This window comes from Saccoglossus kowalevskii, chromosome 1, assembly GCF_978046115.1.
Source record: "Saccoglossus kowalevskii chromosome 1, keSacKowa6.1, whole genome shotgun sequence".
Lineage (NCBI taxonomy): Eukaryota > Metazoa > Hemichordata > Enteropneusta > Harrimaniidae > Saccoglossus > Saccoglossus kowalevskii.
Window position 1 is genome coordinate 12,356,325 of NC_140641.1, and position 120,166 is coordinate 12,476,490.

The window sequence follows — 120,166 nt, forward strand, 5'->3', positions numbered from 1 at the left end:
AAAAAATGAACATGGGAATGAAATATAACTGTAAAAGATGCACCATGGATAACTATCAAAATCTTTTTAGTATCTATGTTTAATTTATCTTGACATGTTTGGTCATTCACAAAAAAAAAAAACAGTCATTCACTAAAATACCAATCTAGATTTGAATACTGTATATAATTTATAAAATTTAGAATAAATGCATTTTTGTATACTTCATAATTTACTCAAATATAAACTCGTTATCCAAATTGCATCTTTAACTGAGGTGTGAAGACGAGGCGTTTAACTGACACAGAAAAAGCTGATTCCAAATTAATAGTAGTGTGTAGTGTGCATTCTAATGGTACATGTATGATTTCCACAATAGAAACGATCAGATTCAAATAATTACAGAATCATGATTGTACACAATTTAAATAATGAGCAAACACCACCTAAACATCGTATCCATTCCTTTCTACTCACACTATAAATAATATTTTACTTTCACTCTATCAAAGTAAGTTAAAAATCTATGTGCAACTTTCCAAGTATACTAAAACACATACAGAAAATAGACTAAATCCTCAAATAAACATGTGAACAAAATATTTCAGTTAGAGCAAAGATAATAATCAAAATAATTAACACTAAAATTTCTGAAAAAGATGAAATTCATCTTTTCTAACTTCTGGATTCATTTATTGATGCTACAGTATATATAGAATACTATTGCTGATGTTTATGTTATACATATTACAACACAGTTATTTCTAATCAACAAAATATAAAATAAGCTATTTAATTTTAACTTGCATGAATTCACCTATATTTTAGAAAATTTGTCATTTTTTTAAAAATCTGTCAAGAAGAAGTTTGACTGGACTTCACCACGGTTAACATTGTTAAAGTTTAAAGGGCGGTGATCATTGTGCTGTGTCCTGTTCGATATGGAACTCATAACGACGTGCACAACAAAATACATTGTTTGTTTACATGAAATTTAAACATGCACTGTACTACGACCACTGCCCTTTAATATAGCTGGACTAATATTGTTAGAAATCTGAAAGAAAAAGATGACTGGATTGGAGAATGGGTATTTTCACTGGTAACATGTAGAAGAAAAAAAAAAGATGAGAGAGAAAGCAACTTATCCAACATCCACAGGAATTTCAAAATTTAGGCAGTCTTGGAAGAACAATTGGGATTTTTATTTGTTTGACAGTTTCTTCAGTCCACTTCTTCAGTCGTTTCTTCAGATCAGGTGGATACTTCTCATAACAACGTTTACATACTGGCTTCATATCAACCTCAACAAATTTACTCCTACAATTAATAAATTACAAAAGCATAAATAATCATCCACAAATTTTTCCTTCTTATGGACAATTGAAATACGTAAAAGAGAAAGATTATAATATCTCCGGAAATGATATGTATGATGAAAAATTAATACCACTTACTTTAGAGTAAGATGAGTATCACATCCAATACAAGCAAAATGATCAGGACACCACGCTTTATTCATGACAATCACAGCTAGAAGAAAAAAAAACACATTATCATTCATAGTTTAAAATAGCAGAATTTCACAGTGAGTATTTATTTAGTTAACTTTTCCAACATTGCTAGTTCCAGTGGTGTTGAATCAACTTTTAAATTGATTTTGCAACTTTCAACTGCTGTGAAGATGATGTTTACTACTTGATTTAAAAAAACAAAAATAACTGTACATTAAATTAATGATAAATCGGTACTTAACTCAGTGGATCCATGTTTAAAGTGTTTACATTGTCGTTTTTAGGAAGTCTAATTACAGTGTAACCTGAAGCACATACATGGTAGAAGTGAAAGCAACCTGACTCATGGTTTTGAAGAAGCAAAATGATTTGTAATGGTAAATTGACAATCTGACATGCAATAGTCACATGATAATTCAGTTTCAAATAAGCTTACCTTCACCGCCAGTAACCACTTTATTGCAGACAAAGCAGATATTACCAAACAACTGAAAGTAAACATTTATAAAGTGTTAATATCGGTAATCAATAAATCAATTCACCAAAGTGATAATTTGATATTTTACATCATTAATCCATACTTTACAACCAATTCGAATTGAGGTCATGATCAAATTATGCCTACAAGTTTCAATTAATATCTTTCTATCAACTGGATGTACGGTGAGTATGGCTTAACTTTATAAAATGGTGATTTTGTAACTATGGTGTTAAATTGTTTCATCGCATAGCCTATTCACTGGATCTATGAGCTATTACATTTGACATATCACAATATGAACAAATAATTTCATCACAAAAACTAGAGTCCATTTAAATTAAAATATATCTTCCCCCATCACCCGTTAGTTGAAAATAACATCAATGATAGTATATAACAGACTTTACATCATAGAATCTTACCTGGTTGTAGTGAGTTTCACAGTATGCCATTCCTTTTCGTTCATAGTGTTTATGTCCAAGAAATGGTTTCTCACATCGAGCACAGACAAAATGCTGCAAAATAAAGTTATTATTATTATAAAGATCAAAACAAACTCTTCTTAAACAAGTACGAGTTGCACATTGACTGAACATTTGTGCAATGTGGGTGAGAAATCTAAGTTTTGAATTAACTGAGAATGTGAGAATGTTACTGAGAAAATTTAAAAGAACATTAATTTTGCAAAATGAGAACATAACATGCTAATATCATTCACATAATCATTTTCATATACATGTAGCTTTAATACGGTTACTGACAATTAGTGGATAACATCAGAAAATATTTGTTGACTATTAAAGTTTAGGCAAATTTAGAAACTTTGGAAAATTTACTTTTTGTATTGTGGATTACTTTACTTGCATTCAAATTGACATTTGGTTATGTCCACTGACAATCAACGAGTATTATATTAAGCGATACTACGAGGTTGTTACGAAGATGCCTCAAAGTATGCATGAAGACAGTACAGTGGGAGTATCAACCAATGCACAGCGAAGGTCGATGCGACTGTGTACTATCTGAGTGCATGCTTTGAGGTATCCTTGTAATAACCTTATTATTATACATCTTTTCCTTCCAAGGATACATCATGGGATGCTGAAATCCAAAAAGCAGCCTGTCGGCTGAGATAGCTCCGCTGTTAACAATGCACATGGCAATTAAAGAATAGAAGATATTATTAGAAAATGAACAAATCTGAGAGAGGTCCACATGTAGTACCTATATGTATAATATATCAAAGCAATTGGACTTGCGGTTTTCAACAAGAAGTCGAAAATATCACTTTTTACCAAAAATGACAAAAAATATTCACCAAATATAGGGAATTAAAGATATCATTACAAAATGAACAAATCTGAGAGAGGTCCACATGTAGTACCTATATATGTAATATCAAAGCAATTGGACTTGTGGTTTTCAACAAGAAGTCGAAAATATCACTTTTTACCAAAAATTACAAAAATATTCACCAAAATTAGAGAATTACGGATATCATTACAAAATGAACAAATCTGAGAGAGGTCCACATGTAGTACCTATATATGTACCGTTAAAGTCCTATTATAAACCGCGGTTTATATTACAATGTATCAATTTAAAAATTGGGATCAAAAGCTCAAGTTCGGGGTGCGGTTTCTATTACGTACATATTGCAATCACTAAATGGGCGTGGTCATTTTTTGTCCACAACACATGCACAAAACAAACAATACACCGTACAATCTCTTGAATAGGCGTCGGGGAAGAGTGAAAGGCCTTATTTTGGTTCTAAAATAGGCGTTACGAAATGTTGAAAAATTACAGTCAATCAAAAAAAAATTCTATATGATACAAAAAATACTCAGTATTTTTAACGTAATATGCATTTATTTTTTTTAATTTTCTTGGTAACGAAAAGTATATTCTAACAGAAGTTTCAAATAAAAACACGAATGCACTGCTTAGTAGCAAATGATCACATAACGGTAGCTCGATCCGGCCATGCTGCTGGTCACAAGTGAATAACTTACTTGTTTTCGAAGTGTTGATATTGGTGATTATTATTTAGTAGTGATTACAATAACGCACGAAAAATAAGTTCGTTGAATTGTTATAAAATGCAAGTAAAATTCAACTTAGTTTCCCGTAAGCGAATGATTTCAGTCACATGTAAACAGCCGATACGATATCCGCCATGCTTTTGAATGCTCACGTGACGTATTATTGACCGGATGGGTCAAGTCGCTAATTAACCAATCAAAATGCTGGATGGTGCCCACGTGTCTAAATTACATAGCTCATTTAAATATGTTAATGACAGTTCAGCGACCTCATGGTGAACGCAACACGGAAGAGATTTACCGATAATGTAGTGCGATCTTTTGCCTTTGATTTCCATGGGAAAACGGCATGATTTTTTTTTTAAATCAAGAAATTATTTGTTTTCAAAAGATAAATTGTTCTTCAATGCTCAGTTTAACACTTTTACGGTGATAAAAGCTCATTGTCTAAAACTTACGAAACACAGACGTATTCAGAAAGAGCACAGGGAGCCCAGGAACTATAATCAACTGTAGTACACAGTCTCTAAGAGCGCGGGGGGGGGGGGGGGGGTATCGGCTGGTATCGAGTGTAAGAAATAGACAAGGGATGAAGGCTCCAGCCAGCTCACATTTTTTAAACTCGAAAAAACAGACGAAAAGAATGAAAAATAAAATCTAAAAAAAATACCAGGTTGAAGAATATTAGTTGCTTCAAATTTCGCCAAAGCCTTGCCTACATTTTACCGATATCTGCAGAATAAATCAAGAAAACTACACAAATTGACTCCATTTAGGAATTCCTAACGGTTTGTCCGAACGCATGGCAAAGTTTGGAGGCGTGGCCTGTAAGCATTTGGCAACAACCAATCACAAAACTGGTTACGAACCACATCGAAGTCACGACTCGGTTAGCCTTGCTCAACTGGTTCGTAACCAGTCTTGTGATTGGTTCTTGACAAATGCTGAACAGGCCACGCCTCCAACGATGTCGTGCGTTCGGACTAACCGTTAGGAATTCCTAAATGGAGTCAATTTGTGTAGTTTTCTTGATTTATTCTGCAGATATCAGTAAAATGTAGGTAAGGCTTTGGCGAAATTCGAAGGAGCAACTAATATTCTTCAACCTGGTATTTTTTTTAGATTTTATTTTTTATTTTTTTCGTCTGTTTTTTCGAGTTTAAAAAATGTGAGCTGGCTGGAGCCTTCATCCCTTGTCTATTTCTTACACTAGATACCAGCCGATACCCCCACCCCCCGCTCATAGAGACTGCGTACTACAGTTGATAGTTGATTATAGTTCCTGGGCTCCCTGTGGAAAGAGTATTGACAGAGGTCGCCGCCAGAACAAAAGCAGTTTCACTGCGTGTCTGACATCCTATCACCGCTGAACAATAAATAGGTGTGAATATTTTTAAGCATGTTGTCGAAACAAAGAATAGGATTAGGAACAATGCCGTTTTGGAACAGCTGGTTGAAACAATGAAGTTAGTCACGGTCTTGTTGAATTGGGGGTGCGGTTAGTAATAGGTACTTTTCAAGTTTTCAATTTTTGTTAAGAACTCTTTAACCCCGAAGCCGGAATTGGGGGTGCGGTTACTATTACGTATGCGGTTTATATTAGGACTTTAACGGTAATATCAAAGCAACTGGACTTGCGGTTTTTAACAATAAGTTGAAAATATCACTTTTTAACAAAAATATTCACCAAAATTAGAGAATTGAAGATATCATCATGAAATGAACAAATCTGAAAGAGGTCTACCCAAGGTACATATACACCAAGTATCAAAGCATTCAGGCTTGTAGTTTTCAAGTAGAAGTCGAAAAAGTAAAACATTGACACGGACGACGACGGACCGTGACAGACAATCACTCATATGATAAGCTCCGCTCGACAAAGTCGACAGCGGAGCAAAAAAGTTAAGAACAGAATCAGCGAGCTTCTTTGTCAAACCCTTGTGGCAGCCATGTTTGTTTTTATTATCATTCAAAATTTTGATGAAAATTAGAATGATAATACCCCGTAAAATTACGGTACGCTGTAACTTATGGTGTTACGGTGACAGACTTGTGAAATTTGCCCTTTTAAGCAATGGATTAGATTATTTGTTCCTATGACCTATAAGCACACCTACATGGAATATGACCTTCATTTGAACCCTTGTATTGTGGAGCATTTACCACTTGATTGCAGTTATTATATGAATAGCACTCAGACAAAAGCAGATGGCACAATGTAATGGACAATAGCAGTGCGTCTTCATTCAGCAAACAGACCGTGACCATACACAGACAAAGCGAATTATCTTACCTCAACATGCCAGGTCTTGCCGAGTGCATGTACGACTCGTTCTTCAATCGGGCGACGGCATGCACCACATATAGGAATTCCCATTTTGTCATGGCAGCGTAGACAGTAGAGTTCACCTCTTACTTCCCTGGCATCTGAAGTCAGTTCATCGCTGCCAAAGAAATTAATAGATTTGCCGTTCATAGAGCAAATTCATATACAACCAAGTTTGACAGTTTATGAATCTTTTCGCTATCAGACTTTATCACTCAAATTTGTCTGCACTTTTTTTTATATTCTTCAATATTTCTGCAAATAAACTTCAATTTTATAGCCAATAGATAAAATTTTAGTACATTTTCACTATAAACAGGACTATTTTGTGAATTTGTGATGAAAAGAAGGAACTGGTGGTGAAAAAGTTTAAGACTTTTAATCCAATCATTGTTCCCACCATCCCATCAAAGTTTGCGCATTTAATTTATTTGTTAAGTTTAAACCAACTTTTCATTGCCAACAGATCTTGATTTAAAATTGTTGACAAATAAAATATAAAAAAAGTTGTTTTTTAATTTTTATATTGTGTTTGGAGTTAAAAGACTTAAAAATCAAAGAAAGTCTAGAAAGAACTCCCATGTGCTGAGAGTATTGAAGACACATTAAAAATTAATTCAAAATTACTTGTCCATGAGATATTGATGGAAAAGCTGAAAACTAATTATGTAAATCAGGTAACTGATATGAACAGATTTGAGTGTAAAACTAATAAGGCTTGCGTAATGTAATATCTATGTACCAAGTTTCATTGAAATGTGATTAGAACAAAAAAACTACCCCCCCCCCCCCCCCCCCGGTACGAATTATTATTAGAGAATTAATATAAACAAATTTCAACCCAAGATTAATCGGGCCTGTCAATTGTCCTAGAGCATTTATGTAACAAATTTTATTCAAATGTGATAATCAGTAATTGAGATAGTGTTAACTAATTATGTTAATTAGGTGATTAATAAGCATAAATATTTACCAAAAACTAATTAGGTCTCTGCATAGTCCTAGGTTCATTGTGATGATGTGATGATGAATACTCTTTAAAAGTTTCATTAAAATCCAATTAGTGGTTCCTTATAATCAGTGGAACATTCATGGAAAAAATTAACTAATTATGCAAATTAGGTTATTAATATCCACAATTATTTACCCTAAAACTAATCAGGTCTCTGCATAGTCCTAGATGTAGCAAGTCTCATTGAAATATAATGATCAGTACTTGAGTTATCAGGCAAAAAGCTGAAAATTAACTAATTATGCACAAATATTTACCCCAAAACTAATCAGGTCTCTGCACAGTCCTTAAGTAACTATGTACCAAGTTTCATTGAAATGTGATGATTACTACTTGAAATATCAAAAGCTGAAAATTAATTATGTAAATTAGGTAAAAACTATCAGGTCTGTGCAATGTCCTATGACATCTATGTACCAAAATTCATTGAAATAAGATGATTACTACTTGAAATATCAAAAGCTAAAAATTAATTAATTATGCAAATTAGGTAATTAATATGTACTGATATTACCCTAAAAACTATCAGGTCTATGCAGTGTCCCATGACATCTATATACCAAGTTTTATTGAAATGTGATTAGTACTTGAGATATCAGTGGAAAAGCCAAAAATTGATTAATCATTATGCAAATTAATATAGTACAGATTTTTATCCAAAACCTAATCAAATCTGCGCATTAGTTCAGAGCATCTATGCACCAAGTTTCATCAATAATCAACGTATGGTTCTTGAGATATCAGTGGAACAGACGAACACACACACACACACATACAGACACACTAACTGCAAAGACTCCCATTGTGTTTGCCCCCCCATGCTATAAATGCAATCCCCCCCCCCCCCCAAGATCGTTACAATACCCAACAGAGGGAGCACACTTACCCACAATTCTTACAGCTAAAATGGTAAGGATGATAAGTCTCCATTTGAAACTTCAAGTGACCTTCTACGATGATTGTACTGAAAAAAAAAAAGAGAAATATTTTGAATATAGTGGAACTTTTCAATCGATTCCAATCGATGGGTGAAGATTCCCTACTGTGATCTGTTACTGCACTCTATATGTTCTGTTCACGGGATGCATGGAATAAAAATAACTTCAGGAAGTCACAGCTTTCCTTTCAAATGACAGGAAAATTGAGCAGCCATTGTATACATCTTCTGGATAAAAACTTAACATTGCACTTGAACACCACAAACCATTCACCTTGAACTCAACAAAGTCAAATGTTAAAATTTGCTAAACCTTTAGAATGATAATTTTACCTGCCACAACTATGGTGCAACATTTTTATGTACATGTTTATGCAGTGCATGTTTTTATGTATTTTTCTGTAATTTCTTAATTTATTTTGAATCAAATGAATATAATTTCACATTGGCAACAGGTCAGGATCATTTTTTTTTTAAATTACAAACATAAGTGTATTTTTCAAAAAGGTGACAAGTTTGCCAACATATGGTCCGAACAGTACATTCTACTATCAGGAAACTTTTACTGCACACATTTAATTTGGGTCTTGTGTACGAGTTAGTAAATTAAAAATACTTATTATAGCATAATGACAACACACACAATATAGATTAAACTTACTGGCAACGGTAGCATACATATTTACCACTAGCTGCAATAAAGAAAAAAAAATAACCTAATTACTACATTACAACCCGAATGAACTGCTAATATAAGTTGTCAGAACTATCGTACATCAATCAATTTATTCTGGTGATTTCGGTCATTGGCATTAATCTCCAGTATAATGTCAGCCATTCTTTTATTTTTCTTCAATTCCATGTGCAAGACTCATTTTGAAGTAAACAGACAAAATTTAACATTCACTACAACTGTGCATTTGTTAAAATCAATAGCAGTCTCAAATGAATACCAATTGCACTAATCAGATGTCCATATGGAGGAATTCCCATATTAAATGTTCTTTACATACAAAAATATTACTCTTACAAATGGATCTTAATGGTATTCAATTTAACACCGTTTTTGCAGATGATTTTCAATTCTACTTACTTTCAGCTCTTTCTCTCATGTGGCAAGGACGACATAACGCTCTGTAAGATGACATGCATACAAAGTAATGTTATACAATTATAACGCATAATACACTCTCAGACTCAAAACTTACTTATGTCATACTACGTATTGAGTTTTTTAAATTCAATTAACTTTGGATTATCCTTTCTCTATACTGTATATTTTGCACCTGCTCACATCACTACTTCTATTACTGGTCTATTAAATGGTATACAATAGATTCCGCAACTGCTAATGTAGTTTTTATCATTGTAATTTTGCTAGATTATTTATCAAAATGGTCACTTGTAAAAAATGTATATCACTTTAGCCACAGTAATAGACATCATTTATTGGAAATTAACAAGAAAATATTATTCAGAACATTTTCACAGGCTGCAACAGATTGTTAGGACTAACTAAAAAAAAAAAAATTTGAATGTGCCAGTCAAGAGAAAAAATTTGTAAATTATTTTCCAATCTTGTAAAATTCTCTTAAAATTGAACATTCACTAACGACTAATAAAAAGAAGCCCTCTTTTTTACAGGCAGGCAAACTTTGTATATCCAATTTAAACATTATGAAGCAAATCAGTCAATACATTGATTGGATTTGTACATCTTCCCACAGAATCTGTAGTTTATTACAAAAGAAGTAGTTCTGGGCAGACAACCCAAGGATTACACCACACTGTTATTTGGCTGATACATTTTACTGACCTATTTCTGCTCTTAACAAATCCAGTATCAGAAAGAATAGTTCCACACAGCTGACACATGAAACAATCGGGATGCCAACTCATATTCATAGCACGAATTACACGACCAATCACAAACTCGCCTGAAATGTCAACAAAAAAATAATAAATAAATATCAGCATTTAATTTCACATTTTTTAATCAAATTCACTTGGTTTTAAATTTATAAATTTTATTTTTTTTACATTCATATAGATATAATTTAGTGGATTTACTTATCAGCGAAATTAATGCATTTACAGTGTACTGCAATATAAACAATAAATTCTTTTAACAATAGTACCCGGAAATTCAATTTCTAGCAATCTTACATGAGAAAGAAATACAATTAAATAATTTTAACAATTCAATACACTTACCGCATCTTCCGCAGCATGGTGCAAACAATACATGGAAGTCATGCTCACAGTATTTCCGGCCTTCAAACTACAAACAGAAGGAAAAAGACTAGCTTAGGTTTCACCACACAATTAGTAGATACAGGATGTAGAGATATTTGATTTCATATCTTCATATCACACAAGCACAGAGATGTATAATAAAAGATTATTCCTTTTGACATTGTCAGCTTTTATAACCTTCAACAAAATATGCTTGTTCCCACAAAATGGGTTCAAGGTTCAAAATTCATAAAACATATTTGTATTTTTGGTTCAAAATGAATATGAAGAATTACAGAAAAAACTGTCAAATATCTATGAAAGGGTTAAGGTGGTCTGGATTGCACTGAGGTGAATATATCTTGATTCACTGATTTTACTGTTTCAAATTATTTTTAAAATCACATCGTGGTGAAAAAAAAAAATGCAAGTCAATCATCTGTTATTCGTCCACTAAAATATTCACATTTTCATATATAACGTATTTGCTTAGTAGCACATGTACATTTATCTAAATGAGAGAAGTGAGTCTATGGCCAAAATAAGTCAGACTAAAAGATCACTTATGAAATCAATTGATTTTCTGGCCTATGCGCACTTGTAGTAGAAATGCACCCCTAATAGAGCAATTACAGTATTTATTTATTCATCAGTTTAATTTTGACATCAATGAGAGAAGACTGGTAGAAAATCTTATACTTGTATAGAAGTAATCTTAAGCTAGAGAAGCATGATACAACTAACTGATTTAAATATTTATGAAAATAACAATTTTCAGAGAAGTTAGGAGGTCAGACAGACAGACAGGCACCGTCAACCCACTGATCACGAAATATTGTGTTGCATATTTTTAGCATGTGAATCCAGTAAATGTGTTGTTCAAGCATTACACTTCATTAACCATGTTGGCCTTGTAATTTTGAACTGTGAAAGTCAAGGTAGAGTGACTTCCACCTACGTTGACTGAGTAGATTTATCTAGTGCACTGAAATTCTTATCTCATTAACAGCTATTCCATTTTTAGGTTACTAAGAAATAATGGAAGGCCAATCTACAACAACTACCGTTGGAAATAATGGAATCTATTTGATAATCTTCTACCCCAGGTCATTTTATGAGTATTCATGCAGAAAATTAGACAATTTTTCAACATTTTCGAGAGTAATTACTTATTTGTATTAAAATAATTTTTCAAACTAAGTAAGCATTTATGAATAATAACACATGAAGTATTATTACAATCAGATTCTTGGTACTTGGTCAAAAATTATTTGAAAAGCTTCAATCATTTGAATATTAAAAAAAAAAGCAATTTCAAAATCAGTATGAGATCACATTATTTTCTACTTTTAATTCAGTTTAGTCATTTAAATGAATCAATTGTGCAAAATCTTGATGTCATTTTTGCCTGATTCTTATCTGTATTAAAACTCACCTCAAAAAACATGCCATCAGGAAAAGGACGAAAACACTGAGCACAACTACAGGAATCAAGAAATAGGAAAAATGAAATTATGACAGGAGATGCATTTCACGCCACCCATGATGTACAGTCAAAAGTGTCATGGGAAAATTGAGGCCACTGTGGTTTCATTCATTATACTGCATTACAATCATTCTTTGATTGTACTTATGTGTGTACATACGAGTAATACTGTAAAATCATCATCATAGTCTCTAGCTTTCATTTTCAGCGACACAACTCAAAGCCTGGTAAATGAATATACAATTTGAATTTTATACTTTTATAGATGGTTCACTTTTGCACATAAAAAAAAAAAGTCGAGAGAAACAACAGTGACATTCAACGTCAAATTCGATGGCAGAGAAGTGAATACAGTATTGCAGCTCCCTGTTATGTAACGGTGATGGTAAATAAACAAGCATGGTTATCTGTTTATAAGCGCATTTCCGACACTTCAGCAAATGGTCAGTTGTGAAAGCCTTCAAAAATGTTAGAAATGAAGCATTCAGAACAGTGCAGACTCATGAAAAGCACAGCATATAGAAGAAAGTTGAACAAAAAAAAAAATAGAATATTAATATTCTTACACAAAACATCTTTCATGCCACAATTCACCGTTACAATTTATCATCTTCTCTTCAACTATGAAGCCTTCATTACACCGTGAACACACGGCATGTGGCACAGACATCTTCCCGGGCTCTGTATCCTCACTGCAACATAAAATTCATGATGAATACAGTCAAGATGAACAAATGCATTAGATTCAAATGCCCAATAAAGAGGTTATAGATCAGTGGACTAATTAAGTACTCTCAAAGATCTTTTTGTCCTGAACGATTTATAACACAATTGCTAGTCAGGTTATTATTGATTATATGGTACCTTTGATAACACCCAGGAGGCATTAGCAAAGATTCACTGTCCTCTCACTCAGTCATGACCAGTTTAAGTGTAAACTGTTTACTTTGTGCTGCTGAGAATTTTTACTATTTGAGAATGTTACAGCATTCATGAAGACAAAATTGCACAAAAGTTACCAACACTAATAAGACACTACCACCCACGGAGAAATTTTCAATTAAACAAAATTTCATGATTTTTACAGAATATTTAAGTGAATGGTTACAGTAGATCCATCCAATGTATTAGAAATGTTATAGGTTCAATTACTGCAAAAATACATACTGAATAGTACGGGTACTAACATCACTACAGCTTTTGAAAAATTATCGTGATTGGTCAAAGGTCACACTGATCTTCGGGATTTATAAAGTCAGGTTCAATTGTCATTTACAAAAATTTGGAGAAAAACATCTAATTATTTTATATAAAAAAAAAATCATCACACATTTTTACAATTTCAGAATTTAGAATATAAGCAAGACTTCATATGAAATAAGAGGAAATGTGAAACTTACTCTTAAACCCCAGGAAAATACAACAAATATTAAGAGTAAAATAACTAAAGGGCGGTGGTAGTCGCATCGCGTCCTGTTCAATATAGGACCCATAGCAATGTATACATGTACACAGAATTCAAACATATGCTATATGACAACCAACACCCTTTAAAGGGAATGAGTATAATAATAATAATTTCATTTATTACACCATAATGAAAGTTAACAAATCATTTCAGGCTGTTATGTAATAAATTTAAAAGTTAAAGAAAATTAAGATAAATGGCTAATTAGCCTGAGATAGTGTGGTGATATACAGTTACGTATGATAAGTACATGTCTATGTGTCATGTTTCTTGAAACAAAGTTTTAAGTATTTTGTCACATGCTTGATTAATTTATGTTCTTTTGTATTAATAATAGTTTTGAATTTGTCTATATTGTTTTCTGATTGAAAAGTGGGGAGTACATTTGTGAATTCTGTATAAAGTATTTCTCTTTCAGTATTATAAAAATCACACCTTGTTACAAAATGTATTTCATCTTCAATTTCTGATGAAGTGAATTTTTTACAGATTCTTTTTTCTGCTGGTATATTTGGCCTTTTATGTCTGCCAACTTCAATTTGAAGTTTATGGCAGCTCAATCTCAAGTGTGACATTACTTTGATGTCTTCTCTATTATGTAATAAATGCAGATAGGGTGTCGTACTGATATCATTTTTAAGGAGGCTGTATGTTCTAAGCTTAGAATCTGTTCTATTAATATCACTAATCCATGAATCTGTGTAGTGGTTCTTAGTTTTCTCAAAAAATGACTTTTTTGATATGGTAATAGGGTTTATATTGTAAATGTCCCCAATTTTGTGTATGACTCCACTCCATGAGTCTTTATAACAATGTTGTGTATGCCTTCAATCCATGAGTCTTTATAACAATGTTGTTCAAGTTCCCTAACTGCATGGTATGTGTAACTGATAGGACCATTGTTCCTAATACTTTGGTAATATTCAACAGATTGTAGCTGTATTTTTGAGATTAATGGTAATCTCCCGAGTTCAAGTCTACAACCAATTGTGCTTGTTCTATTGTTAACATTTAGAATGTGTCTACAGTATTTTATGTGGTATTTTTCAGTTTCAGTTTTGTCCCACTTGTCTGGTTTAATTGTTATTCCCCAAATTTCAGATGCATAGAGAAGTATTGGCAGTTGGACTGTTTCAAATATATGAATATTTTACGACCTTGAAAAACGAAAAACATTACTCAGCTTTGGTGACTTTCACTCAAGAATTGAAAGTGTATTCTTTGTTAAAATTTGAATCAATACACATGAAAAACCATATTGCTAAGCGGTCAATAAAGTGCACTAAAAACGCTGGTCATCTTTTCAAAATAACATTTGTTTTAGTCAAATTCTAACATCAATAATAAAAGTTTTCACAGTAACTTTACAATGTTTCCAAAACCCACAGGAAATGTAATGTATCTAATGTATACAATCGCCCATGTTCGTTTCATGACTGACTTTGAGTACTTGATCACAAAGAGTTTTACTACCAGTACCACATTCCAGACATACATAAACTCAGTTTCTTGTGAACTGCACACAGTCTGGCTGATGTGTGAAAAACGTTCATATCCCAGTTCGTGATACGCAATGACCTTAGATTTTTAAACCACCTTCGTGGTGCGCGTAATATTCGAAATCCGTCCAGTGACAATGATACACCCCCTTATTTGGAAGCGATTTACTTCGGTAATTAGTAATTCCTTTCGATGAATCATCACTTATAAATCGAGAAAAAGAAGAAGAAGACAGTGATTTATTTAAAGTATAATCATGCCGTAACACTTACTACAATATATTGAATATCACTACACTAATGAGCTGTTATTTATCGATCAATATAATACGGTGGATTCATAGTAATAGTCGCTTATGTTTCGGCGAGTTCACGCTGTGGGGTTGGAAGTTGACAGATGAAACACAATCCTTCAAAAGTTGGGCGGTAAGCCACACAAGAATTCACACGGATTTCGTTCAATTGTAGAAGTTATTGCCCAGTGTTTGCACCACAATTTCCACTACAAGGCGAACCGGGCTGAGTTAAGTGAACTTTCTTGCGTATTCAGGGTGAAAATCATTGATTAAAAACTACTAACCTTCCCAGCGTCATCGGTCCTAACTTACTCCCAATGACTGTATAGAGAAACCACGTAACTTACTAGAAATGCAGTCAATGTAAAAACAACTGTAAACATATTCACCGTTTGCGTCAACCACGCCACGATTGCATAAATAAAACGTATAATTTCAGCATGTGTTTCTATATATTAATTAGTTTTACTACTATTGGATGTATTATTTCAATATGTTTTAGAAAAATTATAGGAATACGGCGTTGATAATATCTGTATTATGAATTCTCAAGGACTTAGGGTGTTTAATTAGAGGCCGCATTGGAGGACGTTTTCAACATGGCGTCGCACACCATCATTTTGGCCGTGTTGTGGCTCGTAATCGCTCCGATGGGATGGGCGAGAAAACTCGCTGTGAAAGACCCGGAAGCAGAACTAGAACGAGAAGCACTGCAAAAACACCGACTTGACAGCATAAACTTATTGATATTTATTTTCTTACTGGTTTGTACCGTCTTGACAGTGTGGCTGTTCAAACATCGTCGGTTCCGTTTTCTACACGAGACAGGTCTTGCTATGATATATGGTAAGCTATTCACTTTTTCTTTTCTCACCAACACACTGGTAGTGCGTTTGCGCTGGGATGTGGGTAATTTTACTGACTTTTTATTCATAATTATGCTCCGATATAAGAGTATGCACCAAGTTAGTGCGGTAAGTTACAATGCAATTAATTCACTTGATATTACATCATTTTACATAATGTACGAAAGACACACGCCCCCATACCCTAACCGTTATATTATACACTATCGCGGTTTTAAACCATTAGAAAGTCGAGGGTGGGTTACTAATAAAGTTAACCGCAAGTTGTCATCATCTCAAGTTGTCCGCTTCTTGGCTTCATGCACCCAGGTTCTAGGCTTCATACACCCAAGCATGGAGGTGAAAAAGAGGAGTCACAGCCAATATAATCCTTCTAAACTTCTTTTGTGTTAGACAAGTTTAATTCTATAATTCCCTTTGTCTTATCGTCCTTTCACCCCAGGATCGTCGCCAACGCGTCATTTACCCTCGAGCATTGCTGCGTACAGTACACACTCCAAGGTCTTGTTTTATGGTGTCACAGTAAATCTTAAAGGACATAAAGCATGCGCAGATATTTTTTACGTAGAGGAATCGTGTTTGTGAGAACGGGAACGTTGGAATTTTGAAAATTACAGAATTTCTTGTTAAGTTTATGTAATTTTTCGTTTTTCAGAAAATTTTCTGTTGTATTATTGAATCGGCAATATGGTAATGTTTCGAAACCTTGCTAGGACTGTTTTTTAGTCCAAAATAAAGCTTGTTTAATGATCTTTACAATGGTGCATGACATGGACCGCACCGCGTTGTACCAGTGACTGAATTTTGAGGTTCGAAATGACACTTTTTGAAGTTTGTATCCCGTGTATGTCCTACTTCCTATGGCAGTGCATGGAGGTAAAAATTCGCTGCATTTTTTGTTTTCGAGCAATCTTTTTGTTTACAGCATATGCAAAACAATTCTTCGTCTGTAATATGCTCTTCGATTTCGTTTACGTCTTCTGAATTGAAACATATAGCAGTTTCAGCATCGTAGTCAAACTCGTGTGCGTTATCGATCGTCGCCATATTTGTTTATAAGAATTTGACTAGAATTGTCACGAAAATCACCGAATGCTGTCGAAGGCGTCGGTAGTATGCTAATGCATCGTAATCCTCACTGCGCTAAGCCGAAACTGTCCTCCTTGGTCTGTTCGGCAAATAAACTCCCTGATCTATGTACAAACAGCGGCGACCATCCTGGTACCTTTGATCTAAGCTTGGCTGTGACTCCTTCTCTTTTTACCTCCATGACCCAAGTTACCAAAGTCCTGGGCTTCATACACCCAAGTTACTCAGTCCTTGGCGAGTGGGATAATATTGCCAACGCTGCCCTATTGTGCATGAGCGAGTCCTACACTAGAGGAATGTTTACATAGCAACCAATATTATTTGAGATGGTGTTAGAGTGCATATTAAAAGCCTAAGCAAATTTTAATTGGACAAAACCAAAGTATTTCTTATCATTAGTTGAGGACTTTTTGTAAAAATAACATAGATTGTGAACTACAGGAGTAATGTCAGGCATGCATCAATTTATTCCATTGTGGTAGTCAGATTCAACAGAAAGTACAAAACAAATGATAAGAATTTCCCCAGATCATATCAAAAATGGTAAGAACTCTAGAAATCTAATAGCATGTCCAATATTCAGCAGTACTAGTGTAAAACCTTGGCTATGTTTATTACTTTCCACCAGATGTCTGCCTGAAAGACCAACCACATAACAGAACAATAATAAAACAGTAGAAAAACGGCTTCTTTTCTAAATTTGGTTGGTTTAAAATTGATAAATATAAGTAATTTTTACTAGTATTAAATAAGTTCAATGGTCGGTCTTTTAAGCCCAGCTGATGACTCACAGTATGTTTTTGTTGTTATTACAGTCATTACCTTTTATACCATGCTGTTCTTAGAGTCAATAATTTTTGGATTCATACGTTGAACATTGGAATACTACACATAATAATTGTTCAGAAAATCAATTTTTATGATAGTCAGATGGTCAATTCAGGAAACGTTAATCGATCCACAGCCATCGTAGCATTATCATATATTTTACTATTTATATTCCAGTCACAATCTTTTGTACGACCATATACATGTATGCATATTAACAAACTTGTTGTATTTGTATTTCTCAATATATTTTGAAAATGTCATCCATATACTTGACATACATTTTCGTATTTGTTTGGAACTCTTATCTTATTAAAAAAAAGAATTTCAGTTTGATGCAGTAGATAAACTTTATTGGGGCATTATATTTCTCACCCATTATTTACTACATGTGATTTGTGTCAGCCATATGTATGCATGAGGTTCAAGACGAATTGAAGATTATATGTCAGTGTTCGTCCAATTTTTAATATTGTGGGTTCATGCTGTCTTGATATTGAAATTGAAAAATATATGGCCATTTTTTTACAAGATACAAGATTCCAAAATATCATGGAAAATGATCAAATTTTGCATTGGTTTCTATGGTGAGATACTTATCACGGCTAGAATTCAGAATTTGATGGCATTCGTGAAGGCGAATTTTTTGTGAAAGTAGCGGTAATTATCACTAAGAATTGTCTCATAGAACCACAACAAATTGTCATGCAAAATTCATGAAATTTTACCTCTTGTAATATTTAAGCAGTTCACAATATTTCTTCACATTTTAAAATTTTGCTTGGTGACATTTTTAAAAAAGTTGTATGTTATTGATTTCTCTATTTTCTCCCATAATGCTTTGCATATATGTGCAGTAACACACTCAGTAGTGCAGAACTTGATTATGCGTTTCTGATCTAAAACCATCTAGACTGTTTTAATATTTGTGTTTTTGAGAATAATAAAAAAATTAATAAGCAATTTCTTAAAATGTATAAAACAATAACATTTCAATTCATGGTGGCATTATCATATGATTTATGACAATGAATTAGTAAATTACAACATCCAAATTGTCATCAACTCTTCCGCCTCAGTCACCTTGTACTGATGTGAATATTAATTATTTAATATGAAGTCTTGCATTTCTGAGTATTAGATGTTCTATTATATTTGCAGTCAGTACATGTATGACATATAGGTATATATTATATATCGACTGCTAGCATACTACTTAGTAATAAAAGTGGATTTTATAATTTTGAGATCACATTACTGTCATCGCCATATTGTTTCGAATACTGAAATATTGCGTGATTTGAACAAGTTGGATCAACAGGGAGATGTCAATCTAATACTCGGGTACACACTGAATATCAACAAAAGATGCTATTCTCTTTCAATTTATATCACCCAGTCGTATGACAAAGTATGACAAATGGAAAACTTTTTCAAATAATTGTTCTATTGTATGTACTGCATGAATTTAACTAAATGGCACAATCTATATAGATGATATTCATCTGGTAAAATCACCTGATTCTGTACTATTCAGTAATTTAGTACTAGTATGTTAATTGCTCTTCAACTAATTTTTGTTATTTTAATTTTTTTTTTGCCTACTTTTCTATTTTAAATTTTATTATCCTTTTCTATTTTACTTGACCAGAATAATGTCTATAAAGTTATCTTATCTTATCTTATCTAACCAGTTTTAATCATGTACATACATGTAAAACCCAGTACATTAAAATGGGGGAAAATCTCAACCCCCATTTTCAACTTGATTTACTAATATATAGAAATCGCATTTGTGTAGTACCCTGTGTTAATTAATAAGGGTAAAAACACCCTTATTCATTGTTGCGTTGCTTTGGATAGAATGAATAAAAAAGTCTGATGAAAATATGTATAAGTGAATGACTTTCACTTAACCTATATGTCAATAGTGGAGTGTAATCTGGTGCTCGCTTTCTATATGTTTAGACTGTTGAGTCAGTTGTATATGTGTTAAAAACAGATCATTTTGTCATGCCTCAACATAGTGTGAGTATTGTGAACATGGAAATTCACATAACGTTGTAAATCTCAACAAATTATATTATTAGTGTCTCTGCATACAGTTATCAAGAGTAGTTGACAGGTTCCTAAAGATTTATAAGGTATATTTTAATTGTTTACAGTAATATGTGATGAAGATCTGATCCAACAATCTCCAAGTTAATAATTAATTTTTTTTTTTTTACAATTTACATTAAAAACTGATCAAGCATGCATGATATATTAAAATTATAATTGTAACAAAGAACAAGTAAAGGAAGAACGAACAAATAAGTTTTAAAATAAATTAATTAATAGTGACCCAATTTTTGACATGGTTTGGCAAAGCATTTTACCGTACTATTTGGTCCACATGCTTTGAAAGGTTTAATTGCATAAACAGAACAGAGCGAGATCATCACTGTATTCAAAACCGCATAGTGAATGTAATTCCCAGGCTTATACAGGCCACAGTCTCTCTATTGTACCTCTGATAGAGGGACTGTGTACAGACAAAGATGGTTAAGGTGAATACTAAGCAGTTCATTGACGAACTCGTTTTGTGATTTTCTGATAATTCTGCATTTCTCACTCCTTCAAAATGATTACGTAAAAATTGTGGCTCTACCGGTCACTGGTAGCATAGTGGTTGTCGCATCAGACTCATGATCGGTAGACCCAAGTTCAAATCCTACCTTAGGCTGAACATCAAAGAGTCGACCCCTGGGTGAGTGTACCATAGACTCAATGGGAAGGCCAATTCCACTGGCTGAATTTCATTCACTAACGAATGCGAATTTGGGGGAACCTTGGTTAAGGTCCGCAGGTACTTGTGTTCGACAGGGCCTGGTTGACGCCAGGATAGCGCATTACAAATTGCCATTTGACAGAGAGATGGCCACACAGCCCTGTCCTGTAGAATATGACTTCTGTGGCAAAATGCACTAGGTGTCGTCACTAGCACTTGCAATTTGCACATACAAAAAAAAGTCAGGAGAGACAGTGACACTGAATGTCCGGAACTGTCGCCTGGCACAACAAATATTTAAATAAAAAAAAAAAAAAAAAAAAAAAGTGCAGATTCTCCATATTAAACCTGGGCTTACTTGGTTGGTGATTTCCTTTTAATGAATCAAATAATTTATTTCATGTCGGACACCGGAATTAAAACCATGTTCAGAAATGTTCATGTAATGTACGTTGTACAGTTTCGCAAACTTTGATTAAACATAAATAGTAATACACAGACCTATCACCAGGCACAAAAATATTAGTACATTGTATACTGTAAGGCAAGTAAAACAAGTAATGAGCAAGGAAGTTACATGGACACGCCATAAAAAAAGTTCAAATATGCCACTATTAAAGCAAATCGGTGATTCTGATTGAAATTTCAATATTAAATAAAAAATACACTTCTAATTGAGCAAGTAGGGTACTGGTATAGAAAATTTTGATATAATGGCAAGTGATTCAACTCATCATCAATCACCATGGTTACAGCATTTAATGGTCTGCTGGTTCTACCTAATCACTTAATGAATCAATATGTATCTTTGTTTCACCAATACAGATGTGTCTGGGATTCCCACAATTTGTCAATGTCAGATTTTTATTAAGATAAGGGTATACAACTGTGATGTCTATGTATGGTTATATGCAATGGGGATTCCAGTGTGCACATATCAATTGATTGTTATTCTAACCACTGGTATTGTAGAATGATTTGACTGCGTAAACAGAAATCAATTAGTAAATAACACATGCTTTGTGAATATGCAAGAACACTGGAAAAATTCATTGGTTATTTCTGTAGTTCAACCCATTATTACCAGTGTGTCCTCCAAGCTGATTTGATGTATCACTGATGCACACTGATCAGTGATGCACAACTAGCTGTGCTTACTCCCGCATGAACCAATGACAAATGATAATCATACCTTGAAAAAGTTTGGTAAAATGAAAATCACATTTCATAAATAAAATAAGTGTGGAATCAAACGAAATCTGGGGCCATGACATTTTAGTTTGTGGGTTCAGAAGTATTAGCCACATACAAATTATTTATAAGCCCTCTCTCTATCTTCAGCAGTCAACAATCTGATTAACGTATTGGGATTATATTTTGACTTCAGGTCCCTACAAAATCAGTTATAAACAGGGCACACTAATTACGGCTGACTTAATTGTTCCAGAAATCTGTTGTCTTCATAATGTAGCTGTTGTTTACTACAACATCTAAATGTATGTATATGTCGACTAACAGGTAATTTTACTTACTATATAAAACTTCATACTTACTGTCATCCCTGTAATTTTGTTTAAATTTGAGAATTGATTTCAAATTTTGTTTCATGCATCATGGCAAAACACAACAAATATGAAAAATTAATAATAAATACAACGAACAACAAACTGTTCGATTTGTTGTAATTTTTCTTTTTTTGAAAAATCAGCAATGTTTTTCTTTTTACATATTTTGGCCTTATATTATTGCGCCTTGGTATGCAGACTGTATGCTTAATGACTGACATACATACATGATGATTATACTTTCATATGTTTCTCGTTAATATCTGATTTCATACTTGTCATGTAGTAATGTCTAGTGGGGTTCATACATGCTTGAAATCTTATCCACAAAATGTAACTACCCTTTCCTCCAAACAATTATAACCAAATGAAATGAAATGGAATATTATCAGTAATTAAAAAATAAATATTGTATTTGGAGGGTGGGGCTGTCCATAAAACTGAATGACTGGTGGTTAGCTGTGCATATCATTATGTGAAACTAACACAGCAGTGACAGTTAGCTTTTCTCACTTAGATTGTAGGAGGAATATGATCCATCCTGTTTGTCTCAAAGAGTTCTTTCAACAACTAATAAATGTACAATGTAATTCATTGATAATGTCAGGGGTTTCACAAATGCATTTAATAGCAGGCCATCATCCTGTAGCAACTGACCAAAAATAAATAAAAAGGGCTCTCAGCAGTGCGAAGTGCTACAGCAAGACCAGCGTAGGCGATCGAGGGCAGAGAGTAGACGGCCAATTTGGGCTTGTAGCAGGTCATATGGCCAGCTCTCAAGGAAACTCCTGTAATGTACATGTATGTTAATTTTGTCAAAGGTTTTGTCCAGTTGTTGTGTGTTGAGTAAATGGTGAATTTATACCACACACAAGCCTTATCGCAGTCTTAAGTGTCAAAACTATCCAACTGCCGACAGAATGACTGGTAAAAATAGAAATATGCACAAAATAGTGTTTCAGAGACTTTTACTAAAATGCGGCAAATAGATACATTGTATGTCTTTAAAAAAAAAAAAACCTAATAACCAAATGCTACATGTTTAATGATCTCCAAGAAACATTATTATGCTTTCAAAGCAGTAAAGTAACCAGGGGCAATTAATGATCAATCAATTTGAAAGGAAATGCGATTCCTCCTTGGCCACCATGGAAATAATACAAAATGGCAGTAATGTAATAATATCGCATACACTTGTCATGGAAACTGCAATGTAGACTGTTTTATTGATATTTTTTTCTTTTCACATTAGGCATGATTGTTGGTGCTATCATTAAATATTCTGGAAGGCGAGTTAACAAGTATGCATATAGCATTGAGGAAGAAATGAACCAGACATTTGCACCTGAAATCCTATGGTTAAAATACACAACTACAAATGATAGTACACCAGCTAGGATATTTTCCTACGAACTACAAGGTATTATTCACGATCCATCATCAGAAATTCAAATAGAGCTAGAAGAAAAGGTATTGTTGCCATGAATTATTAATAGCTATATTTTAAAATTATTGCTCTATTTTTTAGGTGACTAATTAATAGAAAAATAATACACATATTAATAGTGTGCATTTAAGCATGAACAAACTCTTACACTTCCTGTATCCAATCAGGTGTTACCAGGTAACCATCTCCCTGTCTGTGTCTGTCTGTCTGTCATTCATTCATTCAATGTAAATGATCTGTAGTCTCGCACTACTGTTCACAACATTATCCAACATTCAGTGGTCATTCATTTTATTACTACCTTATACTAAAATATGTTTAGATATTTAGAGTATGTAGTAACAAATTATCACTTCCAGTTTGGTTGGACTTTATTAAAATATACCACGTATATTTAGTATTGCAATATAATTTTTGGTATGCATTAGTTCTTGAATATTTCGATCAGCTTTGCATCGGTACTTTATTTAGTAATTCCCAGATTGCATAAAAACTGATAGTTTCACGATTTTGACATGGAAAACGCCTGGGCTAAATCATTTGCTGAGAGACGGTTGCTTTAGGTATGTGCACTCTTGCTTGCAGTGCATGAACCTAAAAGTTTTAGGCATGCAGTCGAACAGAAAACGACTTTTACGACAAGCTGGCGCTTTGTGACAATGAGTCGGCAAGTTCCAGACAGAAAGCCAATCTGTGGAAACTTGCCGTCAGAGATTATTGAGAACAGGTGAAAACTGATGCGTGCGCGGATGTCATCCATACCATTAAGTCGGTGTGGCCTTACACAATGTATATAATAAATTCTCTAATTAATATTTCATGGGTATTTTTGTGGATGTACATGTAATATTAAAATATGTACAGCATTAAAATGGTAAAAACCTCAAATACAACCATAGTACACATGCAAAGTAAACAAAATTATCAAGAGTGATTTTGAATTTGTTACAAATTTTCCAACATGTTGTGACATTATGTATAATTGGTGATGGGAATTTCCAAGCCAGTTTATAAAATCGTGAACAAATTTTTGTGAATAACACTGACCCTGAAATACACCTATCATTGTCGCTGATGGAATATTCTATATTGCAATTTCTTTCATTTTTAATTTGTGTAGCAACACATTAGATAGATTTATTTATATAGATTTATTTATTTCAATGCTGAGAAGTTATGTTTCAAACTATAATTTCTTATCTATATTGGAAAATGTTTCTGCAGTTTATTATTTTCAATCAACAATATTTAACTATCCTGCAACATAATTCCTTGAGCTGTATGTCACTAAGCAGTATGATAAGAATTCGTGATGCAAAGCCGAAGTAAGAAACTAGCGGGCAATATCAGAGCATGAGTCTTATTTAGGAACTCCTACCAAAGCAACTGCACAAATTAACAGTCCTAACAATGGTATTCCCAGATTAAGACCAGTTGTTAATGACATAAAAAACATTAATTCCCAACTCCGATGAAATGACCAGTTACTGCGAAAGCTACTCACTACAAAAACGACTCATCGCGAAAGTCTCTCATCATGAAGCTACTAGTTGGCTAATAATATACTATTGTGTGTCATTGTTGGACATGAGAAAAATGTTGGTGTATAATATTATTCTATGCTAACTGCAACATTCTATTATTTATAATATAATATTTCATAAATAAGCTATAGGTAGCTGAAAAATTTCCTGAGATTTTCACTGTATTGAACCATCTCAGATGAATTTTAAAAAAAGTAGACAGTTTAGATAATTTTTAGCTTATAGTGTATCATGTAATTATGTACCCATATTAGGATTTACCCAGTCTGTGTTCTCTGTTCCATCTATTATCCACTCCTCTCATCCATATTAGGATTTACCCAGTCTGTGTTCTCTGTTTCATCTATTATCCACTCCTCTCACCCATATTAGGATTTACCCAGTCTGTGTTCTCTGTTCCATCTATTATCCACTCCTCTCACCCATATTAGGATTTACCCAGTCTGTGTTCTCTGTTCCATCTGTAATCCACTCCTCTCATCCATATTAGGATTTACCCAGTCTGTGTTCTCTGTTTCATCTATTATCCACTCCTCTCACCCATATTAGGATTTACCCAGTCTTTGTTCTCTGTTCCATCTATTATCCACTCCTCTCACCCATATTAGGATTTACCCAGTCTGTGTTCTCTGTTCCATCTGTAATCCACTCCTCTCACCCATATTAGGATTTACCCAGTCTGTGTTCTCTGTTCCATCTATTATCCACTCCTCTCACCCATATTAGGATTTACCCAGTCTGTGTTCTCTGTTCCATCTATCATCCACTCCTCTCACCCATATTAGGATTTACCCAGTCTGTGTTCTCTGTTCCATCTATCATCCACTCCTCTCACCCATATTAGGATTTACCCAGTCTATGTTCTCTGTTCCATCTATTATCCACTCCTCTCACCCATATTAGGATTTACCCAGTCTATGTTCTCTGTTCCATCTATTATCCACTCCTCTCACCCATATTAGGATTTACCCAGTCTGTGTTCTCTGTTCCATCTATTATCCACTCCTCTCACCCATATTAGGATTTACCCAGTCTATGTTCTCTGTTCCATCTATTATCCACTCCTCTCACCCATATTAGGATGTACCCAGTCTATGTTCTCTGTTCCATCTATTATCCACTCCTCTCACCCATATTAGGATTTACCCAGTCTGTGTTCTCTGTTCCATCTATTATCCACTCCTCTCATCCATATTAGGATTTACCCAGTCTGTGTTCTCTGTTCCATCTATTATCCACTCCTCTCATCCATATTAGGATTTACCCAGTCTGTGTTCTCTGTTTCATTTATTATCCACTCCTCTCACCCATATTAGGATTTACCCAGTCTATGTTCTCTGTTCCATCTATTATCCACTCCTCTCACCCATATTAGGATTTACCCAGTCTGTGTTCTCTGTTCCATCTATTATCCACTCCTCTCACCCATATTAGGATTTACCCAGTCTGTGTTCTCTGTTCCATCTATTATCAACTCCTCTCACCCATATTAGGATTTACCCAGTCTATGTTCTCTGTTCCATCTATTATCCACTCCTCTCATCCATATTAGGATTTACCCAGTCTGTGTTCTCTGTTCCATCTATTATCCACTCCTCTCACCCATATTAGGATTTACCCAGTCTATGTTCTCTGTTCCATCTATTATCCACTCCTCTCATCCATATTAGGATTTACCCAGTCTGTGTTCTCTGTTCCATCTATTATCCACTCCTCTCACCCATATTAGGATTTACCCAGTCTGTGTTCTCTGTTCCATCTATTATCCTCTCCTCTCATCCATATTAGGATTTACCCAGTCTGTGTTCTCTGTTCCATCTATTATCCACTCCTCTCACCCATATTAGGATTTACCCAGTCTATGTTCTCTGTTCCATCTATTATCCACTCCTCTCACCCATATTAGGATTTACCCAGTCTATGTTCTCTGTTCCATCTATTATCCACTCCTCTCATCCATATTAGGATTTACCCAGTCTGTGTTCTCTGTTCCATCTATTATCCACTCCTCTCACCCATATTAGGATTTACCCAGTCTATGTTCTCTGTTCCATCTATTATCCACTCCTCTCACCCATATTAGGATTTACCCAGTCTATGTTCTCTGTTCCATCTATTATCCACTCCTCTCACCCATATTAGGATTTACCCAGTCTATGTTCTCTGTTCCATCTATTATCCACTCCTCTCACCCATATTAGGATTTACCCAGTCTATGTTCTCTGTTCCATCTATTATCCACTCCTCTCATCCATATTAGGATTTACCCAGTCTGTGTTCTCTGTTCCATCTATTATCCACTCCTCTCACCCATATTAGGATTTACCCAGTCTGTGTTCTCTGATCCATCTATCATCCACTCCTCTCACCCATATTAGGATTTACCCAGTCTATGTTCTCTGTTCCATCTATTATCCACTCCTCTCACCCATATTAGGATTTACCCAGTCTATGTTCTCTGTTCCATCTATTATCCACTCCTCTCACCCATATTAGGATTTACCCAGTCTATGTTCTCTGTTCCATCTATTATCCACTCCTCTCACCCATATTAGGATTTACCCAGTCTATGTTCTCTGTTCCATCTATTATCCACTCCTCTCACCCATATTAGGATTTACCCAGTCTATGTTCTCTGTTCCATCTATTATCCACTCCTCTCACCCATATTAGGATTTACCCAGTCTATGTTCTCTGTTCCATCTATTATCCACTCCTCTCACCCATATTAGGATTTACCCAGTCTATGTTCTCTGTTCCATCTATTATCCACTCCTCTCATCCATATTAGGATTTACCCAGTCTGTGTTCTCTGTTCCATCTATTATCCACTCCTCTCACCCATATTAGGATTTACCCAGTCTGTGTTCTCTGATCCATCTATCATCCACTCCTCTCACCCATATTAGGATTTACCCAGTCTATGTTCTCTGTTCCATCTATTATCCACTCCTCTCACCCATATTAGGATTTACCCAGTCTATGTTCTCTGTTCCATCTATTATCCACTCCTCTCATCCATATTAGGATTTACCCAGTCTATGTTCTCTGTTCCATCTATTATCCACTCCTCTCACCCATATTAGGATTTACCCAGTCTATGTTCTCTGTTCCATCTATTATCCACTCCTCTCACCCATATTAGGATTTACCCAGTCTGTGTTCTCTGTTCCATCTATCATCCACTCCTCTCACCCATATTAGGATTTACCCAGTCTGTGTTCTCTGTTCCATCTATTATCCACTCCTCTCATCCATATTAGGATTTACCCAGTCTGTGTTCTCTGTTCCATCTATTATCCACTCCTCTCATCCATATTAGGATTTACCCAGTCTGTGTTCTCTGTTTCATTTATTATCCACTCCTCTCACCCATATTAGGATTTACCCAGTCTATGTTCTCTGTTCCATCTATTATCCACTCCTCTCACCCATATTAGGATTTACCCAGTCTGTGTTCTCTGTTCCATCTATTATCCACTCCTCTCACCCATATTAGGATTTACCCAGTCTGTGTTCTCTGTTCCATCTATTATCAACTCCTCTCACCCATATTAGGATTTACCCAGTCTATGTTCTCTGTTCCATCTATTATCCACTCCTCTCATCCATATTAGGATTTACCCAGTCTGTGTTCTCTGTTCCATCTATTATCCACTCCTCTCACCCATATTAGGATTTACCCAGTCTATGTTCTCTGTTCCATCTATTATCCACTCCTCTCATCCATATTAGGATTTACCCAGTCTGTGTTCTCTGTTCCATCTATTATCCACTCCTCTCACCCATATTAGGATTTACCCAGTCTGTGTTCTCTGTTCCATCTATTATCCTCTCCTCTCATCCATATTAGGATTTACCCAGTCTGTGTTCTCTGTTCCATCTATTATCCACTCCTCTCACCCATATTAGGATTTACCCAGTCTATGTTCTCTGTTCCATCTATTATCCACTCCTCTCACCCATATTAGGATTTACCCAGTCTATGTTCTCTGTTCCATCTATTATCCACTCCTCTCATCCATATTAGGATTTACCCAGTCTGTGTTCTCTGTTCCATCTATTATCCACTCCTCTCACCCATATTAGGATTTACCCAGTCTATGTTCTCTGTTCCATCTATTATCCACTCCTCTCACCCATATTAGGATTTACCCAGTCTATGTTCTCTGTTCCATCTATTATCCACTCCTCTCACCCATATTAGGATTTACCCAGTCTATGTTCTCTGTTCCATCTATTATCCACTCCTCTCACCCATATTAGGATTTACCCAGTCTATGTTCTCTGTTCCATCTATTATCCACTCCTCTCATCCATATTAGGATTTACCCAGTCTATGTTCTCTGTTCCATCTATTATCCACTCCTCTCACCCATATTAGGATTTACCCAGTCTATGTTCTCTGTTCCATCTATTATCCACTCCTCTCACCCATATTAGGATTTACCCAGTCTATGTTCTCTGTTCCATCTATTATCCACTCCTCTCACCCATATTAGGATTTACCCAGTCTATGTTCTCTGTTCCATCTATTATCCACTCCTCTCATCCATATTAGGATTTACCCAGTCTGTGTTCTCTGTTCCATCTATTATCCACTCCTCTCACCCATATTAGGATTTACCCAGTCTGTGTTCTCTGATCCATCTATCATCCACTCCTCTCACCCATATTAGGATTTACCCAGTCTATGTTCTCTGTTCCATCTATTATCCACTCCTCTCACCCATATTAGGATTTACCCAGTCTATGTTCTCTGTTCCATCTATTATCCACTCCTCTCATCCATATTAGGATTTACCCAGTCTATGTTCTCTGTTCCATCTATTATCCACTCCTCTCACCCATATTAGGATTTACCCAGTCTATGTTCTCTGTTCCATCTATTATCCACTCCTCTCACCCATATTAGGATTTACCCAGTCTATGTTCTCTGTTCCATCTATCATCCACTTCTCTCACCCATATTAGGATTTACCCAGTCTGTGTTCTCTGTTCCATCTATCATCAACTCCTCTCACCCATATTAGGATTTACCCAGTCTATGTTCTCTGTTCCATCTATTATCCACTCCTCTCACCCATATTAGGATTTACCCAGTCTATGTTCTCTGTTCCATCTATTATCCACTCCTCTCATCCATATTAGGATTTACCCTGTCTGTGTTCTCTGTTTCATCTATTATCCACTCCTCTCACCCATATTAGGATTTACCCAGTTAATGTTTCTTTATTTCATTCTGCTATCCCCTTTGATACTGTGTCAGAGTGATAGAATTATTATGGAGTTAGAAGACAAGGTAGAGAATGTTGCATAAATCTTCAGCAGGCACTGAACCAAACTGATCAGGAAAACTCCTCTCTCCATTTCAATCTTAGGAATGTTGTCATGACTGCCTTAAACTGTCAGAATTGTACCAGTATTAAATAAAGTTCTATTCCTGCAATCAAAATATAAATTCACTGTATTCAAATGTAAAACACCAATCACCATTTTTATATTCCACACATTTATTTCACCCAAAATCTGACTTTGAATCCCTAAATCCCAATGAAAAATAGTTATGATAGGACTGTTGGTTTGTTGGGAATGAAAGTACCAAATTCAAAATAAACATCGCTGACAATGTTCCTAGGACTATTGCAATGTTGCAAGGCATATTGATAGGTAGATAGTGGTTTGTCAATTTGTCTGTGCCTGCTGTAAAATTCATCTGAAATTCTGATTGTTGATTTTCACTGTAATGGTTAATCAGTCCTGGAGCTACTGTCATCTCAATTTTAATTATATAGTGATTTTCCAACACCAATCTTAACCTGAAAACAAAAGATGGAAATAGTACAAACTACATGGATGTAAATACAAAGATAAAACAGGATAGTACATACACTGCCCATCATTTTGTTTTCAAACCTAACAAGGATACCCGACTAGTGGCCTTTTCAATTTGTATCTCAGGTGCACACAGTACATAGGACCCCAGAATTAGGGTTAAAATATAGGAAATTACAGTTGTGTATTCTATTTCACATTATAAGCTCTTACATGTATGATGAAAAATTAATGATGTACAATTGTTATAGTTTCTCAACAATAGCATAAATTTTTAATATATATCAAAGGTAAATTACTATTTCGATATAATAATAATAAGTGACTAAATTCTATACATTGTTCCTACATTATGTAGTTTAATATATTGATTTTTGTTTTTGTGAGTTGTCGGGGAAAGAAAGCTCAATATCATTTTGATTTTTGAAAACCATGCATGTATTACCTGGTAGTTTCGTTGTAACATAATTTCCTGATCTGACATGGGAAAGCTGACAATTCTGAATCAATGTACATGTAGACATGGTCTGCTGTTTAATAAATTACATACATAGGTAGAAAGATTAAAGTTATGGATTGAATTATCCAGTACAGTGATTATCTTCATATCAGGTTATCCAACATGTTCAGCTGCTTACTATTTTACTCCAATGAATTTATTATTATTGTAAATCTAACCTAAAATGCTTGCAACTTTTCTCAGTATCAATGATATAATTTACTTGTTTTTCCGGCTGATTTATTGCTGACTTTTCACTTTACACATTCTTTTTACACATTTCCTACTTCAAACAACAGTTCCTATTTTATACTTGGTTACATTATTTTATTTTGCACTTTGAATATACTTCAATGCATGATTCTAAAAAGGTCTTACATCCTGGTACTTTTGGAGGTACAAATTTCTCAAAAGAGAGAGAGAGAGAGAGGTCTGTGACATGCTCGTAACTCTCAAATTGATTTTCAATTTTCCTTCTTTTTCCAAACCTGAAACTTTCTTGCACATTGAGTGCACTCCTATGCTCATTATTATTCAAAAAGTGAAAATGAAACGAAATTTCGTGGCTTGACAGTACAATTTGGGGCATTTCGGAAGAATTGGACAGTCAAACCCATTCCCCAAAAAGGTTACGGTTGGGGTTTAGTCAGAGCATGGGCTCAAAGTTGGTTAAGTATAGTATGACAGTCATAGCAAGGTTCATATAATCTTTTTCATTGAAACGTTTAAAATAAAATCTGTAACTTTCTATGTATTTAATGATTTATCTTTTGCAGGCCACCTTTGACCCTGAAGTGTTTTTTAATATTTTGTTGCCGCCCATTATCTTTCATGCGGGATACTGCATAAAAAGGGTGAGTGATAACAAATTGCATTCACTGTTGCCCATGGTTTCATTTATATGACTTGGATAAAGTGAAATTATCCTTTATGTCGACAGTTATCAGATCTGTATTAAAGTCGCACATTCGTCAGAACTGCACTTGTGTATTGAGAAAGAATGTTCACCTATTGGTAGTGGCTAGTATTTTAGAAATCTACTAATAAAAGCAAGTAAGCGATTGTCAAAATTATGCGGTAATGCTTGGTCATAGTGTATACATTTTTAGCTCCGCTGTCGACTTTGTCGAGCGGAGCTTATCATATGAGTGATTGTCCGTCGTCGTCGTCGTCGTCCGTCGTCGTTCGTGTCAATGTTTTACTTTTTCGACTTCTTCTTGAAAACTACAAGCCTAAATGCTTTGATACTTGGTGTATATGTACCTTGGGTAGACCTCTCTTAGGTTTGTTCATTTCATGTTGATATCTTTAATTCTCTAATTTTGGTGAATATTTTTGTCATTTTTGGTAAAAACTGATATTTTCGACTTCTTGTTAAAAACCGCAAGTGCAATTGCTTTGATATTACATCTATAGGGTACTGCATGTGAACCTCTCTCAGATTTGTTAATTTTGTAATGATATGTTTAATTCTTTAATTTTGGTGAATATTTTTGTCATTTTTGGTAAAAACTGATATTTTCGACTTCTTGTTAAAAACCGCAAGTCCAATTGCTTTGATACTACATATATAGATACTACATGTGGACCTCTCTCAGATTTGTTCATTTCGTGATGATATCTTCAATTCTCTAATTTTGGTAAATATTTTTGTCATTTTTGGTAAAAACTGATATTTTCGACTTCTTGTTAAAAACCGCAAGTGCAATTGCTTTGATATTACATATATAGGTACTACATGTGGACCTCTCTCAGATTTGTTCATTTTGTAATGATATCTTTAATTTTCTAATTTTGGTGAATATTTTTGTCATTTTTTGGTGAAAAGTGCTATTTTCGACTTCTTGTTAAAAACCGCAAGTCCAATTGCTTTGATACTACATATATAGGTACTACATGTGGACCTCTCTCAGATTTGTTTATTTCGTGATGATATCTTCAATTCTCTAATTTTGGTGAATATTTTTGTCATTTTTGGTAAAAAGTGATATTTTTGACTTCTTGTTAAAAACCGCAAGTCCGATTGCTTTGATATTACATATATAGGTACTACATGTGGACCTCTCTCAGATTTGTTCATTTTGTGATGATATCTTCAATTCTCTAATTTTGGTAAATATTTTTGTCATTTTTGGTAAAAAGTGATATTTTCGACTTCTTGTTGAAAACTGTAAGTCCGATTGCTTTGATATTACATATATAGGTACTACATGTGGACCTCTCTCAGATTTGTTCATTTTGTGATGATATCTTCAATTCTCTAATTAATTTATTTTGGTGAATATTTTTGTAATTTTTGGTAAAAAGTGATATTTTCGACTTCTTGTTAAAAACTGTAAGTCCGATTGCTTTGATACTATTCATATTGTTCATTTTCTAATGATGTCTTCAGTTCTTTAATTGAAATGTGCATTGCTAACAGCGGAGCTATCTCAGCCGATAGGCTGCTTGTTGTAATAATGCACTATAGTTACGACTTCAAGCAATGTTTGTTTGGCGCTGCATATATCGTCTAGTGTGTGAACTTAAAGGTAAGACCAAGCAGAGAACAGTATGTGCATCTCTGACGACAATGTCCCTTTAAGACTGCTCAATATAGTTTCCCGTAACATGGTAGTTTTGAAGTGGACATGCAGGCATTTTCTCTTGAGAACACATTCTATTGCCCACGTGTTAGCATAGGGCAAACTACTTAAACTGTCATACTTTTTTATTTTTTCGAAATGTAATTTGAGAAACATTTTTTCATTACCTTGAGTTTTATTTATTTTTCAATTGAACATGTCATGTTTTATTTTTTCTTATAATGTCGTGTATTGACTTTGATATTCACTTGCAATAATATTACGATTATCCAAAAAGTTTTTAAATCAATCCTACTACAAATGTAAAATTTAAGTCTAGGTCCTTCACTGAAAGAAAAAAAATAAGAAAATAACACTGCCAAAGACTACTCTTGCCTATTTTGTAAGGAGGAAGATGAAACCCTGGGGCACTTTCATTTGATGGCAATATTTTGCATGCAGTATAGTGAGTTACTGAGATGAAAGGTATCAGCAATCACCACATCAGTTAAATAATTCATAGTGAGTGCCAATGAATCCAGACAAAATCTCTTAAACAAATAATAACCTGAAACACTGTTTTGGTTTCCTTTTTTAGCTCCACTGATGACTTTGTTGATGATATTGTTATTTCTCTAATTTTGGTGAAAATTTTTGGCATTTTAGGTAAAATGTGATATTTTCGACTGCTTGTTGAAAACAGCAAGTCCAAATATTACACATATAGGTACTACATGTGGATCTCTCTCAGATTTGTTCATTTCATGATCATATCTTCAATTCTCAAATTTAGATGAATATTTTTGTAATTTATTTTTAAAAAGTGATATTTTCGACTTCTTGTTGAAAAGCACAAGTCTGATTGCTTTGATATTATATATATATATATATATATATAGGTACTACAGTTAGACCTCCCTCAGATTTGTTCATTTTGTGATGATATCTTCAATTCTCTAATTTAAAAGTACATCACTAACAGTGGAGCTATCTCAGACGAACCTAATTTTGTCGATGTCATGCTACATTCGATCTGAATTTTTTTCACCTCCTATTTATTTAAATATTTTAAAGGGTTGGAACAAATAAATATAACAAATTAATTGATACCAAAATGAAACTTCGTATTTGCTCTATTAGTAGCACACATGCCTTACCAAAATACCATTCACTGCAAGATACTGAGTTACGAATGAAATCAAAAGTAATAAAAACAGGCTAAACAATGGTCATAGCATTGTAGTGACATCAAAACATTGCGTGTACCGGTAGTTTGACAAATGTAATACTATTATTTGGGTGTTTCCAAATTTACTAATGTGCTATATACTGTAAAAGGGTTAATTATTCACTGGGTTTTAATTTTGCTTATTTCGCAGATTGGAAAATGCGCTAAATTGAAACCCAGTGAATATGTGAAATTTAGCATAGAACCCATTATCTAAATGATACAACCGTGAATTTAAAACCAACTGAATATGCCTGAAATGGTAAATCAGCGAAATTTAAACCCAGTGAAAATTAGTCATTTTTTGATGAAGTAAAGATGCGTCAACGCCATATTCCTTCCTGAAACAATGTGAATTTCAACATTGACTGTAAAAAAAGAGAATTTCAAGTTCAAAATCAAATCATCTGACTTTTGCAGCAGATGTTCAAATCATGTCTTTCACTCATCATGCATGATCTGGCAGTGGTCATGAAGTCGTATTTTTACATAAAATGAAATTTTTGGGTTTATAATAGAGAAAACTGCATTCTCAGTAATCTTCAATATTACATTTTAATACAATTATAAAAACTGAAATTAAATAATATTCATAAATCCTTGATTTTTTTTTTTTCATCAGAAACATTTTTTTCGAAACCTCGGAGCAATTCTCATGTTTGCTTTTATCGGTACCACAATATCTTGCATAGTTGTTGGGTAAGTATGGATGTATAATTGTGTTTCTATGAAGTCTGCATCTTATCCAAGTCTATAATACTCTAATGCAGTATGTTTATTTTGTTATTTTGCTGTTGTTAATAAATGTGTAAATTTTTTTTTTCAAAATTCACTACAAATCTCAAGGTGAATTTAGAAATTTAAAAGCTGCGTAAATGATGTATATGGGAAATGTTTTCCACTTAGTGTTTTCAGTTCTCAATTATCACTCTTAATACTGACACTCAAAAACTCTAGAAATGTATTCCCTAATTCAGTCGTATTATAATTTCAATATTATAGATTCATTGTATATGGCTTTGTACAATTAATGCCATGGAGTACTTTTAGTCTTAAAGATTGTTTATACTTTGGAGCTCTTATCTCAGCTACTGATCCAGGTAGGTTGCTTACTATTATCTGGGTGGTGAGGTTCTTGTCTAGCCTTTTCACCGCCACACTTTTTCACTCAAATTTGTCTGCAGTTTTTTCTGAAGCCTAATTTTGAAGCCAACAGACAAAATTTGAGTCAAATTTCAGTTTTTACTCTAAAAAAATCCTGCTATTTTTGTCGCAATCTTCTGAAGGAAAGTGCAGAATATAAACAGGACTATTTTGTGAATTTGTGATGAAAAGATAGCTTTATTCTATCAGCTTGGTTGACGGGTGGAGCCAAAAAAAAAATTTTTTTTTAACAACAATTAGATGATACACAAAGTTTTTACATCTTTAATAAACACCAAGACTTTGGTTAGTTTAAGAAAGAAAAACATTTAATATTTTAGCCACAAGTTCAGCAAATATGACAATATAAATAATACAAAACTGATGCCCTGAATGCAACATAAAAAAAAAGATAAAATGATAACCCTGTAAACTGATTTCTATTTGCAAGAAATACAAATATTTGAAGGGGGGATTATGTATGAATTAGGTCATTACATTTAGTTTGGTGACAAACGAGTTCAAATAATCTATAAAAATGCAACCTCTTAGAAATGTTGATGCACTATTATTTGTGATGAAAAGAGGGAACTGGTGGTGAAAAGGTTATTTAAGAATGTGGGATAATTTTTCTGTCTGACACAACTCGCCTGTCTTGAAATTGTTCTATCTTGTCAATTTTTTAGAAGTGGACACTAGCATTGTCTTAGTTATTATTAGTTACTGTTCGAACGAGTTCGAAAACAGGGACTATAAATTTGGGTTTGTTTTGTCTGTACGTACGTCCAGAGCTATATCTCGGACAACAATTGACAGATTTCATTCAAACTTTACATGAAGACAGTACATAATGTCTTACATATGCGCGTTACTTTATGATCGGAGCAAAAATGGCAGAATGGCTGCCATTTTGGATGTAAAATTTGCTATTTCTGATGCCTAAACGTGTCCGCAGCAGTTTCTCGGAGATAAGTGGGCCGATTTGAATCAAACTTGGTATGATGATCATACATATTTTACCCCAGACCATTCGTCCCGGTGTTATCGCTATCGCCACACGAGACTCCAGCTTGTCTCCTATACAATTTTCCTTCCGCCCACTTAATTTTAATATTCATATGACCTTTGCACTGACATCGATAGCCAATCGCATTCGACCGCGGACGTCACTCTAAATAAACAACTGAATAAATTAATATACCATATTTGGAAGATAGCGGGTAAATTCAACGTTGTTGGTGTGTTCCTTCGGGTTCCGAAGTCGCACGAAACGAGTTCATGTTCCGTTATCTTTCGCAAGTAAAACAGGTCGATATGTATTAAACATGGCATTTGTTTTCTTGTTTTAACCCCCTTATTACGCAAGCTTCCGTCGAAGTGGTGTTTTTTTCGACGATTTGTGGCATGTTGCAAAACGAACGAAACATTGCGGCATTCTTAGCGGTGGATAAGGGATCGACTATGTCGTCACATTTATGTCTCGTTTGAAAGAGAATAAACAACCGCTCAGAAAAATATGTTGCTAATATTTAAGTGCGGTGCCTTGAAATCGCCTGCCCGACGTCCAAATTTCAAAAGAATGTTCGATTTGCAATGACGACCGTTCATATGTACTAGGCGACGTTACTAATTACTACTAAGGTCGGTGTTTGCATTAAGAATTATAGAACAAAAGATCAGCAAAGCGGTGCTTTTGTCGGCGATTTTGTCAAAGGGAATATTGATAAAATGTTGCAAAACAGAATCGCGAGTTGGGTGAAAAATTGCGCCGGCGGCATTCTCAGCGATGGCGACACCCGAGAAACACCGTGTCACGGTGCATTCGTGCATCAGTACACCGAAGAAATACATACATATTGTTGCGGACGACTATTGTAGACTGTGTTCGTGTAGTCTTCGAGTTTGTGGACAGTTAAAGTCGTGTGTGAATTTATTCAAGCCAGGAAAAGCAGGAGGGATAACTTATGGAAATCGTCTTTCCAATTTGATCCAGTGCGACGTTGTGAAAGGAGCGACTCTGTCGTCTCATCTATGTCTAGTTTGTAAGAGAAAGATTGATAGCGCAGAAAAATCCGCCAATAATGTAAAACAGTGGCGTGAAATTGTCAGTCATTCTAATATCTCCCAACCTGTGAACGAAAGGGTTAAGCGTGCTGCCTTGAAATCGCCTGCCCGACCACGTTCAAGTTCAAAACGACGTTCCATAACATCGATGTGTTTTAAGACACTGTCCACTGCTGACGCGACAATTTCCTTAGAAATCATTTTGATTTGATTTATGGATGGCGAGCACCGACACTCCGATCCGATGAACTAATCAAAACTAAAATGGCGCGTGTCACGTGACTTTGTTTACTAAAGATAGCGTGGGCGTTTGATTGACACTCAACTCATTAGTATTCCACCAATCACAGCTACATCTACTTTCTGGATGTGCGCAGTCAAATTGTATAGGAGACAAGCTGGAGTCTCGTGTGGCGATAGCGATAACACCGGGACGAATGGTCTGGGGTATACATATTTGGTTATAGGTGCACGTCATACTTTTTCCGTGATTCAAACAAATATGGCCGACTGGTGGCCATTTTGTTTTTCATGGTACCCATGCTACTTTCTCTTGAGTGCCATTAACGTTTCTGTTTAAATTTTTAAAAAGATAGTATACCAAGAGATACAGCTATACCATCATTATTTTTGTGATTCGATTCAATATGGTTGGCCAATGCCCAATTTTCATGTAAAAGTGCTAAATTGTAATTTTTACACGTCCGGAGCTGTTTCTCAGAGATGACTACGCCAATTTGGATCAAAGTTGGTATGATGGTCATACATATTGGGTTATAGTTGCATGTCATATTTTTTCTGTGATTCAAACTAATATGGCTGACTAGTGGCCATTTTGTTTTTCATGATACCCATGCCCTCTTTTCCATGAATGCAATGGACATTTCTGTTTAAATTTTGTACAAAGACAGTATACCAATAGATACATCAACATGAACATTATTTTTGTAATTTGATTTAATATGACTGCCCAATGTCCAATTCTCATGTAAAAGCACTAAATCATAATTTTCTACAAATCTATCTCCTATTAATGGTTTAAATCTAATCTTAATGACTTCATCAGCATCAAACTGATATGTCAGATCACAAAATTTTGGACAGGGACTGTCATTAACAATGACTTGTTAACTTCTAACCTGTTTTTTTTTCCCATTGTTTTCAGTTTCAGTATTGGCAATATTTTTCGATTTACATGTAGATGTAGATATGTATGCCTTAGTGTTTGGAGAAAGTGTTATGAATGATGCTGTAGCTATCGTCTTAGCAGCGTAAGTAACCTTTAACTGATATATAAAGAATGATTTCAAACGAGAGGAAGTCGAAATGGTACCCCCCGAAATCAAGTTGACTCTGCTTTGTTGACTGCTAACCACTACATACCTGTGTAATCATGGAGCCACGAATAGAGCTCATGATTTTTTAATGACTCTGTTATAATACATGAATATAACTTTTGTGACTATATTAGTACACAAACAAGTGCTAAAGCCATGCATGAAAAAACAGAGATAAGAAAACAATCAGACAGGTCTGAAAATCTCTGGAAACCTGCATCTGCCACATGCAAAAATGCTGGGGAGGAGGGTGGCAGGCTATACCCACTGTTCTGTGAGACAATAGCAAGGTGCTATCTGAGGCGTAGTAAATGTGTACATTGACATAGACTTGTATATAACTATTTTAGTTGGTTTATATACACTTGATAGTCTTAATAGTATAGCCTCTTGATAGTCATTGTTTTTGTTTATTGTAATTTCAAGACTGAAGACTGGGCTAGATTAGTTGTTTGACAACTATGTTTCAGTCTTTTCACATTTATTCTCAATATTTTTTATTATTTTTATCATATGTATGAGTAAATTATTATTATATACCGTTATACAACGTAGGAAATGTCATGATGGAGTATGTGTGCCCCTCTCCATGCACATTTCTTGCTGCTAAGCTCACACACAGTATAAGATAGAATTAAATTTTTAAATTTGTAAAAAATGTTGTTTATATTTTTTCACAGAACTATTGATAACTACCGAGCATCAGAATTTGACGTTGAAGCTCTGTTCACTGCTGTTGGAAGTTTTCTTGGTATATTTTTTGGTTCATTTCTTATTGGTGGACTGATGGGTTGTATAAATGCTCTCATATCCTTTATATATCTCAGATAATCTACTTTATGACTTTATAATGTTTTTTTATGCAATCGAATCGGATTCCAGAATCTAATATCTTCAATACGGAACTGATCACTAACATTGTCAGTTACTGGGTCCAGCACCTGCTAGTGGGCAGCATAGTAATAAGTTCATAAAGGCTGAACTTGGCTGACTTGGACTGTGACTACTGTAAAATACTTTATTACTATTTTGATGAGTTGAATAAACCGCTGGGCTCTCTCTGGAATTTGCTAGGTAATAGTAAATTTACTAATCAAGAAAAAAAAGTATTAGTAAACTTTGTCTGGAAACTGCGGAGCATTTTCCCGCGACCGAGCACAACGGGGAAGAGAGAAGGAGAGGGAGGTGTCCCCTCTGTCGTCCGCCGAAAACAAGAACAGCATGCTGAAAATGGTGCTTGCTGGTGCAACCTGAGCTCTAATTTTGTGTGTAATTTCATGACATCAAATTAGGCAGTCTGCTCCACAAAATGTACCATTTATGATGGTACAACAAAACATCACAACAAAATATAAAATGTAGACACCAGAACCTTTATTTGAATAACTCAGTATTAATTAAACATATTCATGATAAGCTCACATTGTTAACAGTGGGGAAAATAGTCATCATTCAAAAGTTCACTAAGTTCACTGCCAAGAACATAAGTCTGTGAATAAATTTTCACGGGAAATTTCTCAGAAAAAAACTCTATGCCAATCAATATTATTATGAAGTAATCTCCCGTGCTCATCGTGCAAACCTGCATGTTGACGTTTATGACGACACAAAATGACTATTTATTTTCATCGAAATTTCTGAATTAAAGTGAAAAAGTAACTAAAGTAACTTTCGGTCTTGTAACTCGATCTCAATGCTAAGAATGCCCGGTAAGAATGTTACACAAATTATAATATTTTTCGATCGATTCGCTAACATTGTCTCACCTTCCATTAGCTGTGGAATCATAGCCCTATGTTGCCGACCGCATTATTTACGTGACAGAGACTGGCCGGCCCATGTTCGACATACAACAACAAAAATAAAAACAAGACGTCCGAATGAAATTGGTAGGGCAAAATTAGATTGTATGTCGCACCAAAGAGCTACGGAACCGCAGCTAACCTTCCATTATTTCTGAAATTGTGCTGCAGTACGATCAACTTTCAGTTTCTTGGTGCTGTCAGGGTTAGGACACCCATTTGTTTCTGGTTCTGAACACGATTTAGCGGTTTCTCCATCTCGTCGTGAAAAATAGTCGTCGAGCAGTTGTCTGCTCCTTTTTGACGTAGTCTCCATTTTCAATATATAAATAAATCACGTGTTTGATAAGGGCGACATGAAACCGTTCCATACTCAGAGTAATGTCGCGGGGTATCTTGAAACACATGTCGACTAAACTATGCATGTGCGATGACACCAAAATAACTTTAGAGTGGAAAAATACATTCAGTGGCAGTTCTGTGTTGCTCGCGATCACCATGTAACAATTGTTGCAATCTTAGAAGTAACGGGACGTTGTTTAACTTTAAAATGGCAATCACTCAAACCGTAACACGCGTGATGATCACAGTCGAGTCTTGACAATTAAATGAGCGCGATTTGCGAGGGTATTTTGTACAAAATGTGTTCGTAAATCCTACTAATAGATATTTATTTTGTTCGTAAATTTTGTCAAAATTTCGTAATTTACGACATTTGCGAGCGACAGCGAGAGCACAGAACCGTAAAATATGAGAAAAAAGATATTTTCACTGGATTTTATTTCCACTGATTCAACCTTTCAGTGAAAATAGCATATTAAGTAAATTCCAAGTGAAATTAAAATCACTCGGGTACTGTATACTGTAAATTTTTAATTTATAGGAAATCTACTTTATACTTGTGTTACCACTGTGTACAAGCTTTGCTAACTTTCCAGGTTGGTTTTCGTTCAGCGTCCTCTCAAAGCATAATTTCAAACAATACATGATAGGATTAATTGTAGTGAAGACTATAGTACCGGTAATAACGCCAACTTGGATCAGTATAAGCATAACTTACGAATGCTATAACTTTGTGTTTTGATTTTTGGCCAAGATACTTAAAATTAAAAGGATTTTCAACTAAGGTTTGTCGACAATACAACTTTGATACATATAGAAATATGTACTTTACACATATACATGTATATAGCAAATACAGTAACTTTGTTTTTCAGTATCGATGCAAGTTTATGAAAATCTAAGAAGTGAGCTTGGTTTTAATGATAATGTACCAAGTATCGTAACTTAATTTAGTATTTTTCTTAACAGTCTTTCTTGCACTTGACAAAATTCACTAAAATTCGTGATTTCCCAATACTGGAGACAGTGTTGTTTTGTTTGTTGTCATATTCCACGTTTCTGATAGCTGAGTCATTTGGACTGACGGGTAAGAATATGTAAATTAGTATTTTATTTAGAATCCACTGTGATGTGATGACTATTTGAAGGTTTCTCTGCTGTTCTATTTTCAAATTTATCTTCCAAATATCCAGTATTTGTGAAACAATGTTTCTGCACTGGGGTATAAATTGAATTTGATTTCAATATAATATACAGAAATAAAAAATAGACAAAATTTTGCATCCAAAGTATTGACAGGAAACCGAATTCTAATTCCTGTACTATTCTTATTATATTAGGTATCGTTGCAATGTTGTTTTGTGGTATGACACAGGCTCATTACACGTACAATAATCTATCTGATGAATCCAAGAAGAGAACCAAAGAGGTGAGATTATAACGTACCTTTTCACCACCAGACTTTCTCGCCCAAATTTTGCACTTTTTGCTTATATTCGTCAATATTTCTAAAAATTAACCCTAATTTTGGAGTTAACAGACAAAATTTGAGTCAATTTTCAGTTTTTACACAACTAATCTTCTAAGGAAAGTGCAGACTATAAAGGGGACTATTTTATCAATTTGTGATGAAAACAGGGAACTGTTGGTGAAAAAAAGATAAATTTAATCACACTGCCCACTTTCCTTATATCTGTAACCATTCCTCCAAATTTGCTGTTTTGGTAGCAAAAGCCATACATTGTGAATATAAAATAAAAATTGAGAATGGCTTTTATAACAACTTAAACTTTTCTATTTTTTTTTTACAGTTATTTGAATTACTGAATTTTCTATCTGAGAACTTTATATTCTCATACATGGGAGTAGCAATGTTTACATTTCAAAGTCATCAGTGGCACATAGATTTCATCGCAGCTGCATTTGTATCCTTTATAGGTCATTGACCTTTGACCTTTCTTCAGGGAAGCAAAATTAATAAAGATTCTTTGGGATCACAACACATATTCAATAGCACTACGAATTCTTTTAAATTTGCAGAGAAAAATTTGGCACAGATTGATATCAGGAAGTAAAAGGTGGAGGCACTCTAACATGTTTCCATGGAAACAATGGTGGTTTCTCCATGGTATTAAACTCTCTTTCAGTGGCCATTTTTGAATTGAATATTGGGCATGATTACAACGGATGTTTATAATAAAAAATCTTGAAAGTGTTTTCTCTGAACTATCAAATAGCCAGTAAATAGGAAATTCAGGAAATTTATTAGTCCTTCCTTGAGCTTAAAATGAAGAGTCAACTGTAAATGAATATCTGAATTAGGTACTAACTGCTGAACTTAAAAAAAAATGTCAAGTGTCAAAAAAATTACTATATTGAACAGCAAAATAATACATAGAGCAATAACCTCCTGTAAATGTAATGCTGCATATGAGAAAGTACCACATGTGTTATTAAAACTATGGCACCGAATCCCAGCATGGCTTCCATTTGGCCATAGGGCATCCTTTAAAAAGGATGCCTAATAACCAAGCTTATTTCACATTAGTACTACTACTGCTTTGTGCATTCAATTGGCCTTGTAAGGTTGCACGCTCTCAGTGTGGAATAAGCTTGGTTATTAAGCATCCTCTTTTAGAGCATCCTACTCAGTGCCCAAGTGAAACCACGCTGGTGCATGTAGCTAGGCAATTTGGTGCTGTGATCACCAGTTTGATTACTTTCTTTAGATACTTTCTCATATAAATAGCGTTACGTTTCCTGTGAGTTATAATGCTATGCAGCCAATCAAGTTTCCCTTTACTATTCTATTCATACATATTGTCAAATAATTACGTATTTTATTATTTACCAAAAAAACTTTAGATAATTTAATTTCCCATCATCATTATAGGTCATCTCATTTCCAATAGAAGCATACAAAGACCCAAAATTGCATTTACCTCTCGCTGGATCAATAAAATTCAACCTATTTTGAGCGTATTAAAGTGCATTTGTAATAGAAAAATTACAATAATTTTACTACATATCAAACTTAATTGTTATTCTCCTTGATAGTATTTCTCATATTAGTTGGCGGTTGGTGTTGCTCGTGTTTGTAACATTTATCCATTATCATTTCTACTCAATTTAGGTAGAAAAAACAAAATATCATTTAATTTTCAGCATATGCTAGTTTTTGCAGGTAAATACCTAGTTATATTTTATCTAAGTATCTTGTATCATCTTAGTTCATCAGCAAATTTCTTGAATACTTTTCTTACAAATTCTGCCCAATTAAGATTTTTTCACCAGTAATATCATGGGTTTCGTTAAGCCCAAATTGGTCGTCTACTGTACTCGCTGCCATCTTGACTGCCTACGCCGGTATCGCTGCAGCGCTTCGCACTGCTGAGAGACTTTTTATTTATTTTTGGCCTGTTACAGAATGATGGCCTGCTATTGAGTGCATTTGTGAAGCCCCTGAATGTTATGACTGTTATTCTATCCATCAATATTTATATTCTTTTCAAAGTTATTTCTACTTTTTGATTTCAACTTTAGAATAATCGATAGCTGTAAATTGTTGAATGTTTTATCGTATGAAATCTACCGTCATTCACAAAGTGAATATTTGTCACCTTTCACAAAATAAATCGCAAATTAAAATCCACATAATTATATTTTTTCCCAAAATTGTCATCAAAACTAGTAGCCAATAAGAATTTATGTCCATTTTGCTAAATTATCAAAAAAATTGTGAAAAAATACGGTAAATGTTGTACCATCATTTCTGGGGGGAAAATGATGGTAGTCAGAAGGTTAATAAGGCTGTCCTATCAAAAAACAACATACTAAAATTAAAATACGGTTTGCTTGATAAATGCGAATATGCACATTTTACTGATAACTGTACTATGAGAGTTAAATTGTCTATTATTGCTTTCACAGGCCTACGAGGAGCTATAGCATTTGCGTTGGCCATTCGTAACACTGAGACAGCGGGCAGGCAGACAATGTTGACTACTACATTAATGATAGTAATAGTTACAATAGTTGTGTGCGGTGGTGGTACAACTCAAATGTTGACATGGTTAAAAATCAGGTAGGTGCTGGCATTGATACCTTTGGTGTATATGATAGGGATATGCAAATGTTATATTGAGGTTTCATCTTTTTTTAGCTCCGCTGTCGACTTTGTCGAGCGGAGCTTATCATATGAGTGATTGTCCGTCGTCCGTGTCAATGTTTTACTTTTTCGTCTTCTTCTTGAAAACTACAAGCCTGAATGCTTTGATACTTGGTGTGTATGTACCTGGGGTAGACCTCTCTTAGATTTGTTCATTTCGTGATATCTTCAATTCTCTAATTTTGGTGAATATTTTTGTAATTTTGGTGAAAAGTGATATTTTCGACTTCTTGTTAAAAACCACAAGTCCAATTGCTTTGATATTACATATAAAGATACTATATGTGGACCTTTCTCAGATTTGTTCATTTCGTGATGATATCTTAAATTCTCTAATTTTGGTGAATATTTTTGTCATTTTTGATAAAAAGTGATATTTTCGACTTCTTGTTAAAAACCAAAAGTCCAATTGCTTTGATATTACATATATAGATGCTACATGTGGACCTTTCTGAGATTTGTTCATTTCGTGATGATATCCTCAATTCTCTAATTTTGGTGAATATTTGTGATATTTTTGACTTCTTGTTAAAAACTGCAAGTCTGATTGCTTTGATATTACATATATAGGTACTACATGTGGACCTCTTTCAGATTTGTTCATTTCATGACGATATCTTCAATTATCTAATTTTGATGAATATTTATGTCATTTTTGGTGAAAAGTAATATTTTTGAATTCTTGTTGAAAACAAGTCTGATTGCTATACATACTATACATATTGTTCATTTTCTAATGATTTCTTGAGTTCTTTAATTGAAATGTGCATTGCTAACAGCAGAGCGTTGTTTGAACAACGTTGTCTGCTGTACTGCGGTGTTACAATTGGAATGTTTGGAACTTATCACTTGGTGCTGGTTTCCATGAAATCTACATGATGAACCAACTATTAAATGAATGGTCACAATCACAATTTGCTGCCTTCATGTGCAAATTTGAAATTATATTGTTTTACTAATCCTCTCAGAGTTGGCGTTGAAGATGATGATACTACAGGACAAAATGTTTTTCAAGAACTGGGCACGGTAAGAATAGGCAATGAAGAGGTAATTGCATGTCATTGTTTTATGTGGCTGTAGCCATAGTAACCTGAGTGATCAGTGTGCCCGTTCTTAAGTGATTTTTATGGCTGCCTTTATTCTACTGGATCAGACTGCTGGTACTACAGTGACTGAACATTTGAAATTTAGGTACACCATTCTGCTCTGTATTTAGGTGTGGGTAGTCACAGGGACTGGAATGGTCTACCTCTATTACAAATATGGTTCTTGTTCTAGTAATGCTCTGCATGTGGTCTTTCATTGTTATTTCTTTTCTTTTTTGGGGGGCACTGAAACAAATGTAGAGTACAATTTGAAATGTGCATCTCTGACACCATTAACCCCATTACAAAATTAGGATTAGTTTTGTTGTTTTTGAGTGGTCAGTTTAGTCTCAGTGAATTGCAAGACCACCCCTTTTTCCTGCTGCTGAAACTTTTCAGATTCTGAAGTGAAGTTCAAAGTATAAAGCAATATTCTTGCTTTGACCAGTATGACAAATTTTTGTGAGGATTTTACATGGCAAGGATTTTGAACTTTAAAATAAGGTCAGATGTGTATTTTATGATTTTTTTTTCTAATCTCAACACTTTACTTCCGCTAGGGCTGCATCTTGACAACAGTAAAGAAATGTGAAAAAAATAAAAATTACACCACAAAGAGTATTTTTAGTCCCCGTTCGGACGAAGTCCGAAAACGGGGACTTATAATTCGGTTTCCGTGCGTCCGTCCGTCCGGAGTCATATCTCAGAGTCCCTTGGACCGATTCCGTTCATTCTTTGCATGTGCCTAGTACTTTATGTGGGACATATGCACATGCAGTGGTTTAGCGATTCGATTCAAAATGGCCGACTGGCAGCCATCTTGTTTTTTGAAAATGTTGTATTTTGGACATGCTTTGTCAGTTTTCATTCAAACTTGGTACATAGATTATACATGTTAGGATACATGTCCATGATGATTTATTTCACAATTGGATCAAAGATGGCTGACTGGCAGCCATCTTGTTTTTTGAAAATGTCGTATTTTGGACATGCTTTGTCAGTTTTCATTCAAATTTAGTACATAGATCATACATGTTAGGATACATGTCCCCGACCGTCCGTGAGTTCCTGAGTCTGTCCGTTCGTCCGTGTGTCCGTCTGTCCGTGCGTCAGTCTATCCAACGTCATATTTCAGAATCCTGTGGACCGATTCCGTTCATTCTTTGCATGTGCCTAGTACCTTATGTGGGACATATGCACATGCAGTGGTTTAGCGATTCGATTCAAAATGGCCGACTGGCAGTCATCTTGTTTTTTGAAAATGTTGTATTTTGGACATGCTTTGTCAGTTGTCATTCAAACTTGGTACATAGATTATACATGTTAGGATACATGTCCATGATGGATCAAAGATGGTCGACTGGCAGGCATCTTGTTTTTGTTTTTTTATGCGGTATCTTGGACGTGCTCTGTCAGTTTTCATTCAAATTTGGCACATGCATGTACTTTATACATGTTAGGATGCATATCCATGACAATTTGTTTCAAAATCTGGTCAAGGATGGCTGATTGACAGCCATCTGACTTTTTGGCCTCACTACTATATTTCCACAATTTATGTACCATTTTCGATCGTATTTGGCACATACATCATACATATCAGTGTGTTTCATAATCAGATCAAAGATGGCTGAATAACGGCTGTTTTTATTTTGGCCATATTACTATGACACGAAACACGTGTTTTGATGTAAATAAACAATCTGTTGTATACGCCACTTGGAACTCAAGTTTCAAGGACACGCTCGCGACAACCCCTCCGCTTTAATATGACGAGCACAAAGAGAACTTAACAGGGACTGTGTCATTTTCAATGACTTGTTTTTTAAAAGTCGATGATTTCCATATTGAAAAAAAAATATATTCACAACTTTTCGATCTGTACAATATCTGAATCATAGAGAATTCTACTAATTCAATTAATCTGATTTTCAGTGTAGGTTTGTCACATACAATTGTATGCATGCCAGACTGCATGAATCAGTGCACCAACAGCATTTTGTTAACATTTTGCATCCTTTGTGTTAACCTTTTGAATGCCATAGTTTTCCCCAATGATATTTTGGTTTCACATTTTCAGTATGTTTTCATTTCTTAATTTTGAGTCATAATTTCCCGTTAGTTACAAGTCTTGATCAAAACGTTTGAAAAAATATGTAACAAAAAATATATTTTGTGAAACATAATGTGGCTTGGCACTCAAACGGGAGAATGTATCCCAATATGCACTATTTCTGTATTCTAATTACCACATTCATCCTGGCTATGTATTTGTTTTTACTTTCAGAAAATAAGAATTCAAATTTCAGTAACTGAATTAATTTCTTTTATCGTTTTTTTCCCCCCCTGATAATGATTCCTGTCATGTGAACAAATTGAACTTTACGTTTTTACTCCCAATACTAGGATGAGAGACTACTTGATGTTGATGTAAGTTGAATATAACTCTTTAAAAACATGAAAAATTGCAAATCACTTTTCCAAATCTCTTTCGCTGCATTTCACTATTACTGGCAGAAGTCATTATTTTGCTCTTGTTGATAGTTTGTTTTGTTTTGTTTTGTTCTGTTCTGTTCTGTTCTGTTCTGTTCTTTGTCTGTATGCTATCTACCAGGGTAACTACATGTACTTGTCTGTTTGCTAACTGCTCGTCATACATGTCAAGTAGTGCACTACATAAGGTGTCAAAGGTGCTATCTAGGTTGGGATTTTATGTCAGAATTACTGTACTCACTTGTTTTCTGGTTTTGTTTTTTGTTATTTTTACCATTATTTTTTTCATTTACTTATTTCCCTACTAGTCGCATGTACTCTTACGTTGATCTGACCAGTGAAAAATGCAGTATAGATGAGAACATGTTTGTTTTTTTATATTGTCTTATGCTGCATGTTCATGAATATATACCGTATTTATCCGGGTATAAGCCCAGGGTCCTGAACATGGAAAATTGCCAAAAAGAAGGGGTGGGCAAAAAAACCACAAAAATTGACAACACGCAGATCGAACTGCGGCAGGGAATAGAACGGCAAATGAAAACATGCAACGGAAATAAATGAACAATATGCAACATTAGAAGTAAAACAAAAATAATGTATTGCTTACAATGTGACAAATAAATCAGAAATAATAAAAATCGACAGTGAGGAATCATTTGAATTAGGATTTTCCCGCCGACAAACACTCCCAATACGCGTGAACTAAAAATGAATTAAAATGTCAGGGGTTAAACTGCGTAAAATGATTTCCGGTCTCGACAAATTGCGAATCAACCGTCATACAAGAACAATAATAATTTACAAATTCACACTGTAATAATTATAAAAATTCATAGCTGTTTGAAAAAACTTCTCAGATCTTTATTTGTACGTTCATTGCCATCTTCGTCAAACTCAAAACCCTCAAAGTCCAAGTCCAACTTATTCCTGAAGTTCGTCGATATCGTCCCATACAATTTGGACTTGGCACTTTTAATCCATGGATTTCGCAGTCTGTCAGCTTGGCACTTTTCATTCATGTCTAATCATAATAAAGAGCCGAGAAAAATGGGGTCGCTCTGCTGCGATGGCACACGCTGCTTTTGTTTACAGTCTAGCAATAATCTTTGACCTTTATGCATCTGCTTTACTGATTGGCTAAGAATGACATCACTACTAGTATTTCATCATAAAAGGTCAAATCATGACATTGCTTTCTTATCAGACTCAACGCTTATCAATCACGGTGAAAGTTATCATTCAGCAAGTTCCGGCGGTTGGAATGTCTCATTATATGGATATCGCGGTGGACTTGAAATAGGAAGTTTTTTTTTTTATCCAACAACAGAAGAATAGTTTTCATGACAGAAATGCAATAGCGATGATGAAAGATGGTAAAAAAGTTGACAGTCTTCAGCGTGACATTGCAAAATTGCTGGCCCCAGTTATGGATTCGCAAACTGCTACAAAATATTTTATAAAGCCAAAATAACGTGATTTCAACCACTCTCCCAGGTACGCGTTGCTACAATATTGCAACATTGGTTTCATTGTCGACAACTCCAAAGCCGAACGAGTGCGACACTGGCTTAGCGGCTCTCCTTATACGATTTGCTTGAATCGTTTCTAAGGAAGCACAAACCAAACGGCCGGCCCTTTTTAGGGCCACGACATATTTCAAAAAGAAAACTACCGTTTCTGCTTTAATATATATTCTTATATACTTGCTGACTGTTCTGATTCTGAAAAAAATCAGCGGTGAACGCGCTGCCCTGAAGGCAGAAAGCTGTCACAGCTATTTTGCGTTCACCCCTTGTTTTACGCATTTAACAATTATATTTTGAATTTTTATAAGCATCACGACAACTGTTGATACAACCACAGTCAACGAATAGAAAATGTTTTTTTTTGTGTGTAGAAAAAGACCCCCTGGGCGTGTGACAGCAGCACCTACATAAACTAAGCCAGTAATACATTCCTTGTATTCAACTTATTATCTTTTTTTTTTTTTTTATGCCTTTTTGTTCCCTTACTCTTTATGTGGTTATTTTTCTTTTACTAATATCTGATTTGTAACCCTTTTCATCCCCTCCGAGGGATGTTGTGTGTTAATAAATAAATAAATAAATAAATAAATAAATAAATAAATGACCTCAACTTCTTTATTGTGTCAAAAGCGGGGGGTGGGCGTTTGCCCAGGCATGGGCTCTTACCCGGATAAGTATGGTATTGCTATGATATCTCATGAAATAAATGTTGTATTTGCAGTTGACAGCTTTGTCTATTACTTAAATGCAGTGTTTCCTCTCGGCAAATATTGCACTGAGCAACTATTTTCACCTGAAAACTCAAGTTAAATATTAATATCATTTTAATATTTATGTGACATTAAGCATAAAATTGTGCAAACGATGAAATTTTACTGCCTATTTGGTGAGGCTCCTGAGCAAGTCGTTTAGTAATGAGGTTTACAAGAGAATCCAGCTGATATGCTTTCACTGTTTTAGTACATGTATGTACAACAAGTGCTGCACATGCATCTTGGGATTCATCTTCTTTTCAAATGTTTCCGTAAGAATCAATTTAACTGCCAGCCTGTTTCATCTTTTTATATGGTCTTCATATAGTAACTGTGATTTATTCAATAATGTAACTTACAGTTGTGCTTTGAATACCATGTTAGCATATGTTCCAAGTTAGATATCACTACATGTATAAATACATGAAAGTTCATGGTAGAATGATGAACACATTTATTTATTTATTTATTTTACTTCATTTCACAGCAAGATCCCAATGCTGCCAGGGCAATCAGAAGAGCCAAGAAAAAAGAGCAAGCCTGGTTGGTTAGTCGATGGTATAACTTTGACCATAAGTATCCTTTATAACAATTCACAAATTTATAACAATCTGCAATCGTAATTGCTTGCTTGAGGAGTATTGAAAGACCATACATTGTATTATTTGTTTGCCTTTTTATTTCCTCAGAATGAATTGTTTGCCTCGCCTTTACATCTGCGGTATTACCAACTCTTCTGACTTACGATTCTAGGTTGATTCAGAATAGCTCATCAGTGCCTATTCTGTTACCTGTTTTCCAGTGTATATGGCAGGAGTGGTGTCTGCAAATTTTTTGAGTTGCCAAAGGCACGAAGTAGCTAGCTAAATCTTATCTTATTTCATAAGCTGTGCGTACAAGTGAAACACGTCAGATATTCATACTTGTTTGTGTTTAATTAGTCATTACACTAATTGGTGATGTTTTCAAAAGCAGCAGTATGCGTCAACGATGTTTGACTTTGTTCATATAATGCTTTGGAGACTAAGAAAAATGTATGATTAAAGAACAGAATAATGTCTAAGTGTAGATTTACTTAACTGCCTTGTAGCTATGTGAAACCAGTACTTACAAATAGAGGTGCTGACTTATCACAGACCTTACCAGGTTGCTGTAGTGCAGTAGCTAGATGTCTTACAAGGAAGGAGGTGGGTAATAATTTTACATGTGGAGGGCGGGGTGTGGGTGGGGGCCGGGTGTGGGGGTATTTGACTATGTTAAGGAGCAGTCATTATGCTACTTTCAGACTATCGTTTTCATATCAGCTGATGAGCTCATACTTTGAGAAGCATTCTTAATTACGAGTTAGTTTACGACTGACCTGCTAGTTAGTGTTCAAATAAACATTTGGTCTTTACCTTTGTATTTTGTTATTTTCCATATTTTTCAAACATTTTGATCAAGATCTTGTAGCCAATTCGATATGATGTCCACATGGATAAAAATTTACAAAGAAATTAAAAAAATACAAAATTGTGGTAAGGAAAATGATACCATTCAAAGGTTTATCTTGGGTATTAAACTAATCACAATAAACGTTCTCTTCTACATTAATCTCTCGTAACATTGTGATATTCCTGGGAACATTGCCAGCAGTGTTTGTTGTTTGCTCCTCGTCAACTACTGGTATTTGCAAATCAGATTTATAGATTTGGATTTAAAACAAAGTCAGATTTCAAGCAAAAGAATTGTATGAATATGAAAATGGTGAATTGTTGAATCCTATGACATTATACATTTGTACATGCTGAATTATTATTTTATCTCAACCAAACAATTTTATTCCATATTTGGAACGCTCTTATCAAATATGTGGAACTTTTGGCATGCAAATGAGTTTCAATCAAAGTCATAACAAACATTCCTAGGAATATTACAATGTTGCAAGAGAAATTGATAGGGAGATAGCTCTTATCCTGATTAGTTTTTATAGCACCCGCTGTAAGGAATCATCCATAACTTTATGCTACCATGAACTTAGAGTAATGTTATTTTGTCAATTTTTCCCATGTTGAATGCAGCTATTTGCATAAATACTTGTATACCCGGTACATTGTGTCTCATGACATATTACTGTGTGTTGATTCATTTGGTACTAGAAAGTTAATTTTAGCTCAGTATTGCGTGGATAAAAAAAAAATTAACAAATTCATGTAAAATACAGCTCATGCTCTTTTAATTTGCTGATAACTAAATCTCACAAAAGTCACTGAATCCCTGTCTACGAATGCACACTTTTCTCAGTCCTATGATCACTTAAGACAAATTCCAAATGCAGCTTTACACTTATTGCTTGTATTTGTCAATAGGAATCTACAATGCCTCGTCGCGGCAGTGATTCTGAGATAATCTTGGACGATGAGCTGTCATATGGAGAGATGCCAACCATCATCGGTGGCGGGTCTACAGATGATATCACACCAAATATAACACCTAATCCACATGATCAAGACCCAGCTAGTGATGGTGATTTGGGACTTGGAGATCATGAAATGAGCCCTCGATCACAGTTTAAGGGAGTGACTCCAGGCTCCTCTCAAGTATAAGAGTATCTGGTAATGGACATATACAATTTGGTACGTGTATATATATGTACTAATTGTAACAATGACAGAAAATAATCTGGTTGTTGTATACAAGTATATGACCATAGTAAATATCACTACTGGTACTGGTATTGGTAAGGTAACACCATATAAATACATTGCAAATTTTTTTCATAAGCTGAAGTAACATTTTTGTGTGTTTGTAATATCTCTTTTTGTGTTTTCACAAAACTATACAAATCACTTTTCTCACTTCAGTCATCCCATGACTAGTTTAAAGACTTTATTGGTGTAGCTTCAGTTTGGTTTGTGTTGTCTTGGCACAAATATGTATGGCATACAAAATAAATACACAATTAAAACTGATTGTCACAGCCATTGGTAAAAGTGGACAATCTTATCTGCTGCATCTAACCAGCAGTTGTGTGAATAAATTATTCGTGTTTTCCTCTCCCCAAATTAATTGCATTTATTATTTTTATAAATTGATGCCATTTAAAATATTCAAAATTTTTCACAACTGCATAATTTGAAGTTTTCTCTCTGAGAGATATTTTTGTCACAATACGTCAACAAATTATGGACCACCATATTGTTGGACCTTGTCTGTACACAACTAGGTGTAAATAGCCTCCATGTATAATTTTGAAATATTCCATTTAGAATTTGTTTAATGCATGAATGTAAATGACTCGTTTTCAAGGAGTCTTCAATTTTCTGATGTGATTGACACAAACTTGGAACTCGAAAATGATACGCGTGTTCGTTTAGTATGTTCATTCTAGTTGAATTCTAGTGTTATTGATTACAAGCAGGGTAAGGTATTGATATTGAACTATTAAGCCAAAGTGTGAAAATAATTTTTCAATAATTTCAGTTTTTAATAATACATTCAGATATTATTATTTTTGTATGTTATTTATTGAAGTTTATGAATTGTTTATCTGCAATTTTATTTTTTATTTGAGTTGAGTTGACTTTTATCAGTGGTGGTTGTTTTTGAGACTAAAATCCACTGTCATCACATGCAGGGTACAGGCGAACTTTGCTTGGGCATTTATCTCTTGCATGACAGCACGTTGACACCATGGTTGGATGTAGATATCCAGATATCATTTATATTAAATTTTCTGCTTTAATTAATTGATCAATTAAATGTTATTATACATTATGAAATTCTTTAAAATGTGATTTGAATAGAATACCTCAGTTGAGCATACATCAGATGGGAATTTCCATTGATTCCTACAACACTTCACAATGCTCTGATCAGTTGGGTTTTGAACAATCGTTGATTGCTGAAGTTTGTTGAACTATGCTCACATACTGCCTTTTGTAGCTTAGAAAATGTACCTTAATTATGTACATTGTATCCCTAAAAGGCCGACTTTTTTGCAGTAATTTTGAAATTTGTTGTATTTTCCTGTGATGTATATGAAATGCATGTTAGTATTTTTATTTTTTTAACATACAACATGTGTTTTATGGTATTTTTTTTTAAATAATTGTAATTAATTTTTCAGTTTGCTGAAATGAATTTTGAAGCAACAAATGTGGGATTTTACTTTCGAGTTAATTTAGAATGAGGTTTGTTAAAGCGGTCAGTTTTATCTGAATGCAAATTTAGTTCACTGATTGAAAATGACATTAATGGTGTTGATAATGAGATACTTTCATCATGTAATCCCATGCATTGAGAGTTTTCTCTTTGAAACCAATAGAACATTTGCTTCAATGCTGCAAGCATGGGTAAATATATATTGCCACATTTGTACATCATTTGCCTTTCTCATTAAATATGCAATGTATATACAAATACCGGTATATCAGCAGAAAGAAAAAAAAAATAATTTGCATGTCTTTCTGACCACCAGGGACTGTGTTCTGACCTTGGGTGTTTAAATATGCCAACAGGTGTGAAATGTACAGACAAAAGAAAAAATAGAATAACATCCGTTTTATTGAAAAAATAAGTACTGTAAAGTCATTAATTATTTAGATGGTTTTAATTTTGCCTTTAAAATTTGTTAAAGTTAATCCATGTGAATATGTAAATTATCATAGAATTTGTGGTTTTACTAGAAAATCTGAATTATAAACCCAGTAAAAACAATCAAAATATTAAATACCAGTAAGAATTTATGCATTCACAGTATTTCTTGTACTCATAATGTAATAGTGATTACATTCCATCTCATGCTTGAGTGCAATAGTAATTCAAATCAAAGCTGTATACGACTGTATTGAAGTACATGGTTGCGTTTGCATATGGAAAATATTGCAAATTAAATGTGTTGGTAAATTGAAATTTGACAATCTGGATGAGATTTTAATGTGTATTGTATGTGTTTGTGCCCATCAGATGGATTTAGGCAGGTCTTAATGTAGGATGTATGTTAATACTGTGCAGATTTAGCCAAAGTGCCAAGTCTAGATTCACCAAGCTGTTCTACCTCAACTATTGAAGTTTACTATTGGGCCCAACCCATTCCAACTCGCAACATCAACCATGGCAGGTAGACGTCTGTACTCCTAGATTTGATTGGTTCATTGAAGTCTGTACTACTGGATTTGATTGGTTCATAGAAGTCTGTAGTACTGGATTTGATTGGTTCATTGATGAAAATTAACAGGTCAAGTTATTTCTTAAATGGTATTGAATTGACTGAGCAAATAGTAGTGTAGAATATACCTTTTGTATTTATGTAAATTAAACCTCAGTTCATCACTGTGAATGGTGCAAAGCATCTGATTGCTGAATCTGTTCAATTTCGCTGTTTTTGACATGGTTTAAGTTTTGAACATGCATTCAAATTTATTGTTCAGGCCATTTGACACTTTATTGCCCAATGACAGCTGAATCACACAAATTGTTCTGTGATCTGTACAGAGTTGTTTATTATCTATTTACATTTCAAGTTTTTATTTCTATTATTTTTGGTAATATACTTTGCTTAACATTATTATTTGGTTTCTCTATAAGCTGTTCAACAAGTAAGATATGTACCTATCACTGGCTTTTCTGAATTAAACTCTGTGCAAACAAGTATATGTGTATTTGAGTGAATTACCGTGTTACGGTAGGTATGAACTATGACAATCTAAGTTCCCGAAAGTTTTTTGATGTAGAGAATCCAACTGACTACATTTTGTAATGATCTTTACGACATGGTATGTACGGTTTCATTTACCCTTTGAACACCAAAATTAACTTTTGTCGTAATTCACAAATTAGTTCTAAATATCGTCTATGCATATTAATTAGGTAATTTGCATACCATTAACCCTTTCAATGCCGAGGTAAATTTTTGACTCCTTTCACAAATCTTTCCTACATAATTGTTTCCACATTTTCTGAAAAATTAAAATCAAGACTTGTTGCCAATTGGGAAAATTATATCAATTATAACAAGAACATTTAATAAAAAAAAACTTAGGACAGGATTTGCAGAGTATTTTAGAAACATTGCAGTTAGTACAATGACGGGTACAGGTACCTGAAGCTTAAAAGGCGATGGACGTCGCGTCACTTCCTGTTCGATATGGGACTCGTATCGTGTAAAATGCATTGTTTGCTGACACTAAATTCGAACCAATGCTGTGTGAAGACCACTGCCCTTTAATAGTATGGTGTAAAGAAAGTATATAATGTGTATAACCATAGTTAGTATGTAGTATATCGCTCTCACTCTGTCGATTTAATATTAAATACATGTTACTCTACTTGTAGTCGCTATTCTCAGAGTCAGTAATATCGTGCCTCATACGTTTCCTCTTCATCATTATCCCATCACATCTTTGCCTCACAGTCGATGCAATTAAGTTCTATTAGATACGGATGTGATGTAGCAGATTCAGTTGTCTCAAAATTCATCTCATGATATGTTACCTGCTCTCCATGTTTGGTATAATTCTGGAATAATTTGCATGTTTTAATATCAGTTGTTCATAGATCCATGATGTCCATGATGATGGGAATGAAAGAACAAATCGTGCCCTTAGAGATGCATCACATAATGGGGACATTCCTTAAAATGGTAATATTGTCCACAGTCCCTCTACAAGTCCGGAGAAAAACTGAAAATTGCTGAAGAATTCATTGACAGAATAAATGATGCACTAATTGAATTTGCCGAAGCTGCTCTGTCTATTTTTAACAAAGACCACGTCCCAGGTCATAACTATCTTAGGAATGTTAAAACTTAGCACAACATATCGGAGAGTTTTTTTAGGTCCGCTTGTCGAGCGGAGCTTATCATATGAGTGATTGTCCATCGTCCGTGTCAATGTTTTACTTTTTTGACTTCTTCTTGAAAACTACAAGCCTGAATGATATTACATATATAGGTACTACATGTGGACCTCTTTCAGATTTGTTAATTTCGTGGTGATATCTTCAATTATTTAATTTTGATGATTATTTCTGTCATTTTTGATGAAAAGTGATATTTTTGAATTCTTGTTGAAAACAGCTAGTCCCATTGCTCTGATACTATGCATATTGTTCATTTTCTAATGATATCTTTATTTGAAATGTGCATTGCTAACAGCGGAGCTATCTCAGCCGAAAGGCTGCGTGTTTGAGATATTCTTGTATCAAAAATAAAGATTCCAACTCGGCGAATGGTGTGACCGCGGGTGGGAAGGTTCTCCCATAAATAGAATAATTTAACCTATGGCGGACACGAATATTGCTAACAAAATTAGAAAATGATCAACCAAGAGAAGTTGATGTTTTTTTTGTTTTTTTACGATGAAACTTGTGTGAATGTGAAGCTGCTCCAAAAAGTTGTTTAAAACAACAGACGATATTTGCGGGACAGACAAGAGTAAAGAAAAAAGGGTGGCACAATTACAGATCTGGAAATAGAAAAGTTGAGCGAGGACATGATGTAAAATATCTTACAGTGCACGACATGACGAACAAAGACAATAAAGTAGAATATATTGGGTGTAAATTTTTATCAAACTTCGCTAGCAGTTCAAGAATCCAGTGAGTCCAGCAGAGATACTGAGAACAACGACAGTGAAGATTCTGACATAGTTGATAAACATACATGGAGAAGACTATTATACAGTGAAGATGATCTAAAGTTAATTACCATACGTTTATGGAATTTATGCAATGAATTTGGTATTTACGATACTCACTGACGGTGGCGCCCTCAACGTCATGCGCAAGACTGACAAGAGGGGAAGTCGTAAACCCACATTTGATGGTGGTTAGTTCCCATATCAAGATATTCTGGCATCCTGCTAGGTATTCGCATGGTGTTGGTTTTAATTCAAATTGATCGTACAACTCATAGTCAATGATCATGTATTGTGACTATTATAATAGTACACTCACAGTAGGGGACGATCTCGTGTGTCCATGTCATGTGAAACGTTAGATCACAGTCCCACCACAGTTGAGGGACTGTGGTTAGACCGATAAACTGATTCAAATTGCTGGTATTAACAAAACGAATTAAATTCATGTCGACCGTCATATGGTGTCATTTTTTAGAAAGACGTCGAGATATTTTTGACATATACTTCTGAGTCGGGGGGGAACTATGACAATTACGATGATAATTACGTGTTCTTATGTGAGAAAGTATTTTTTTTTTAATAAAATAAGCAGTTTGATTTTGTTAGTATTAACCAAGTTTATTCGTATTTCACACAACATATAGTACTACGGTTCATATTAGTTCGTACGTTATAATAGACTCGTACTCCGCTACAAAGTTTACAACGAAAAACCATTTATGATTTCCATAAACATTAAAAAACCTGCACATGGCCCTAAACAACCCTTCTATCCTATCTAAATAATATGAAAAAAATTACATTTATAGTTTGCGTTGGTCTAAATATCAATAGGCATCATTTGATTCATCACACGTTGTGTTGATGTCTTCATTATCTGAAAGCAATATTTGTGTTTCCCCGTCGGTTTCTTCGCGTTAAATTTAAACTGAATATGCTGAAACAATTTGGCACCCCATCCACCGTATTCTGAACCTCATACCCCTTCAACTCGTTAAGATTCTGTACATATAATACTGTGTCAGTTAAATTATATTGTAATCCTATGTCAAATTACCACGATGGTGAATAAAAACAACTTAACTTGAAATTGAAAAGGGCCACCACCACCACCACCACCACCACCACCACCACCACCACCAACAACAACAACGACCTGTCACTCCACAGAACTTCAGTACACACAACTTGTACAACAACGTGTATATATCTAAACTAATGGTATTCTAACCATTTCCTGTTGAGCATAAAATATACAATTATTATTCCGGGACCAGCAATAGCTATTATAAAAGTAGTATTCTTGGACGAGGTTAAAATGCCTCCTCAGTACGGTATTGTATGTCAGCAGTGATACTGGTAGCACAGATCGCAGTCCTTCACTGGGTAGCATTTTCTGTTCCGCCGCTAGTCCTGTGGACATTTCAACCCGGACTCTTTCCAGTATTTGCCCACGAACACGTCTTTACTCTTTAGATGTCTGGTTGGAAAACTGCCAAAAATAAACCCATTTGGTAAATGAAAAACTCCACCTTCACGACCAATCGATAACAGCATCATTGTACCGCCTAGAAATGAATACATATAAAAGTATTATAAAAAGACCTATTCGCGAGATTTGACATGCATGAACAGGGTGTCGTATTGCATATTATGTGGTTATATAGCGCCATCACGTGATGGAAAACCGAAAGTAGATGAGACATGTACGTATCATCTTTAATTGTATAGGTATAATGATTCAGCCTGATACCTCCACATATATTAACGATATATTTCTGAACAGATAAGAACACGTGCAAACGAACGATGTGTACCTGGTACTCACGTATTACGTATAGTAAATTTGTGGATCATGAGATTCCTTGAAGCGACAATAGCTGTGACTTTGAAAATTTGTTGTTTAAATATAACCCCATAAAGATGACCAAATATTACCAAAATATTGTTATAGATGCAACTGCATGGGCAAAGTTACCCTACACAAATTTTATATCACATAAAATGAATAAAGTGAAAACTAAGGGTCAAAAAGTCGCCATTTCGTTGAATTTGGTCATCACGTGGCTTTCTGTGGCCACATTTCGGCGATGGCTATTAGAAATTGACACTAATGATAAAGGAAATGTTATTAAAATATAGACAGGGAAAAGGTCAATAGTTACAGCTATTGCCGCTTTAAAATGCCTTCTCTGATCATTCATTCTGTACTGTATTGTTTAACGGCGCGTCACTATTACGATTACCATATACTGCAATGGGTTAGTCAATATATTTGACGTAAATGACCGTCGAGATCTCGTTGAGAACATACGAGAGACGAGACTTATTTTTGCCTCTCAAATAGTTTCTCACTTTCTTCCGCCATCGAGGACACTGTTCCAAATACGTTGGTCAAGAGACACAATGATGGAATAAAATGGAGAAGCAAAAACACGATTGTAGTTCGCTCGCATTCAACGAGATTTCGGTGGCCTTTTGAGCCTAAGGCCAATTGTTACCGGGTTTATAAGGTGTCTTCTCTTTTTCTTCAGATTCTTTGACAAGATTGTCGAGCAACAAATCAGCATGCTGTCCGGCTCTGTACGCCATCTTGGTTTCATCTACATTGTTGCAATCACCGATAGCATAGACATTTTCGCATCCTTCAACTTGGAAATATTCATTGACCTTCAGCTGACCCTTGATCGTCATTTTGTCACCTACATGTCAAAATAATCCAAGATAATATGAAGAACATTAGTCGCGTGACACGACATATAATACAATGCGGTTGTGGTGGACTGGCACCCCGACTAGTTACCAATACTGGTCTTGTCGCATTTACCTCCACCAGGTTAATGAACTGGGTAATGGTTGTTTAATGTTGTTTAACCTCGCTGTCATCAGTAAGAACGTAGAGCTAGTTTATGGTATGACGTGTTTATAACACATGTAACAGTATGGAGCAAATTAAATTTAGCATTTCTTCCAAGTGTTTCTGTGTTCACTGAAAGCGCCATTGTGGCGTGTTTATCCTGGATACCATGGCACCCTTTGTCTACACCTACCCATAGTTGCGGCATATGCAAATTTATTTGCTGTCAATCCCGTACAGCGGATTGCCAGTTCCGTCTCAATTTCCGTGCCTTCCTCTGTCCTAACTTTAAACTTCTGCTTCCTAAACTCTTCGGGGAGATGGGGTATGTTCATTACCCTTTCGCCTATAAATATATATATAAATAAAACTTACTCGCTTTTGCATGCATGATGTTTGAATACATGTATATACATTTACACATTCCAGATACGTATTAGTAATTCATTGTGCATGTGCATTCCGTAGTTTATTATATCATTATTATTTTATTTGCAAACATAATAACATTAACAAAATTAAACTATCACGCAGCGTCTGCCTTATTGTCGTGTTGTTGTGGGACAAATATCGAACACGACGCGAAACGCCGACTATGACGCGTTGATACTATCCTTTCCAATAAGTATACAACTAATGAAGCATTATGAAATTGCGCTATTCATCAAAATATGAACCAATGAAATGTAAAAACTTACCAAGTATTAATTTAACATTGAGTATTTTCAGTTGTTCTTTTACTTCTTTTTGAAACCTTTCTGACATCGTACCACTGACCAGGAAGTGGTGAGGATGGATAATGGTCACTTGTTTATCTTTATAGTCTGTGGCTATTTCTCCGGCCAGTTCTACGCCAACAGCCCCGCCGCCAATTATAACAATGCTCTTGGCCCCACGAATCTGTAATACGGTAAACAATTGAATGACACCACTGACTGTATTATTTCATTAGTAAGTAACCACTGACATCTGACCACTGACAATATTTTTCTACAGATGCCACAAAGAGATTAAAGTTTCTTGACACCTAGGGCCAGAAAATCTCGTTTTACTCGTTTGTAGTAGCGTTTTGTCTGAAACTGTATATCACGAGCATGTCTTTTTCGCGAATTTAGCGAGAGAACTGATAAAACAGATTCGCTAATTCAAGATGTCGCTAATGACTTTATTATCAATTCAAAATGGCCGCCAAACAAAGAAATTAACCATGACAAGGGAGATTCGCTGAATCAACATTTCGCTATTACGCCATTTTACCACAATTCGCTAAAATTGCATGCCGCTTTCTCAACATGTTTTACATTTTTTCCACAATTAATCGACACAAACACGACAATTTCACGTCAGTATGACGTAACATATAACAGTGTTGCATCGATAAGAGACCATGGAGTTATCCCTTAATAGTGGTACAAAATATACCAGTTTTTGGTGGCAAACAATAAGCCATCCGGTCGTAGTGCAGGTGCGGATACAGGATTTTTTTGATGGGGGGGGGGGGGTGTCCAAACTTTAAAATCGCCAGACTAAGTTAATGATTTTTTTATATTATACAAAAACAAATTGAATACATTTTTCAACGGGGGGGGTCCGGACCCCAAGAAATTCCCCCCCCCCCCAGATCCGCCACTGCAGTGGGACAAAAATAATTTTCCTTTTTATTGGCGCGAAATACCATCTATTTTAGTGACACCAAATATACTATTGTTTCGATGGCACGAAATATACCAGATACTTTGGCGGTACAAAATATACCATTCTTTTTGGCAGCACACAATATAACATCCTTTTTGGTGGCACAGAATATACCAAACTCTTTCTACTGTGTACTTGTCTGGGCATTTATTCTTACAAGCACCTACGTAAACTAATGAATTTTGAAGTATTAATGACTTTAAATAATTCCCGCCCTCATTACCAATTCAACCAATTCCTCTTCTATAATGTGTTTCATGCTTTCTAGTCGTAGCTAGAAGTTTCCGGATGTTCTTATTGCTTACCTCCTCAACTTGTTTTCTATACAGAAGTAAGGCGTCAGCTGTACTGGTCGTCATCATCAACTTGGCTGGAAACAACCCAACAGAGCCCGTTGCTATGACAAGATGAGTGTAGGTAACGACCTCATCTCCTGCTACCAAGGTTACCGTTTTCGCGTTGGTATCAATAGCTCGCACTACACCATGTTTGAAATTGTCACCAAACATTTCTTTGTATGAAATCAGAGTCTTCTTCGCAAATGCTAGAGAATATTGAGGGAGATTAAATGATGGTCACGTGATAATAAACTATGATGGGCGTTCATGTTACGTAACTATCACGTGACCGAGATTTAACTAAATGTACCACAGCTGTCGCGAATTAGAAAAGTTTCAGCCAATGAAATTGCTGTTGTGAAAACACGTGACTTAATTTGTGAACATACATTCGGAGTTGTCGGTACTTTGATCTCTCAAACCATGCCATGAATTATACTGAATATTTATAATCATTGAGATTCATGCAATGTATTTTTTTTTAAATAATGTGTACAAATACACTACTACTAACAAGTGAACTTACATGCTTCAACAGACGCCCTCAACGCTCCTGTATTGATATGCATAGCTTCTTTTCCGTCAATCAGCGTAAACTTATTACTCTTTTCTTTAAGTTTCATGGCAAACTCGCATCCAGCAAACCCGCCACCTATAATGACGATGTTGTAGCTGTCTGGTAGTTTGGATGAGTTTCCACCCATTTTAACCTGTAAAATATAAAATCAGGGAAGAATGTCTAAACATTAGAGGGTGACGGGCGTCGCGACACGCCATTTTCGATATGGGACCTATGCGAAGTATACAATGAGTATGAAATTCGAACGCATGCTACGTGACGACCGCCCCTTCTTACCTTGGAAATGCACGTAATTATATCATAGTAATAACTTTGGAAAAACATAATAGGAGGTGTGTTTTAAAGGGCGCTGGTCGTCGCGCCGCGCATGTGCAACATTTGTGTTGATAAACAATTTCCCACAATCCATTGCGCTCTTCTAAAGAAATCATGAGTACGAGTTTTGACCTAGGCGCGACTTGCACTAATTACCGCCGATGACTAATTCGATACCTTCCAATCACCAACATAAATGACCCAATGAAAGCTTGGTAACCTCTAAGTTTGTATTCGTTGGTCTGCGCAACAGTCAAAGCCGCCATTTTTGTTTGTATGAGACCCATATCCCATGCGTCGCGCGACGACCACCGCCCTTTAAGATCGGTTTGTACGGTCAGATTAATCGTACAAGACACATATTATCGAATATCAGACGAGCACAATCAGGTAGAACACGCGACTTCGGAATATACAGCGCCTTCTACGGCGCCATAATCAGTTTGTTTTGATGGCAACAGCATATTTGGCGACTGATGTGAAATGTGCAAAGCGCTAAATCGTATTGGCCTTGATCGCATCCCAACGATAAAAAAAAACTAAGTATACCTCCTAAATATGGTCCTTGCGACTGTATTGCTTATGTCATTGCCAAACCTGACACTTCATCATCGATTTTGATCATGACATTGTCGTAATATAATTTGTTAAAAATTGTTGTTTGTTTACAACATCACAACTCCTACCCTCACATTCCATATAATATATTTCCAGATTAAGATGCCCTTATGTGTTTCGATAAAAGGTCATCGATCAGCACGTTTCCTTCTTTGATCACCTCTACCAGAGTAGCTATTTTCGGCACCTAGATGGTCTGCATAAAGTCACGAGGTAATGGGCGTTGGCTGTCCAGAATCTCGTAATTCGCCTATTTGTGATTTTTAGGAGAAATATACTCAATATGCTCGTTGTCTAGCTACGCAAACTTGAATTTAGAATTGTGTTTGTGCCAACTGACGGCTACATATGTTAATAAATGGCGTAATTAGGGCGAGGTGCACTTTAATGATTCGTTATTCCAAAAATATATTAATACAAAATAAAATGCATAATACACAGATTTTATGTGAACAAATCAATATCTCCCAGATAATGATAATATTTTAAACTTATAAATGATAACACTTAATCCACTCTGTTGATTGGATTATGGCTCAGACCACTAATAAAATTAGTGGTCTGAGATTATGGGAACGTGATTACTGTAAAACCTGTCACGTGTACACAGCAAAATGAGGCGGAATTTATCCCTGGGGTAAAATAGCTTTGCATTCATCTGTATTTTTTAAATGTTCAAATTTGTGTTCCAATATTCATAAACAACAATTCAATAAACTGTGTCGTTGCTCTGGTTATTTTGGAAACATGCGTTTCCCGATATCTCTGAACGCGACATGTCGCGTCACGCTCCCCTAACATATACGAGTTTGTCGACACTCAAAATACATTATAATGTCTTACATATATACCGTTATGCGCTTACCTTGACTGAATGTTGTCCTGTGGTCCTGTATAAATTTATATCCAAATATCTGGATGGAGCTTCTCAGACTTCTACGTTGAACTCACAGTGGCGAATTCTTGCCAAGACGATGCGATATTCAAGGCAATAAAACAGCAAAGATCCCAACCAAATCTTCCTCAAATAATGTAGTCTATGTCGGACGGAGATACGTCAGTAGGATCTCTACGGTGGTATGTATTCTCGTGTGCATGGGCAATGGCAGTCAGCGACGACGACGGTATACAGAGACTAGTGATGCACAGCAAAACATATGTAAATATAGTCACACTATGGCTATAACCCGTATATCAGCTATACGAAGAGTAAAAATAACTTGGTACACCCTAATGGCGATGAATATATAATAAATAGATCGACCGGGTAGAATGGTTTCATAGTGCCCAGCACTTGCCCAGCCTTGTCATATGCACTGACGATAGTGATCATTCAGTTTGGTCGTGATCTCCAATAATACCAAAATTATTAGATACGTTCGGCAAGATCAAAATAAATTTTTAATTGCAAATTAATCATTTTGGCAATGGCATTTAGTTGTATGTGAGTTAGTAATTAAATTTACGCCACGAAGGTGATAAATTATCTTTAATTATGGTCTCTTTGGTTTTGAAAACAGGCTAACGCATACAACTTCAACATTTGTAGAAGGTGTGAATAAAATATAATATAATCTTGTAACAATATAACCTCACACTTAAGAATTGTTGATAGTGTTGTGATGCTATGACCTCTACCTTTTATGTAATTGCCGTCAATATTTTAGAATAAAATTACCAAATCATATCATTACTGGCGGTATTTTTTGGGATTCTTGTTCTTAGAACCATTAATCAATTGAAAATTCGGTGTCCGTACGCACCAGAACTGGGCGACTCATAAGGTGGCCAGGAAAACTGTTATTGGTAGTATTGAACTTGAAGGTGGCTTAAAAATGCCAGATATATTTGCTTTTTATGATGTTCAACGCATCAATTGGCTTAGACGGTATTTTAATCATGATATTCACCATCCTTGGAAATGGTTTCTCAAAGTAAACTTGAAAAAATTGGTGGTATTAAAATGCTACTTAAATGCATTTTTTGTCTGAAATCACTGCTATCCTGGCTATCAGTGACTAACCATAAATTGGAGGATCACTTGCAAGCAAGGGTGTTTCACAGAGTGTTTATCAAAGTGGTTTCAGCATTACTGTAAAGGGGGTAATTATTCACTGGGTTTTAATTTAGCTTATTTCACTGACTGGAAAATGCGCTAAATTAAAACCCAGTGAATATGTAAAATTTAGCATAGAACTATCATGATTTATATTTCAGTCAGTTTGACAGTGGTTGTCATGACATATACTGATAAAGGTTAATGACAAGACCAGATGGCGAGCTGGTCGAAATCAACCAAAAACATCTTATGACTCTGCAGTTTTTAAGATACAAGACAGTAGCTGTAATTCTAAACCAATGTTGTTTGCGAGTTTAAAAAAGGTAGTATCTTGGTGGAATGTTAGTGCGAGATTATTACCCCATCAATATTAGTTAGTGTTGACAATGTATAGAAATGTTTTCTCTAGACAGCTTGACGAGTAATTAATTGATTATGATGTGTAAAACTTTCATGTGATTGGTTGTTTGTTGGAAGGCAAGGCCTTGGAGTCTCTTATACTGATTGTAATTGGTTAAGGAGTGACAAGAAATAAAGAGTGATTTAATGCTGTCTCGAGTGAAAACGAGGGACTTGGCAGAGAATCGTTTTGGGGAACATGAACGAAGCTTGTGTGTGTCTTTTGTCAGCCTAGCGTGGAAACGACCGAATCCCGGTTACCTAAGTGAAAGGTTTTTAACCATCAAAAATACCTATCACACGTGGTGGATAACCCTTGGGCATTGTGTTCAACACAAAAATCATCCTGTGAAGAAAAGTGAAATGACGAAAAGGTGTCTTTCTTGTGAACCGAACTAACAGCTCCATGGCAGAGACGACTCAGAAACCGCGCTCGACGACTAACACCGTTACCAGTATGGCACCGATGTACAACGCTGAAAAGATGAAGATTTCAGAACCCCTTCGGAAGGACCAGTACCGGATAGGACTGTATAATTAAGAATTGAGCGACATTAAAGACAAGAAGATGACAAAGAACGACCCGGACTAACGCGACGACAAGAGAAGAAGACGCTACATAGACTTTGAATTAGAACTTTAGCTATCTGTGTATTGCTTAGAGAACTGCTCGCTGGACACTGTAACTGACACTGTGTAACTCAATAAGGACGTTGAACTCTTTTCCAGAACCCTAACCCTATTGCTCAGTAATGTAATGTATTGCTTGCTTTTCTATCTTTTTTCTTACCGTTTTTTTGTTGTTGTTGTGGTATTGAATTGTATGTATGCCCAGAGACACAGAGATGAATAGTAAGAATAGCGGATATTTTGGTATCGAAAAGATTATTAAGGGTAGGCTGAGGAACGGTAGAAAAGAGTATCTTATTAAATGGGTGGGGTACCCAAAAGATCAAAATTCTTGGGAATGTTATGAGAATTTAAACGAACAGGCGAGATTATTTTTAGAAGACCATCCGATACCCCTTATGGGATCGACAAGAGCGAATAAAAGAAGGCGGGAAAAGTTGATTAATGGTTTAGAAGTATATTAAAAAGAGATTAGTGTGTGACAAGACGAGTGTTATTTAGGCCCTGGGACGCACATCATTCATTACTAACGACAATACTTAACGAATTCATTCATACGAGATAATTTCTCAAGGAGCGTGGAAAGAATCCATGATAAAGCCTAAGTTTAAATTACATGGAAGTGTTATGTCCGCACTATAGCTACGTACGGGTTTGGTGTTGGGGGTCACACTTTCATGAAGACGCCGGGCGGTGACGCCAGGGACAATTTGATGAGAACATAGGAAACGCTTTAGGTGGGTACTTAATTCTACCATTCGACCACGCAAATTGAGAATTGGCCACGAATTTTTCATTTATCATGTGTCATACCCCTTTCTTTTCATTTCATTACTAATTTATAGTGCGTCTCCCGAGAAATTGATGTCAAGATGAGAATAGCGTTGATATTTATTAGTGTATTATTGGTCGTACGATGGAAACCGTCTGTGCAGATGAGAGATTATGTTCTGCGCCCCAATTATGGAGTATTGTTTGAACGGGTAGCAAACATCGATAACAGCCTAACGTACTGGCATCATACGTTCGCAATACCTTATTTAGATATTCCTATGATGAGTGTGAATGAGTCATTATGTTCGAACGAAACAGTTCACCTCATTCCGAAGTTTTGTGAGGAATACGGGGAAACTTTGAAGTTAGTCGAACAACAGAATAAGTTCTATATGTATCATATTTCGAGAGATGAACGAGCGATTCGTGTGTTATTTCCAAAGATAGAGAAAAGGAAGTTGGGAAATGAACGGCAGAAGAGGGGATTATTAGACTTTGTAGGGAAGGTATCGAAATCTTTATTCGGAACGGCCACGTCGAACGACGTAAATATTTTGAGACGGCATGTAGCGGCATTGGAAAGTTCCACCGAGGTTATGACAGATCAAATTGTTGCGTACGAAGATGATTTAAACTCATATGTTTTCACAACGAATAAAAGAATAGAGAATGCTCTGAATGGGATTAAGGAAAATCATGAGGCCATTTATTCAATCGTATCTGATTTATCGCAATGGAGAAAGCGCTTGAACAGAATGGAACTAAATCAAGAGGCGTTAGAAAAAGAATTAAATTATGAACGGCGATCCACACATTTAATGTTTCGATATGCTATTCAACGCCTACAAGCGTTACAGTTACTTGAAAGGGAGACACAACGTAGGGTGGGTTCGATTGACGTGTTATTACAAGAAAGGTTACCTTTACAGTTGGTAGGACCGAGAGTGTTAGGGGATGCTTTAAGGGCAGTGCGAAAGAAACTACGAAAGAAATATCCTAATTTTGATATAGCATACACGAATTTGAATTATTATTACCATAATGCGAGAGTGACATTTCGGCGTACAGACAATAATGTGTACATAAAGGTTGAAATTCCCATTACTATAAAAAACGACATATTCGAAGTGTATAAAGTGATAGTCATGCCTATGCCCCTCCCTTATGATTTAGGTGATAAACCTCAGCATTTCGACAATAATACAGCAAAGAACGGGCGCACGAAGGTAACGTCAGTTGCAGAGTATTTTGGGGTTAATGAAGATGAAACTTACTACGTTGAAATGAGTGCAGACCAAATTTCGTCTTGTACTGGTCTGACAGTAAAAGATTGTCCCTCTGTGATTACCATGATAAATATGCGTAAGTCGTCGTGTACGAAGGCCTTGTTCTATGATAATAAAGAGGAAATTCGTAACACATGTAAAATAGATTTAATACTCAACCCAGTATACGACCCTAAGATTCTCGAAATCGGACAGGGGAATATTTTGGTAAATAGCAATGATACTAAATGGTTAATAGCATGCGGGGATAAAAGCCCTGAGCCTATTGAAGGTTGTACAATGTGTATAATTAAATTGCCCTGTGGATGCGCTATAAAATCCGACAATCTCTATGTATCGCCATTGTTAACCAGTTGCACAGAAGACGAGGCCCCCACGTTTCTGCATCCGGTAAATTTGCCATTCTTAATACCCTTTTATGACCCAGATGATTTGACAGAAATTACGGGGGAATCGATGTATGAAAACCCGTGGCGAGTACAACTCCCTAACATCACCATTAACAGAGGGAATTTCGAGGAAATTGTACGTTCTGATGCACGTTTGGTGGTAGATTTAAACGGAACGGCAGATTTATTAAGAAAAAATAAACCAATTTATTATTCAAAAGTAGACAAATTATTTAGCGACATTACGGATGAAACCCCTGCCTTACCGTTTTTGGAAGTCAAAACTATTACTATAATTGAAACCATTCTGGCTATTATAAGCACAGGGTCACTGATTTTGTCAGTATATACAGTTTGTAAGGTGAGAACTTTGAGCATATTGATTGCAACCCTTCCCAGGGCCCGGGCTAAAACGTTATATTTGCCAGTAGACGAGTTAATTACGGACCACCCCTTGCGAGATTTGAAGAGTTCCATGATCCAACTTCGAAATGAAACGTTAATTCTGATTTTAATGTGTTCAGGATTCTTATTAATATTGGCGGTTATTCGATTGTGCAAGTGTTATCGTAATCGCTCTATAATGTATCGTGCACCTAAATTGCCCCGTACTAAGTTAATTTTAGAGATATCCAATGACAAGCTGTATGTCTTGGTAAATGTTATGACCCTGTACGTGTCTCCGAGCCATTTGGCCTTTGCAAAGCGACCCGTGATCGAGAATTTAACAGTTGAACGTGGTATAATTTCGTCCGTGTTGAATATCGAATGGGGTGATTTAAAATACAAATTTCATGGTGTAGAACGTGTAATTCCTTTGCCCAAAGCCGTTAAGATACCAAAGTGGAAAGATAGTAAGTGCATGGCTGTGGAAGGGGTAGGGAATCATTATAGATTATTGGTAGGTCTATCTGAAGTATATACCGAGATTCCCAGGGATATTATTAGTATGCAGTAGATAGGGAACCCAATACTGAATAATTGGGATAGCAAGTGAAGTGCTGGCACCTCTCCTTGATAGAGTAGGATATTCGAAAATATAACCAATGTATTTAACCTCATAATCTTTTTATTTAAATATATATAACTATTGTATTTTAGAATCATAACAGTAGTGTTTAAATTTATAGCTTTTTATTTGAAATTATAATTACCATATGTAATCATTGTATTTACTCATTTGAAACTATGTATTTTGTTATATTAGAGTGTATTTTACTTGCTTAACAATTGTTGATGTATTTGACGTGTGAAATATAAATGTGATGACATCCTTGGTATTGGAACGGTATGTTCGGAGAACATGCAGAATGTAAAACAGGGGGTTGTATCATGATTTATATTTCAGTCAGTTTGACAGTGGTTGTCATGACATATACTGATAAAGGTTAATGACAAGACCAGATGGCGAGCTGGTCGAAATCAACCAAAAACATCTTATGACTCTGCAGTTTTTAAGATACAAGACAGTAGCTGTAATTCTAAACCAATGTTGTTTGCGAGTTTAAAAAAGGTAGTATCTTGGTGGAATGTTAGTGCGAGATTATTACCCCATCAATATTAGTTAGTGTTGACAATGTATAGAAATGTTTTCTCTAGACAGCTTGACGAGTAATTAATTGATTATGATGTGTAAAACTTTCATGTGATTGGTTGTTTGTTGGAAGGCAAGGCCTTGGAGTCTCTTATACTGATTGTAATTGGTTAAGGAGTGACAAGAAATAAAGAGTGATTTAATGCTGTCTCGAGTGAAAACGAGGGACTTGGCAGAGAATCGTTTTGGGGAACATGAACGAAGCTTGTGTGTGTCTTTTGTCAGCCTAGCGTGGAAACGACCGAATCCCGGTTACCTAAGTGAAAGGTTTTTAACCATCAAAAATACCTATCACAGAACACATCATCTAAATGACGAAACCGTGAATTTAAAACACACTGAATATGCCTCAAATGGTAAATCAGTGAAATTTAAACCCAGTGAAAATTAGTCATTTTACAGTACCTTCAGTGTGCAAGCCAGCTGATTTGTCAGAGTTTGACATTGAAGGTCAATGATTGGTAAAAATGATTGGTATCAGATTCACTATTGCACATTATCATTTAAAACATTGTACAACCAAGGTGATTACTCCTGGTATCATTGGCAAGTATTTCATATTTCAGACTACTTTTGCAGTAATGCTAGAAAAACCAATTGAAATGTGGAAAGAAATTTATAGACTGCCATTTAAATTAACGATTGACACAAAACTACGCGAGTTCCAGTGGAAAGTGAATCACAATATCTTGATAACAAATATCAGGCTTCACAAAACAATGCCACGTGTTGTTCAGTCTAGTAAATGTACATTTTGCAACTTAGAGGATGAAACATTATTACATCCCCTAGTCAGTTGTCCTTTAGTTGCAATGATTTGGGTAAAATCGTTGGAGAAATCTCATTGCATTCAAACGACAACTTGCTGAAGAAATAATACTTGTGCTACGTTCACACGACAGCATTTTATCGGAGCCCTATGGCTCGAGCCAAGTTCGGCTCCACTAAACCCTCGGGGTTGAACTCCGATAGGGTTGAGTCCCGACGTGGCTCCGATCGTGTAAACGCATCAGGGCCCAACTATCGGAGCCGAAATCACGCCCTCAATCGTCTTCTCCAAGTAACCTATCATTTCAATTATGGCGGAGACAACATATTTCGTAATTTCACGCAATTTCCGGCTTGAAGTAGAGTTACGCGCCCTAATATACACTTGGCAGAGCAAAGAATTACTGCCAGATTGATTGATAGCTCGACGGAAAACGGGAAAATGGCGTACGACATTATGCAACAAAAACTTGAAAGAACGACTGAACGGAAACTTTTTAAAGACACCAAAGAAAAAATCGTAGAAGCGATCTAGTAGGTTTAGATTCTTTCGCAGTCCCTCTATGATATACTGAGTATAGAGGACAGAGGGACTGTGATTCTTCATAGTACTACATTGTAGTAGATATCACTAACAGTTGAATAATTACAAAATGATAATTTTGTATGACAATAAATAATAGGTTGTAACACATTTTAGCTGGCGTGTTTCCTGTTTATTCGAGGTACTAGTACATGTAGTACCTCGATGCTCAGACTCGCGACTTTTTTTTCCTGGCCCATCAGCAACGTGCCATGTAAAGAAACAAGACAAACACGACACCAAAATCGATTTCAGTACAGTTTTTTCATACTCATTATTCGAGGGCACTGTTTGGCTCTGATCGAACTGAATCGAACTCAGGTAGATCTCGGCTCTGGTTCGGCTCCCGACCGTATGAACGCATTGGAGATAATCTCCTGTTAATCAGTGGGAGGAGCAGTAGTTCGGCTCCGATAGAATAACGATGATAGGAAAAAGTTAAAAAGTCTGCAATATCAGTTTGGCAAATTCCTTTTTAAAGTCAACAGAAATGTTGCTTGCTCTGCTGTATTAGGGGATTTAGGATGGGCTGATTTGAGCTACACCCTTGATACTTTTCGAATTAAATATTTGAACAGATTACAAGAAATGAATAACAGCAGATGGACCAAAATTGTTTTCACAGAATTGCACAAGTCGTATGTAAACAACCGTAAGCTTACTTGGAATTGGCCAACATATGTGCACAAAGTACTTGAAACTAACGGATTAGACCATGTCTATGGGTTAAACATACCATGGAACTATAAACCCGGGGTTTATAGTTCCATGAACATACCTAACAATATAAACTGGCTCAAAAGCTTTTATAAAATAAGTGAACAAAATGAAGTAAAAACGTTTGCAGATCAAATATCTAATATGAAATCACAACATTACAGTTGGGTTAAAAGAAATAAGGAAAAAGAAAACTATATAAATGATCCCCTTGATCATCATGGCATATCACTGTATTTTAAAGTCAGATCTAACTCACTGGATTTAGAGGGTAATAAAATAACATGGGACAAATATAAAGGGAATGGAATGTGCAAGCTATGTAATGACGACAAAGAAGATATTTATCATTTTCTATTTTTATGCAAAGCAACTTATCATTTAAGACACAAATTTTATGGAGATTTCATGTACAAAGTTCAAAACCTTGAAGTAGACCCAACACTTATTAATAACTTTCTTTCTGGAGGAATTAATTTTAAGTTTAATGTACTTTTTAGCGACATATTGTGGAAAGTCAACAATAATTTGGGGAATATTGTATCCAAGGAAGTTAGAGTATTTATTACTCAATTGTATAAGTATAGAAAAGAAAGTTTGAATTTAATGTGATTTTTCTTCTTTCCTTTTTCAAATATGTATGATTTGGTTGTTTTCTTCTCTTTGTTTGCCGCTCCAAAGGCTAATAAAATATTATTATTATTATTATAGAATGCTGCCGTGTGAACATAGCATTGGAGACCCTTCAATGCCAATTTTATGATTTTGGTAATGAAGAGATTTATGTACATATCCAGGTGTAAACAAAAAAAAAAAAACTTTTGTAAATTTGTAATTATTTGTGCAAAACATTCAAAATGTGGAACATGTAATTGCAAACAAAAGATCAAATCTGGATACTCATCTGAAAAAATGGGGCAAATTTCTTTCTTGACCTATTAGAAAAATAAATGCATTCAGTTGACAATATTATATACAATGTACATTATTTTGTAGAATGTTTCTCAGATACATGTAATTCTATTTATTCATAGCACTGTAAGATTGTATCTTTTATACTATGGATTTCAATAAAAAAAACAATTAAAAAAAAGAATTTTTCAGAAATATACGTGGGGAGTACCAAAAATACAACACGCTAAACGAACACTCTACTTGGGACTTTTATCAGGGGTAAAATCTTTCTCTCCGGGGTTCTCCACACGTGTCAGGGGGGAATCTCGTCTCGTCTCTCTATCGCGTCCCCTTGAGGTACGGGACCGGGAATGTCACTTTACTTTACAGTCAAATAAGACACACACAACGAAATACGTTTCAGCTCTCGTCTTAGTCGGTCAATCGAGCACTCTATAAGACACAGCGCCCTGGGGAAAAAATCCCCAAGACTCTCGCAAGGCTGAACCAAGACTCGCCCAAGACTGGACTGCCTCAAGGCTCGCCCCTGGACAGGACTCTCGACTCTCAGACTGCGTCTGTCGTGGAGTATTCGCCAAGACCAACTCAAACTCTCTTTATTCATTTTCAAAACTCTAACCAATTACAAAGCAGTAAAAAGACTCTAGGGCGTAACTTTCAATCATAAAGCCAATCACACTAAGTACTGAATACGTCATATCTTTTGATTAATCGTTCACTACATTAATAACTATGGATACCAACTGTCAGAATTGCGACGGTTATCTGGTAATTAGTTCCAAATCACTGAGCCAAGTTCCGTCCAAAACTTCAAATAGGCCTAAACGATGACAGGCATAACACAGCAATTCAGCTAATAATCAGCTAATTAAGTCGGTCAACAGATACGCAAAAACAAATTCATGACACTTTCACGCGCCAGGGAAAGGAAATAAAACCCATGGGCGAAACACGAATGGGTAATTTACTTCAGTCTGCGGTAACGCTGTGCATTCAAAGTTTAGGACACATATAAAATATTATTTGTTCACATTGTTTTTGAAAGTTGTAGTCTGAAATTAACATGACTTCGGCTTGAATATCACCACTAACAAGTTTCGCTGTTTAGTTGTTTGTAGTACGATACTCGGATGCCACGCTGTCGACAATAGAAACATTATCGAACATTGAACAGCCCCGAGTACACGTGACAATACAATGTATGCTAAGTGTGCACTACTTATTTACACCATGGCCACATGGTTAAAGGTAGACCAGCCGGCCGTAGCGATTTCATTGTTTTATAAGATCATTTCTTTTAGGTTGTCTTTTTTAAATCTTTATTTTTAAAAAAAAAATTATCAGAAAAAAAGTTAATAAAATAATAAACCACGATTCGATAGTTGTATTTACTTTTCACAAGTAAGGTGTGAATATTAATTATCTGCTCTGCGTACACTTTTTGTAAATATACGCAAAGGATTGAGTTGAAATGAACATAAATAGCTATCTGAGGTTCCGGCATGGCCAGAATCACATGTTTTATAGCACATACCTTCTATCTCTAGGAGTCCACACACTTCATAAATATGTATATACGATATGTAAGGATCTTTGACTTCAAAAAAACGTGACGTCACCAGACTTTTTTCAAAAAAAGTATTTTAGTGAATGGCGGCCATTTTCTCAGTATAAGAATGCTTTCATCGTTGGTTGCTATGGTGTAGGTATTATGGTGTTGCTCAAAATGTAGGCCGGTTTTATAATATGAAAATTGCACATTGACCGATAGGAAACTATTTCAGAAATCTAGGTTTCAAAAAGTGACAAAAATATCATTTTGCTTTATCACTGTGTTCCATAGAGCTGTTCTAAAAATAAAAAAAATATATTATGTAATATATGACACTACATCACAAAACGTACCACCATAGGGCGCCTACATGAGTGATGTAGTTATGTATAATTAAGTGAAAAATGTATATCAAATCTTACCATGGAAACTGAATTTTATCTTTGTTTTGTTGTTTGCATTAGATACAATGAGTGAGTGTCTAAGCTTATCTAGAATATGCATATTATATAACACTATATTTGAAACTGTTTTTATTAATTAAAACGCCTCATTGGATGCGCATGATATCTTAATGAATATATTAATCTGGTTTATCTTTCACGATGTTTTTATATTTTATTTTTATAACAACAGATCACTGCATATTTCCAAACACCTAGAAACTATTACATATCGTTTTGGCCGTACATTAAACATCGCCGTATTGTTGTTGTTGTTGTCTTTTTCTATCAACGCCTCGACCAATCAGAGTGGCCGTACATTAGACATCGCTGAGCAAAAATATCATTTTTTTACCAAACAATCCTAAAAAAAGAAAAATTACGACATCGTCATGAAATGAACAAATCTGACCGAGGCGCATCCAAAACACCTAATAACAAGTATCAACACAATTGGGCTGGTAGTTGTCAAGAAGAAATTGAAGATATATATATATTTTTTATGAAAAATGACAAAAATATTTGCCAAAAATAGAGAATTGAAGATATCGTCACGAAAAACAATTGGTGACAGTAATGTGGCACACACATTGTTATATTAGGCTACAATTTTCTAATGCGATGTGGTATGGCAGATAACTCTTGCCTTGAAAATACATTTCTGTAATTTGATTTCAAAAATACAGCGCCACCAAACGTCGAATCGCAAGTACCATCCATCCAAGATGGCGTCGGTTACGAAGAACCCGAATTACGCCGTGATCTGCTCCTTTTTGGAGCGATATGGGGAACTGCTGAAGCTACCATACTTCACCTTTCCGGAACTGAAAGAAGCTATCGAGGATCAGAAAACAGGTAAATACCGCATATTGAGAATTTTGTCGTAGATCGTCTTAAATGACACTGCGATAACTGTATATATGCTTGCAGCTTTTGCAAACGTGTGGATGCCTTTGTTACAAAATAGATGCATTTTACTAGTTATTGCAGGGGGATTTTAAATAAACACGGAACAAGCTGTGGATTCGCACCCATATTTGCGTTAGTTATAAGCGCCTGGGTGACCGTTATTTTATTTAACGATACGATGCGTCGCATCTGTGATTTACCACATTCAAAGCACAGTAAAATTATGAATAACGGCTCTTCAATGCCTTGCGTTTGACGTCGCAGATTCGATTGCTTCGGTACAACGAATGCTGATTAAATATCCACCGACAAACTGCTTTCTTATTGTGCGCATCGCATTAGCAAAATAAGATACCGCGCTATATTTTATTACGCCTCTCTATTGGCGACAAACACACTGTCTCTAGCTGTTGAATTCGAACGTTGTTGATCACTGGAATCAATTAACCAAATACACTGCACACTCTGCAAACACATCGTGTACTCGTAATTGCGATCCAGTGTTTTTTCGTTTGACCTGTCACCGTACTCCCGATGTGTTTTTCCCCGCTGCCATGGATTTATGTTGCGTTTTTGTGGCGATGTCGATTATTCGTTACTCACGTATTTCGCCGCCGCCGCAAATAGTTTACTACTCGATTTATGCAAAGCATGCACGGCCCCAGAATAGCCGATATATGCTAATTACACTGATGTAAACAATAGTTAGCTCCGCTCTTCAGAAGGATCCATTTTGGCAATAGGTGGCAATGTTTGGAGATTCCATTATTTTCAGAGGAGGGGGAGAATTGTCTCCCCTCTCCCCACATAAATATGCATATTTATTCCAATATTTGCTATTGTATGTAGTCTACGCAGTCACTCCTGTGGGCTTATGGCTGTATGTTGCTAATGTAACTTTTGAAAGAGGGTAATGTTTTGTCGGGTGAGTGGTTGCGTGATTTTTCATGTACCAACATGCACAATTCTAATGACAGTTCATAATAATCATGTTGCTTTTATTGCAGCATTTGTTAATAGTATAATTTTTGGCAATACTGTGTCATTCTAAACTTAATATGAAAACTGTTGCTTAAGTTCAGACACATTGTATACACTAGAAATGCAAAGTGTAATCACCATTTTATTTCATGTTCTCCGCAAATGCAATAACAATTTTGCTAAGATCTTTCACATTATTACATTACCTGAGGATGTGTGGTTCTTGGTTTATTTATACAAATTTGAATAGCATAAGCATCTCAAAAAAGTCATTCAACCAATCACAGTCAGAAACTCTCATTGTTTGGGATTAATAATATAATTTCAAAATAAACTTAGAATGGACAAGTCAGCACTCAGACTTGGGCAAAGCGTCCAGTGCAAAAGAGCATCCCAGCAGTAATTCATTTCTCTGCGTTTGAATTTAAATCCACAGTTACAAATTACAAATCTATACTTTACAACATCCTTGAGACGAGTACTGTAAAATCTGTATGAGAAACCACCGCTTTTATTAAAATGGTATAATGCAACAGAGGGGATGTGGCTTCTATTAGAGCATCTACACATATGAGAAATCATGAATTTTTGGTTCTCAATTGTTCAAAAAGAATGGGTGTGACTTCTATTAGGGATGCGACTTATAATACAGATTTTAAGGTACTACACTGTACTGACAAATTTCTCTCAAATATTGACTGAAATGTATTCTTATAGAATTTATTTTGTTTCTTGTCAGTTTTTCAGCCACTTCGCGAACTACACGTAAAGTTGATGAGAAAACTAAATAAGTCATGTTCCTATGATAAATGGGAAAAAAGTCTACTCAAGGTAAATCTATAATTTTTGAATATGTCGTCAATTTTTTTCAGGATAGATGATAACTTAGAGGTGAATATATTGACCCTCTGACTGCAGGATATTTTTCCAATCCAAAATTCAGTGCAAATATTTTCAAATTTTGTGAAATTGTCACTGAATGTTATCATTATTTTTTTTCCATACAGTCAGTTTTATATATTACTTTTATGTTTTTGAACATAAAGTTTCTCAAGTACACAAAAAGTAAAGTTCACAATCATTTTGTTGCTGGTGGCAAAAGTTGACAATGGTTAAAGATGTAATATGGACGAAAATTTGTATTTTTTTAATATTTTTTGATACTCCATACTGTAGATTATTAAAATCAGAATATAATTTATCATAAACTAAACATGTTGCATGCACAGGACGACAGTATTCATTAGATAAAAAATCAAAACCATTAATATGCATGTACTTAAAAAATAACTGGTACACATGCATATTACAGAATTTCATTTTTTCATCAAATAAATACTCAGATGTGTGCTACAAGAACAGCATCTCAGTTCATGAGAAATCATAGCCCAGTGTACTGATAGCTATTAATATATAGTATTAAACAATATTTTTGAAAATTACATGTTCTCATTCTCCTTCCGTCCGGAGTCATATTTCAGAACAGTGTTCTCCCCAGGAATTTAAGCCACTGTGGCGGCATAATTTGCATATAATTTGCATATAATTTACATAATAATAAAAATTGACCAAAGCACATTTACACCCACACAATAAACAACATATATTTTCAAAAACAAAGTGGCAGATATTTATTTGCTTCAGTCAGAAAATTACATTTCACAACTTAAAGAGTTTGAATTTAAAAACGAAACATTCTCGAAATGCAAATGCTGCAGTCTAAAAAAAAGGTTGAATGAATGAAACGCATCTGAAACGTTTCAGCCAGGATTATGTTCACGACTTTCATGATCTTATTTACTACAAAATTCTCCTTCAAAAAATCAACCACATAATTATTTGGCGGATTGCTCGTTATTATTCCGACCATCAGCTACTACAACGTTTACATTTACAGTAAATGAACGAACAAATAACACTTCCAAACGATCATCAAAGTTACGACGTGACATAACTTACTTCGCGATGTTATACACCAGTTATACCAATAATTCCTCTTACCCAGTCATGATGCCATGCAAAAATTAAATACTTCTTTTTTTTATATGAAAAAAACGTAAAATTTGAACTAATTTTATCGGGAGAAATTATTTTTGATCACTTCGGTGAAAAACACAGACCCGCCATGATAGCTGTGACGCGTTTGACCGCATGTGACCCGGTGGGCCAAAAACGCCATTAACCAATCAGAATGCCGCATGGTAATGCCGGCAGAACCCGAAGTTTTCCGAATGATCGTGATCATAAAAATTACATTGCGGAAGTAAAGCGATGTCGTAGCATGATGTGTTGGTATGGATTTCAGATAAAAACTGCATGATGGTTTTCGAAAGAGGTGATTAGCAATTTTTAAAATGTAAAAAAGTCTTGAAAGAAGAGTTTTTACATGATTCACGATGATAACAGTTCAAATGTATTTTACCCAATCACGCAATAAACACGTTGTTTTTCTTGAGTAGCGTAAACTGATCGTGAACTCCGCTTTGCCCATCAGGGTGGAATTGATTTTGAAATAATTTTAGCTTGCAATCTAAAGACTGCGTCTATCGTCAGAAAGTATTTACTTACTTACAAACAAAGAGGTGCTAATTTTACAAAATTGACTTGTATTGTTTAAAGCCGATACCACATCGCACGACTATGTTTATTGTTTACAAATTATTATCCACGACTGGCAGGATGCTTGTTGGTCGGTACGTAAGTATATTAACAATATGACAATAGTCCTGGTCAGAAGCGTTTCCGTGGTGGTCGCTAATTTTGAGTGCCAGTCGGGCCGACCAGCATGACGAGATCCCCAATGAAAAAAGCACTGTGGCGGTCTTGCTAATCACCGTGGCGGTGTCAGACCGGTGTGGCAGCAAATCGAAGCACTGTGGCGGCACAGCCATGCTGTTTACATCCTGGGGAGAACACTGCAGAACCCTGTGGACCAAAATCGTTCATTCTTTGCATGTGCCTAGTACTGTATTTGGGACATATGCACATGCACATGGTTTACTGATTCAATCAAAGGTGGCTGACTGGCAGCCATTTTGTTTTTTGAAAATGTGGTATATTATGCATGCTTTGTCAGTTTTTGTTCAAATGTGGTACATACATTATACATTTTAGATAACATGTCCAATGATGACAATTTGTTTTACAATAAGATCAAAGATGGCTGACTGGTGGCTATCTTGCTTTTTAACCCTACTACTATATCTCCAAGGCTTTTCATTTTCATTTTCAATCATATTTGGGATATATATCTTACATATTAGAATATATGTCCATGTCAGTTTGTGTCATAATCAGATCAAAGATGGCTGACTGGTGGCCATCTTGCTTTTTGAGCATACTATATCTTCAAGACTAATGGGCCGTTTTCATTCATATTTGGCACATATAGGAATGCATGTTCATGTCAGTTTGTTTCATAATCAGATCAAAGATGGCTGACTGGTAGCCATCTTGCTTTTTGTGCATACTATATCTTCAAGACTAATGGACCGTTTTCTTTCATATTTGGCACATATAGAAATGCATGTTCATGTCAGTTTGTTTCATAATCAGATCAAAAATGGCTGACTGGCATCTATCTTGTTTTTTAGCTCCGCTGTCGACTTTGTCGAGCGGAGCTTATCATATGAGTGATTGTCCGTCTCCGTCGTCGTCGTCCGTGTCAATGTTTTACTTTTTCGACTTCTTCTTGAAAACTACAAGCCTGAATGCTTTGATACTTGGTGTATATGTACCTTGGGTAGACCTCTCTTAGGTTTGTTCATTTCATGTTGATATCTTCAATTCTCTAATTTTGGTGAATATTTTTGTCATTTTTGGTAAAAAGTGATATTTTCGACTTCTTGTTAAAAACCGCAAGTGCAATTGCTTTGATATTACATATATAGGTACTACATGTGTACCTCTCTCAGATTTGTTCATTTTGTAATGATATCTTTAATTCTCTAATTTTGGTGAATATTTTTGTCATTTTTGGTAAAAAGTGATATTTTCGACTTTTTGTTAAAAACCGCAAGTGCAATTGCTTTGATATTACATATATAGGTACTACATATGGACCTCTCTCAGATTTGTTCATTTTGTAATGATATCTTTAATTCTCTAATTTTGGTGAATATTTTTGTCATTTTTGGTAAAAAGTGATATTTTCGACTTCTTGTTAAAAACCGCAAGTGCAATTGCTTTGATATTACATATATAGGTACTACATGTGGACCTCTCTCAGAATTGTTCATTTTGTAATGATATCTTTAATTCTCTAATTTTGGTGAATATTTTTATCATTTTTGGTAAAAAGTGATATTTTCGACTTCTTGTTAAAAACCACAAGTCCGATTGCTTTGATATTACATATATAGGTACTACATGTGGACCTCTCTCAGATTTGTTCATTTTGTGATGATGTCTTCAATTCTCTAATTTTGGTGAATATTTTTGTAATTTTTGGTAAAAAGTGATATTTTCGACTTCTTGTTAAAAACCAATAGTTCAATTGCTTTGATATTACGTATATAGATACTACATGTAGACCTTTCTCAGATTTGTTCATTTCGTGATGATATCTTGGATTCTATAATTTTGGTGAATATTTTTGTCATATTTGGTAAAAAGTGATATTTTCGACTTCTTGTTAATAACCAAAAGTTCAATTGCTTTGATATTACATATATAGATACTACATGTAGACCTTTCTCAGATTTGTTCATTTCGTGATGATATCTTCAATTCTCTAATTTTGGTGAATATTTTAGTCATTTTTGGTAGAAAGTGATATTTTCGACTTCTTGTTAAAAACTGTAAGTCCGATTGCTTTGATACTATACATATTGTTCATTTTCTGATGATGTCTTCAGTTCTTTAATTGAAATGTGCATTTCTAACAGCGGAGCTATCTCAACCGATAGGCTGCTTGTTTTTAAAATGGGGTATCTTGGACAGGATTTGTGGGTTTTCATTCAAATTTGATATAAACATTATACATGTTGAGATACAGGTCCATGATGATTCGTTTCATGTTTTGTATCTCTGTACTATGCCTGGACAAATGAAATTGGATACAAAAATGCATTAATAGCATATCCTGTTTAATTTCTGACCATATATTATGATTTTGGACGAGTCATTTAATATCTAATTTCTGTTGATACTAGACCAGCCAATTATTCACTCTCAATTATTAACTATACTTTATTTCTGACATGAATAACATTTCTCCTAATTCCAACAGGGACTATGTCATAAACAATTACTTGTTAACTGTTATGTATGAAAACATATTACCGGTATGTGCTTTGCTTTTTGAAGAGACACAGTATCAGCCATGTTGGATTATAGCACCATGCAATCTGATTCTCATGTAAAATGCAATTGGATACCACAGTGTTAAATGTCATATGTTAATTTCGTACATGTATAAATGTTGCATTGACAATTCCTAAAATATTTTATGATCTCTACACCAATAAAATGCTCAAGATAGGTGGTCTGATTTGCATGTAATTAGCATATCAGTTGTAGCTTTGCTTTATTATTCTAGGATTATGGGGGGTGATATTTAAAAGTATATGTGGGTGTCTAAAACTGTCTTACAACGTCAGTGGGTGGAAAGCTACTTGCATTACATACTATGTTATATTGAAAAGCGTTAAATATGTAATAAACACCTTTGGGATTTTCTTACAGTTCACATGGAATGTGTCCAATGTTGCATACTGGGAATTGCAAAAACTGGGATATGCTGAGATGGAGGCTGATGTGAAAGTGGACATACTGAAGGTCAGTAGGTCAATAGGTCAACTGAGTCAGAGAAAGAACGATGAACGCTTTTTGCCTTTTCTGTAAATAATATGTTATATGTGTGAGTTGATTGGTTTATGTCTGCTAAAACATTGTTAGAATTGTACACTAATGGCGTATATTTTTTTTCATGCAGTATATTGTGCCTGAACTGAACCATTTTTTAAGTGTGGCCATTTTCTAGTACCAATAGATTCTCTTTCAGGTACCTGCTGAGTGCTTATACAGTGTTGTAGATGAACTTCTAATGCTAGGCTATACAATCACTGTGGCCAGCAACTAATCTGTGTATTTACTATCAATATAAAAATAATAATTAAATGATTAAAAAAATGTTATTGTTGAAATAAAACGTTAAAATGTAAAAACGTGCATATTGGAAGAAAACCTTGTGCATTTTGCCACGATATGTTAGTATCTGTTGTATAAATATACTACTAATCAAGGGATAATCCATTGTCAAACATTTTATACTGGTAGTTTTACAATATTCACTTGCTGTTTACAAATAAATTGTTATTGATCTGATAAGACACAATAAATATACCTCATCTAAAATCTCTAAATGTTTATTTATATTTATATTTAATAAAACTCATATTTGAGTAGTATCCTAACATAATTCTGATGTTTTAATTATCGATGGCTATAATGTTTCATCAAAGTTTAAAGAAATGTTTTTCATGTGCTAAAAAAAAATATTAGAAAAAAAGATGTTTTCTCAATCTGCATCATGATTGCTCTTGAATTTATCAGTATGGGATGCAAATTAACTAATCTGCATTTGACGCAAGAGTAAACAGAGCACAACAGACATAGGATGCTTTTCTGATCCCTCCATGGATTAATTAATTAAAATTAATTAAATGTGTTTTTTTTTACATCTAGTTCCTATGTGAGGCCCAGTTTGATGAGAATATTAAATTTAAGACTTTTATAAACAAGGAGATTGAGGCTGATACAATGAGAGTGCAACCGGTGGGAAGAGACCGTAATGGATTAGTATATTGGTATCAACAGGTAAGACTAACACTGTAAAAACAACCACTATAGAAATGTTCACCATTTGAGGGTTACAGAGACTGCCACAGTGTCCTCCTTATGGGTACAACTATTTTGTGATATTCTTTAATTTGAAAACATTTTGTAATATATACTGTATTATTTATTTTTATTGATTTTTAGTTTGTTTGTTTATTTTATTGTTGTGTTCTTTTTCTTTTTAAAATTGTTTGTAAATCTCCTAGTCTCCCCTCCCCTCCTCCCAAATAATAACAAAACCCTGAATAAAGTTGAACATAATTGTAACTGAAGATACAGATTAGTTGTTTGTACAAAGCTTGACACTGAGAATATTGTATTTACTCTATTAGAAGAGTAGTCCCAATAGAAGCATATATACCGTAAACCAAAAATTGTATGTTAAATCATCAAAATATTAATTATTTTGACCATAGAAAATTCTCTCCCATTTACGTGAGCGTATGTGCTACTATTAGAGTAAATACGGTATTCCTATAGGCAGAGAGAGACAAGTAAAATTGCCCTTCTGACAACTGAATTGTAACTCCGATATTTATAAATACAACATGCATTTCAGACAAGTCGAGTTTCAAAGTTAATAAAAAGCCTTGTTGTAATATTAATAATAATAATCTTTATTGAAAACTGTATCCCAGAGTGGGATCTTAGTTGAAAATACAAGAAAGTAACAAAAAAGAAAACAAAATGTAACAAGACAGGCACAGACATTTGAATGTAAAGAAAAAGAAGAACAAATTTAAATTATGTGGTACTTGGTTGAGGCATCTGGCTTTTTAGGATTTTTTCTTGTTGTAATTTGAAACAAGTGTGGATGAATTGGGCAAATTCGGTCCTCAGCTAAAACGTCATTATATCTGCCCCTTTTGATTTGAAGGGTACGAGCACTATATGATGTATAACTGTATAAAATGTTACATGTATAAATGTATCCGTGTATCTATTACTGTATTAATTCCTGACTGACTATTGTTGTGTATAGATTTACCGGTATTCCCAGAATAATAGATGGACATTGATGAAATTTTTGTTTTCTTCAAAATAGGATTTAGATTTTAACATAGGAATATACAGAGAAGAACAAGACGACATTGACGGATCCACTTGGCATTCAGTTGTCAGGTAAGCTTATATGCCATGGCTTCTCTAAAATTTATAAAATAATTTTTCTGTAAATTGTCTGTTAGCAGTATGCGATAAAATAGCGAATTATCACAACTATTAAAGGTTATGTATCAATTCTTTGAGCACCATTATTTTTCTCGTCAACATTCAAGTGCTGCATTTGTCTGTATTATTGGACTAAGTGGGCGTAATTTAGTAATTCCCATTCTTGATCAAAATGTCTGAACAAATATTGAAAACTTTAGACTTGGGTGCTCAAAGGGTTAAAACAGTTTTAGTAAACTGTTTTGTCAAGTACCGGTATACTTATCATTTATGAAGTAAATCTAGGATTCTGATGTTCATAATTGTGCATTTCAAAATGTCTGACCCTACTAAACGATAACGTTTGCCCGGATTATGGGTTTTTACTGAAAGTATTCCTAGTACCCAGTACTCGATACAGAATTGGAAACTGATCAAATGAAGCTATTTGTGCTGATATTTTCCATTCCAGCTGTGTCACTTTTGCAGTGATTTGTTTTGAACTTGCTTGTTAGTTAATTATTCCCATAAGGAGGTTTTTCAACCAAACAAAGCTCTTGAAAATTCTGTTCAACACCAGTTTTTGTTTAACTCATTTATTTGTCGAAGCAAAATTCTTTGTGAATAAATAATGACATGACAAAATGCTTGATGTTTTTTAAACAAATGCTATACTTTGAAGGTTATGCACGAGTTCTACACTGTTCTTAACCAATTGTGTAAAAATAAAAAATGGCTTGTAGATTGAATGCTCAAATTGCCTATTTATTTATATAGCTGACAATATTAAATAAAACAGGTTTGATTGCAGGATGTTGGTAATCACATTAGTTCTATCCTACCCTTTGACTTAGTACTATATAGAGCTTACTTCACTAAAATTCCTTCACTAAAATCCAAATGTACTGACTTTGAATCAATAGAAGGTTTTCTTCTCCAATTTGGGCGAGTTAAAATAAAAAACCCAGTAGGTATTACTCCATGTGTGATATGGTATTTGGCTAGCATAACAAGAATAACCTTTTTACCCACAGTGATCGTGAAGAGTTATCTCGACTGATAGTATCATTGAGAGGTGTAACAGAAAAAAAATCAGATGACACCGATTCTACATCGGGATCAGTCACAACTAATGATCAAAAGAATGCAGGTGAGTGTTACTGGTAAAATATTTTTACTTGTGTCATTGCTTATTTACCAAGCGTGTATTACTCAAACCTAAACCCAGATATCCACTGTATTCACAGTTTTGTGGTGCAGCTTTTTTTTGCCATGTAACTAGCATAAGAGGATGCATGGGAGATCTTCATTATACTAAGTATATTATTATACATAGATATGGAAGTTGCACCTCCCTAGCCAATGATTTTGCAAGGCAGATAAGTATATCAGTTCTTCTGCGACTTCTCGCTTAACGGTTATGTTAATATACCGGGTAGATGCAAATTAACAGTGATGCCTTTGGTAAGCGATTAAAGTGAACGAGTGCATAGTGTATGTATAATAGAAGATTTTCTGATTTCAGACGATGAGAACAGCAGGGATAGTTTGGATGACAAAACACCAGTTTCCATCGACAAAATAAAAAAAGAAAGTCAAGAAGATGAGGATGATCAAGAGCAAAAAGAGGAGAGGAAGGACCCCAAATCAGCGTCAACCAAAGATGCGGAACAGAAGGAATCTGCAGTTAACAGTGAGTCAATTAAGAAGGAAGAAACTGCTGATGAGGAAGATGAAAAAGAGCAGAAAGATAGTAAAGAAGGAGATGCAGATAAAACACAGAAAGTTGGTGACAAAGAAGAGGAACAAACTGACAAAGGTAATGCAGTGATTCTGTTATACCCAACACATGACTTATGATTCCTTATTTAACCTGTCATCCGCTGTATAACCTATAGCTCAGAACATGACCTGTGATCTGGTAAAGGACCTACCGGGGGTACATAACCTATCGCTACATAATCTATGACCATTTACGTGACCTATGATATGTTCTATGACCTATGACCTTCATCTAGTTACAGTCTAACTAGTACTTAAGTAATCAGCTTCAAAAACAATCATACTTTTACTGTTTTCTGCCTGTAAATATGTGTAAATATTGGAATTGAAATGAATCCAACAATTTTTTTGTTCGTTTTTCATCACAAATTCGTTTTTTTACAGAGAAAGACAAGAAAGAAGATGATCAAAAGGAAGAAGAAGATAAACCGAGTGATGATGAGGAAAAAGAGAATGGAACAGAGGATAAAGAAGAAGAGATGATTGAAAATGAGGAAGAGGTAGCCACAAAAGAACCAAAAAAAAGAGGAAGAAAGAAAAAAAGGAGAGGGCGTCCCAGATTAACATTGAAAAAAACTCCTAGGAAAGCAGTTGCAAAGAAACCATCTTACAAAGAAATTAGTGATGAAGAAAAAGAAGATGATGAGGAAGATGATGAGGAAGAGGAAGAGGAAAAATGTGATGATGATAAACCATGTTGTAAATGTGGACAATATGACCAACCTGAATGGGTTAGTGTTATTCCTAATATCCTCATCCATATTTTGGAACACAACACTGAATTCTAACTGAATTTGGAAAAACTTTGTTCAGTGAATATTTCTGCAGGTCTCTGTCACCGAAATAAAAACCTTACAGGTGATATGTTCATACAAACCAATCAAATGAACGAGTATAAAGAATGATTACATATACTGGTATATCTATAGATGCAACGTATATTCGTAAGTTTTCAAAATTGATCATTTTTATTCCAGTGGTATATCACATCATATTTTTCGAGTAAAGTTAACTAATTTTTTATTGTATTTCAGATTTTGTTATGCGATAAATGTGATGCCGGGTATCATACCGCATGTTTACGTCCTCCATTAATGATGATACCAGATGGTGAATGGTTCTGTCCAAGTTGTGAACATGTGAGTGTGGTCCAACACAATATAATTATATCCACCATTGGGTGGCTGTGGGTACTGTCATAATTTGCATAATTTGGAATTTGTTCTACATGAACTAGGCATTACATATTTTATTGACAAAACAAGAGTACCTTGGTTTTTGTATGTCCATCTTGTGTTTAATGTCATAGCTTTATTTTTTTGGCAGAATTGAATATTTTCTATAAAGCTCTATCGAACCACAATGATAGACTGTCATGGTGTGCGTGAAATCTCACTTAAACCTGTTGATTTGTATCCGGTTAATTCACACTCTTGCAAAAAAAACAAAAAAAAAACACAAATTTTTACTACAGGGTTATTTTTCCCAGTATTTATTTGTTTTTGTGGCACCAAAAAATTGCCCAAGTGCTGAAACACTTCACATGAGTGATTTTTTTGCAGTGGGTGTTCTTCCATATAAATACATTGTTGCTGCTTCAGGAGCTAGCACAATTTAAAAAAAAAAAAAAATTGAATGCCCAGCCGTCCCAGTAACATTCAGATTATTTAATTACTAACCTATTCATTGATAATAACATTGCTCAATTATTCACAAAAACTCTCCTTTTTGATTTGATCAGAATCCATGCAAAATGTTATAAAATTGTCCATAAAATTTGGGTGAGTAATATCAACAGTGAATTATTAAAATACAAGATAATATATACTCTTGTTCTCTCACCAGGTCACATTGATTGTCAAATTACAAGAAATGCTGGAGTTACTGGATGGACAGATAAAACGCAAAGAGAGACGACAGAGAAAGTGAGTCATTGTTTCATTCTATCTGTATGTATGTGCGTACTCTAATTATGGGATTGAAACCTGGTGGAAAATAAATATAAAGGCTTCACACTGCCACTATGTTTATTTTCTGTCCACTGAATTAATTTGTTGAGGGTTATTATTATCATGACTGAGTAAGAATCTGATTTGTAACAACTAGAAAGCACAGTGTTCTCCACAATCTAAAATAGCTGGTGGGCGGCCTAATTAGCATAAATTTGCATATTGATTTGCATATCATTTACATACAGCATTCTAGCATTTATGTCATGAACTGCAATACACACTAAGTTATTTACTATTCTCTTTTTAATTTAATTGAAACATGTTACAATTTTTTAAAATACAAACAGATTGGTCACTATTAATATTTACGAAATGCAAAAAGTTTGAAATCGGTGATTTATACGTTCGCAACTTATTCTGCGTTCATGAAATGCAATTTGAGTAACCAAGAGCAAGTACAAAACATTAATGTAGAAAATATACAAGGTGATTTGTCCCCAACGCCCAATATGTCAAAATAAAACTCATAACATTTTATATTTGTGGCATCAGTACTCACCCGTGCCGACAGGCGGCATTTACGCATGTACGGTCACGATACGTTGCGTTTTCACACGTTGTTTTTGAAATTCAAGAAAAAATGCTAGCAATCGGCAAAATAAAAGAATCTGCTATGTTCTCGAAAGATTAGACATAAAAAATGGATAAATTGAAAAAAGTACGTGGAAAAGATAACTAAATTATTATTCAATTACAAATACTCGCGGTAAACTAATCCGGCAGCCATGTTTGATGTTTATTACCGCTTTCCGAATTCAGTACACGAACATCCAGAATGCGTTGTTCCCCTATGCAACTTAGATACTAAATCGTTACAGCGCCAACAGCGGTGGATGGCCGACGGCCGTTGAATGGGGTAGGGCAAAAGGTCACTAGTTTGCCTTCTCCATGCTGTTTTCATGATGAAAATCGAGCGAACGTTGTAAATACGGCTAGAATTTTAATTTTTGTTCGAGTTTACATGCAATCTGCTAATATATTTGTTTATTTTTAGTGCATATACATTTCGTTCGTATTTACTTCTTTCTTTCGTGATCGGAAGACGATTATTAAAAATACAGCAGTAAATTGAAACCACTGTAGTTGCGTATCGTGAGCAATAAGTGGCAACAATGTCGGGCGACAATGAATTCAGGCGATTGACACATTGCCATGAATACACTCGATAACTGCTTGCAGACTTCCAGTGGTCATTGTTTATGTTTGGACTCATAAAACAACAGCAAAATAAAGGGTTGGGCAACTACTCTTTTGTTTAGGCTTGTGAAGAACAATGCAAGCTATTTACAAATAATTTCAGCTGGATGTACGTTGGTGGGCGGGTGTTGAGATTTACTAGGCGGCCGTACAACTTGATGGGCGGGCCGCCCACCTAAAACCCCTTGTGGAGAACACTGAAGCAAGTAAGCATGACCCACAATCAGATTACACTACTATGATTATTAGTCCCCGTTCGGACGAAGTCCGAAAACGAGGACTTATAATTCACTCTCCGTCCGTCCGTCCGGAGTCATATCTCAGAATCGCTTGGGCCGATCTCGTTCATTCTTTGCATGTGCCTAGTACTTTATGTGGGACATATGCACATGCAGTGGTTTAGCGATTTTGATTCAAAATGGCCGACTGGCAGCCATCTTGTTTTTTGAAAATGTTGTATTTTGGACATGCTTTGTCAGTTTTCATTCAAACTTGATACATAGATTATACATATTAGGATACATGTCCATGACGATTTATTTCACAATTGGATCAAAGATGGCCGACTGGCAGCCCTCTTGATTTTTTTAAATGTCGTATTTTGGACATGCTTTGTCAGTTTTCATTCAAATTTAGTACATAGATCATACATGTTAGGATACATATCCCCCGACCATCCGTGAGTTCCTGAGTCTGTCCGTGCGTCAGTCTGTCCAGAGTCATATTTCAGAATCCTCTGGGCCGATTCCGTTCATTCTTTGCATGTGCCTAGTACCTTATGTGGGACATATGCACATGCAGTGGTTTAGCGATTCGATTCAAAATGGCCGACTGGCAGCCATCTTGTTTTTTGAAAATGTTGTATTTTGGACATGCTTTATCAGTTGTCATTCAAACTTGGTACATAGATTATACATGTTAGGATACATGTCCATGACGATTTATTTCGCAATTGCATCAAAGATGGTCGACTGGCAGGCATCTTGTTTTTTTGTTTTTTTATGCGGTATCTTGGACGTGCTCTGTCAGTTTTCATTCAAATTTGGAACATACATGTACTTTATACATGTTAGGATGCATGTCCATGACAATTTGTTTCAAAATCTGGTCAAGGATGGCCGATTGACAGCCATCTGACTTTTTGGCCTTACTACTATATTTCCACAATTTATGTACCATTTTCATTTGTATTTGGCACATACATCATACATATCAGTGTGTTTCATAATCAGATCAAAGATGGCTGAATAACGGCTGTTTTTATTTTGGCCATATTACTATGACACGAAACACGTGTTTTGATGTAAATAAACAATCTGTTGTATACGCCACTTGGAACTCAAGTTTCAAGGACACGCTCGCGACAACCCCTCCGCTTTAATATGACGAGCACAAAGAGAACTTTCAAAAATTTTACGAGGACTGTGTCATTTTCAATGACTTGTTTGCTACTAAGTTTGTTTGCTCTGCTGTTGACTTTGTCGAGCTGAGCTAATCATATTATTGATTGTATGTTGTCATCAGCGTCAACTTTTTACTTTTTAGAAATAACCACAAGTCTTGATTGCCTTGATACTTGGTGTACCTTGGATAGATCTCTATCAGATTTGTTCATTTTGTGATGATATCTTCAATTCCCTAATTCTGATGAAAATTGTTGTCATTTTTGGTAAAAAGGAATATTTTTTACTTCTTTTTGAAAATCGCAAGTCCGATTATTATATTATATATATAGGTACTACAGGTAGACCTCTCTCAGATTTGTTCATTTCGTGATGATATCTTCAATTCTTTAATTTAAAAATGGATTGCTAACAGCTGCTTGATTTTATATGAAACTTCTGTAAACTATATTTTTTGTTACCAACAAATCAAGACGAATGCATATTACATTACAATCACTGAGTATTTTTTTTTACCATGTGGAAGCATCAACATTTTTGTTGTTTTTCCTTGAACTATTTGACACCTAATTTAGAACCATAATTGAGGCCTTTCACTCTTCCATGATGACAAATTAGCCTAGGGAATTATGTTCCTGTAAACTGTGCCAAGATTTTGTGGAATTCATCAACATTTGTCTTATGCGAGATTAAAGTGGTTTTGATATATGACACAACTGTTCTGTTATGAAGAAATGCAATATTATAAAATACTTTATTTTCGCTGGGAATTAATTTTCGCTGAAGGAATGAATCAGTGAGAATAAATTCCATACAAAACACACCTAAAAAGCTTTTTCAGTGAAAATTAATTCCAGCGAAAATAAAGTATTTTACAGTAATTCATTTATACATGTACTTGAATTCTGTGGTAATTATATGCCATAATTCTCTGTTCTATGTCTGCAGGAAAGAAAGACAGACCTTCATTGGGATCAATCCAGCCAATATTATACAGATGGTGAGTTTGTTCGTTTACATATTTTGTAAGATAAATTAAGCTGAGTTATGAGATATAATCCTTGTATGTTTTTCAAACTTTGTTGCTTAGATACAGGCGGCCATGTTGAATTATCCCCAGAAGTTTCAGTTTCAATTACTGTGGGTTGCTTCATTTTAGGTGGAATTAATCTTTGCTGAACACAACAATTTGAGTTAGGGAAGAGTAGGAGATTAAACGGACGGTGCACCGCGGCCATTATCGCGGTGTACCGCAGAACGCCGGGGAGAGCCGCGGACTGCTTATAATTAGGGGTCTCTACCGCTGTACCGGTCTCTACCGCGGTCCTCGGTAATGTGTGAAATACGTACTTAACAGTTTCTTTGTGATTCCACGAGTGATTGTTTTAAAATCTGATGCTGTAAATGAATACGATATGTGCGCTTGTTTAGTATTTAGTACATGTATTTAGCGTAAATTTCCAAAGTGATGCAATACAATTTTTCATGGTACATGTAGGTATACCTTTATTACACTGGAATAAAGTTTACAATTGAAAAGAGGACGATTTACAAAGTTTCAGCGTATCCAAGCCGTATCCTGGTTCTTGATTGAATTGGCAGTATCATGTTCACCATTTGTGTCACACTCCAGAAAAAATGGCCAGCAAACGAGAAACGGGAGAACTAATCAAAACAGGTCAGGCTGTCTGCATTGCACTGACAATGACATGATTATTTCCTGTTTCGTTTCATAAATCTTGCCTTGCGCGTGTATTCTTGGTTGACAGAATCTTTTTTAAACAAAAGACGTTATTTTTCTGTTACATGTTCGTGTTCCATGGTACTCGTAAGTGTGAAAGGCATTTTGAATGAATAATTATTGAGTTTATGATACCGTGCGATAACGCTAGCTGGCTCGATTAGAATTTCATTGCGTGTGAACCGCTGAGGTCATTGCCCGTTACTGTGCCAACTGCACGTAGTTCAAAAGCACCTGACGTTGTTTTTTTTTTTTTTTCACTCGAAATGTAAGCGATCGAATACTCTGCGTTCAAAGTACGCTGCCCCGAGTTTGAAATTACAGTAAATTGTAATGCATGGATTTTATTTACAATTTTACATGAAATTTAGTTTATTTAAAAATGATATAGATGTCAAACCATAATTATTATTATTTGAAATGTTGTTTCTTGACTTGACTTTTCTGGCTTTAATGTTTTGTGTGTGCGTGTTTGTTTACAATATCATTATCAACAACAGTTGTTCAGTGGCCCCGTCTCTGAGGCAGTAAGTCGCGGTTTCGACTAAGTCGCGTAGTTAGATGGCTCCGGACGATTGTATTGTGTTTTGTCGTCAGTTTTAAAGTAGAAAAAACTAAGTCTGGTATTATCGCGTTTTTAATTGCCCGCTCAATCAGTTGGAGGTGACAACTTAACACCTACAGACCGTCAATTACTGAAATAGAAAGTGTGATAGCAGCAGCCTGACTCAAGGTGTTGACAGGGGTATAAAAAATAAGTTTGCGTAATTATTGCAAAGGCAACGCATTATCAAGTCGGCAAAGTTGAAATATTCACAGCCAGTACGTAAACAATGAAAAACAAGTTTGCGCAATTATTACGAAGCCAACGCATTATCAAGTCGGCAAAGTTGAAATATTCACAGTCAGTACGTAAACAATGGAAAACAAGTTTGCGCAATTATTACGAAGCCAACGCATTATCAAGTCGGCAAAGTTCAAATATTCACAGTCAGTACGTAAACAATGAAAAACAAGTTTGCGTAATTATTACGAAGGCAACGCATTATCACGTCGGCAATGGTGAAATATTCAAAACCAGAACGGTAACAATTTTTATGTAGGCAACGCAGAGCCAGTAAAAAATTGCGTAATGGGATGTGTATAATAAAAAGGTCAACGCGCGGAGCGCGAATGGTCACCAAGGTAACAACCCACTTGTTCAGCGCGTGACTTGGGGTTAAACTTGGGCCAAGGTTTATTAAATTAGTCAGTTTCGCCAAGAAGTGCGCTACTTTTTTCGCTGATCACCCAGTTGTTGTAGTATATATTGTAGCACCAAGTGTGTGACACTTCCTCTTCAACTTCGGCTTGCTTTTCCTACTTAGTGCATGGTCTCGAGGGAACGTAAACTGCGGCCTCTCATCAAGTGTTTTACACTTGGAATTTATACTTCGCCCGATTATATTGGTATACGCGAAACATTAATCTTTTAAAATAAATCCTGAGACTACACATGATGTAAATTCAAAATAATGTGATAATATTTTACATTATGTGGGGTCTACAATATTCTGGGTTGCTTTGCGATGTTATACCAAGACTCGTGAAAATAAAATAGTGTTCTTCTGCGAACTAATAGAGACGATTTTCCAATCTTCTGGTACCACTCGATTTTTATTATTTGAACTTGGCGGCAAGTAACCTTTAGTTTCCCAGTCTATTGTGTCCATTCATAGTCTTAACAATAGGGTGTAAATTGCCATGCGAGCCTACTGCACACGACCGCGGTAAACCGGGGTCATGGAATCTATGCATAAATTTGCATAAAATGCGGTCGACCGGCGAGCACCCACCACCACCGTGGTAATGACCGTGGTAAACCGCGAGTTTGATTTCCTACTCTTCCCTTAATTGATTTATTTTCATTGATTTGTCACAAAATATTCACAAACCAGTGAGAAGAAGGTATTTGCGCTGGATTATTTTGCCAATTATCTTTTTCAGCGAAAATAACTAAAAAATTCAATCACAATATTTTAGAATTCAATTATACAATTTGAAAAATCATTTTTTGTCACGCCTTGCATTTCATCTGTCTAATAAAACACATTTTGTTTCATGTACTTTCAGGAAAATGAACGGATCACCAAAATTAGAACCAAAAAGGGCAAGGAGAACATCATTGAAGATATTATTTTTGAGAGGAGGTCTGGTCGTCAACGGAAACAGATCAGCTATCGATTCGAAGAATTTGATGATGCAATTAACTCTGCAATACGAGATGAGGTCAAAGAAAAACAAGAATATCAAGGTATGTCTGAATATTAAGATTTGTGTCTGGCACTTAAAGCTGGAAACTTTGATTTTGCAGTGTACCATTCTCCAATATCAGTTATTAAGAAACTTTCTAACTAAATCCCTTTTTTTTTGAGTATAGCTGAGTGTGAAACAGCCGGTGCGGGTGTGAGTCGAGGTAAAGACATATCAACCATAGTAGAGGAGTCGGAAAAAGAGTTGTCACAAACTAGTCACTGGAGTAAACGAGCCCGCAAGAAAAGATTGATGGATTTAGATGCTACCAGTGAAGAATCTTATAGCAGCGAAGAAGTTAAATATGGAAGCAGGTAGAAATTTATTTTTGTTTTCATAGTTTTAATTTTCTCTTTGCTCTCTGAAGAAATATCAGTCCATCATGCAGTATTGCCATATAAATTCCAGTCTGGTGATGACACCTACCCAGGAAAAATATATTCATTAATCTGTTGTCACCTGTCAGTTATAAATGTGCTCATCACACTTTTCATTTGGGTTTAAACAGAAATTCAGTTTTAATGAAATTTTTCTCTTTTCTGTGTCTAACCACAACTACATGTAAGTCTTGCTTCAAGTAGCGAACATGTGTTTTGTGGTATGACCTTCTTTGTGATGTTGTGCTGTTTTTGTTATTGTTTGTCTATGACTATATTAATAATTCTATTTGTTAAATAGTTCTAGTGACAGTGAGGGAGATTTCATCGCTGAAAATGATGAAGACATCAGTGAAAGTGATAGCAGTCACAGGAGACCCAAGCAAAGGAGGCGAGGTCGGCGTGGTAAACCATACATAAAACCAACAAGACGAAGTCAGCGAAATTCTCGTAATCTGCAGCGTTACTATAGTGACAGTATGGATGATGAAGATGAGGAAGATGATTTTGGTGAGTTCTGTTTGAGAGAAGCATATTTTTCTTGTTTGTATCTTTTCAACGTCATAATTTCCTTCAATTTTCCACAATTTGTGTTTGTTTGTTTTATAATTTCCTCATTAATTTTTAGGCCTACAGGTCTTGATCAAATTTTTTCACAAAATAAGACAACAGTATTTTGTAAAAGATTTTGTTTTGCTTTTTTGTTAAAGCTATATACAGCAATAAGTATATTGATTAAATATAATAAATTTGATTCAAAATTGTCAAAGAAATTATAGGAAAAAAAAACATGCAAATATTCCAAATGTTGCAGTAGTTGTGATCAGGCTCCATTTTTAAATACTGTGGAATACTTTATTTTCGCTGGAATTAATTTTTGCTGAAAAGGCTTTTTTGGGTGTTGTGTATGGAATTTATTTTCACTGATTTTTGATGACTTTAATGTGAAATATGGGAAAAAGAGTATATTCGCTGGATTTTATTTTCACGGAATCATCCCTTCAGCGAAAATAGCGAAAATAAATTCCAAGCGAAAATAAAGTATTCCACAGTAGTACTCTGATGAAGAATCATGTCGCCCATCTGTAATGTGATCCAGGCTCAGGAAGAATTTATCGTCATTTCCAACATGGGGGTTTACTGAGTGACTGAATTTGACAATTTACATATGTGCTATACCTACCTGACTATTGTCAATTGTTCTTATATTTCATACAGAGTCTGATGAGTCAAGTGATTACAGTGACGAGTTTCGTAGAAAACGAGCATTGCGTAAAATTGCACAAAAGCGACGTGTTAGTTACCGTGAACAGTCAGATAGCGGCAACTCAGCTACTGAGTCATCAGCAGATGAGAAACCACAACAAACGTTACCCCAGGAATTACGCAAGTCACGAGTGGTCAAGCACAGACTGGTTACAGACAGTGAAGAGGAATCAACGGAGAAAAGCAGTGAAGATGAAAAAAGTGATGACGAACAGGGAGAATCGATGGATCATAAGGACAGTGATTTTTCTGTGAATGAAATTGCAAAGCGTAAAAAGCGTTATGAAGACGACAGTGACTTTGAAGCAGAAGTAGCACGTAAGAAGCTTAAAGAAAGACATTCCCAACGGTCAGAGGGAAAGCGTGTTAATTACCAGGCATTGCTCGGGCAGAGTAGCGAGGAAGAAGATGAGGAGCAGAAAGAGGATGACGACATCGAAAGTGATGATGAAAGTGTTACTAAGGACCACAAAATTGTTGAAACGCATGTGAAACCGTTGAGTGCAACGGAGAAAAATGGCACTGTAAAATACAAAACCACAGACAAAGTTCGAATCGTGAATAGTGAAACTAGCGTTGACAAAATTGAGAACCAGGACAAAGAAGCGACTTCTGCAGCCACAGTTAGTGCGCCCTCAGTGGCGGCATCATCGGCTGAAGTGTCTCATGCAAATGGTCAAAATTTTTTTAATGGTGTTAAACCAGAACCTGAAGAAAGTGATGATGAAGATGAACTTTTGAATGTCACTGATCTTGTGGATTATGTAACAAGAGACACATTATAGTGGTGAAGTTGATATAAATAATGTACAAATGACTTATATATGAATATTAAGACAGGTTATGTATGCTGTCTGTGCATAATGCTGCTCTCTTTTTAAAGAGCTATAAAATGAGTAGAAGTCTCCTAGGTCACATGACTCCACAGTTTTTAATTATCACTACAACTGCCAAACAATATTATTCAAAAGTAAACAGTCTCTTCTCCACAGCCATTTATTTTTAGAGTGTAATTCTCAATAACTAAATTTGCATACTGCAAGCTGGTCCTTCTATGCCACTGTGCATTCTAGTGAATTTTTTTTTTATTGTACCTACATTGGTAAATCTGTTTTAAATTGTAGTCATGCAGTGTTTTAACATTCCTGCTATTTGTTACTTTAATCTTCTCAGAATTACCCCCTCCTCTGATAACAGACACACAAGCGCAACATCTGCAAGAAAAGCTGAAAATCATATTTTGATCAACTAAGATGAATACCAACAGATTTGACCAAGGTACATTTGCTTCTAAGAATACAAATACAATGTACACAGTATCAGTATGTTGTCTACACATCAGTTATCTATGCTTTGGTTTCTCTTGAAATAATTTTGCACGCCTATGTAAATATCCTGCATATGATTTAATTTCAATTAGCGTGTTAAACCCGCAAAATTATAATTAATATAAATACAGAAAAACAATTCTTGTATATTTCTATTGTAATATAAGGATACAGTAAAGGTGGGATTTTGCTTTAAAGATCGAATACTTCTTTACTTCGTATACTTTTGAAGTTTTGAAGTAGGAATTATGTTTGGTGTCAGTAAACGAAACATGCGAGGAAATTTGATGTTGAACGAGACGAGAGACAGTAATAGATGTAAATTTCTTTTCAATATATGAATACTTGTCTTGATAGTGATTTATCGTAGCAATTGTACTCGCATTATATTCACAATACCGATAGTTTCTGTTTATTACTCGGTTGCAAGTAAAACAATCACTTCATCCTACCGTGGTACATGTTAAAACGTCTTTTGTTGCGTCATGCTTTTATATTGGTGTGTTTGTACCCCTCTCCTCCCTTTGGTTGCAAATCACGGCTTATCACAATACAACCAAGTTAAATTAAAACGGAAAAGGTCATTGAAAGAAAACTGCCATCAGCCCCAAAATTACAATTTAGTGAAGGGAATTAATCCATTTGATTCTGTTCCAGGCTCATTATGTTGATAGATGACTGTTGTATGATATATGATTCTAAAACAAAATTGCGACTGAATTTTCAGTTGTATAAGAATTGTATACAAGTTGTACTGAGTGATAAGAAACTATTTTTATTTGCAGACCGAAGAAATTATCTGTTTAAGACTTAGGTGTACTTTTTAGTTATGAAGTGACCATGATTTTTCAATACTTTCTTATATAAAATAGCATTTTATCGAATTTCCTTGTGTTGTATATAACTTTAGTAAAGCAGAGAATTGGTTTTCCAAATTAACCTCCTTTTTTAATAACCCAGTAAGTCTGTTTTATGTGTCGCCTGTATGTAATGTGTTACCTTTGTTTTCCGATGTGGGCACTGAATCTTGTAACTCGCCACTGCATTTTAAAAAAAAAATTTAAACGAGTGCTCATAAATGTCAGAAAAATATTTGTCTGGTAAAATTTTCTTCACAGATATTCTTCTATTTTGATATTAAATTGTACCATAAAAAATTGTTCGGAACTTCATTTTAAGAATTGTGTAAAATCCACACAGCGTATCATATGTGACAGTGTCTATCATTTTGCTGATGGTGTGTCCAGTCAATTATGGAATATCTATTTGAAAAAGTGTGGAGGTAATTGCTGCCGGAAACTGGATGACATTTCTATGTACATGTACTTTGACTGCTGTAAAATACTTTATTTTCGTTTGGAATTAATTTTCTCTGAAGAGATGATTCAGTGAAAATAAATTCCAAACAAAACACACAAAAAGTCTTTTCAGCAAAAATTAATTCCAGTTAAAATAAAGTATTTTACAGCATTGGCTTTACAGCTGCCAATAATCTGAACCTTTGTTTGAATTATGCCCTCTACAGGCAACAAACTACAATGTATCTAAAGCACACAGGATTATGGGTAGCTTCGACTAGCTTTCTGTAGAATAATGTATGCTGCCACCAAGTTTTTAGCATTTGTTGTCTGGTGCTAAGTGTTTTAGATGTTGACTCATAACAATTTTAACCATACTTCCAGTCTATATATCTTTACTTGTAGCAAAAAACTATTTTTTTTTCTTTCTTTATTTTCGTAGGTAGAAGACTGTAATTTATATTTATTACTCTACATTATGAGTATTAAATAGCAATTTTTTAAGAATTAGGCAATTGTATTTTAGTCTGTTCCCCTTCCAACTCTGCTTGAACAGCGCCCTCTGTAACAGTGTATAGTGATCACCCAAAGTACTGTAGAAGACTTTATTTTAGCTGGAATTAATTTTCGCTGAAAAGTCTTTTTGGGTGTTTTGTATGAAATTTATTTTCACTGATTTTTATTGAGTTGAATGAGAAATATAGGAAAAAAAGTATATTCGCTGGATTTTATTTTCACTGACGCATTGCTTCAGCAAAAATAGCGAAAATAAAGTATTCTACAGTACTTCTTGTGTAACACAGTAAACATGCAATTATCTTATATCACTTTGACCTTCATACACAGGTTCATTTTACAGAACTATTGCCAACAGGATGGCCACATTAGACATTGCACGTAAGTCTGAAAATACAGTGTATTCATGCCTGTGGGCCAATTGTATTCAAACTTATTTTATACAGTTTTGGATACATATACATGTGTGTTCATTTCTTGATGCAATTCATGATGGCTAAAAATTCCTCAAAATCAAGCATTTCTGCCATTCATGAACAAGATCTCACTCGTGTATCAACATATTTTCTTCAAACTGATATATCCGATATCCCTTGATCAGACTTCGCACCTACATGTGTAATTGATTCCGGATAATTCAAGATGGTCAAATGCTGACTTGCGAATGTTCATTTGCCTTTTCTTTGTGGGTGAATCTCAGTCAGAGTACTTACATACATTTGCGTAGACCTAGTTGATGGCGATTCCCAACCAGAGTACATGTACCTACCATACATAGACCAAGTGAAGTAATTTCTCATATTAGCAGAGGAGCCATTGGTCTGAGTTTATCCTAGGTGGAGGTCACTTAATGTAAATGACATTTTGGGGACATGTCACCCTTTGGGGTCGTAATTTTTAGCTGTTTGGGTCTAGAAAGGGGTATAGCTGCGCTCCTTTAGATCCAATATCAGGTTTGCCTGTCTAGGATGGGGCCGGGGAATGGGTAAGTTTAGCTCCGCTGTCGACTTTGTCGAGCGGAGCTTATCATATGAGTGATTGTCCGTCGTCGTCGTCCGTGTTAATGTTTTACTTTTTCGACTTCTTCTTGAAAACTACAAGCCTGAATGCTTTGATACTTGGTGTATATGTACCTTGGATAGACCTCTCTTAGGTTTGTTCATTTCATGTTGATATCTTCAATTCTCTAATTTTGGTAAAAAGTGATATTTTCGACTTCTTGTTAAAAACCGCAAGTCCAATTGATTTGATACTACATATATAGGTACTACATGTGGACCTCTCTCATATTTGTTCATTTCGTGATGATGTCTTCAATTCTCTAATTTTGGTGAATATTTTTGTCATTTTTGGTAAAAAGTGATATTTTCGACTTCTTGTTAAAAACCGCAAGTCCGATTGCTTTGATATTACATATATAGGTACTACATGTGGACCTCTCTCAGATTTGTTCATTTTGTGATATTTTCAATTCTCTAATTTTGGTAAATATTTTTGTAATTTTTGGTAAAAAGTGATATTTTCGACTTCTTGTTAAAAACCAATAGTCCAATTGCTTTGATATTACATATATAGATACTACATGTAGACCTTTCTCAGATTTGTTCATTTTGTGATGATATCTTCAGTTCTCTAATTTTGGTGAATATTTTTGTCATTTTTGGTAAAAAGTGATATTTTCGACTTCTTGTTGAAAACTGTAAGTCTGATTGCTTTGATATTACATATATAGGTACTACATGTGGACCTCTCTCAGATTTGTTTGTTTTGTGATGATATCTTCAATTCTCTATTTATTTTGGTGAATATTTTTGTAATTTTTGGTAAAAAGTGATACTTTCGACTTCTTGTTAAAAACTGTAAGTCCGATTGCTTTGATACTATTCATAATGTTCATTTTCTAATGATGTCTTCAGTTCTTTAATTGAAATGTGCATTGCTAATAGCGGAGCTATCTCAGCCGATAGGCTGCTTGTTTTTTTAATTTCCACGTATTTACCAGAGTTTTATTCCTTTCATTGATGAGACCGGGTGATGAGTAGATTCAACCGGTAACTGAATAAATTTACCGGTAGTGACAATTTGGTCTCTGATGGGATTTACAAAATCATTATTTGATCTATATCGGGGTATGGTTTATTAAGGTGATAATGGTCTATGATGGGATCTGGGATTTTACACCCTGGCTGCACACCCCTACCAAACCAAAAGGCCAGTGACCCCCCCCCCTCCCCCCAAGGTCAAGGTGAGGTGATGCCTTCCACATGGACACATAAAGACATGCATGAAATTCAAATACCCAATATGGTCATATTGTACACTGTGTTTAATATATATTCTGAAAAAAAAACTTTAAAATTTTTATAAAATCAGTTGAATAAATAAAAAATACAATAAAATTACAATATTCAAAATTCAATATTGAAAACTTTAAAACCTATAACATAATAATGACCCCCAATCTGCAGTATTCTACAGTCGTTTTCATATAAGCTCAAACATATTTATAGTGTTATAATAAAATGTTACTCCAGAAAAACTTTCATTCTTTATAAAAATACAATAAAAGTGTAGGTACGCATTGCGTATACTGGTGACAGATGACTGTTCTCACAGAGAAGTAAATGTCATCCATTAAAAACTGTTTAGCACTTACTGTGCGCGTGTAAAATTTTCATGAAACTTTTAAAAATAACTACATCAATATTTCCGACTGATCTTTTTGACATCGATGACATCAAATTTGGCAGTGTTATCAAGTTCTTGGATATTGTGGCCCTCAATGACACTGAGAATCAGATTTGTCCTATCCACGTGCAGGAACATGTTGGGACAGCTTGCCGACTGGAAGACGGTTCGACTATCTTTGGGCGGCATTCTCTTGTAAAACACATGGTCATCGTTCAGCATTGTCGGGTTGGTAAAGTGTGTGAGGTAAACCAAGGGGTCACCGGTCTTGTCAGTGCAGCAGGCAATACATGAGCCTTCTGGTCCAATTTCAAGAACACACGGCATTCCTTCTGTTCTCTGTTTGCATTTATACAGGTGTAATACAACTTGCCCTAGATGACGAAAATAATTATTATTAATAATTAGAATAACACACGCATTGTTTAGGACAAGTTTTGATATGGTTCTCAGGTCGCATACGTCATTTATACATTGAAGCGGGAGGGTTGTCACCTGCGCACGTGCGAGAATTGAGTCCCAAGCGACGATAACAACACACGCTAAAGCACAAATGCTAGGGTAGACGCTTGTTTGTAAGCAATGATGACTCTCCGCTTTAAATGTAAACTACATTATTTGTTAACACAATACGAAAGTGTGCTTCGCTAGCTGATTCAGTACTTGAACTAATGTGTAATATTCTTTAAAATATTAAAAATCTATACTCTTGTTCGCTGAAGTTGTCATCAAGAAATCTTTTTCAGATTACTGTAAAATGACTACCGGTAATTTTCACTGGGTTCAAATTTCGATGATTTACCATTTCAGGCATATTCAGTGGGTTTTAAATTCACGGTTTTATCATTTAGATAATGTGTTCTATGCAAAATTTTACATGTTCACTGGGTTTTAATTTAGCGCTCTTTCCAGTCAGCAAAATAAGCTAAATTAAAACCCAGTGAATAATTAACCCTTTTACAGTATGTAAGTTTCGCTATACAGGGTAGATCATTTTGTTGTTGTTATTGGTGGTGGTGGTGGTGGTTCTAATAATATGTTTTTCATGATAACCATAAAAACAGGCATGATTTTCTCATATATTTTTGACAAATTTGAATAGCAAATCGTGACGTCCTTCCAATCAGTGTCCAATTATGTCAAATAATCCACCTATAGTTTTAATCGTTTGACACAAAATCAGTTTTTTGATAAGTGAACTTACAATCAGCAGTTGTTACTTTCTTCTTAATAATGATAGGAGCTGCGATGACTCTTCTATCATCGAGCTTTAAACACGCGTCTGTGCCCTTATCAATTGAGCAAGCAATACTCTTGACAAACACCGTTCTTTTCTTCCAAGGTACCGGTGCCATAATCACTGACTTGACAAGTCCTACAATTAAACATAGTGAAAATGAGTTAACTAACATCATTAAATATATTGTGTACACGTATGTTTTATCATGCTTACAAATTTTATTTGATATTTACATATTGATAAAACAGTGAGATACGACTCATCATCGTAAAATACTATATAACATTGTTTGTTTTGACAATTTCTAGATGTTTCGGCACTTGCCGCTTACAGCCCCGGCAAATAAATGATGTTACGTTATATATACCAAAATAGAATGCAGACATTATAATTAATAAATATTCTACTCAAACAATGTTGAACGGATTGCCTTAGAATTGGATTTGAGACTTGTAAACGACAGATGACTACACAGACTAACATTTTTGTTGTTGAACGACATTGCTCACACCCTAATATTGTTGTCGTCACGCGAGACTTCCCGACATACTAGAGGGTTCTATTACGAATATACTTTTGGTGATCTAACCGCAAGGAACTCTGGGAAGGAGAATGGGCATACCTATTGGAAATGGAGTTCCACTTTCAATCCTGTACTTATCAATGTTTTCCAACAGGGTGGGGTGAGGGCTGATTGGTGCGGGCACGATGGGAAATTAGGTACAAAATGTAGTTCTATAAAGGGGGACTCAGACAGGGTTTACATAACCGTATACGAGCAAATTTGGGTTACGGTTGCTACAACATGGCCAGTTTTTGACCAACTCTTCGGTTATTAACATTTTATCGTGTCCCTTGGGCCAGGAATTAGATATAACAAGAAAGCTTAGAAAAAAACTCCCTAGTGCTGAGAGTATTGAAGACACATTAAAAATTAATTCAAAATTACTTGTACTTGAGATATTGATGGAAAAGCTGAAAACTAATTATGTAAATCAGGTAACTAATATGAACAGATTTGAGTGTAAAACTAATAAGATCTGCGTAATGTAATATCTATGTACCAGGTTTCATTGAAATGTGATTAGAACAAAAAAAATATGAATTATTATGCTAATTAGAGAATTAATATGAAAATTTTTTTTAATTGGACCTGTCTATTGTCCTAGAGCATTTATGTAAAAAATTTTATTCAAATGTGATGATCAGTAATTGAGATATCAGTGTTAATTAATTTTGTTAATTAGGTGATTAATAAGAATAAATATTTACCAAAAACTAATTGGGTCTTTGCATAGTCCTAGGTTTATTGAAATGTGATGATGAGTACTTAAAAGTTTCATTAAAATCCAAATAGTGGTTCTTTATATATCAGTGGAACATTCATGGAAAAAATTTACTAATTATGCAAATTAGGCAATTAATATGCACAATTATTTACCCTAAACTAATCAGGTCTCTGCAGTCCTTAAGTAACTATGTACAAACTTTCATTGAAAATTGGGTAATTAATATGTACTGATATCAGGTCTGATACTATGTACCAAGTTTTATTGAAATGTGATGATTAGTACTTGAGATATCAGTGGAAAAGCTGAAAATAGATTAATCATTATGCAAATTAGGTAATTAATATGCACGGACTCTTATCTAAAACTAATCAAATCTATGCATTAGTTCAGAGCATCTATGTGCCAAGTGTCATCAAAATCCAATGAGTGGTTCTTTAGATATCAGTGGAACAGTCATGGAACAGCTAAAAATCAGCTAATTATCATGCAAATTAGGTAATTAATATTTTTTACCAGACCAGTCAAAAATGTCAGATCCCTTATTCAACCCGCACTTCTCCCCTTGATGGAAAACATCCATACAGAAGTCTGTCAGCAAAATTCCCTGGCCTATTTATAACCAGAGTATTGTATTACTCTATTGTATTACCCATGACGCTCTGCTGCACACTTTGAATGGTGGGGGTGCAGCGTTTTCACGTGTGAATAAGGAGTGACAACTTTAACAAGATCTGCAAATAGTCACATGTATACTTTTGATCATTTCGAACGACCGTGCAGTGAATTTGTCTTTTTGCCACTAAAACACTTAATATTTAAAAAAAATCGTTTAACAAACATACCTTGAAATTCGTTCAATGCGATTTTCACAGTAAATTCGTGGTACATTTTCGTTGTGGGTTCACCCCGGTATTCGATATCGCCTCTTCCATCATGAGTAGAACGACTAGGTCTCCGAATAACTAGACTGGATATGGATGTATCTGAGATAGCTTTGATTTGATTGCAAACTTGTTTAGAGGTCATCTCTGTGAGGTCAATACCATTGATACTCATCAGCTCATCCTGTATCCTAGCAACAAAAGAATTTAAAATACACATCAGTATCAGCTGTTTAGAGTTCATAATAAATCAAGTATTAATATTTCAAGAACGTATTTTCAAATAAATAAAATGTACAACAAAAGGCAAGTTCATATTTATAAATATGTATAAACAAAACTTTTTTTTAAATCTCAAGATGGTTGTATCATACTTCTCGCCGGATCTATGACGTCACTGCACGAGATTTATAACTGGCTTTATGAACTGATACACATTTATGTTTCTACGTAATCAAAAACTCGTGACATGCCTTAGTCCATTTCACTATAATATGACATATTCGTAATAAACAAACCTCAGTCCTATATGTTCAGCATAACTCTTTGGAATGACGTCAACGACCTTGTGACATTGGCTACTAATGGCTACTCCAAGTTCCATCGTTGGTACGGTAGGAAGATACAGGGGCGTAACGCCCTGGCTTTCGTTGATGGATGAACAAGGCATGTTAGTGTCGGTCTCATTCTCTGAAACCTGCCTTAATAATAGTTTAAGTAATTGACCAACACTAGGTGCACAGCTTGCCTGTATAAAAAGGGCAGAAAACATGTATTATAGCTACAAGTACAAGTACCGGTATATTCACTGAATTAACAGGCAGTTGTTTTTCTCATTGATTGCGGTGTCAGTTAATTCCAGAGGGCGGATCGCTTGGAAACAGGGGGAGACCAGAAGACCGAGTGTTTTAAATAGTTATAACCAGATATTGTTTTAGATTCATTATTATACACAAACTGATTTATATTAGTGAATACGCGCGGGAGCGTAGAATATGCAATTTACACTAACCTGGGTTGACATTTCTGTATGTTTGCTAGAAGAATACATTGATAGGGGAAATACATACTAATGACTTTAGGGAGCGTTTTATATATCACATGGACATCACGTGACGTGACTTGCCGGTATCGACGTCATTACACATCCTGTATTATATACTTAGTACCCAAAGCAAGCGTGTTGGGGAATTCCCACAGAAACCTGTCTGCTTGGAAACAGGGGAAGGGAGGCCAAAAGACCGAGTGTTTTCAATAATTGATTTAGTCTATTCATTTGTTTTGATTGGTTTCAATATGTAAAAATCACGTGTTCGCGTGGTTCTCAGTTGAATAGTGGGCGTGTTGTACTTGTTATGGTGGGGCGGGGTCCCGGGGGCGGGGTCACGCAAATGATATTAAAAACCTCAACACGTGATTTCAAGTTGTGACTGTGTCTTCAACTTGGGGGGTTTCATGATCTTGCACGCTGCAACAGCGTGTTATGCAGAGAATTGCCGGCTACAATGTCGGGCTCTAATGTATGGCATTATACCAGGTAGATGCCGTAGCAGGCAAGTCACGGGATGCTGAACCTATTTGCTTGTAACTTTGTCAAAGCGTGTTCAGGTCAATGTGCGGTATATAGTATTCTGTTCAGCATTACTATTTGGGGGCATTCCGATTTTTAGACTCGTACTTCCATACAAAAAATGCAACCCGACGGTTCGAAACCAGGGCCCGGAATACATGAGGTAGTGATTACTATTTGGGGGCATTCCGATTTCTAGATTCGTACTTCCATACACAAAATGCAACCCGACGGTTCGAAACCGGGGCCGGAATACATGAGGTAGTGATACGAAATCCAGCGGTTCATCGTAATCCGGGTCGTAATACCGGAATAATTAATAACACGTGAATTATACGAGATCCCTATAGAAACGAAAGCCATATATAATCGCAATGTCATTTGTTTTGTTTTTTGTCTACGATATGTACAGACAATGGGGCGAGGCACAGAGGAATCAGCGGTACACGGCCGGATCGCCATTTCAAGAAATTCTACCAGACATAATTTTAGATTATTAACATAAACTGATCTAAATTAGTGCATACACGCGCAAGAGAGAATAGAATATGTAATTTACACTAACCTGGGTTGTCATTGCTGTATGATTGCTGGAGGAATACATTCGGTGCATTGATAGGTAGATTTACGTACTAACGACCTTAGGAGACGGTATATATACCACATATACATCATGTGACGTGCCGGCATCGACGTCATTTCACACTCCGTACTATATTTGTACTCAGAGCAAGCGTGTTGGGGAATTCCCGCAGAAACCAGTCCAGTCCAATCACGCCAACGCATTCGAGCACTAGGTAAATATGTAGTTGTTCTAAGCATGGAAGGTACCTTCCATGTTCTAAGTATACAGGCTGTTCTACTAGTAACACACTATACTAATAATATTAGCCTAATAATAATATTTCGTTCGTTGACAGCAGTGTGTAAATGCAGGTATATACATTTGTCAGTATTTTTAATAATTTGCTATCATGGAAGGTTAATTTGAAAAGCTGGTCTTGGAAAAACAAAACTGTACATGTACAAGTATTTAACATTCCATCAGAAATTTAAATGAATGACCATAATGTTGTTTACACTGTTTACAAACTATGTTCATGATTGGTGTTTTGGAATGTGTATATTTGCCTATTTCAATATACAAATCATGATTGCTAGCCCAACATTTGGCCATACTAATTCTGTGTTTTATTTATATTAGTAATAGATAAGTATGGTTTACACAGCAGTAATCTTTTTTCTTTTTAAATTTACCAATTTGCAATTTTAGTTTTTAAAGAATTTGAAAATTTCTGTGAAATTTCCCGATGAATAGGTTTCTGATTCAAGTAACAAACTCATATTATTATTTTTTATGAAATCTTTTTCACTGACTGTTTCGTTTCGTCGTCGAGTAAAATCAGTTATTCCAGATCCCCATTTACCTGCGCCATACATAGAATTTGTATGATGTTTCGCTTAAACAACTTGGTATAGAATTTATCATTTTTGTCATATTCTATGTTTTGTTGAGTGCAAATAATGTCTTTACTTCCCTTTCTGCCCATAGCCCCGCGAAATTCTCTGATGATGTTCAGATACCTAGATAGGTGTAGCTAGAGACACACATTGTTTATTTTTGGCATATATTAGTATTCGTTTTTAATTGATTTTAGGGATTTTCATGGAAAATCATGATGACTTTAGTTTTAGATAAATTAATCCCCAGATCCCATTTTTCGCAACAATTTTTGAGGATGTTAATTTCTTTCTGTAAACCAAGTTATCTGCATACTTATACTGGTAGTAGTGGTGTGATATTGAGATCATTGGCTGCCGATGTACTCTATTGTACTGTAATCCCGTGTAAACAAACGTTCGTACATAGTCTCAGGTTACAGTACGACAAAGAGCGAAGAGTCAACTTTTGATGATTCTCACAGTGACGATTTATGGGGAGGGAGGGACATGACATAAGGCACCAGGGACATTAGTTTACGTGCGTAAAGTCGATGCGTGGGCTGTAAGTGTTCAGTGTTGTATGTCTTTTAAAAACGTAGCGTAAAAACCGTATATGTAATGCGGTCGTCTGATATTTATCATGACAGTATTGTTACAGTGTCCCGTGGTTACGCGGTTCAACATACGAGGTAGACTAGTGTGGATTTCCCGCCATGAAGATACCAGTTACTCCCAGCGTTGTGATAAAATAAAAGAATGAGTTATACAACAGAGGGTCTATGGTTATACGTACATATGTACTACTAGCTTCCCAGAGTAAACACCTCAAGTCACATTTGCGCTTGTTCCTTCAAAATGCCCACCAACACGTTTTTTGTTTTGTTTTTCTTTGAAATTGATATTTATTGATTTAAAAAAACACAATTATAACGCATATTCAAGCAAATTGGAGATATTTCTCATGTTGTAGCCACGCCCACATATCGAGTTACAATCGACTCAATATATGTTTTCAACTGTCCGACTATATCCAAAATGAAAGTGTGCCACCGGATGTCACAAAATGAGAAAGCAATACTCTTACGCCATACTTTTAGTATGTTATTCCGACCAACGTTATTTTGAAAGAGTGTTAGTAGAAGTTGTTTTTCACAACGAACGTATACGTTCACAATTGCTTTTATTTTGGTGCGTGCAGCATTATATACCAGTACACAAACGCAAGTTAGTATTTACGTTTTTCCGCGCGACATCAGTGGATATCATCCGTAAAAATCAACGACAAAATATCTAAGATTGCTCTTCTCATTGCCAGATAACGTCACGATTTTCCCGTAGATTCGTTCGCCATACAAGTGATTGTGCAATCCAGACCAACCCAGTAACCTGTAGCCAGCACGGTGTTAATTTAAATATTTTTTTTTATTTAGAATTTGCAAATCTAGTTTCTCATTTTAAAAGCTGGATATTAACGGGTACTTTATCGTGCCAGACTGTTTCCTAGCTGTCAAACATCAACAGTGCCTCCCTACAAAGGAAATCGAAGGCAAAAATACATCGAAAACATCATATGTATTTCGAAATACTAGTACCTACCAAGCGGGATTAAAAAATAGTAGAAATATGACAATATCAACTTGCGAGCCCGTGACATACAGGTAATGTTATATGAGCAAGCGGAAAACGAAAGCATCAACAAGAAATGGCGAGTAGTACAGTCAATTATTAGTATTTTTTGTCGAGAGCCTTGTATTGACAATATAATTTTGAGGTTACCAACATTTCTAGCTTTACTTTTCACCTTCACCACGAGTTAACACTTTACCAACTGAAACGTGTCACAGACATGCCAAAACAATCGGGGGGGGGGGAAGTGTGAGCAGGCAATATGTTACAGTTTTGGAATCACTCACGAATACATTCCCAGTGACCGACTCCTGAATTATGTAAATCACCAAGAATGCAGTATATGGCCTACTAGGGAGGTGTTACTCCTAAGATACTAAATTAGTATACTTAGATATTCAGATAGAGCGACCCTCGAGGGGTATTTTCGTAAGCTGTAATCAATTGTTTTTATTTCTGTAATAATGTAATTTAAATAAATAAAAAACGTAAACTGAATTCATAGACGTGGGCAAGGTGGAAAATGTAATCAGCTATTTTATTCGCCCGTAATTTGCGCAAAGATCTTATTCTTTGTAAGCATATAGAGCATTTTCAACATTAAATGTCGTAATTCGTGAGGTATGTATGGGGGTCTAAAAACTAACTCTGTGACGTGATTGTGCGACTCGCCGAATGTCGATTATTGCACTCTGCGACAGGATCGCAGTGTCACTCTGCGAAAAGCACAATTCCTATTGGTTGGTGGGTCGAACAGCGCTAATCCCAATGGTCGATGTTCACTGCATGACTTATAGAAATGTTCAGTTTTAAATGGTTATTTCGCCGACTGTTCGCGAACTACGGTAAACAAGTATTTACCGACGACATGCCGCACGGTTCGGTAATCAGCAAGTATTTAACATTGATTAATTAACATATATAACATCCCCCGGAGGGGATGAAAGGGGTTACAAAACACATGCACATACTATATTTGTACCCAGAGCAGGCGTGTTGGGGAATTCCCGCAGAAACCTGTCCAGCCCAACCACGCCAACGCATTCTAGCACTGGGTAAATATTGTTCTAAGTATACAGGCTGCTCTAACACACTATACTAATAATATTAGCTTAATAGTAATATTTCGTTCGTTGACAGCAGTGTGTAAATGCTGGTATATACATTTGACAGTATTTTTAATAATTTGCTATGGAAAGTTAATTTGAAAAGTAGGTCTTGGGGAAAAACATTCCATCAGAAATTTAAATGAATGACCATAATGTTGTTTACCCTGTTTACAAATTCTGTTCATGATTGGTGTTTTGGAATGTGTATATTTGCCTATTTCAAAACACATGCACATTGGTGTTGGCTGCCCTATTACGGTGCAACATCAGGGAGCTGGCAACATTAACGCCATCTTTAAGTTGTAAGGCTTCGTCTGCAACAATGCTCATTAGCATAGGCGGCAGCTTTAAAGCCACACGATGTTACGTTATTTTTTTTTTCATTAGCAAGTATAATTTGTCATGACTATATTCATCACTTTGAATTCCCAAATAAAGCGTGTAGCGGGTCAAACTGTTTCTAGGCAATCAATATCGTTTTATTAAGAATATTAAGAGAACAAAAACGTAAAGCTATATGAATGGATTGAAACTACTGCTGAAGATAGAAAACTAAAACGGCAGCGTCAACGAAAAATTAGATGGGTGCACGCTCTCTGCATAAACGGAACGATTTTGACGAGCAACAGATTTCCTGTACTCACTTCCTCGTCTGATCACCGAGCCTCAACGGTCTCACGTTTCGGTGTCGTCATCGGTTAAGTAGTTGAAACTCTTTCGCGTTGATGCGAATATTTCAGCCTAATCGTCCCTTTCGAACCACTCGCGAGGTTGGTCATATTATGACCTAGATGAAAAATTCTTAAATAAATATAGATTGCGTAAACGAGGGGTGAACGCGAAAGTCACAACAGGCTGTAGGCAAGTCTAAATTAGTAAATATGACCCTGAGTTGCAGATCTTTCTTTGCTTCGTCTTGTCATTGGCGTCTTTGCTTTCTTTCTTTACATCGTCATTGCGTTAGTAAGATGGTGTTATTAAAATAGAATATAGACTTATAAAATAAAACGATTTCTCAGACGAAGTCTTGTCTGATAATGCTGACAATGGACGTTAGATTAATATGCATTGTCTGCGACAGGAAGCTTGTCACCCGTTCTATCAGAATCGTATCTGCCAGTCTCAATTTTGAGGGCATGGTCACTCAGACGAAACTTAGCCAGACTAGTTCTCAAATCAATGTTTTTGATATTAATGAGATATGATTCCATACTGATATTGAATTTAAATGTTCTGTAAATTCTGAGTTTGTTTTTCCCCTCAGACTTTTCACGAATATCACTATAGATTTCTTCTTTCCAATGGGATGTAAATTTATGTTTGAAGTTGGACTTGATGATATTTATGTCTGTTGAAGTTTATTTGTCACTTTTATTAATTAAACATTCCTGTTTAATATTCTTCAGCAAGTCTGTAATTTCTAAATACCACTTAATTTTTAGGCTTTTATTAACTGAAAAAGCTTCTTTAAGGAAAATATTTTTAGTATTTTTAATGCGGTTGTAATATTTTATTAATTGATTTTTAATAAATATATCCAAAGGGTATATCCCTAACTCTCTGTAAATTCCCATAATTGGGGTTCTTTGTGAAACTTGAAAGAGATATCGACAGTATTGAACATTAATGTCCTCAACTGGTGATTCGGATGAGAACTTGTCACCCCATACATCACTACCATAAACAAGTATCGGTCGTATTAGTTTGTCAAAAAGCGATAGTGACAAGGTGATGGACAAATTGTGTATTGTGCCTAATTTAGTTTTGAGAGAAAACAGTGCTTTTTGAGCCTTTCTCTTAAGGTGCTTTAGAGCATGGAGCTAAAAAAAGATATATCTTTTTTTAGCTCCATGTTTAGAGCTTCCTCAAATTTTCTATTTGCACTGATTATTAAGCAAAGATAATTAAATGTTTTGACTGTCACAATTTCACTGCCCCCCCCCCTAGAAAGAAAGTGTCACTGTTTAGACATCTGTTTGATTTGTTAAAAACTAATACTTTTGTTTTTTCTGGGTTTACAGTTAATTGCCATTTATTAACATATTCTGACAAGTTATCCAGACATGATTGTAGTCCATGCTTTGTTCTAGAGAGAAGGACAAAGTCATCTGCATAAAGTAGACAGTTGACAGGCGAATTTTCAAGAATTGGAGGATCACAATCAGAATTGAAACTGTTGGGAAGGTCATTCAGAAAAAGGTTAAATAGAGTTGGACTGAGATTACAGCCTTGTTTGACACCAATATTGGAGTTAAATGGTTCTGTCAGTCCTTCTTTACATTTAACTTTATACTTAATTTTACTATACATGTTTTTAATAATTTTATACATGTGGTCAGTAATACCGTTATTAAGAAGTTTACGAAAAAGGCCATTATGCCAAACACTATCAAAGGTCTTTCGAAGATCAATAAAGCAGGCATACAATTTATTGCCCTTTTTATTGTTATGGTAAATATATTTGTTGATAAGCGTTTTTAAGATGACAAGTCATTGTCAATGACACGTCCCCGTTCTGTTCATATTTGAGTGACATATACATTCAAAGCAGATCATGACCGAAATGCACCTGCATATGTACAACACATTGTACTAAATCTGAACAAAATCCATGCATGCATGACTGAGAACCGGTTCTGGAATTGTGAAAATACGTGATTTTAATGCATTTTCGGCCTTAAAATGGCCATCATTCAGCTATTGCTAAGCGGATCATGAAACAAATGCACATATCTATTTGTGACATGATGTACCATGTGTGTGTGAAGTTTGAACTTGATCAATCCAGACATGTCTTGGATACGGATCCAGAACTGAATTCTTTAAGAAAATGGCCGCCAGTCGGCCATTTCGAACTTGATCCGGGAAATAAAATGACGTGCATCAAGGTCCTATTATGTTTAATGTATGTACCAAATTTGAATGAAATCCGTCCATGCATAACTGAGATCTGGGTCCGGAATGGTGAAAATGTGCGATTTCAATGCATTTTCGGCCTTAAAGCGGCCGCCATTTGGCTATCGTTAATGGGATCATGAAACAAATGCACATACATATTTGTGACATGATGTACCTTGTGTGTGTGAAGTTTGAACTTGATCAATCCTGACATGTCTCGGATACGGATCCAGAACTGAATTCTTTAAAACAAAATGGCCGCCAGTCGGCCATTTCGAACTTGATCTGAAAAAAAAAATGACGTGCATCAAGGTCCTATTATGTTTAATGTATGTACCAAATTTGAATGAAATCCGTCCATGCATAACTGAGATCTGGGTCCGGAATGGTGAAAATGTGCGATTTCAATGCATTTTCGGCCTTAAAGCGGCCGCCATTTGGCTATCGTTAATGGGATCATGAAACAAATGCACATACATATTTGTGACATGATGTACCTTGTGTGTGTGAAGTTTGAACTTGATCAATCCAGACATGTCTCTGATACGGATCCAGAACTGAATTCTTTAAAACAAAATGGCCGCCAGTCGGCCATTTCGAACTTGATCCGAAAAAAAAAATGACGTGCATCAAGGTCCTATTATGTTTAATGTATGTACCAAATTTGAACGAAATCCGTCCATGCATAACTGAGATCCGGGTCCGGAATGGTGAAAATGTGCCATTTTGATGCATTTTCGGCCTTAAAATGGCCGCTATTCGGCTATCGTTTATCGGATCATGAAAAAAATGCATGTGCATATGTCCCATATAATGTGTGATGTATGAGTGAAGTTTGAACATAATCGGTCCATGCATGTTCGAGATACAGGTGATCACGGACGCACGGACGCACGGACGCACAGACGGACGCACACAGGGCAAAACATAAGTCCCCGTTTTCGGACTCCGTCCGAACGGGGACTAAAAATGTTGTCTGTCGTCCTACATTCACGCCTAAATCCAAATTTGGTAATTTGAAAGAATGGTTTTTTTATTCAGAATACTATTGAATAATTTTCCCAGACAGCTAGAGATAGCTATTCCTCTGTAATTTGACGGGGGGCACTTAGATCCTGATTTATGTATGGGTACTAGAAGGCTCATACTCCAAGACTGAGGGTAGGTATTTCTGTTATAGATCATATTGAAAAGCTTATGTAATGCATCTACAAAATAATGTTGGCCATATTTCAACATTTCTTTACAAATTTTCCATCCATGGGTCCATCTTCGGCAGAGGATTTATTATTTTTAAGTAAGTTAATGGCTTTCCTAATTTCATTTTTAACAATTGGCGAGTCTAACACTGTTTTACTCGGCTTTCTCTTCTTCTTTTTCCAGATCAGTGTTAATAAAGGATGTTGACAAATTATTATTTAGTAAGCGTTTGAGTAATCTGGTTGGATATCGCTATTAGAATTAATAGTGTTATCATTGTTTAATTCCCCAAGAATATTCTAGAATTTAGTTGAATCTGCCTTAGAATGTTCTAACTCATTACGCTGAAATAATTTACTGTTTTTTTTTATACTTAATAAGCTTTTTATAATATTTACATGTTTTAAAGTATTTGCCACGTATATAAGGATCTAAAGGATATTTCTCTAAACTTTTAGAAAGGCTGTGAAGTTCCTTTCATGTAGACCGACAATCTTAGTCAAACCATTTTTTACTTTTATTTTTATGTTTACCTTTTTTAATTTTAGGTGTAATTTTTCTGATGCCTTTGTCAGCTATCTTTAATATAAGATTTTCAAAACCATTAACAGCAATTTCAGTATCAGTTTTACTATCATACTGTTTTTCTATAAAACTGTCAATGTCATGTTTTCATATTTCTAGTGTTTCTTCGTATTGTTGCTTGGCCTGATTGTCCCAAATGTATTTTGATGGTAAAAGGCCCAGTGTAGTGGTATTTTTGTTACTC

At 35.2% G+C, this 120,166-nt stretch overlaps 5 protein-coding genes across 5 annotated transcripts; 3 read left to right on the plus strand and 2 right to left on the minus strand.

The window, feature by feature from the left end:
- Nucleotides 1-1,007: 1,007 nt before the first annotated feature.
- Nucleotides 1,008-15,617, minus strand: LOC102805093 (LIM and senescent cell antigen-like-containing domain protein 1). The gene is made up of 13 exons (XM_085498847.1): nt 15,563-15,617; nt 12,582-12,707; nt 11,965-12,010; nt 10,509-10,575; nt 10,111-10,231; nt 9,388-9,428; nt 8,956-8,986; nt 8,244-8,321; nt 6,313-6,463; nt 2,397-2,489; nt 1,930-1,981; nt 1,437-1,512; nt 1,008-1,299 (listed from the first exon to the last, which is right to left on the minus strand). Exons 1-13 carry the CDS (start codon nt 15,574-15,576, stop codon nt 1,146-1,148), a joined length of 1,050 nt encoding a protein of 349 aa, XP_085354973.1. The 5' UTR covers nt 15,577-15,617; the 3' UTR covers nt 1,008-1,145.
- Nucleotides 15,618-15,862: 245 nt separating this feature from the next.
- LOC100366320 (sodium/hydrogen exchanger 6-like) lies at nt 15,863-57,862 on the plus strand. The gene is made up of 16 exons (XM_078012606.2): nt 15,863-16,124; nt 23,649-23,866; nt 32,498-32,575; nt 36,136-36,212; nt 36,516-36,613; nt 39,886-39,991; nt 40,738-40,864; nt 43,183-43,288; nt 43,542-43,630; nt 44,013-44,126; nt 45,274-45,385; nt 46,132-46,285; nt 47,338-47,395; nt 52,716-52,804; nt 53,319-53,415; nt 54,577-57,862. The coding sequence occupies exons 1-16, from the start codon at nt 15,878-15,880 to the stop codon at nt 54,811-54,813; spliced, it is 2,007 nt and encodes a 668-aa protein (XP_077868732.1). The 5' UTR covers nt 15,863-15,877; the 3' UTR covers nt 54,814-57,862.
- Nucleotides 57,863-61,035: 3,173 nt separating this feature from the next.
- LOC100378980 (ferroptosis suppressor protein 1-like) lies at nt 61,036-67,374 on the minus strand. Its single transcript, XM_085498864.1, has 7 exons — nt 67,116-67,374; nt 65,264-65,447; nt 64,705-64,943; nt 63,403-63,604; nt 62,898-63,050; nt 62,349-62,549; nt 61,036-61,415 (listed from the first exon to the last, which is right to left on the minus strand). Exons 2-7 carry the CDS (start codon nt 65,439-65,441, stop codon nt 61,255-61,257), a joined length of 1,134 nt encoding a protein of 377 aa, XP_085354990.1. The 5' UTR covers nt 65,442-65,447; nt 67,116-67,374; the 3' UTR covers nt 61,036-61,254.
- Nucleotides 67,375-68,495: 1,121 nt separating this feature from the next.
- On the plus strand, nt 68,496-73,580 carry LOC144360018 (uncharacterized). Its single transcript, XM_078012931.2, has 2 exons — nt 68,496-70,075; nt 70,184-73,580. Exon 2 carries the CDS (start codon nt 70,211-70,213, stop codon nt 72,743-72,745), a length of 2,535 nt encoding a protein of 844 aa, XP_077869057.2. The 5' UTR covers nt 68,496-70,075; nt 70,184-70,210; the 3' UTR covers nt 72,746-73,580.
- A 5,490-nt stretch (nt 73,581-79,070) lies between these two features.
- On the plus strand, nt 79,071-103,441 carry LOC100370373 (uncharacterized). The gene is made up of 15 exons (XM_085498882.1): nt 79,071-79,214; nt 80,989-81,080; nt 85,935-86,027; nt 86,937-87,068; nt 88,135-88,211; nt 89,273-89,388; nt 89,764-90,057; nt 90,405-90,751; nt 91,055-91,159; nt 91,866-91,945; nt 95,581-95,632; nt 98,486-98,666; nt 98,793-98,979; nt 99,344-99,552; nt 100,261-103,441. Exons 1-15 carry the CDS (start codon nt 79,085-79,087, stop codon nt 101,091-101,093), a joined length of 2,928 nt encoding a protein of 975 aa, XP_085355008.1. The 5' UTR covers nt 79,071-79,084; the 3' UTR covers nt 101,094-103,441.
- The last annotated feature ends 16,725 nt before the right edge of the window (nt 103,442-120,166 follow it).

Coding starts and splice junctions, on each gene's coding strand:
- LOC102805093 (XM_085498847.1), bottom strand. Junction 8,322..8,955: donor TATGTATGCTACCGTTGCCA/GTAAGTTTAATC, acceptor TTTTTTTTTCAG/TACAATCATCGTAGAAGGTC. Junction 6,464..8,243: donor TTTAGCTGTAAGAATTGTGG/GTAAGTGTGCTC, acceptor TTTCTTTGGCAG/CGATGAACTGACTTCAGATG.
- LOC100366320 (XM_078012606.2), top strand. CDS start 15,878: ATGGCGTCGCACACCATCATTTTGGCCGTGTTGTGGCTCGTAATCGCT. Junction 45,386..46,131: donor GCATATGCTAGTTTTTGCAG/GTAAATACCTAG, acceptor TTGCTTTCACAG/GCCTACGAGGAGCTATAGCA. Junction 46,286..47,337: donor TTGACATGGTTAAAAATCAG/GTAGGTGCTGGC, acceptor TAATCCTCTCAG/AGTTGGCGTTGAAGATGATG.
- LOC100378980 (XM_085498864.1), bottom strand. CDS start 65,441: ATGGGTGGAAACTCATCCAAACTACCAGACAGCTACAACATCGTCATT. Junction 63,605..64,704: donor ATAGAAAACAAGTTGAGGAG/GTAAGCAATAAG, acceptor ACCGTATTACAG/ATTCGTGGGGCCAAGAGCAT. Junction 62,550..62,897: donor TGCATATGCCGCAACTATGG/GTAGGTGTAGAC, acceptor TTTGACATGTAG/GTGACAAAATGACGATCAAG.
- LOC144360018 (XM_078012931.2), top strand. CDS start 70,211: ATGAGAATAGCGTTGATATTTATTAGTGTATTATTGGTCGTACGATGG.
- LOC100370373 (XM_085498882.1), top strand. CDS start 79,085: ATGGCGTCGGTTACGAAGAACCCGAATTACGCCGTGATCTGCTCCTTT. Junction 86,028..86,936: donor TGAAAGTGGACATACTGAAG/GTCAGTAGGTCA, acceptor TTTTACATCTAG/TTCCTATGTGAGGCCCAGTT. Junction 91,946..95,580: donor AAAGAGAGACGACAGAGAAA/GTGAGTCATTGT, acceptor CTATGTCTGCAG/GAAAGAAAGACAGACCTTCA.